This window comes from Orcinus orca, unplaced genomic scaffold (assembly GCF_937001465.1).
Source record: "Orcinus orca unplaced genomic scaffold, mOrcOrc1.1 scaffold_41, whole genome shotgun sequence".
Lineage (NCBI taxonomy): Eukaryota > Metazoa > Chordata > Mammalia > Artiodactyla > Delphinidae > Orcinus > Orcinus orca.
The window spans coordinates 1,618,934-1,763,112 of NW_026043744.1; positions in this window are offsets into that span (position 1 = coordinate 1,618,934).

The window sequence follows — 144,179 nt, forward strand, 5'->3', positions numbered from 1 at the left end:
GCTTGCTTGGTTGGCCAAAAAGGGCGTATGCGTTTTTTCCTGAATATATTCAGGAAAAAACGCATACGCCCTTTTGGCCAAGTGCATCATTGTCCACGTTCTACCTCTTTTCCTATGCTTTAAATGCAATTCCAGTCTACCTCCTGAAATCGGTTTCCTGCAATTCTGCCCTGCTTTCAAGTCCTCTTGGCAGCCTTACTTCAATATATTTTTGGACGATAGCTGTCATTTATAACTCTGCAGGTTTGTGAATTACAGTGCCCCTGAGCTCCTTTCTTCAAATCTCTTTCTTGTGAGCTGGCCGCAACACCGCAGGATTGCTTCAGGCCCTAATCTGGTTCCGGCACGGCACGCTGAGCCTTTGGTTAATTCCTCTTCCTGGTGGGAAATGAGAGTTAAATTTGTCCGTCCAGACACCTCCAGCTAGTCTCTCATTGGTTCTCCCTATTCCTGTTCATCTTCCGCAGAAATTGCAAACTGGGCCAAACAGGAGGTTAAAGGCACTGACTCTCCAAGTCGGGCGAGTGTTAGTAAAGCGTCTGGAATGTTGCACCCAAGTACCAGGGGACGAGAACTGAGACATATTGGAACACGTCTCCCGATCACACGGTTGATCATACTCTGGGTTCCACATGCATGATTTCGCCTAAGGAAGAATCCCTTAAGTTGGAGAGTTGAGACCCGTGGAATGGGTACCGTGCAATATGACTTCAAAGGGTCTTCATTTGCTCACCGAACCTCTCCAATCCTATCACTGCTGCGTTTATGCCCCTGTACACACGCTTGATTCTCTTTCAGAGACATAGCGATCCATAGGTTTTAAGATACTTACTAGTCAGGTACATTGTTAGGCGTTTACTATGGGGTGTTGAGTCCATTTCGTTGAGCAAGGAGTAGCTCTTGTCTATTACATATTTGGCTTAAGGAACTTTATCTGTGCTCATTTCAATCTCTGGTTTTATGCAGCACCCCAACTCACCGTTCCCCTTAAGCAATCATAAGATGGTTTTCTAAATTTGAGACCCTGTTCTCTTTTGTAATCCAGTTCCTGTGTAGCCAAGTTTACATTCCGTGTATTAGTGATATCTTATGATGTTTCTTTTTCTATGTGACTTATTTCAGTTAGAATCATCATACCTGAATCCACTCATTATGCTGCTATGGGCCTGATGACATAGATTTCATTGCTGAGTGATATTGCATTCTACGTAAGTACCACAACTTCTTTATCCATTTTTCACTTTCTGCGAAATTGAACTTGTCCCGTAAACGAGTTTCTTGTAAACAGAGCCGTCCCAAACGTTGGGGTGGCTGTGTCTTTTTGATTTTAATTTCCCTAAGCTATAGGGCCATAAGTGGAAGTGCCCTAGGCTCTGTTTCTTTGTTTTTTAGATGTTTCAGGAAACACCATACACTTCTCCTGAGTGACTGTTGGCAATATACATCCCGCCCATCAGCATAACAAGGCTCCCAGTTCTCCATGGCCTGTCCTGCCTTTCGGGATTTTATACTTTTTTCAGTGGTCCTTTTGACCGGGGGGAAGTGAGACTTCATTGTAGTGCAGATTTCCTTTGCAAGCTTGCTTGGTTGGCCAAAAAGGGCGTATGCGTATTTTCCTGAATATATTCAGGAAAAAACGCATACGCACTTTTTGGCCAAGTGCATCATTGTCGATGTTCTGCCTCTTTTCCTATGCTTTAAATGCAATTCCAGTCTACCTCCTGAAATCGGTTTCCTGCAATTCTGCCCCGCTTTCAAGTCCTCTTGGCAGCGTTACTTCAATATATTTTTGGACGATAGCTGTCATTTATAACTCTGCAGGTTTGTGAATTACAGTGCCCCTGAGCTCCTTTCTTCAACTCGCTTTCTTTTGAGCTGGCTGCAACACCACAGGATTGCTTCAGGCCCTAATCTGGTTCCGGCACCGCACGCTGAGCCTTTGCTTAATTCCTCTTCCTGTTGGGAAATGAGAGTTAAATTTGCCCGTCCAGAAACCTCCAGCTAGTCTCTCATTGGTTCTCCCTATTCCTGTTCATCTTCCGCAGAAATTGCAAACTGCGCAAAACAGGAGTTTAAAGGCACTGACTCTCCAAGTCGGGAGAGTGTTAGTAAAGCGTCTGGAATGTTGCACCCAAGTACCAGGGGATGAGAACTGAGACATTGGAACACGTCTCCCGATCACACGGTTGATCATACTGTGGGTTCCACATGCATATTTTAGCTGAAGGAAGAATCCCTTAAACCTGGAGAGTTGAGACCCGTGGAATGGGTACCATGCAATATGACTTCAAAGGTTCTTCATTTTCTCACCGAACCTCTCCAATCCTATCACTGCTGCGTTTATGCCCCTGTACACACGCTTGATTCTCTTTCGGAGACATAGCAATCCATAGCTTTTAAGATACTTAATAGTTAGGTACATTCTCAGGCGTTTAATATGGGGTGTTGAGTCCATTTCGTTGAGCAAGGTGTAGCTCTTGTTTATTCCGTATTTGGCTTAAGGAACTTTATCTGTGCTCATTTCAATCTCTGGTTTTATGCAGCACCCCAACTCACCTTTCCCCTTAAGCAAGCATAAGTTGGTTTTCTAAATTTGAGACCCTGTTCTGTTTTGTAATCCAGTTCCTGTGTAGCCAAGTTTACATTCCGTGTATTAGTGATATCTTATGATGTTTCTTTTTCTGTGTGACTTATTTCAGTTAGAATCATCATACCTGAATCCACTCATTATGCTGCTATGGGCCTGATGACATAGATTTCATTGCTGAGTGATATTGCATTGTACGTAAGTAAAACAACTTCGTTATTCATTTTTCGCTTTATGCGATATTGAACTTGTACCGTAAACGAGGTTCTTGTAAACAGAGCCATCCCAAACTTTGGGGTGGCTGTGTCTTTTTGATTTTAATTTCCCTAAGCTATAGGACCATAAGTGGAAGTGCCCTAGGCTCTGTTGCTTTGTTTTTTAGATGTTTCAGGAAACACCATACACTTCTCCCGAGTGGCTGTTGGCAATTTACATCCCGCCCATCAGCATAACAAGGCTCCCAGTTCTCCATGGCCTGTCCTGCCTTTCTGGATTTTACACTTTTTTCAGATGGCCCTTTTGACCGGGGGGAAGTGAGACTTCATTGTAGTGCAGATTTCCTTTGCAAGCTTGCTTGGTTGGCCAAAAAGGGCGTATGCGTTTTTTCCTGAATATATTCAGGAAAAAACGCATACGCCCTTTTTGGCCAAGTGCATCATTGTCGACGTTCTGCCTCTTTTCCTATGCTTTAAATGCAATTCCAGTCTACCACCTGAAATCGGTTTCGTGCAATTCTGCCCCGCTTTCAAGTCCTCTTGGCAGCCTTACTTCAGTATATTTTTGGATGATAGCTGTCATTTATAACTCTGCAGGTTTGTGAATTACAGTGCCCCTGAGCTCCTTTCTTCAACTCGCTTTCTTGTGAGCTGGCCGCAACACCGCAGGATTGCTTCAGGCCCTAATCTGGTTCCGGCATGGCACGCTGAGCCTTTGGTTAATTCCTCTTCCTGGTGGGAAATGAGAGTTAAATTTGCCCGTCCAGACACCTCCAGCTAGTCTCTCATTGGTTCTCCCTATTCCTGTTCATCTGCCGCCGAAATTGCAAACTGGGCCAAACAGGAGGTTAAAGGCACTGACTCTCCAAGTCGGGAGAGTGTTAGTAAAGCGTCTGGAATGTTGCACCCGAGTACCAGGGGACGAGTCCTGAGACATATTGGAACACATCTCCCGATCACATGGTTTATCATACTCTGGGTTCCACATGCATGATGTAGCTGAAGGAAAAATCCCTTAAACCTGGAGAGTTGAGACCCGTGGAATGGGTACCATGCAATATGACTTCAAAGCGTCTTCATTTGCTCACCGAACCTCTCCAATCCTATCACTGCTGCGTTTATGCCCCTGTACACACGCTTGATTCTCTTTCGGAGACATAGCGATCCATAGGTTTTAAGATACTTACTAGTCAGGTACATTCTTAGGCATTTAATATGGGGTGTTGAGTCCATTTCGTTGAGGAAGGAGTAGCTCTGGTCTATTACATATTTGGCTTAAGGAACTTTATCTGTGCTCATTTCAACCTCTGGTTTTATGCAGCACTCCAACTCACCTTTCCCCTTAAGCAAGCATAAGTTGGTTTTCTAAATTTGAGACCCTGTTCTGTTTTGTAATCCAGTTCCTGTGTAGCCAAGTTTACATTTCGTGTATTAGTGATATCTTATGATGTTTCTTTTTCTGTGTGACTTATTTCAGTTAGAATCATCATACCTGAATCCACTCATTATGGTGCTACGGGCCTGATGACATAGATTTCATTGCTGAGTGATATTGAATTATACGTAAGTACCACACCTTCTTTATCCATTTTTCGCTTTCTGCGATATTGAACTTGTACCATAAACGCGGTTCTTGTAAACAGAGCCATCCCAAACTTTGGGGTGGCTGTGTCTTTTTGATTTTAATTTCCCTAAGCTATAGAACCATAAGTGGAAGTGCCCTAGGCTCTGTTGCTTTGTTTTTTAGATGTTTCAGGAAACACCATACACTTCTCCCGAGTGGCTGTTGGGAAATTACATCCCTCCCATCAGCATAACAAGGCTCCCAGTGCTCCATGGCCTGTCCTGCCTTTCTGGATTTTACACTTTTTTCAGATGTCCCTTTTGACCGGGGGGAAGTGAGACTTCATTGTAGTGCAGATTTCCTTTGCAAGCTTGCTTGGTTGGCCAAAAAGGGCGTATGCGTTTTTTCCTGAATATATTCAGGAAAAAACGCATACGCCCTTTTGGCCAAGTGCATCATTGTCCACGTTCTACCTCTTTTCCTATGCTTTAAATGCAATTCCAGTCTACCTCCTGAAATCGGTTTCCTGCAATTCTGCCCTGCTTTCAAGTCCTCTTGGCAGCCTTACTTCAATATATTTTTGGACGATAGCTGTCATTTATAACTCTGCAGGTTTGTGAATTACAGTGCCCCTGAGCTCCTTTCTTCAAATCTCTTTCTTGTGAGCTGGCCGCAACACCGCAGGATTGCTTCAGGCCCTAATCTGGTTCCGGCACGGCACGCTGAGCCTTTGGTTAATTCCTCTTCCTGGTGGGAAATGAGAGTTAAATTTGTCCGTCCAGACACCTCCAGCTAGTCTCTCATTGGTTCTCCCTATTCCTGTTCATCTTCCGCAGAAATTGCAAACTGGGCCAAACAGGAGGTTAAAGGCACTGACTCTCCAAGTCGGGCGAGTGTTAGTAAAGCGTCTGGAATGTTGCACCCAAGTACCAGGGGACGAGAACTGAGACATATTGGAACACGTCTCCCGATCACACGGTTGATCATACTCTGGGTTCCACATGCATGATTTCGCCTAAGGAAGAATCCCTTAAGTTGGAGAGTTGAGACCCGTGGAATGGGTACCGTGCAATATGACTTCAAAGGGTCTTCATTTGCTCACCGAACCTCTCCAATCCTATCACTGCTGCGTTTATGCCCCTGTACACACGCTTGATTCTCTTTCAGAGACATAGCGATCCATAGGTTTTAAGATACTTACTAGTCAGGTACATTGTTAGGCGTTTACTATGGGGTGTTGAGTCCATTTCGTTGAGCAAGGAGTAGCTCTTGTCTATTACATATTTGGCTTAAGGAACTTTATCTGTGCTCATTTCAATCTCTGGTTTTATGCAGCACCCCAACTCACCTTTCCCCTTAAGCAATCATAAGATGGTTTTCTAAATTTGAGACCCTGTTCTCTTTTGTAATCCAGTTCCTGTGTAGCCAAGTTTACATTCCGTGTATTAGTGATATCTTATGATGTTTCTTTTTCTATGTGACTTATTTCAGTTAGAATCATCATACCTGAATCCACTCATTATGCTGCTATGGGCCTGATGACATAGATTTCATTGCTGAGTGATATTGCATTCTACGTAAGTACCACAACTTCTTTATCCATTTTTCACTTTCTGCGAAATTGAACTTGTCCCGTAAACGAGTTTCTTGTAAACAGAGCCGTCCCAAACGTTGGGGTGGCTGTGTCTTTTTGATTTTAATTTCCCTAAGCTATAGGGCCATAAGTGGAAGTGCCCTAGGCTCTGTTTCTTTGTTTTTTAGATGTTTCAGGAAACACCATACACTTCTCCTGAGTGACTGTTGGCAATTTACATCCCGCCCATCAGCATAACAAGGCTCCCAGTTCTCCATGGCCTGTCCTGCCTTTCTGGATTTTATACTTTTTTCAGTGGTCCTTTTGACCGGGGGGAAGTGAGACTTCATTGTAGTGCAGATTTCCTTTGCAAGCTTGCTTGGTTGGCCAAAAAGGGCGTATGCGTATTTTCCTGAATATATTCAGGAAAAAACGCATACGCACTTTTTGGCCAAGTGCATCATTGTCGATGTTCTGCCTCTTTTCCTATGCTTTAAATGCAATTCCAGTCTACCTCCTGAAATCGGTTTCCTGCAATTCTGCCCCGCTTTCAAGTCCTCTTGGCAGCGTTACTTCAATATATTTTTGGACGATAGCTGTCATTTATAACTCTGCAGGTTTGTGAATTACAGTGCCCCTGAGCTCCTTTCTTCAACTCGCTTTCTTTTGAGCTGGCTGCAACACCACAGAATTGCTTCAGGCCCTAATCTGGTTCCGGCACGGCACGCTGAGCCTTTGCTTAATTCCTCTTCCTGTTGGGAAATGAGAGTTAAATTTGCCCGTCCAGAAACCTCCAGCTAGTCTCTCATTGGTTCTCCCTATTCCTGTTCATCTTCCGCAGAAATTGCAAACTGCGCAAAACAGGAGTTTAAAGGCACTGACTCTCCAAGTCGGGAGAGTGTTAGTAAAGCGTCTGGAATGTTGCACCCAAGTACCAGGGGATGAGAACTGAGACATTGGAACACGTCTCCCGATCACACGGTTGATCATACTGTGGGTTCCACATGCATGTTTTAGCTGAAGGAAGAATCCCTTAAACCTGGAGAGTTGAGACCCGTGGAATGGGTACCATGCAATATGACTTCAAAGGGTCTTCATTTTCTCACCGAACCTCTCCAATCCTATCACTGCTGCGTTTATGCCCCTGTACACACGCTTGATTCTCTTTCGGAGACATAGCAATCCATAGATTTTAAGATACTTACTAGTCAGGTACATTCTCAGGCGTTTAATATGGGGTGTTGAGTCCATTTCGTTGAGCAAGGTGTAGCTCTTGTTTATTCCGTATTTGGCTTAAGGAACTTTATCTGTGCTCATTTCAATCTCTGGTTTTATGCAGCACCCCAACTCACCTTTCCCCTTAAGCAAGCATAAGTTGGTTTTCTAAATTTGAGACCCTGTTCTGTTTTGTAATCCAGTTCCTGTGTAGCCAAGTTTACATTCCGTGTATTAGTGATATCTTATGATGTTTCTTTTTCTGTGTGACTTATTTCAGTTAGAATCATCATACCTGAATCCACTCATTATGCTGCTATGGGCCTGATGACATAGATTTCATTGCTGAGTGATATTGCATTGTACGTAAGTAAAACAACTTCGTTATTCATTTTTCGCTTTATGCGATATTGAACTTGTACCGTAAACGAGGTTCTTGTAAACAGAGCCATCCCAAACTTTGGGGTGGCTGTGTCTTTTTGATTTTAATTTCCCTAAGCTATAGGACCATAAGTGGAAGTGCCCTAGGCTCTGTTGCTTTGTTTTTTAGATGTTTCAGGAAACACCATACACTTCTCCCGAGTGGCTGTTGGCAATTTACATCCCGCCCATCAGCATAACAAGGCTCCCAGTTCTCCATGGCCTGTCCTGCCTTTCTGGATTTTACACTTTTTTCAGATGGCCCTTTTGACCGGGGGGAAGTGAGACTTCATTGTAGTGCAGATTTCCTTTGCAAGCTTGCTTGGTTGGCCAAAAAGGGCGTATGCGTTTTTTCCTGAATATATTCAGGAAAAAACGCATACGCCCTTTTTGGCCAAGTGCATCATTGTCGACGTTCTGCCTCTTTTCCTATGCTTTAAATGCAATTCCAGTCTACCACCTGAAATCGGTTTCGTGCAATTCTGCCCCGCTTTCAAGTCCTCTTGGCAGCCTTACTTCAGTATATTTTTGGATGATAGCTGTCATTTATAACTCTGCAGGTTTGTGAATTACAGTGCCCCTGAGCTCCTTTCTTCAACTCGCTTTCTTGTGAGCTGGCCGCAACACCGCAGGATTGCTTCATGCCATAATCTGGTTCCGGCATGGCACGCTGAGCCTTTGGTTAATTCCTCTTCCTGGTGGGAAATGAGAGTTAAATTTGCCCGTCCAGACACCTCAGGCTAGTCTCTCATTGGTTCTCCCTATACCTGTTCATCCTCCATAGAAATTTCAAACTGGGCCAAACAGGAGGTTAAAGGCAGTGACTCTCCATGTCGGGAGAGTGTTAGTTAAACTTCTGGAATGTTGCACCCGAGTACCAGGGGACGAGAACTGAGACATATTGGAACACATCTCCCGATCACACGGTTGATCATACTCTGGGTTCCACATGCATGTTTTAGCTGAAGGAAGAATCCCTTAAACCTGGAGAGTTGAGACCCGTGTAATGGGTACCATACAATACGACTTCAAAGGGTCTTCATTTGCTCACCAAAACTCTCCAATCCTATCACTGCTGGGTTTATGCCCCTGTACTCACGCTTGATTCACTTTCAGAGACATAGCAATCCATAGGTTTTAAGATACTTACTACTCAGGTACATTATTAGGCGTTTAATATGGGGTTTTGAGTCCATTTCGTTGAGCAAGGAGTAGCTCTTGTCTATTACATATTTGGCTTAAGGAACTTTATCTGTGCTCATTTCAATCTCTGGTTTTATGCGGCACCCCAACTCACCTTTCCCCTTAAGCAAGCATAAGTTGGTTTTCTAAATTTGAGACTCTGTTCTGTTTTGTAATCCAGTTCCTGTGTAGCCAAGTTTACATTCCGTGTATTAGTGATATCTTATGATGTTTCTTATTCTGTGTGACTTATTTCAGTTAGAATCATCATACCTGAATCCACTCTATGCTGCTAAGGGCCTGATGACATAGATTTCACTGTTGAGTGATATTGCATTGTACGTAAGTACCAGAACTTCTTTATCCATTTTTCACTTTCTGTGATATTGAACTTGTACCGTAAACGAGGTTCTTGTAAACAGAGCCGTCCCAAACATTGGGGTGGCTGTGTCTTTTTGATTTTAATTTCCCTAAGCTACAGGACCATAAGTGGAAGTGCCCTAGGCTCTGTTGCTTTGTTTTAGATGTTCCAGGAAACACCATACACTTCTCCCGAGTGGCTGTTGGCAATTTACATCCCGCCCATCAGCATAACAAGGCTCCCAGTTCTCCATGGCCTGTCCTGCCTTTCTGGATTTTACACATTTTTCAGATGGCCCTTTTGACTGGGGGGAAGTGAGACTTCATTGTAGTGCAGATTTCCTTTGCAAGCTTGCTTGGTTGGCCAAAAAGGGCGTATGCGTTTTTTCCTGAATATATTCAGGAAAAAACGCATACGTCCTTTTTGGCCAAGTGCATCATTGTCGACGTTCTGCCTCTTTTCCTATGCTTTAAATGCAATTCCAGTCTACCTCCTGAAATCGGTTTCCTGCAGTTCTGCCCCGCTTTCAAGTCCTCTTGGCAGCCTTACTTCAGTATATTTTTGGACGATAGCTGTCATTTATAACTCTGCAGGTTTGTGAATTACAGTGCCCCTGAGCTCCTTTCTTCAACTCGCTTTCTTGTGAGCTGGCCGCAACACCGCAGGATTGCTTCAGGCCCTAATCTGGTTCCGGCACGGCACGCTGAGCCTTTGGTTAATTCCTCTCCCTGGTGGGAAATGAGAGTGAAATTTGCCCGTCCAGACGCCTCCAGCTAGTCTCTCATTTGTTCTCCCTATTCCTGTTCGTCTTCCGCGGAATTTGCAAACTGGGCCAAACAGGAGGTTAAAGGCAATGACTCTCCAAGTCGGGAGAGTGTTAGTAAAGCATCTGGAATGTTGCACCCGAGTACCAGGGGAGGAAAAGTGAGACATATTTGAACACGTCTCCCGATCACACGGTTGATCATACTCTGCGTTCCACATGCATGTTTTAGCTGAAGGAACAATCCCTTAAACCTGGAGACTTGAGACCCGTGGAATGGGTACCATGCAATATGACATCAAAGGGTCTTCGTTTGCTCACCGAACCTCTCCAATCCTATCACTGCTGCGTTTATGCCCCTCTACACATGCTTGATTCTCTTTCGGAGACATAGCAATCCATAGATTTTAAGATATTTCTAGTCATGTACATTCTTAGGCGTTTAATATGGGGTTTTGAGTCCATTTCGTTGAGCAAGGAGTAGCTCTTGTCTATTACATATTTGGCTTAAGGAACTTTATGTGTGCTCATTTCAATCTCTGTTTTTATGCAGCACCCCAACTCACCTTTCCCCATAAGCAAGCATAAGATGATTTTCTAAATTTGGGACAATGTTCTGTTTTGAAATTCAGTTCCTGTGTAGCCAAGTTTACATTCCGTGTATTAGTGATAACTTATGATGTTTCTTTTTCTGTGTGACTTATTTCAGTTAGAATCATCATACCTGAATCCACTCATTATGCTGCTATGGGCCTGATGACATAGATTTCATTGCTGAGTGATATTGCATTGTACGTAAGTACCACCACTTCTTTATCCATTTTTCACTTTCTGCGATATTGAACTTGTACCATAAACGAGGTTCTTGTAAACAGAGCCGTCCCAAACTTTGGGGTGGCTGTGTCTTTTTGATTTTAATTTCCCTAAGCTATAGGACCATAAGTGGAAGTGCCCTAGGCTCTGTTGCTTTGTTTTATAGATGTTTCAGGAAGCACCATACACTTCTCCCGAGTGGCTGTTGGCAATTTACATCCCGCCCATCAGCATAACAAGGCTCCCAGTTCTCCATGGCCTGTCCTGCCTTTCTGGATTTTACACTTTTTTCAGGTGGCCCTTTTGACCAGGGAGAAGTGAGACTTCATTGTAGTGTAGTGCAGATTTCCTTTGTAAGCTTGCTTGGTTGGCCAAAAAGGGCGTATGCGTTTTTTCCTGAATATATTCAGGAAAAAAGGCATACCCCCTTTTTGGCCAAGTGCATCATTGTGGACGTTCTGCCTCTTTTCCTATGCTTTAAATGCAATTCCAGTCGACCTCCTGAAATCGGTTTCCTGCAATTCTGCCCCGCTTTCAAGTCCTCTTGGCAGCCTAACTTCAGCATATTTTTGGACGATAGCTACCATTTATAACTCTGCAGGTGTGTGAATTACAGTGCCCCTGAGCTCCTTTCTTCAACTCGCTTTCTTGATAGCTGGCCACAACACCGCAGGATTGCTTCAGCCCCTAATCTGGTGCCGGCACGGCATGCTGAGCCTTTGGTTATTTCCTCTTCGTGGTGGGAAATGAGAGTGAAATTTGCCCGTCCAGACACCTCCAGCTAGTCTCTCATTGGTTCTCCCTATTCCTATTCATCTTCCGCAGAAATTGCAAACTGGGCCAAACAGGAGTTTAAAGGCACTGACTCTCAAAGTCGGGAGAGTGTTAGTAAAGCGTCTGGAATGTTGCACCCGAGCACCAGGGGACGAGAACTGAGACATATTTCAACACGTCTCCCGATCACATGGTTGATCATATTCTGGGTTCCACATGCATGTTTTAGCTGAAGGAAGAATCCCATAAACCTGGAGAGTTGAAACCCGTGGAATGGGTTCCATGCAATATGACTTCAAAGGGTCTTCATTTGCTCACCGAACCTCTCCAATCCTCTCACTGCTGCTTTTATGCCCCTGTACTCACGCTTGATTCTCTTTCGGAGACATAGCAATCCATAGCTTTTAAGATACTTAATAGTTAGGTACATTCTCAGGCGTTTAATATGGGGTGTTGAGTCCATTTCGTTGAGCAAGGTGTAGCTCTTGTTTATTCCGTATTTGGCTTAAGGAACTTTATCTGTGCTCATTTCAATCTCTGGTTTTATGCAGCACCCCAACTCACCTTTCCCCTTAAGCAAGCATAAGTTGGTTTTCTAAATTTGAGACCCTGTTCTGTTTTGTAATCCAGTTCCTGTGTAGCCAAGTTTACATTCCGTGTATTAGTGATATCTTATGATGTTTCTTTTTCTGTGTGACTTATTTCAGTTAGAATCATCATACCTGAATCCACTCATTATGCTGCTATGGGCCTGATGACATAGATTTCATTGCTGAGTGATATTGCATTGTACGTAAGTAAAACAACTTCGTTATTCATTTTTCGCTTTATGCGATATTGAACTTGTACCGTAAACGAGGTTCTTGTAAACAGAGCCATCCCAAACTTTGGGGTGGCTGTGTCTTTTTGATTTTAATTTCCCTAAGCTATAGGACCATAAGTGGAAGTGCCCTAGGCTCTGTTGCTTTGTTTTTTAGATGTTTCAGGAAACACCATACACTTCTCCCGAGTGGCTGTTGGCAATTTACATCCCGCCCATCAGCATAACAAGGCTCCCAGTTCTCCATGGCCTGTCCTGCCTTTCTGGATTTTACACTTTTTTCAGATGGCCCTTTTGACCGGGGGGAAGTGAGACTTCATTGTAGTGCAGATTTCCTTTGCAAGCTTGCTTGGTTGGCCAAAAAGGGCGTATGCGTTTTTTCCTGAATATATTCAGGAAAAAACGCATACGCCCTTTTTGGCCAAGTGCATCATTGTCGACGTTCTGCCTCTTTTCCTATGCTTTAAATGCAATTCCAGTCTACCACCTGAAATCGGTTTCGTGCAATTCTGCCCCGCTTTCAAGTCCTCTTGGCAGCCTTACTTCAGTATATTTTTGGATGATAGCTGTCATTTATAACTCTGCAGGTTTGTGAATTACAGTGCCCCTGAGCTCCTTTCTTCAACTCGCTTTCTTGTGAGCTGGCCGCAACACCGCAGGATTGCTTCAGGCCCTAATCTGGTTCCGGCATGGCACGCTGAGCCTTTGGTTAATTCCTCTTCCTGGTGGGAAATGAGAGTTAAATTTGCCCGTCCAGACACCTCCAGCTAGTCTCTCATTGGTTCTCCCTATTCCTGTTCATCTGCCGCCGAAATTGCAAACTGGGCCAAACAGGAGGTTAAAGGCACTGACTCTCCAAGTCGGGAGAGTGTTAGTAAAGCGTCTGGAATGTTGCACCCGAGTACCAGGGGACGAGTCCTGAGACATATTGGAACACATCTCCCGATCACATGGTTTATCATACTCTGGGTTCCACATGCATGATGTAGCTGAAGGAAAAATCCCTTAAACCTGGAGAGTTGAGACCCGTGGAATGGGTACCATGCAATATGACTTCAAAGCGTCTTCATTTGCTCACCGAACCTCTCCAATCCTATCACTGCTGCGTTTATGCCCCTGTACACACGCTTGATTCTCTTTCGGAGACATAGCGATCCATAGGTTTTAAGATACTTACTAGTCAGGTACATTCTTAGGCATTTAATATGGGGTGTTGAGTCCATTTCGTTGAGGAAGGAGTAGCTCTGGTCTATTACATATTTGGCTTAAGGAACTTTATCTGTGCTCATTTCAACCTCTGGTTTTATGCAGCACTCCAACTCACCTTTCCCCTTAAGCAAGCATAAGTTGGTTTTCTAAATTTGAGACCCTGTTCTGTTTTGTAATCCAGTTCCTGTGTAGCCAAGTTTACATTTCGTGTATTAGTGATATCTTATGATGTTTCTTTTTCTGTGTGACTTATTTCAGTTAGAATCATCATACCTGAATCCACTCATTATGGTGCTACGGGCCTGATGACATAGATTTCATTGCTGAGTGATATTGAATTATACGTAAGTACCACACCTTCTTTATCCATTTTTCGCTTTCTGCGATATTGAACTTGTACCATAAACGCGGTTCTTGTAAACAGAGCCATCCCAAACTTTGGGGTGGCTGTGTCTTTTTGATTTTAATTTCCCTAAGCTATAGAACCATAAGTGGAAGTGCCCTAGGCTCTGTTGCTTTGTTTTTTAGATGTTTCAGGAAACACCATACACTTCTCCCGAGTGGCTGTTGGGAAATTACATCCCTCCCATCAGCATAACAAGGCTCCCAGTGCTCCATGGCCTGTCCTGCCTTTCTGGATTTTACACTTTTTTCAGATGTCCCTTTTGACCGGGGGGAAGTGAGACTTCATTGTAGTGCAGATTTCCTTTGCAAGCTTGCTTGGTTGGCCAAAAAGGGCGTATGCGTTTTTTCCTGAATATATTCAGGAAAAAACGCATACGCCCTTTTGGCCAAGTGCATCATTGTCCACGTTCTACCTCTTTTCCTATGCTTTAAATGCAATTCCAGTCTACCTCCTGAAATCGGTTTCCTGCAATTCTGCCCTGCTTTCAAGTCCTCTTGGCAGCCTTACTTCAATATATTTTTGGACGATAGCTGTCATTTATAACTCTGCAGGTTTGTGAATTACAGTGCCCCTGAGCTCCTTTCTTCAAATCTCTTTCTTGTGAGCTGGCCGCAACACCGCAGGATTGCTTCAGGCCCTAATCTGGTTCCGGCACGGCACGCTGAGCCTTTGGTTAATTCCTCTTCCTGGTGGGAAATGAGAGTTAAATTTGTCCGTCCAGACACCTCCAGCTAGTCTCTCATTGGTTCTCCCTATTCCTGTTCATCTTCCGCAGAAATTGCAAACTGGGCCAAACAGGAGGTTAAAGGCACTGACTCTCCAAGTCGGGCGAGTGTTAGTAAAGCGTCTGGAATGTTGCACCCAAGTACCAGGGGACGAGAACTGAGACATATTGGAACACGTCTCCCGATCACACGGTTGATCATACTCTGGGTTCCACATGCATGATTTCGCCTAAGGAAGAATCCCTTAAGTTGGAGAGTTGAGACCCGTGGAATGGGTACCGTGCAATATGACTTCAAAGGGTCTTCATTTGCTCACCGAACCTCTCCAATCCTATCACTGCTGCGTTTATGCCCCTGTACACACGCTTGATTCTCTTTCAGAGACATAGCGATCCATAGGTTTTAAGATACTTACTAGTCAGGTACATTGTTAGGCGTTTACTATGGGGTGTTGAGTCCATTTCGTTGAGCAAGGAGTAGCTCTTGTCTATTACATATTTGGCTTAAGGAACTTTATCTGTGCTCATTTCAATCTCTGGTTTTATGCAGCACCCCAACTCACCTTTCCCCTTAAGCAATCATAAGATGGTTTTCTAAATTTGAGACCCTGTTCTCTTTTGTAATCCAGTTCCTGTGTAGCCAAGTTTACATTCCGTGTATTAGTGATATCTTATGATGTTTCTTTTTCTATGTGACTTATTTCAGTTAGAATCATCATACCTGAATCCACTCATTATGCTGCTATGGGCCTGATGACATAGATTTCATTGCTGAGTGATATTGCATTCTACGTAAGTACCACAACTTCTTTATCCATTTTTCACTTTCTGCGAAATTGAACTTGTCCCGTAAACGAGTTTCTTGTAAACAGAGCCGTCCCAAACGTTGGGGTGGCTGTGTCTTTTTGATTTTAATTTCCCTAAGCTATAGGGCCATAAGTGGAAGTGCCCTAGGCTCTGTTTCTTTGTTTTTTAGATGTTTCAGGAAACACCATACACTTCTCCTGAGTGACTGTTGGCAATTTACATCCCGCCCATCAGCATAACAAGGCTCCCAGTTCTCCATGGCCTGTCCTGCCTTTCTGGATTTTATACTTTTTTCAGTGGTCCTTTTGACCGGGGGGAAGTGAGACTTCATTGTAGTGCAGATTTCCTTTGCAAGCTTGCTTGGTTGGCCAAAAAGGGCGTATGCGTATTTTCCTGAATATATTCAGGAAAAAACGCATACGCACTTTTTGGCCAAGTGCATCATTGTCGATGTTCTGCCTCTTTTCCTATGCTTTAAATGCAATTCCAGTCTACCTCCTGAAATCGGTTTCCTGCAATTCTGCCCCGCTTTCAAGTCCTCTTGGCAGCGTTACTTCAATATATTTTTGGACGATAGCTGTCATTTATAACTCTGCAGGTTTGTGAATTACAGTGCCCCTGAGCTCCTTTCTTCAACTCGCTTTCTTTTGAGCTGGCTGCAACACCACAGAATTGCTTCAGGCCCTAATCTGGTTCCGGCACGGCACGCTGAGCCTTTGCTTAATTCCTCTTCCTGTTGGGAAATGAGAGTTAAATTTGCCCGTCCAGAAACCTCCAGCTAGTCTCTCATTGGTTCTCCCTATTCCTGTTCATCTTCCGCAGAAATTGCAAACTGCGCAAAACAGGAGTTTAAAGGCACTGACTCTCCAAGTCGGGAGAGTGTTAGTAAAGCGTCTGGAATGTTGCACCCAAGTACCAGGGGATGAGAACTGAGACATTGGAACACGTCTCCCGATCACACGGTTGATCATACTGTGGGTTCCACATGCATGTTTTAGCTGAAGGAAGAATCCCTTAAACCTGGAGAGTTGAGACCCGTGGAATGGGTACCATGCAATATGACTTCAAAGGGTCTTCATTTTCTCACCGAACCTCTCCAATCCTATCACTGCTGCGTTTATGCCCCTGTACACACGCTTGATTCTCTTTCGGAGACATAGCAATCCATAGATTTTAAGATACTTACTAGTCAGGTACATTCTCAGGCGTTTAATATGGGGTGTTGAGTCCATTTCGTTGAGCAAGGTGTAGCTCTTGTTTATTCCGTATTTGGCTTAAGGAACTTTATCTGTGCTCATTTCAATCTCTGGTTTTATGCAGCACCCCAACTCACCTTTCCCCTTAAGCAAGCATAAGTTGGTTTTCTAAATTTGAGACCCTGTTCTGTTTTGTAATCCAGTTCCTGTGTAGCCAAGTTTACATTCCGTGTATTAGTGATATCTTATGATGTTTCTTTTTCTGTGTGACTTATTTCAGTTAGAATCATCATACCTGAATCCACTCATTATGCTGCTATGGGCCTGATGACATAGATTTCATTGCTGAGTGATATTGCATTGTACGTAAGTAAAACAACTTCGTTATTCATTTTTCGCTTTATGCGATATTGAACTTGTACCGTAAACGAGGTTCTTGTAAACAGAGCCATCCCAAACTTTGGGGTGGCTGTGTCTTTTTGATTTTAATTTCCCTAAGCTATAGGACCATAAGTGGAAGTGCCCTAGGCTCTGTTGCTTTGTTTTTTAGATGTTTCAGGAAACACCATACACTTCTCCCGAGTGGCTGTTGGCAATTTACATCCCGCCCATCAGCATAACAAGGCTCCCAGTTCTCCATGGCCTGTCCTGCCTTTCTGGATTTTACACTTTTTTCAGATGGCCCTTTTGACCGGGGGGAAGTGAGACTTCATTGTAGTGCAGATTTCCTTTGCAAGCTTGCTTGGTTGGCCAAAAAGGGCGTATGCGTTTTTTCCTGAATATATTCAGGAAAAAACGCATACGCCCTTTTTGGCCAAGTGCATCATTGTCGACGTTCTGCCTCTTTTCCTATGCTTTAAATGCAATTCCAGTCTACCACCTGAAATCGGTTTCGTGCAATTCTGCCCCGCTTTCAAGTCCTCTTGGCAGCCTTACTTCAGTATATTTTTGGATGATAGCTGTCATTTATAACTCTGCAGGTTTGTGAATTACAGTGCCCCTGAGCTCCTTTCTTCAACTCGCTTTCTTGTGAGCTGGCCGCAACACCGCAGGATTGCTTCATGCCATAATCTGGTTCCGGCATGGCACGCTGAGCCTTTGGTTAATTCCTCTTCCTGGTGGGAAATGAGAGTTAAATTTGCCCGTCCAGACACCTCAGGCTAGTCTCTCATTGGTTCTCCCTATACCTGTTCATCCTCCATAGAAATTTCAAACTGGGCCAAACAGGAGGTTAAAGGCAGTGACTCTCCATGTCGGGAGAGTGTTAGTTAAACTTCTGGAATGTTGCACCCGAGTACCAGGGGACGAGAACTGAGACATATTGGAACACATCTCCCGATCACACGGTTGATCATACTCTGGGTTCCACATGCATGTTTTAGCTGAAGGAAGAATCCCTTAAACCTGGAGAGTTGAGACCCGTGTAATGGGTACCATACAATACGACTTCAAAGGGTCTTCATTTGCTCACCAAAACTCTCCAATCCTATCACTGCTGGGTTTATGCCCCTGTACTCACGCTTGATTCACTTTCAGAGACATAGCAATCCATAGGTTTTAAGATACTTACTACTCAGGTACATTATTAGGCGTTTAATATGGGGTTTTGAGTCCATTTCGTTGAGCAAGGAGTAGCTCTTGTCTATTACATATTTGGCTTAAGGAACTTTATCTGTGCTCATTTCAATCTCTGGTTTTATGCGGCACCCCAACTCACCTTTCCCCTTAAGCAAGCATAAGTTGGTTTTCTAAATTTGAGACTCTGTTCTGTTTTGTAATCCAGTTCCTGTGTAGCCAAGTTTACATTCCGTGTATTAGTGATATCTTATGATGTTTCTTATTCTGTGTGACTTATTTCAGTTAGAATCATCATACCTGAATCCACTCTATGCTGCTAAGGGCCTGATGACATAGATTTCACTGTTGAGTGATATTGCATTGTACGTAAGTACCAGAACTTCTTTATCCATTTTTCACTTTCTGTGATATTGAACTTGTACCGTAAACGAGGTTCTTGTAAACAGAGCCGTCCCAAACATTGGGGTGGCTGTGTCTTTTTGATTTTAATTTCCCTAAGCTACAGGACCATAAGTGGAAGTGCCCTAGGCTCTGTTGCTTTGTTTTAGATGTTCCAGGAAACACCATACACTTCTCCCGAGTGGCTGTTGGCAATTTACATCCCGCCCATCAGCATAACAAGGCTCCCAGTTCTCCATGGCCTGTCCTGCCTTTCTGGATTTTACACATTTTTCAGATGGCCCTTTTGACTGGGGGGAAGTGAGACTTCATTGTAGTGCAGATTTCCTTTGCAAGCTTGCTTGGTTGGCCAAAAAGGGCGTATGCGTTTTTTCCTGAATATATTCAGGAAAAAACGCATACGTCCTTTTTGGCCAAGTGCATCATTGTCGACGTTCTGCCTCTTTTCCTATGCTTTAAATGCAATTCCAGTCTACCTCCTGAAATCGGTTTCCTGCAGTTCTGCCCCGCTTTCAAGTCCTCTTGGCAGCCTTACTTCAGTATATTTTTGGACGATAGCTGTCATTTATAACTCTGCAGGTTTGTGAATTACAGTGCCCCTGAGCTCCTTTCTTCAACTCGCTTTCTTGTGAGCTGGCCGCAACACCGCAGGATTGCTTCAGGCCCTAATCTGGTTCCGGCACGGCACGCTGAGCCTTTGGTTAATTCCTCTCCCTGGTGGGAAATGAGAGTGAAATTTGCCCGTCCAGACGCCTCCAGCTAGTCTCTCATTTGTTCTCCCTATTCCTGTTCGTCTTCCGCGGAATTTGCAAACTGGGCCAAACAGGAGGTTAAAGGCAATGACTCTCCAAGTCGGGAGAGTGTTAGTAAAGCATCTGGAATGTTGCACCCGAGTACCAGGGGAGGAAAAGTGAGACATATTTGAACACGTCTCCCGATCACACGGTTGATCATACTCTGCGTTCCACATGCATGTTTTAGCTGAAGGAACAATCCCTTAAACCTGGAGACTTGAGACCCGTGGAATGGGTACCATGCAATATGACATCAAAGGGTCTTCGTTTGCTCACCGAACCTCTCCAATCCTATCACTGCTGCGTTTATGCCCCTCTACACATGCTTGATTCTCTTTCGGAGACATAGCAATCCATAGATTTTAAGATATTTCTAGTCATGTACATTCTTAGGCGTTTAATATGGGGTTTTGAGTCCATTTCGTTGAGCAAGGAGTAGCTCTTGTCTATTACATATTTGGCTTAAGGAACTTTATGTGTGCTCATTTCAATCTCTGTTTTTATGCAGCACCCCAACTCACCTTTCCCCATAAGCAAGCATAAGATGATTTTCTAAATTTGGGACAATGTTCTGTTTTGAAATTCAGTTCCTGTGTAGCCAAGTTTACATTCCGTGTATTAGTGATAACTTATGATGTTTCTTTTTCTGTGTGACTTATTTCAGTTAGAATCATCATACCTGAATCCACTCATTATGCTGCTATGGGCCTGATGACATAGATTTCATTGCTGAGTGATATTGCATTGTACGTAAGTACCACCACTTCTTTATCCATTTTTCACTTTCTGCGATATTGAACTTGTACCATAAACGAGGTTCTTGTAAACAGAGCCGTCCCAAACTTTGGGGTGGCTGTGTCTTTTTGATTTTAATTTCCCTAAGCTATAGGACCATAAGTGGAAGTGCCCTAGGCTCTGTTGCTTTGTTTTATAGATGTTTCAGGAAGCACCATACACTTCTCCCGAGTGGCTGTTGGCAATTTACATCCCGCCCATCAGCATAACAAGGCTCCCAGTTCTCCATGGCCTGTCCTGCCTTTCTGGATTTTACACTTTTTTCAGGTGGCCCTTTTGACCAGGGAGAAGTGAGACTTCATTGTAGTGTAGTGCAGATTTCCTTTGTAAGCTTGCTTGGTTGGCCAAAAAGGGCGTATGCGTTTTTTCCTGAATATATTCAGGAAAAAAGGCATACCCCCTTTTTGGCCAAGTGCATCATTGTGGACGTTCTGCCTCTTTTCCTATGCTTTAAATGCAATTCCAGTCGACCTCCTGAAATCGGTTTCCTGCAATTCTGCCCCGCTTTCAAGTCCTCTTGGCAGCCTAACTTCAGCATATTTTTGGACGATAGCTACCATTTATAACTCTGCAGGTGTGTGAATTACAGTGCCCCTGAGCTCCTTTCTTCAACTCGCTTTCTTGATAGCTGGCCACAACACCGCAGGATTGCTTCAGCCCCTAATCTGGTGCCGGCACGGCATGCTGAGCCTTTGGTTATTTCCTCTTCGTGGTGGGAAATGAGAGTGAAATTTGCCCGTCCAGACACCTCCAGCTAGTCTCTCATTGGTTCTCCCTATTCCTATTCATCTTCCGCAGAAATTGCAAACTGGGCCAAACAGGAGTTTAAAGGCACTGACTCTCAAAGTCGGGAGAGTGTTAGTAAAGCGTCTGGAATGTTGCACCCGAGCACCAGGGGACGAGAACTGAGACATATTTCAACACGTCTCCCGATCACATGGTTGATCATATTCTGGGTTCCACATGCATGTTTTAGCTGAAGGAAGAATCCCATAAACCTGGAGAGTTGAAACCCGTGGAATGGGTTCCATGCAATATGACTTCAAAGGGTCTTCATTTGCTCACCGAACCTCTCCAATCCTCTCACTGCTGCTTTTATGCCCCTGTACTCACGCTTGATTCTCTTTCAGAGACGTAGCAATCCATAGGTTTTAAGATACTTACTAGTCAGGTACATTATTAGGCGTTTAATATGTGGTGTTGAGTCCATTTCGTTGAGCAAGGAGTAGCTCTTGTCTATTACATATTTGGCTTAAGGAACTTTATCTGTGCTCATTTCAATCTCTGGTTTTATGCAGCACCCCAACTCACCTTTCCCCTTAAGCAAGCATAAGTTGGTTTTCTAAATTTGAGACCCTGTTCTGTTTTGTAATCCAGTTCCTGTGTAGCCAAGTTTACATTCCGTGTATTAGTGATATCTTATGATGTTTCTTTTTCTGTGTGACTTATTTCAGTTAGAATCATCATACCTGAATCCACTCATTATGCTGCTATGGGCCTGATGACATAGATTTCATTGCTGAGTGATATTGCATTGTACGTAAGTAGCACAACTTCTTTATCCATTTTTCGCTTTCTGCGATATTGAACTTGTACCGTAAACGAGGTTCTTGTAAACAGAGCTGTCCCAAACTTTGGGGTGGCTGTGTCTTTTTGATTTTAATTTCCCTAAGCTATAGGACCATAAGTGGAAGTGCCCTAGGCTCTGTTGCTTTGTTTTTTAGATGTTTCAGGAAACACCATACACTTCTCCCAAGTGGCTGCTGGCAATTTACATCCCTCGCATCAGCATAACAAGGCTCCCAGTTCTCCAACGCCTGTCTTGCCTTTCTGGATTTTACACTTTTTTCAGATGGCCCTTTTGACCGCGGCGAAGTGAGACTTCATTTTAGTGCAGATTTCCTTTGTAAGCTTGCTTGGTTGGCCAAAAACGGCGTATGCGTTTTTTCCTGAATATATTCAGGAAAAAACGCATACGCCCTTTTTGGCCAAGTGCATCATTGTGGAAGTTCTGCCTCTTTTCCTATGCTTTAAATGCAATTCCAGTCTACCTCCTGAAATCGGTTTCCTGCAATTCTGCCCCGCTTTCAAGTCCTCTTGGCAGCCTTACTTCAGTATATTTTTGGACGATAGCTGTCATTTATAACTCTGCAGGATTGTGAATTACAGTGCCCATGAGCTCCTTTCTTCAACTCGCTTTCTTGTGAGCTGGCCGCAACACCGCAGGATTGCTTCAGGCCCTAATCTGGTTCCGGCACCGCACGCTGAGCCTTTGCTTAATTCCTCTTCCTGGTGGGAAATGAGAGTTAAAATTGCCCGTCCAGACACCTCCAGCTAGTCTCTCATTGGTCCTCCTTATCCCTGTTCATCTTCCGCAGAAATTGCAAACTGTGTCAAACAGGAGGTTAAAGGCACTGACTCTCCAAGTCGGGAGAGTGTTAGTAAAGCATCTGGAATGTTGCACCCGAGTACCAGGGGACGAGAACTGAGACATATTTGAACACGTCTCCCGATCACACGGTTGATCATACTCTGTGTTCCACATGCATTTTTTAGCTGAAGGAAGAATCCCTTAAACTTGGAGAGTTGAGACCCGTGGAATGGGTACCATGCAATATGACTTCAAAGGGTCTTCATTTGCTCACCGAACCTCTCCAATCCTATCACTGCTGCGTTTATGCCCCTGTACTCACGCTTGATTCTGTTTCAGAGACATACCAATCCATAAGTTTTAAGATACTTACTAGTCAGGTACATTATTAGGCGTTTAATATGGGGTTTTGAGTCCATTTCGTTGAGCAAGGAGTAGCCCTTGTCTATTACATATTTGGCTTAAGGAACTTTATCTGTGCTCATTTCAATCTCTGGTTTTATGCAGCACCCCAACTCACCTTTCCCCTTAAGTAAGCATAAGTTGGTTTTCTAAATTTGAGACCCTGTTCTGTTTTGTAATTCAGTGCCTGTGTAGCCAAGTTTACATTCCGTGTATTAGTGATATCTTATGATGTTTCTTTTTCTGTGTGACTTATTTCAGATAGAATCATCATACCTGAATCCACTCTATGCTTTACAGGCCTGATGACATAGATTTCATTGCTGATTGATATTGCATTGTACGTAAGTACCACAACTTCTTTATCCATTTTTCGCTTTCTGCGATATTGAACTTGTACCGTGACTGAGGTTCTTGTAAATAGAGCTGTCCCAAATTTTGGGGTGGCTGTGTCTTTTTTATTTTAATTTCCCTAAGCTATAGGACCATAAGTGGAAGTGCCCTAGGCTGTGTTCCTCAGTTTTTTAGAAGTTTCAGGAAACACCATACACTTCTCCCGAGTGGCTGTTGGCAATTTACATCCTGCCCATCAGCATAACAAGGCTCCCAGTTCTCCATGGCCTGTCCTGCCTTTCTGGATTTTACACTTTTTTCAGATGGCCCTTTTGACCGGGGGGAAGTGAGACTTCATTGTAGTGCATATTTCCTTTGCAAGCTTGCTTGGTTGGCCAAAAAGGGCGTATGCGTTTTGTCCTGAATATATTCAGGAAAAAACGCATACGCCCTTTTTGGCCAGTGCATCATTGTGGACGTTCTGCCTCTTTTCCTATGCTTTAAATGCAATTCCAGTCTACCTCCTGAAATCGGTTTCCTGCAATTCGGCCCCGCTTTCAAGTCCTCTTGGCAGCCTTACTTCAGTATATTTTTGGACAATAACTGTCATTTATAACTCTGCAGGTTTGTGAATTACAGTGCCCCTGAGCTCCTTTCTTCAACTCGCTTTCTTGTGAGCTGGCCGCAACACCGCAGGATTGCTTCAGGCCCTAATCTGGTTCCGGCATGGCACGCTGAGCCTTTGGTTAATTCCTCTTCCTGGTGGGAAATGAGAGTTAAATTTTCCCGTCCAGACACCTCCAGCTAGTCTCTCATTGGTTCTCCCTATTCCTGTTCATCTTCCGCGGAATTTGCAAACTGGGCCAAACAGGAGGTTAAAGGCACTGACTCTCCAAGTCGGGAGAGTGTTAGTAAAGCATCTGGAATGTTGCACCCGAGTACCAGGGGATGAGAACTGAGACATATTTCAACACGTCTCCCGATCACACGGTTGATCATACTCTGGGTTCCACATGCATGTTTTAGCTGAAGGAAGAATCCCTTAAACCTGGAGAGTTGAGACCCGTGGAATGGGTACCATGCAATATGACTTCAAAGGGTCTTCATTTGCTCACCAAAACTCTCCAATCCTATCACTGCTGCGTTTTTGCCCCTGTACTCACGATTGATTCACTTTCAGAGACATAGCAATCCATAGGTTTTAAGATACTTACTAGTCAGGTACATTATTAGGCGTTTAATATGGGGTTTTGAGTCCATTTCGTTGAGCAAGGAGTAGCTCTTGTCTATTACATATTTGGCTTAAGGAACTTTATCTGTGCTCATTTCAATCTCTGGTTTTATGCAGCACCCCAACTCACCTTTCCCCTTAAGCAAGCATAAGTTGATTTTCTAAATTTGGGACCATGTTCTGTTTTGAAATCCAGTTCCTGTGTAGCCAAGTTTACATTCCGTGTATTAGTGATATCTTATGATGTTTCTTTTTCTGTGTGACTTATTTCAGTTAGAATCATCATACCTGAATCCACTCATTATGCTGCTATGGGCCTGATGACATAGATTTCATTGCTGAGTGATATTGCATTGTACGTAAGTACCACAACTTCTTTATCCATTTTTCGCTTTATGCGATATTGAACTTGTACCGTAAACGAGTTTCTTGTAAACAGAGCCATCCCAAACTTTGGGGTGGCTGTGTCTTTTTGATTTTAATTTCCCTAAGCTGCAGGACCATAAGTGGAAGTGCCCTAGGCTCTGTTGCTTTGTTTTTTAGATGTTTCAGGAAACACCATACACTTCTCCTGAGTGGCTGTTGGCAATTTACATCCCGCCCATCAGCATAACAAGGCTCCCAGTTCTCCATGGCCTGTCCTGCCTTTCTGGATTTTACACTTTTTTCAGATGGCCCTTTTGACGGGGGGGAAGTGAGACTTCATTGTAGTGCAGATTTCCTTTGCAAGCTTGCTTGGTTGGCCAAAAAGGGCGTATGCGTTTTTTCCTGAATATATTCAGGAAAAAACGCATACGCCCTTTTTGGCCAAGTGCATCATTGTCGACCTTCTGCCTCTTTTCCTATGCTTTAAATGCAATTCCAGTCTACCTCCTGAAATCGGTTTCCTGCAATTCTGCCCGGCTTTCAAGTCCTCTTGGCAGCCTTACTTCAGTATATTTTTGGATGATAGCTGTCATTTATAACTCTGCAGGTTTGTGAATTACAGTGCCCCTGAGCTCCTTTCTTCAACTCGCTTTCTTGTGAGCTGGCCGCAACACCGCAGGATTGCTTCAGGCCCTAATCTGGTTCCGGCATGGCACGCTGAGCCTTTGGTTAATTCCTCTTCCTGGTGGGAAATGAGAGTTAAATTTTCCCGTCCAGACACCTCCAGCTAGTCTCTCATTGGTTCTCCCTATTCCTGTTCATCTTCCGCGGAATTTGCAAACTGGGCCAAACAGGAGGTTAAAGGCACTGACTCTCCAAGTCGGGAGAGTGTTAGTAAAGCATCTGGAATGTTGCACCCGAGTACCAGGGGACGAGAACTGAGACATATTTCAACACGTCTCCCGATCACACGGTTGATCATACTCTGGGTTCCACATGCATGTTTTAGCTGAAGGAAGAATCCCTTAAACCTGGAGAGTTGAGACCCGTGGAATGGGTACCATGCAATATGACTTCAAAGGGTCTTCATTTGCTCACCAAAACTCTCCAATCCTATCACTGCTGCGTTTTTGCCCCTGTACTCACGATTGATTCACTTTCAGAGACATAGCAATCCATAGGTTTTAAGATACTTACTAGTCAGGTACATTATTAGGCGTTTAATATGGGGTTTTGAGTCCATTTCGTTGAGCAAGGAGTAGCTCTTGTCTATTACATATTTGGCTTAAGGAACTTTATCTGTGCTCATTTCAATCTCTGGTTTTATGCAGCACCCCAACTCACCTTTCCCCTTAAGCAAGCATAAGTTGATTTTCTAAATTTGGGACCATGTTCTGTTTTGAAATTCAGTTCCTGTGTAGCCAAGTTTACATTCCGTGTATTAGTGATATCTTATGATGTTTCTTTTTCTGTGTGACTTATTTCAGTTAGAATCATCATACCTGAATCCACTCATTATGCTGCTATGGGCCTGATGACATAGATGTCATTGCTGAGTGATATTGCATTGTACGTAAGTACCACAACTTCTTTATCCATTTTTCGCTTTATGCGATATTGAACTTGTACTGTAAACGAGTTTCTTGTAAACAGAGCCATCCCAAACTTTGGGGTGGCTGTGTCTTTTTGATTTTAATTTCCCTAAGCTATAGGACCATAAGTGGAAGTGCCCTTGGCTCTGTTGCTTTGTTTTTTAGATGTTTCAGGAAACACCATACACTTCTCCCGAGTGGCTGTTGCCAATTTACATCCTGCCCATCAGCATAACAAGGCTCCCAGTTCTCCATGGCCTGTCCTGCCTTTCTGGATTTTACACTTTTTTCAGATGGCCCTTTTGACGGGGGGGAAGTGAGACTTCATTGTGGTGCAGATTTCCTTTGCAAGCTTGCTTGGTTGGCCAAAAAGGGCGTATGCATTTTTTCCTGAATATATTCAGGAAAAAACGCATACGCCCTTTTTGGCCAAGTGCATCATTGTCGACCTTCTGCCTCTTTTCCTATGCTTTAAATGCAATTCCAGTCTACCTCCTGAAATCGGTTTCCTGCAATTCTGCCCGGCTTTCAAGTCCTCTTGGCAGCCTTACTTCAGTATATTTTTGGATGATAGCTGTCATTTATAACTCTGCAGGTTTGTGAATTACAGTGCCCCTGAGCTCCTTTCTTCAACTCGCTTTCTTGTGAGCTGGCCGCAACACCGCAGGATTGCTTCAGGCCCTAATCTGGTTCCGGCATGGCACGCTGAGCCTTTGGTTAATTCCTCTTCCTGGTGGGAAATGAGAGTTAAATTTTCCCGTCCAGACACCTCCAGCTAGTCTCTCATTGGTTCTCCCTATTCCTGTTCATCTTCCGCGGAATTTGCAAACTGGGCCAAACAGGAGTTTAAAGGCACTGACTCTCCAAGTCGGGAGAGTGTTAGTAAAGCATCTGGAATGTTGCACCCGAGTACCAGGGGATGAGAACTGAGACATATTTCAACACGTCTCCCGATCACACGGTTGATCATACTCTGGGTTCCACATGCATGTTTTAGCTGAAGGAAGAATCCCTTAAACCTGGAGAGTTGAGACCCGTGGAATGGGTACCATGCAATATGACTTCAAAGGGTCTTCATTTGCTCACCAAAACTCTCCAATCCTATCACTGCTGCGTTTTTGCCCCTGTACTCACGATTGATTCACTTTCAGAGACATAGCAATCCATAGGTTTTAAGATACTTACTAGTCAGGTACATTATTAGGCGTTTAATATGGGGTTTTGAGTCCATTTCGTTGAGCAAGGAGTAGCTCTTGTCTATTACATATTTGGCTTAAGGAACTTTATCTGTGCTCATTTCAATCTCTGGTTTTATGCAGCACCCCAACTCACCTTTCCCCTTAAGCAAGCATAAGTTGGTTTTCTAAATTTGGGACCATGTTCTGTTTTGAAATCCAGTTCCTGTGTAGCCAAGTTTACATTCCGTGTATTAGTGATATCTTATGATGTTTCTTTTTCTCTGTGACTTATTTCAGTTAGAATCATCATACCTGAATCCACTCATTATGCTGCTATGGGCCTGATGACATAGATGTCATTGCTGAGTGATATTGCATTGTACGTAAGTACCACAACTTCTTTATCCATTTTTCGCTTTATGCGATATTGAACTTGTACCGTAAACGAGTTTCTTGTAAACAGAGCCATCCCAAACTTTGGGGTGGCTGTGTCTTTTTGATTTTAATTTCCCTAAGCTATAGGACCATAAGTGGAAGTGCCCTTGGCTCTGTTGCTTTGTTTTTTAGATGTTTCAGGAAACACCATACACTTCTCCCGAGTGGCTGTTGCCAATTTACATCCCGCCCATCAGCATAACAAGGCTCCCAGTTCTCCATGGCCTGTCCTGCCTTTCTGGATTTTACACTTTTTTCAGATGGCCCTTTTGACGGGGGGGAAGTGAGACTTCATTGTGGTGCAGATTTCCTTTGCAAGCTTGCTTGGTTGGCCAAAAAGGGCGTATGCATTTTTTCCTGAATATATTCAGGAAAAAACGCATACGCCCTTTTTGGCCAAGTGCATCATTGTCGACCTTCTGCCTCTTTTCCTATGCTTTAAATGCAATTCCAGTCTACCTCCTGAAATCGGTTTCCTGCAATTCTGCCCGGCTTTCAAGTCCTCTTGGCAGCCTTACTTCAGTATATTTTTGGATGATAGCTGTCATTTATAACTCTGCAGGTTTGTGAATTACAGTGCCCCTGAGCTCCTTTCTTCAACTCGCTTTCTTGTGAGCTGGCCGCAACACCGCAGGATTGCTTCAGGCCCTAATCTGGTTCCGGCATGGCACGCTGAGCCTTTGGTTAATTCCTCTTCCTGGTGGGAAATGAGAGTTAAATTTTCCCGTCCAGACACCTCCAGCTAGTCTCTCATTGGTTCTCCCTATTCCTGTTCATCTTCCGCGGAATTTGCAAACTGGGCCAAACAGGAGTTTAAAGGCACTGACTCTCCAAGTCGGGAGAGTGTTAGTAAAGCATCTGGAATGTTGCACCCGAGTACCAGGGGATGAGAACTGAGACATATTTCAACACGTCTCCCGATCACACGGTTGATCATACTCTGGGTTCCACATGCATGTTTTAGCTGAAGGAAGAATCCCTTAAACCTGGAGAGTTGAGACCCGTGGAATGGGTACCATGCAATATGACTTCAAAGGGTCTTCATTTGCTCACCAAAACTCTCCAATCCTATCACTGCTGCGTTTTTGCCCCTGTACTCACGATTGATTCACTTTCAGAGACATAGCAATCCATAGGTTTTAAGATACTTACTAGTCAGGTACATTATTAGGCGTTTAATATGGGGTTTTGAGTCCATTTCGTTGAGCAAGGAGTAGCTCTTGTCTATTACATATTTGGCTTAAGGAACTTTATCTGTGCTCATTTCAATCTCTGGTTTTATGCAGCACCCCAACTCACCTTTCCCCTTAAGCAAGCATAAGTTGGTTTTCTAAATTTGGGACCATGTTCTGTTTTGAAATCCAGTTCCTGTGTAGCCAAGTTTACATTCCGTGTATTAGTGATATCTTATGATGTTTCTTTTTCTGTGTGACTTATTTCAGTTAGAATCATCATACCTGAATCCACTCATTATGCTGCTATGGGCCTGATGACATAGATGTCATTGCTGAGTGATATTGCATTGTACGTAAGTACCACAACTTCTTTATCCATTTTTCGCTTTATGCGATATTGAACTTGTACCGTAAACGAGTTTCTTGTAAACAGAGCCATCCCAAACTTTGGGGTGGCTGTGTCTTTTTGATTTTAATTTCCCTAAGCTGCAGGACCATAAGTGGAAGTGCCCTAGGCTCTGTTGCTTTGTTTTTTAGATGTTTCAGGAAACACCATACACTTCTCCCGAGTGGCTGTTGGCAATTTACATCCCGCCCATCAGCATAACAAGGCTCCCAGTTCTCCATGGCCTGTCCTGCCTTTCTGGATTTTACACTTTTTTCAGATGGCCCTTTTGACGGGGGGGGGAAGTGAGACTTCATTGTAGTGCAGATTTCCTTTGCAAGCTTGCTTGGTTGGCCAAAAAGGGCGTATGCGTTTTTTCCTGAATATATTCAGGAAAAAACGCATACGCCCTTTTTGGCCAAGTGCATCATTGTCGACCTTCTGCCTCTTTTCCTATGCTTTAAATGCAATTCCAGTCTACCTCCTGAAATCGGTTTCCTGCAATTCTGCCCGGCATTCAAGTCCTCTTGGCAGCCTTACTTCAGTATATTTTTGGATGATAGCTGTCATTTATAACTCTGCAGGTTTGTGAATTACAGTGCCCCTGAGCTCCTTTCTTCAACTCGCTTTCTTGTGAGCTGGCCGCAACACCGCAGGATTGCTTCAGGCCCTAATCTGGTTCCGGCACGGCACGCTGAGCCTTTGGTTAATTCCTCTTCCTGGTGGGAAATGAGAGTTAAATTTTCCCGTCCAGACACCTCCAGCTAGTCTCTCATTGGTTCTCCCTATTCCTGTTCATCTTCCGCGGAATTTGCAAACTGGGCCAAACAGGAGGTTAAAGGCACTGACTCTCCAAGTCGGGAGAGTGTTAGTAAAGCATCTGGAATGTTGCACCCGAGTACCAGGGGACGAGAACTGAGACATATTTCAACACGTCTCCCGATCACACGGTTGATCATACTCTGGGTTCCTCATGCATGTTTTAGCTGAAGGAAGAATCCCTTAAACCTGGAGAGTTGAGACCCGTGGAATGGGTACCATGCAATATGACTTCAAAGGGTCTTCATTTGCTCACCAAAACTCTCCAATCCTATCACTGCTGCGTTTTTGCCCCTGTACTCACGATTGATTCACTTTCAGAGACATAGCAATCCATAGGTTTTAAGATACTTACTAGTCAGGTACATTATTAGGCGTTTAATATGGGGTTTTGAGTCCATTTCATTGAGCAAGGAGTAGCTCTTGTCTATTACATATTTGGCTTAAGGAACTTTATCTGTGCTCATTTCAATCTCTGGTTTTATGCAGCACCCCAACTCACCTTTCCCCTTAAGCAAGCATAAGTTGGTTTTCTAAATTTGGGACCATGTTCTGTTTTGAAATCCAGTTCCTGTGTAGCCAAGTTTACATTCCGTGTATTAGTGATATCTTATGATGTTTCTTTTTCTGTGTGACTTATTTCAGTTAGAATCATCATACCTGAATCCACTCATTATGCTGCTATGGGCCTGATGACATAGATGTCATTGCTGAGTGATATTGCATTGTACGTAAGTACCACAACTTCTTTATCCATTTTTCGCTTTATGTGATATTGAACTTGTACCGTAAACGAGTTTCTTGTAAACAGAGCCATCCCAAACTTTGGGGTGGCTGTGTCTTTTTGATTTTAATTTCCCTAAGCTGCAGGACCATAAGTGGAAGTGCCCTAGGCTCTGTTGCTTTGTTTTTTAGATGTTTCAGGAAACACCATACACTTCTCCCGAGTGGCTGTTGGCAATTTACATCCCGCCCATCAGCATAACAAGGCTCCCAGTTCTCCATGGCCTGTCCTGCCTTTCTGGATTTTACACTTTTTTCAGATGGCCCTTTTGACGGGGGGGAAGTGAGACTTCATTGTAGTGCAGATTTCCTTTGCAAGCTTGCTTGGTTGGCCAAAAAGGGCGTATGCGTTTTTTCCTGAATATATTCAGGAAAAAACGCATACGCCCTTTTTGGCCAAGTGCATCATTGTCGACCTTCTGCCTCTTTTCCTATGCTTTAAATGCAATTCCAGTCTACCTCCTGAAATCGGTTTCCTGCAATTCTGCCCGGCTTTCAAGTCCTCTTGGCAGCCTTACTTCAGTATATTTTTGGATGATAGCTGTCATTTATAACTCTGCAGGTTTGTGAATTACAGTGCCCCTGAGCTCCTTTCTTCAACTCGCTTTCTTGTGAGCTGGCCGCAACACCGCAGGATTGCTTCAGGCCCTAATCTGGTTCCGGCATGGCACGCTGAGCCTTTGGTTAATTCCTCTTCCTGGTGGGAAATGAGAGTTAAATTTTCCCGTCCAGACACCTCCAGCTAGTCTCTCATTGGTTCTCCCTATTCCTGTTCATCTTCCGTGGAATTTGCAAACTGGGCCAAAGAGGAGGTTAAAGGCACTGACTCTCCAAGTCGGGAGAGTGTTAGTAAAGCATCTGGAATGTTGCACCCGAGTACCAGGGGACGAGAACTGAGACATATTTCAACACGTCTCCCGATCACACGGTTGATCATACTCTGGGTTCCACATGCATGTTTTAGCTGAAGGAAGAATCCCTTAAACCTGGAGAGTTGAGACCCGTGGAATGGGTACCATGCAATATGACTTCAAAGGGTCTTCATTTGCTCACCAAAACTCTCCAATCCTATCACTGCTGCGTTTTTGCCCCTGTACTCACGATTGATTCACTTTCAGAGACATAGCAATCCATAGGTTTTAAGATACTTACTAGTCAGGTACATTATTAGGCGTTTAATATGGGGTTTTGAGTCCATTTCGTTGAGCCAGGAGTAGCTCTTGTCTATTACATATTTGGCTTAAGGAACTTTATCTGTGCTCATTTCAATCTCTGGTTTTATGCAGCACCCTAACTCACCTTTCCCCTTAAGCAAGCATAAGTTGGTTTTCTAAATTTGGGACCATGTTCTGTTTTGAAATTCAGTTCCTGTGTAGCCAAGTTTACATTCCGTGTATTAGTGATATCTTATGATGTTTCTTTTTCTGTGTGACTTATTTCAGTTAGAATCATCATACCTGAATCCACTCATTATGCTGCTATGGGCTTGATGACATAGATGTCATTGCTGAGTGATATTGCATTGTTCGTAAGTACCACAACTTCTTTATCCATTTTTCGCTTTATGCGATATTGAACTTGTACCGTAAACGAGTTTCTTGTAAACAGAGCCATCCCAAGCTTTGGGGTGGCTGTGTCTTTTTGATTTTAATTTCCCTAAGCTGCAGGACCATAAGTGGAAGTGCCCTAGGCTCTGTTGCTTTGTTTTTTAGATGTTTCAGGAAACACCATACACTTCTCCCGAGTGGCTGTTGGCAATTTACATCCCGCCCATCAGCATAACAAGGCTCCCAGTTCTCCATGGCCTGTCCTGCCTTTCTGGATTTTACACTTTTTTCAGATGGCCCTTTTGACGGGGGGGAAGTGAGACTTCATTGTAGTGCAGATTTCCTTTGCAAGCTTGCTTGGTTGGCCAAAAAGGGCGTATGCGTTTTTTCCTGAATATATTCAGGAAAAAACGCATACGCCCTTTTTGGCCAAGTGCATCATTGTCGACCTTCTGCCTCTTTTCCTATGCTTTAAATGCAATTCCAGTCTACCTTCTGAAATCGGTTTCCTGCAATTCTGCCCGGCTTTCAAGTCCTCTTGGCAGCCTTACTTCAGTATATTTTTGGATGACAGCTGTCATTTATAACTCTGCAGGTTTGTGAATTACAGTGCCCCTGAGCTCCTTTCTTCAACTCGCTTTCTTGTGAGCTGGCCGCAACACCGCAGGATTGCTTCAGGCCCTAATCTGGTTCCGGCATGGCACGCTGAGCCTTTGGTTAATTCCTCTTCCTGGTGGGAAATGAGAGTTAAATTTTCCCGTCCAGACACCTCCAGCTAGTCTCTCATTGGTTCTCCCTATTCCTGTTCATCTTCCGCGGAATTTGCAAACTGGGCCAAACAGGAGGTTAAAGGCACTGACTCTCCAAGTCGGGAGAGTGTTAGTAAAGCATCTGGAATGTTGCACCCGAGTACCAGGGGACAAGAACTGAGACATATTTCAACACGTCTCCCGATCACACGGTTGATCATACTCTGGGTTCCTCATGCATGTTTTAGCTGAAGGAAGAATCCCTTAAACCTGGAGAGTTGAGACCCGTGGAATGGGTACCATGCAATATGACTTCAAAGGGTCTTCATTTGCTCACCAAAACTCTCCAATCCTATCACTGCTGCGTTTTTGCCCCTGTACTCACGATTGATTCACTTTCAGAGACATAGCAATCCATAGGTTTTAAGGTACTTACTAGTCAGGTACATTATTAGGCGTTTAATATGGGGTTTTGAGTCCATTTCATTGAGCAAGGAGTAGCTCTTGTCTATTACATATTTGGCTTAAGGAACTTTATCTGTGCTCATTTCAATCTCTGGTTTTATGCAGCACCCCAACTCACCTTTTCCCTCAAGCAAGCATAAGTTGATTTTCTAAATTTGGGACCATGTTCTGTTTTGAAATTCAGTTCCTGTGTAGCCAAGTTTACATTCCGTGTATTAGTGATATCTTATGATGTTTCTTTTTCTGTTTGACTTATTTCAGTTAGAATCATCATACCTGAATCCACTCATTATGCTGCTATGGGCCTGATGACATAGATGTCATTGCTGAGTGATATTGCATTGTACGTAAGTACCACAACTTCTTTATCCATTTTCCGCTTTATGCGATATTGAACTTGTACCGTAAACGAGTTTCTTGTAAACAGAGCCATCCCAAACTTTGGGGTGGCTGTGTCTTTTTGATTTTAATTTCCCTAAGCTATAGGACCATAAGTGGAAGTGCCCTAGGCTCTGTTGCTTTGTTTTTTAGATGTTTCAGGAAACACCATACACTTCTCCGGAGTGGCTGTTGGCAATTTACATCCCGCCCATCAGCATAACAAGGCTCCCAGTTCTCCATGGCCTGTCCTGCCTTTCTGGATTTTACACTTTTTTCAGATGGCCCTTTTGACGGGGGGGAAGTGAGACTTCATTGTAGTGCAGATTTCCTTTGCAAGCTTGCTTGGTTGGCCAAAAAGGGCGTATGCGTTTTTTCCTGAATATATTCAGGAAAAAACGCATACGCCCTTTTTGGCCAAGTGCATCATTGTCGACCTTCTGCCTCTTTTCCTATGCCTTAAATGCAATTCCAGTCTACCTCCTGAAATCGGTTTCCTGCAATTCTGCCCGGCTTTCAAGTCCTCTTGGCAGCCTTACTTCAGTATATTTTTGGATGATAGCTGTCATTTATAACTCTGCAGGTTTGTGAATTACAGTGCCCCTGAGCTCCTTTCTTCAACTCGCTTTCTTGTGAGCTGGCCGCAACACCGCAGGATTGCTTCAGGCCCTAATCTGGTTCCGGCATGGCACGCTGAGCCTTTGGTTAATTCCTCTTCCTGGTGGGAAATGAGAGTTAAATTTTCCCGTCCAGACACCTCCAGCTAGTCTCTCATTGGTTCTCCCTATTCCTGTTCATCTTCCGCGGAATTTGCAAACTGGGCCAAACAGGAGGTTAAAGGCACTGACTCTCCAAGTCGGGAGAGTGTTAGTAAAGCATCTGGAATGTTGCACCCGAGTACCAGGGGACGAGAACTGAGACATATTTCAACACGTCTCCCGATCACACGGTTGATCATACTCTGGGTTCCTCATGCATGTTTTAGCTGAAGGAAGAATCCCTTAAACCTGGAGAGTTGAGACCCGTGGAATGGGTACCATGCAATATGACTTCAAAGGGTCTTCATTTGCTCACCAAAACTCTCCAATCCTATCACTGCTGCGTTTTTGCCCCTGTACTCACGATTGATTCACTTTCAGAGACATAGCAATCCATAGGTTTTAAGGTACTTACTAGTCAGGTACATTATTAGGCGTTTAATATGGGGTTTTGAGTCCATTTCATTGAGCAAGGAGTAGCTCTTGTCTATTACATATTTGGCTTAAGGAACTTTATCTGTGCTCATTTCAATCTCTGGTTTTATGCAGCACCCCAACTCACCTTTTCCCTTAAGCAAGCATAAGTTGATTTTCTAAATTTGGGACCATGTTCTGTTTTGAAATTCAGTTCCTGTGTAGCCAAGTTTACATTCCGTGTATTAGTGATATCTTATGATGTTTCTTTTTCTGTTTGACTTATTTCAGTTAGAATCATCATACCTGAATCCACTCATTATGCTGCTATGGGCCTGATGACATAGATGTCATTGCTGAGTGATATTGCATTGTTCGTAAGTACCACAACTTCTTTATCCATTTTCCGCTTTATGCGATATTGAACTTGTACCGTAAACGAGTTTCTTGTAAACAGAGCCATCCCAAACTTTGGGGTGGCTGTGTCTTTTTGATTTTAATTTCCCTAAGCTATAGGACCATAAGTGGAAGTGCCCTAGGCTCTGTTGCTTTGTTTTTTAGATGTTTCAGGAAACACCATACACTTCTCCGGAGTGGCTGTTGGCAATTTACATCCCGCCCATCAGCATAACAAGGCTCCCAGTTCTCCATGGCCTGTCCTGCCTTTCTGGATTTTACACTTTTCTCAGATGGCCCTTTTGACGGGGGGGAAGTGAGACTTCATTGTAGTGCAGATTTCCTTTGCAAGCTTGCTTGGTTGGCCAAAAAGGGCGTATGCGTTTTTTCCTGAATATATTCAGGAAAAAACGCATACGCCCTTTTTGGCCAAGTGCATCATTGTCGACCTTCTGCCTCTTTTCCTATGCCTTAAATGCAATTCCAGTCTACCTCCTGAAATCGGTTTCCTGCAATTCTGCCCGGCTTTCAAGTCCTCTTGGCAGCCTTACTTCAGTATATTTTTGGATGATAGCTGTCATTTATAACTCTGCAGGTTTGTGAATTACAGTGCCCCTGAGCTCCTTTCTTCAACTCGCTTTCTTGTGAGCTGGCCGCAACACCGCAGGATTGCTTCAGGCCCTAATCTGGTTCCGGCATGGCACGCTGAGCCTTTGGTTAATTCCTCTTCCTGGTGGGAAATGAGAGTTAAATTTTCCCGTCCAGACACCTCCAGCTAGTCTCTCATTGGTTCTCCCTATTCCTGTTCATCTTCCGCGGAATTTGCAAACTGGGCCAAACAGGAGGTTAAAGGCACTGACTCTCCAAGTCGGGAGAGTGTTAGTAAAGCATCTGGAATGTTGCACCCGAGTACCAGGGGACGAGAACTGAGACATATTGGAACACGTCTCCCGATCACACGGTTGATCATACTCTGGGTTCCACATGCATGTTTTAGCTGAAGGAAGAATCCCTTAAACCTGGAGAGTTGAGACCCGTGGAATGGGTACCATGCAATATGACTTCAAAGGGTCTTCATTTGTTCACCAAAACTCTCCAATCCTATCACTGCTGCGTTTTTGCCCCTGTACTCACGATTGATTCACTTTCAGAGACATAGCAATCCATAGGTTTTAAGATACTTACTAGTCAGGTACATTATTAGGCGTTTAATATGGGGTTTTGAGTCCATTTCGTTGAGCAAGGAGTAGCTCTTGTCTATTACATATTTGGCTTAAGGAACTTTATCTGTGCTCATTTCAATCTCTGGTTTTATGCAGCACCCCAACTCACCTTTCCCCTTAAGCAAGCATAAGTTGATTTTCTAAATTTGGGACCATGTTCTGTTTTGAAATTCAGTTCCTGTGTAGCCAAGTTTACATTCCGTGTATTAGTGATATCTTATGATGTTTCTTTTTCTGTGTGACTTATTTCAGTTAGAATCATCATACCTGAATCCACTCATTATGCTGCTATGGGCCTGATGACATAGATGTCATTGCTGAGTGATATTGCATTGTACGTAAGTACCACAACTTCTTTATCCATTTTTCGCTTTATGCGATATTGAACTTGTACCGTAAACGAGTTTCTTGTAAACAGAGCCATCCCAAACTTTGGGGTGGCTGTGTCTTTTTGATTTTAATTTCCCTAAGCTATAGGACCATAAGTGGAAGTGCCCTAGGCTCTGTTGCTTTGTTTTTTAGATGTTTCAGGAAACACCATACACTTCTCCTGAGTGGCTGTTGGCAATTTACATCCCGCCCATCAGCATAACAAGGCTCCCAGTTCTCCATGGCCTGTCCTGCCTTTCTGGATTTTACACTTTTTTCAGATGGCCCTTTTGACGGGGGGGAAGTGAGACTTCATTGTAGTGCAGATTTCCTTTGCAAGCTTGCTTGGTTGGCCAAAAAGGGCGTATGCGTTTTTTCCTGAATATATTCAGGAAAAAACGCATACGCCCTTTTTGGCCAAGTGCATCATTGTCGACCTTCTGCCTCTTTTCCTATGCTTTAAATGCAATTCCAGTCTACCTCCTGAAATCGGTTTCCTGCAATTCTGCCCGGCTTTCAAGTCCTCTTGGCAGCCTTACTTCAGTATATTTTTGGATGATAGCTGTCATTTATAACTCTGCAGGTTTGTGAATTACAGTGCCCCTGAGCTCCTTTCTTCAACTCGCTTTCTTGTGAGCTGGCCGCAACACCGCAGGATTGCTTCAGGCCCTAATCTGGTTCCGGCATGGCACGCTGAGCCTTTGGTTAATTCCTCTTCCTGGTGGGAAATGAGAGTTAAATTTTCCCGTCCAGACACCTCCAGCTAGTCTCTCATTGGTTCTCCCTATTCCTGTTCATCTTCCGCGGAATTTGCAAACTGGGCCAAACAGGAGGTTAAAGGCACTGACTCTCCAAGTCGGGAGAGTGTTAGTAAAGCATCTGGAATGTTGCACCCGAGTACCAGGGGACGAGAACTGAGACATATTGGAACACGTCTCCCGATCACACGGTTGATCATACTCTGGGTTCCACATGCATGTTTTAGCTGAAGGAAGAATCCCTTAAACCTGGAGAGTTGAGACCCGTGGAATGGGTACCATGCAATATGACTTCAAAGGGTCTTCATTTGCTCACCAAAACTCTCCAATCCTATCACTGCTGCGTTTTTGCCCCTGTACTCACGATTGATTCACTTTCAGAGACATAGCAATCCATAGGTTTTAAGATACTTACTAGTCAGGTACATTATTAGGCGTTTAATATGGGGTTTTGAGTCCATTTCGTTGAGCAAGGAGTAGCTCTTGTCTATTACATATTTGGCTTAAGGAACTTTATCTGTGCTCATTTCAATCTCTGGTTTTATGCAGCACCCCAACTCACCTTTCCCCTTAAGCAAGCATAAGTTGATTTTCTAAATTTGGGACCATGTTCTGTTTTGAAATTCAGTTCCTGTGTAGCCAAGTTTACATTCCGTGTATTAGTGATATCTTATGATGTTTCTTTTTCTGTGTGACTTATTTCAGTTAGAATCATCATACCTGAATCCACTCATTATGCTGCTATGGGCCTGATGACATAGATGTCATTGCTGAGTGATATTGCATTGTACGTAAGTACCACAACTTCTTTATCCATTTTCCGCTTTATGCGATATTGAACTTGTACCGTAAACGAGTTTCTTGTAAACAGAGCCATCCCAAACTTTGGGGTGGCTGTGTCTTTTTGATTTTAATTTCCCTAAGCTATAGGACCATAAGTGGAAGTGCCCTAGGCTCTGTTGCTTTGTTTTTTAGATGTTTCAGGAAACACCATACACTTCTCCCGAGTGGCTGTTGGCAATTTACATCCCGCCCATCAGCATAACAAGGCTCCCAGTTCTCCATGGCCTGTCCTGCCTTTCTGGATTTTACACTTTTTTCAGATGGCCCTTTTGACGGGGGGGAAGTGAGACTTCATTGTAGTGCAGATTTCCTTTGCAAGCTTGCTTGGTTGGCCAAAAAGGGCGTATGCGTTTTTTCCTGAATATATTCAGGAAAAAACGCATACGCCCTTTTTGGCCAAGTGCATCATTGTCGACCTTCTGCCTCTTTTCCTATGCCTTAAATGCAATTCCAGTCTACCTCCTGAAATCGGTTTCCTGCAATTCTGCCCGGCTTTCAAGTCCTCTTGGCAGCCTTACTTCAGTATATTTTTGGATGATAGCTGTCATTTATAACTCTGCAGGTTTGTGAATTACAGTGCCCCTGAGCTCCTTTCTTCAACTCGCTTTCTTGTGAGCTGGCCGCAACACCGCAGGATTGCTTCAGGCCCTAATCTGGTTCCGGCATGGCACGCTGAGCCTTTGGTTAATTCCTCTTCCTGGTGGGAAATGAGAGTTAAATTTTCCCGTCCAGACACCTCCAGCTAGTCTCTCATTGGTTCTCCCTATTCCTGTTCATCTTCCGCGGAATTTGCAAACTGGGCCAAACAGGAGGTTAAAGGCACTGACTCTCCAAGTCGGGAGAGTGTTAGTAAAGCATCTGGAATGTTGCACCCGAGTACCAGGGGACGAGAACTGAGACATATTGGAACACGTCTCCCGATCACACGGTTGATCATACTCTGGGTTCCACATGCATGTTTTAGCTGAAGGAAGAATCCCTTAAACCTGGAGAGTTGAGACCCGTGGAATGGGTACCATGCAATATGACTTCAAAGGGTCTTCATTTGCTCACCAAAACTCTCCAATCCTATCACTGCTGCGTTTTTGCCCCTGTACTCACGATTGATTCACTTTCAGAGACATAGCAATCCATAGGTTTTAAGATACTTACTAGTCAGGTACATTATTAGGCGTTTAATATGGGGTTTTGAGTCCATTTCGTTGAGCAAGGAGTAGCTCTTGTCTATTACATATTTGGCTTAAGGAACTTTATCTGTGCTCATTTCAATCTCTGGTTTTATGCAGCACCCCAACTCACCTTTCCCCTTAAGCAAGCATAAGTTGATTTTCTAAATTTGGGACCATGTTCTGTTTTGAAATTCAGTTCCTGTGTAGCCAAGTTTACATTCCGTGTATTAGTGATATCTTATGATGTTTCTTTTTCTGTGTGACTTATTTCAGTTAGAATCATCATACCTGAATCCACTCATTATGCTGCTATGGGCCTGATGACATAGATGTCATTGCTGAGTGATATTGCATTGTACGTAAGTACCACAACTTCTTTATCCATTTTCCGCTTTATGCGATATTGAACTTGTACCGTAAACGAGTTTCTTGTAAACAGAGCCATCCCAAACTTTGGGGTGGCTGTGTCTTTTTGATTTTAATTTCCCTAAGCTATAGGACCATAAGTGGAAGTGCCCTAGGCTCTGTTGCTTTGTTTTTTAGATGTTTCAGGAAACACCATACACTTCTCCCGAGTGGCTGTTTGCAAGTAACATCCCGCCCATCAGCATAACAAGGCTCCCAGTTCTCCATGGCCTGTCCTGCCTTTCTGGATTTTACACTTTTTTCAGATGGCCCTTTTGACGGGGGGGAAGTGAGACTTCATTGTAGTGCAGATTTCCTTTGCAAGCTTGCTTGGTTGGCCAAAAAGGGCGTATGCGTTTTTTCCTGAATATATTCAGGAAAAAACGCATACGCCCTTTTTGGCCAAGTGCATCATTGTCGACCTTCTGCCTCTTTTCCTATGCCTTAAATGCAATTCCAGTCTACCTCCTGAAATCGGTTTCCTGCAATTCTGCCCGGCTTTCAAGTCCTCTTGGCAGCCTTACTTCAGTATATTTTTGGATGATAGCTGTCATTTATAACTCTGCAGGTTTGTGAATTACAGTGCCCCTGAGCTCCTTTCTTCAACTCGCTTTCTTGTGAGCTGGCCGCAACACCGCAGGATTGCTTCAGGCCCTAATCTGGTTCCGGCATGGCATGCTGAGCCTTTGGTTAATTCCTCTTCCTGGTGGGAAATGAGAGTTAAATTTTCCCGTCCAGACACCTCCAGCTAGTCTCTCATTGGTTCTCCCTATTCCTGTTCATCTTCCGCGGAATTTGCAAACTGGGCCAAACAGGAGGTTAAAGGCACTGACTCTCCAAGTCGGGAGAGTGTTAGTAAAGCATCTGGAATGTTGCACCCGAGTACCAGGGGACGAGAACTGAGACATATTTCAACACGTCTCCCGATCACACGGTTGATCATACTCTGGGTTCCACATGCATGTTTTAGCTGAAGGAAGAATCCCTTAAACCTGGAGAGTTGAGACCCGTGGAATGGGTACCATGCAATATGACTTCAAAGGGTCTTCATTTGCTCACCAAAACTCTCCAATCCTATCACTGCTGCGTTTTTGCCCCTGTACTCACGATTGATTCACTTTCAGAGACATAGCAATCCATAGGTTTTAAGATACTTACTAGTCAGGTACATTATTAGGCGTTTAATATGGGGTTTTGAGTCCATTTCGTTGAGCAAGGAGTAGCTCTTGTCTATTACATATTTGGCTTAAGGAACTTTATCTGTGCTCATTTCAATCTCTGGTTTTATGCAGCACCCCAACTCACCTTTCCCCTTAAGCAAGCATAAGTTGATTTTCTAAATTTGGGACCATGTTCTGTTTTGAAATTCAGTTCCTGTGTAGCCAAGTTTACATTCCGTGTATTAGTGATATCTTATGATGTTTCTTTTTCTGTGTGACTTATTTCAGTTAGAATCATCATACCTGAATCCACTCATTATGCTGCTATGGGCCTGATGACATAGATGTCATTGCTGAGTGATATTGCATTGTACGTAAGTACCACAACTTCTTTATCCATTTTTCGCTTTATGCGATATTGAACTTGTACCGTAAACGAGTTTCTTGTAAACAGAGCCATCCCAAACTTTGGGGTGGCTGTGTCTTTTTGATTTTAATTTCCCTAAGCTATAGGACCATAAGTGGAAGTGCCCTAGGCTCTGTTGCTTTGTTTTTTAGATGTTTCAGGAAACACCATACACTTCTCCCGAGTGGCTGTTGGCAATTTACATCCCGCCCATCAGCATAACAAGGCTCCCAGTTCTCCATGGCCTGTCCTGCCTTTCTGGATTTTACACTTTTTTCAGATGGCCCTTTTGACGGGGGGGAAGTGAGACTTCATTGTAGTGCAGATTTCCTTTGCAAGCTTGCTTGGTTGGCCAAAAAGGGCGTATGCGTTTTTTCCTGAATATATTCAGGAAAAAACGCATACGCCCTTTTTGGCCAAGTGCATCATTGTCGACCTTCTGCCTCTTTTCCTATGCTTTAAATGCAATTCCAGTCTACCTCCTGAAATCGGTTTCCTGCAATTCTGCCCGGCTTTCAAGTCCTCTTGGCAGCCTTACTTCAGTATATTTTTGGATGATAGCTGTCATTTATAACTCTGCAGGTTTGTGAATTACAGTGCCCCTGAGCTCCTTTCTTCAACTCGCTTTCTTGTGAGCTGGCCGCAACACCGCAGGATTGCTTCAGGCCCTAATCTGGTTCCGGCATGGCACGCTGAGCCTTTGGTTAATTCCTCTTCCTGGTGGGAAATGAGAGTTAAATTTTCCCGTCCAGACACCTCCAGCTAGTCTCTCATTGGTTCTCCCTATTCCTGTTCATCTTCCGCGGAATTTGCAAACTGGGCCAAACAGGAGGTTAAAGGCACTGACTCTCCAAGTCGGGAGAGTGTTAGTAAAGCATCTGGAATGTTGCACCCGAGTACCAGGGGACGAGAACTGAGACATATTGGAACACGTCTCCCGATCACACGGTTGATCATACTCTGGGTTCCACATGCATGTTTTAGCTGAAGGAAGAATCCCTTAAACCTGGAGAGTTGAGACCCGTGGAATGGGTACCATGCAATATGACTTCAAAGGGTCTTCATTTGCTCACCAAAACTCTCCAATCCTATCACTGCTGCGTTTTTGCCCCTGTACTCACGATTGATTCACTTTCAGAGACATAGCAATCCATAGGTTTTAAGATACTTACTAGTCAGGTACATTATTAGGCGTTTAATATGGGGTTTTGAGTCCATTTCGTTGAGCAAGGAGTAGCTCTTGTCTATTACATATTTGGCTTAAGGAACTTTATCTGTGCTCATTTCAATCTCTGGTTTTATGCAGCACCCCAACTCACCTTTCCCCTTAAGCAAGCATAAGTTGATTTTCTAAATTTGGGACCATGTTCTGTTTTGAAATTCAGTTCCTGTGTAGCCAAGTTTACATTCCGTGTATTAGTGATATCTTATGATGTTTCTTTTTCTGTGTGACTTATTTCAGTTAGAATCATCATACCTGAATCCACTCATTATGCTGCTATGGGCCTGATGACATAGATGTCATTGCTGAGTGATATTGCATTGTACGTAAGTACCACAACTTCTTTATCCATTTTCCGCTTTATGCGATATTGAACTTGTACCGTAAACGAGTTTCTTGTAAACAGAGCCATCCCAAACTTTGGGGTGGCTGTGTCTTTTTGATTTTAATTTCCCTAAGCTATAGGACCATAAGTGGAAGTGCCCTAGGCTCTGTTGCTTTGTTTTTTAGATGTTTCAGGAAACACCATACACTTCTCCCGAGTGGCTGTTGGCAATTTACATCCCGCCCATCAGCATAACAAGGCTCCCAGTTCTCCATGGCCTGTCCTGCCTTTCTGGATTTTACACTTTTTTCAGATGGCCCTTTTGACGGGGGGGAAGTGAGACTTCATTGTAGTGCAGATTTCCTTTGCAAGCTTGCTTGGTTGGCCAAAAAGGGCGTATGCGTTTTTTCCTGAATATATTCAGGAAAAAACGCATACGCCCTTTTTGGCCAAGTGCATCATTGTCGACCTTCTGCCTCTTTTCCTATGCCTTAAATGCAATTCCAGTCTACCTCCTGAAATCGGTTTCCTGCAATTCTGCCCGGCTTTCAAGTCCTCTTGGCAGCCTTACTTCAGTATATTTTTGGATGATAGCTGTCATTTATAACTCTGCAGGTTTGTGAATTACAGTGCCCCTGAGCTCCTTTCTTCAACTCGCTTTCTTGTGAGCTGGCCGCAACACCGCAGGATTGCTTCAGGCCCTAATCTGGTTCCGGCATGGCACGCTGAGCCTTTGGTTAATTCCTCTTCCTGGTGGGAAATGAGAGTTAAATTTTCCCGTCCAGACACCTCCAGCTAGTCTCTCATTGGTTCTCCCTATTCCTGTTCATCTTCCGCGGAATTTGCAAACTGGGCCAAACAGGAGGTTAAAGGCACTGACTCTCCAAGTCGGGAGAGTGTTAGTAAAGCATCTGGAATGTTGCACCCGAGTACCAGGGGACGAGAACTGAGACATATTGGAACACGTCTCCCGATCACACGGTTGATCATACTCTGGGTTCCACATGCATGTTTTAGCTGAAGGAAGAATCCCTTAAACCTGGAGAGTTGAGACCCGTGGAATGGGTACCATGCAATATGACTTCAAAGGGTCTTCATTTGCTCACCAAAACTCTCCAATCCTATCACTGCTGCGTTTTTGCCCCTGTACTCACGATTGATTCACTTTCAGAGACATAGCAATCCATAGGTTTTAAGATACTTACTAGTCAGGTACATTATTAGGCGTTTAATATGGGGTTTTGAGTCCATTTCGTTGAGCAAGGAGTAGCTCTTGTCTATTACATATTTGGCTTAAGGAACTTTATCTGTGCTCATTTCAATCTCTGGTTTTATGCAGCACCCCAACTCACCTTTCCCCTTAAGCAAGCATAAGTTGATTTTCTAAATTTGGGACCATGTTCTGTTTTGAAATTCAGTTCCTGTGTAGCCAAGTTTACATTCCGTGTATTAGTGATATCTTATGATGTTTCTTTTTCTGTGTGACTTATTTCAGTTAGAATCATCATACCTGAATCCACTCATTATGCTGCTATGGGCCTGATGACATAGATGTCATTGCTGAGTGATATTGCATTGTACGTAAGTACCACAACTTCTTTATCCATTTTCCGCTTTATGCGATATTGAACTTGTACCGTAAACGAGTTTCTTGTAAACAGAGCCATCCCAAACTTTGGGGTGGCTGTGTCTTTTTGATTTTAATTTCCCTAAGCTATAGGACCATAAGTGGAAGTGCCCTAGGCTCTGTTGCTTTGTTTTTTAGATGTTTCAGGAAACACCATACACTTCTCCCGAGTGGCTGTTTGCAAGTAACATCCCGCCCATCAGCATAACAAGGCTCCCAGTTCTCCATGGCCTGTCCTGCCTTTCTGGATTTTACACTTTTTTCAGATGGCCCTTTTGACGGGGGGGAAGTGAGACTTCATTGTAGTGCAGATTTCCTTTGCAAGCTTGCTTGGTTGGCCAAAAAGGGCGTATGCGTTTTTTCCTGAATATATTCAGGAAAAAACGCATATGCCCTTTTTGGCCAAGTGCATCATTGTCGACCTTCTGCCTCTTTTCCTATGCCTTAAATGCAATTCCAGTCTACCTCCTGAAATCGGTTTCCTGCAATTCTGCCCGGCTTTCAAGTCCTCTTGGCAGCCTTACTTCAGTATATTTTTGGATGATAGCTGTCATTTATAACTCTGCAGGTTTGTGAATTACAGTGCCCCTGAGCTCCTTTCTTCAACTCGCTTTCTTGTGAGCTGGCCGCAACACCGCAGGATTGCTTCAGGCCCTAATCTGGTTCCGGCATGGCACGGTGAGCCTTTGGTTAATTCCTCTTCCTGGTGGGAAATGAGAGTTAAATTTTCCCGTCCAGACACCTCCAGCTAGTCTCTCATTGGTTCTCCCTATTCCTGTTCATCTTCCGCGGAATTTGCAAACTGGGCCAAACAGGAGGTTAAAGGCACTGACTCTCCAAGTCGGGAGAGTGTTAGTAAAGCATCTGGAATGTTGCACCCGAGTACCAGGGGACGAGAACTGAGACATATTGGAACACGTCTCCCGATCACACGGTTGATCATACTCTGGGTTCCACATGCATGTTTTAGCTGAAGGAAGAATCCCTTAAACCTGGAGAGTTGAGACCCGTGGAATGGGTACCATGCAATATGACTTCAAAGGGTCTTCATTTGCTCACCAAAACTCTCCAATCCTATCACTGCTGCGTTTTTGCCCCTGTACTCACGATTGATTCACTTTCAGAGACATAGCAATCCATAGGTTTTAAGATACTTACTAGTCAGGTACATTATTAGGCGTTTAATATGGGATTTTGAGTCCATTTCGTTGAGCAAGGAGTAGCTCTTGTCTATTACATATTTGGCTTAAGGAACTTTATCTGTGCTCATTTCAATCTCTGGTTTTATGCAGCACCCCAACTCACCTTTCCCCTTAAGCAAGCATAAGTTGATTTTCTAAATTTGGGACCATGTTCTGTTTTGAAATTCAGTTCCTGTGTAGCCAAGTTTACATTCCGTGTATTAGTGATATCTTATGATGTTTCTTTTTCTGTGTGACTTATTTCAGTTAGAATCATCATACCTGAATCCACTCATTATGCTGCTATGGGCCTGATGACATAGATGTCATTGCTGAGTGATATTGCATTGTACGTAAGTACCACAACTTCTTTATCCATTTTCCGCTTTATGCGATATTGAACTTGTACCGTAAACGAGTTTCTTGTAAACAGAGCCATCCCAAACTTTGGGGTGGCTGTGTCTTTTTGATTTTAATTTCCCTAAGCTATAGGACCATAAGTGGAAGTGCCCTAGGCTCTGTTGCTTTGTTTTTTAGATGTTTCAGGAAACACCATACACTTCTCCCGAGTGGCTGTTGGCAATTTACATCCCGCCCATCAGCATAACAAGGCTCCCAGTTCTCCATGGCCTGTCCTGCCTTTCTGGATTTTACACTTTTTTCAGATGGCCCTTTTGACGGGGGGGAAGTGAGACTTCATTGTAGTGCAGATTTCCTTTGCAAGCTTGCTTGGTTGGCCAAAAAGGGCGTATGCGTTTTTTCCTGAATATATTCAGGAAAAAACGCATACGCCCTTTTTGGCCAAGTGCATCATTGTCGACCTTCTGCCTCTTTTCCTATGCCTTAAATGCAATTCCAGTCTACCTCCTGAAATCGGTTTCCTGCAATTCTGCCCGGCTTTCAAGTCCTCTTGGCAGCCTTACTTCAGTATATTTTTGGATGATAGCTGTCATTTATAACTCTGCAGGTTTGTGAATTACAGTGCCCCTGAGCTCCTTTCTTCAACTCGCTTTCTTGTGAGCTGGCCGCAACACCGCAGGATTGCTTCAGGCCCTAATCTGGTTCCGGCATGGCACGCTGAGCCTTTGGTTAATTCCTCTTCCTGGTGGGAAATGAGAGTTAAATTTTCCCGTCCAGACACCTCCAGCTAGTCTCTCATTGGTTCTCCCTATTCCTGTTCATCTTCCGCGGAATTTGCAAACTGGGCCAAACAGGAGGTTAAAGGCACTGACTCTCCAAGTCGGGAGAGTGTTAGTAAAGCATCTGGAATGTTGCACCCGAGTACCAGGGGACGAGAACTGAGACATATTGGAACACGTCTCCCGATCACACGGTTGATCATACTCTGGGTTCCACATGCATGTTTTAGCTGAAGGAAGAATCCCTTAAACCTGGAGAGTTGAGACCCGTGGAATGGGTACCATGCAATATGACTTCAAAGGGTCTTCATTTGCTCACCAAAACTCTCCAATCCTATCACTGCTGCGTTTTTGCCCCTGTACTCACGATTGATTCACTTTCAGAGACATAGCAATCCATAGGTTTTAAGATACTTACTAGTCAGGTACATTATTAGGCGTTTAATATGGGGTTTTGAGTCCATTTCGTTGAGCAAGGAGTAGCTCTTGTCTATTACATATTTGGCTTAAGGAACTTTATCTGTGCTCATTTCAATCTCTGGTTTTATGCAGCACCCCAACTCACCTTTCCCCTTAAGCAAGCATAAGTTGATTTTCTAAATTTGGGACCATGTTCTGTTTTGAAATTCAGTTCCTGTGTAGCCAAGTTTACATTCCGTGTATTAGTGATATCTTATGATGTTTCTTTTTCTGTGTGACTTATTTCAGTTAGAATCATCATACCTGAATCCACTCATTATGCTGCTATGGGCCTGATGACATAGATGTCATTGCTGAGTGATATTGCATTGTACGTAAGTACCACAACTTCTTTATCCATTTTCCGCTTTATGCGATATTGAACTTGTACCGTAAACGAGTTTCTTGTAAACAGAGCCATCCCAAACTTTGGGGTGGCTGTGTCTTTTTGATTTTAATTTCCCTAAGCTATAGGACCATAAGTGGAAGTGCCCTAGGCTCTGTTGCTTTGTTTTTTAGATGTTTCAGGAAACACCATACACTTCTCCCGAGTGGCTGTTGGCAAGTTACATCCCGCCCATCAGCATAACAAGGCTCCCAGTTCTCCATGGCCTGTCCTGCCTTTCTGGATTTTACACTTTTTTCAGATGGCCCTTTTGACCCGGGGGAAGTGAGACTTCATTGTAGTGCAGATTTCCTTTGCAAGCTTGCTTGGTTGGCCAAAAAGGGCGTATGCGTTTTTTCCTGAATATATTCAGGAAAAAACGCATACGCCCTTTTTGGCCAAGTGCATCATTGTCGACCTTCTGCCTCTTTTCCTATGCTTTAAATGCAATTCCAGTCTACCTCCTGAAATCGGTTTCCTGCAATTCTGCCCGGCTTTCAAGTCCTCTTGGCAGCCTTACTTCAGTATATTTTTGGATGATAGCTGTCATTTATAACTCTGCAGGTTTGTGAATTACAGTGCCCCTGAGCTCCTTTCTTCAACTCGCTTTCTTGTGAGCTGGCCGCAACACCGCAGGATTGCTTCAGGCCCTAATCTGGTTCCGGCATGGCACGCTGAGCCTTTGGTTAATTCCTCTTCCTGGTGGGAAATGAGAGTTAAATTTTCCCGTCCAGACACCTCCAGCTAGTCTCTCATTGGTTCTCCCTATTCCTGTTCATCTTCCGCGGAATTTGCAAACTGGGCCAAACAGGAGGTTAAAGGCACTGACTCTCCAAGTCGGGAGAGTGTTAGTAAAGCATCTGGAATGTTGCACCCGAGTACCAGGGGACGAGAACTGAGACATATTGGAACACGTCTCCCGATCACACGGTTGATCATACTCTGGGTTTCACATGCATGTTTTAGCTGAAGGAAGAATCCCTTAAACCTGGAGAGTTGAGACCCGTGGAATGGGTACCATGCAATATGACTTCAAAGGGTCTTCATTTGCTCACCAAAACTCTCCAATCCTATCACTGCTGCGTTTTTGCCCCTGTACTCACGATTGATTCACTTTCAGAGACATAGCAATCCATAGGTTTTAAGATACTTACTAGTCAGGTACATTATTAGGCGTTTAATATGGGGTTTTGAGTCCATTTCGTTGAGCAAGGAGTAGCTCTTGTCTATTACATATTTGGCTTAAGGAACTTTATCTGTGCTCATTTCAATCTCTGGTTTTATGCAGCACCCCAACTCACCTTTCCCCTTAAGCAAGCATAAGTTGATTTTCTAAATTTGGGACCATGTTCTGTTCTGAAATTCAGTTCCTGTGTAGCCAAGTTTACATTCCGTGTATTAGTGATATCTTATGATGTTTCTTTTTCTGTGTGACTTATTTCAGTTAGAATCATCATACCTGAATCCACTCATTATGCTGCTATGGGCCTGATGACATAGATGTCATTGCTGAGTGATATTGCATTGTACGTAAGTACCACAACTTCTTTATCCATTTTTCGCTTTATGCGATATTGAACTTGTACCGTAAACGAGTTTCTTGTAAACAGAGCCATCCCAAACTTTGGGGTGGCTGTGTCTTTTTGATTTTAATTTCCCTAAGCTATAGGACCATAAGTGGAAGTGCCCTAGGCTCTGTTGCTTTGTTTTTTAGATGTTTCAGGAAACACCATACACTTCTCCCGAGTGGCTGTTGGCAATTTACATCCCGCCCATCAGCATAACAAGGCTCCCAGGTCTCCATGGCCTGTCCTGCCTTTCTGGATTTTACACTTTTTTCAGATGGCCCTTTTGACGGGGGGGGAAGTGAGACTTCATTGTAGTGCAGATTTCCTTTGCAAGCTTGCTTGGTTGGCCAAAAAGGGCGTATGCGTTTTTTCCTGAATATATTCAGGAAAAAATGCATACGCCCTTTTTGGCCAAGTGCATCATTGTCGACCTTCTGCCTCTTTTCCTATGCTTTAAATGCAATTCCAGTCTACCTCCTGAAATCGGTTTCCTGCAATTCTGCCCGGCTTTCAAGTCCTCTTGGCAGCCTTACTTCAGTATATTTTTGGATGATAGCTGTCATTTATAACTCTGCAGGTTTGTGAATTACAGTGCCCCTGAGCTCCTTTCTTCAACTCACTTTCTTGTGAGCTGGCCGCAACACCGCAGGATTGCTTCAGGCCCTAATCTGGTTCCGGCATGGCACGCTGAGCCTTTGGTTAATTCCTCTTCCTGGTGGGAAATGAGAGTTAAATTTTCCCGTCCAGACACCTCCAGCTAGTCTCTCATTGGTTCTCCCTATTCCTGTTCATCTTCCGCGGAATTTGCAAACTGGGCCAAACAGGAGGTTAAAGGCACTGACTCTCCAAGTCGGGAGAGTGTTAGTAAAGCATCTGGAATGTTGCACCCGAGTACCAGGGGACGAGAACTGAGACATATTTCAACACGTCTCCCGATCACACGGTTGATCATACTCTGGGTTCCACATGCATGTTTTAGCTGAAGGAAGAATCCCTTAAACCTGGAGAGTTGAGACCCGTGGAATGGGTACCATGCAATATGACTTCAAAGGGTCTTCATTTGCTCACCAAAACTCTCCAATCCTATCACTGCTGCGTTTTTGCCCCTGTACTCACGATTGATTCACTTTCAGAGACATAGCAATCCATAGGTTTTAAGATACTTACTAGTCAGGTACATTATTAGGCGTTTAATATGGGGTTTTGAGTCCATTTCGTTGAGCAAGGAGTAGCTCTTGTCTATTACATATTTGGCTTAAGGAACTTTATCTGTGCTCATTTCAATCTCTGGTTTTATGCAGCACCCCAACTCACCTTTCCCCTTAAGCAAGCATAAGTTGATTTTCTAAATTTGGGACCATGTTCTGTTTTGAAATTCAGTTCCTGTGTAGCCAAGTTTACATTCCGTGTATTAGTGATATCTTATGATGTTTCTTTTTCTGTGTGACTTATTTCAGTTAGAATCATCATACCTGAATCCACTCATTATGCTGCCATGGGCCTGATGACATAGATGTCATTGCTGAGTGATATTGCATTGTACGTAAGTACCACAACTTCTTTATCCATTTTTCGCTTTATGCGATATTGAACTTGTACCGTAAACGAGTTTCTTGTAAACAGAGCCATCCCAAACTTTGGGGTGGCTGTGTCTTTTTGATTTTAATTTCCCTAAGCTATAGGACCATAAGTGGAAGTGCCCTAGGCTCTGTTGCTTTGTTTTTTAGATGTTTCAGGAATCACCATACACTTCTCCCGATTGGCTTTTGGCAATGTACATCCCGCCAATCAGCATAACAAGGCTCCCAGTTCTCCATGGCCTGTCCTGCCTTTCTGGATTTTACACTTTTTTCAGATGGCCCTTTTGACCGGGGGGAAGTGAGACTTCATTGTAGTGCAGATTTCCTTTGCAAGCTTGCTTGGTTGGCCAAAAAGGGCGTATGCGTTTTTTCCTGAATATATTCAGGAAAAAACGCATACGCCCTTTTTGGCCAAGTGCATCATTGTCGACCTTCTGCCTCTTTTCCTATGCTTTAAATGCAATTCCAGTCTACCTCCTGAAATCGGTTTCCTGCAATTCTGCCCGGCTTTCAAGTCCTCTTGGCAGCCTTACTTCAGTATATTTTTGGATGATAGCTGTCATTTATAACTCTGCAGGTTTGTGAATTACAGTGCCCCTGAGCTCCTTTCTTCAACTCGCTTTCTTGTGAGCTGGCCGCAACACCGCAGGATTGCTTCAGGCCCTAATCTGGTTCCGGCATGGCACGCTGAGCCTTTGGTTAATTCCTCTTCCTGGTGGGAAATGAGAGTTAAATTTTCCCGTCCAGACACCTCCAGCTAGTCTCTCATTGGTTCTCCCTATTCCTGTTCATCTTCCGCGGAATTTGCAAACTGGGCCAAACAGGAGGTTAAAGGCACTGACTCTCCAAGTCGGGAGAGTGTTAGTAAAGCATCTGGAATGTTGCACCCGAGTACCAGGGGACGAGAACTGAGACATATTTCAACACGTCTCCCGATCACACGGTTGATCATACTCTGGGTTCCACATGCATGTTTTAGCTGAAGGAAGAATCCCTTAAACCTGGAGAGTTGAGACCCGTGGAATGGGTACCATGCAATATGACTTCAAAGGGTCTTCATTTGCTCACCAAAACTCTCCAATCCTATCACTGCTGCGTTTTTGCCCCTGTACTCACGATTGATTCACTTTCAGAGACATAGCAATCCATAGGTTTTAAGATACTTACTAGTCAGGTACATTATTAGGCGTTTAATATGGGGTTTTGAGTCCATTTCGTTGAGCAAGGAGTAGCTCTTGTCTATTACATATTTGGCTTAAGGAACTTTATCTGTGCTCATTTCAATCTCTGGTTTTATGCAGCACCCCAACTCACCTTTCCCCTTAAGCAAGCATAAGTTGATTTTCTAAATTTGGGACCATGTTCTGTTTTGAAATTCAGTTCCTGTGTAGCCAAGTTTACATTCCGTGTATTAGTGATATCTTATGATGTTTCTTTTTCTGTGTGACTTATTTCAGTTAGAATCATCATACCTGAATCCACTCATTATGCTGCTATGGGCCTGATGACATAGATGTCATTGCTGAGTGATATTGCATTGTACGTAAGTACCACAACTTCTTTATCCATTTTCCGCTTTATGCGATATTGAACTTGTACCGTAAACGAGTTTCTTGTAAACAGAGCCATCCCAAACTTTGGGGTGGCTGTGTCTTTTTGATTTTAATTTCCCTAAGCTATAGGACCATAAGTGGAAGTGCCCTAGGCTCTGTTGCTTTGTTTTTTAGATGTTTCAGGAAACACCATACACTTCTCCCGAGTGGCTGTTGGCAAGTTACATCCCGCCCATCAGCATAACAAGGCTCCCAGTTCTCCATGGCCTGTCCTGCCTTTCTGGATTTTACACTTTTTTCAGATGGCCCTTTTGACGGGGGGGAAGTGAGACTTCATTGTAGTGCAGATTTCCTTTGCAAGCTTGCTTGGTTGGCCAAAAAGGGCGTATGCGTTTTTTCCTGAATATATTCAGGAAAAAACGCATACGCCCTTTTTGGCCAAGTGCATCATTGTCGACCTTCTGCCTCTTTTCCTATGCCTTAAATGCAATTCCAGTCTACCTCCTGAAATCGGTTTCCTGCAATTCTGCCCGGCTTTCAAGTCCTCTTGGCAGCCTTACTTCAGTATATTTTTGGATGATAGCTGTCATTTATAACTCTGCAGGTTTGTGAATTACAGTGCCCCTGAGCTCCTTTCTTCAACTCGCTTTCTTGTGAGCTGGCCGCAACACCGCAGGATTGCTTCAGGCCCTAATCTGGTTCCGGCATGGCACGCTGAGCCTTTGGTTAATTCCTCTTCCTGGTGGGAAATGAGAGTTAAATTTTCCCGTCCAGACACCTCCAGCTAGTCTCTCATTGGTTCTCCCTATTCCTGTTCATCTTCCGCGGAATTTGCAAACTGGGCCAAACAGGAGGTTAAAGGCACTGACTCTCCAAGTCGGGAGAGTGTTAGTAAAGCATCTGGAATGTTGCACCCGAGTACCAGGGGACGAGAACTGAGACATATTGGAACACGTCTCCCGATCACACGGTTGATCATACTCTGGGTTCCACATGCATGTTTTAGCTGAAGGAAGAATCCCTTAAACCTGGAGAGTTGAGACCCGTGGAATGGGTACCATGCAATATGACTTCAAAGGGTCTTCATTTGTTCACCAAAACTCTCCAATCCTATCACTGCTGCGTTTTTGCCCCTGTACTCACGATTGATTCACTTTCAGAGACATAGCAATCCATAGGTTTTAAGATACTTACTAGTCAGGTACATTATTAGGCGTTTAATATGGGGTTTTGAGTCCATTTCGTTGAGCAAGGAGTAGCTCTTGTCTATTACATATTTGGCTTAAGGAACTTTATCTGTGCTCATTTCAATCTCTGGTTTTATGCAGCACCCCAACTCACCTTTCCCCTTAAGCAAGCATAAGTTGATTTTCTAAATTTGGGACCATGTTCTGTTTTGAAATTCAGTTCCTGTGTAGCCAAGTTTACATTCCGTGTATTAGTGATATCTTATGATGTTTCTTTTTCTGTGTGACTTATTTCAGTTAGAATCATCATACCTGAATCCACTCATTATGCTGCTATGGGCCTGATGACATAGATGTCATTGCTGAGTGATATTGCATTGTACGTAAGTACCACAACTTCTTTATCCATTTTTTGCTTTATGCGATATTGAACTTGTACCGTAAACGAGTTTCTTGTAAACAGAGCCATCCCAAACTTTGGGGTGGCTGTGTCTTTTTGATTTTAATTTCCCTAAGCTATAGGACCATAAGTGGAAGTGCCCTAGGCTCTGTTGCTTTGTTTTTTAGATGTTTCAGGAAACACCATACACTTCTCCCGAGTGGCTGTTGGCAAGTTACATCCCGCCCATCAGCATAACAAGGCTCCCAGTTCTCCATGGCCTGTCCTGCCTTTCTGGATTTTACACTTTTTTCAGATGGCCCTTTTGACGGGGGGGAAGTGAGACTTCATTGTAGTGCAGATTTCCTTTGCAAGCTTGCTTGGTTGGCCAAAAAGGGCGTATGCGTTTTTTCCTGAATATATTCAGGAAAAAACGCATACGCCCTTTTTGGCCAAGTGCATCATTGTCGACCTTCTGCCTCTTTTCCTATGCTTTAAATGCAATTCCAGTCTACCTCCTGAAATCGGTTTCCTGCAATTCTGCCCGGCTTTCAAGTCCTCTTGGCAGCCTTACTTCAGTATATTTTTGGATGATAGCTGTCATTTATAACTCTGCAGGTTTGTGAATTACAGTGCCCCTGAGCTCCTTTCTTCAACTCGCTTTCTTGTGAGCTGGCCGCAACACCGCAGGATTGCTTCAGGCCCTAATCTGGTTCCGGCATGGCATGCTGAGCCTTTGGTTAATTCCTCTTCCTGGTGGGAAATGAGAGTTAAATTTTCCCGTCCAGACACCTCCAGCTAGTCTCTCATTGGTTCTCCCTATTCCTGTTCATCTTCCGCGGAATTTGCAAACTGGGCCAAACAGGAGGTTAAAGGCACTGACTCTCCAAGTCGGGAGAGTGTTAGTAAAGCATCTGGAATGTTGCACCCGAGTACCAGGGGACGAGAACTGAGACATATTGGAACACGTCTCCCGATCACACGGTTGATCATACTCTGGGTTCCACATGCATGTTTTAGCTGAAGGAAGAATCCCTTAAACCTGGAGAGTTGAGACCCGTGGAATGGGTACCATGCAATATGACTTCAAAGGGTCTTCATTTGCTCACCAAAACTCTCCAATCCTATCACTGCTGCGTTTTTGCCCCTGTACTCACGATTGATTCACTTTCAGAGACATAGCAATCCATAGGTTTTAAGATACTTACTAGTCAGGTACATTATTAGGCGTTTAATATGGGGTTTTGAGTCCATTTCGTTGAGCAGGGAGTAGCTCTTGTCTATTACATATTTGGCTTAAGGAACTTTATCTGTGCTCATTTCAATCTCTGGTTTTATGCAGCACCCCAACTCACCTTTCCCCTTAAGCAAGCATAAGTTGATTTTCTAAATTTGGGACCATGTTCTGTTCTGAAATTCAGTTCCTGTGTAGCCAAGTTTACATTCCGTGTATTAGTGATATCTTATGATGTTTCTTTTTCTGTGTGACTTATTTCAGTTAGAATCATCATACCTGAATCCACTCATTATGCTGCTATGGGCCTGATGACATAGATGTCATTGCTGAGTGATATTGCATTGTACGTAAGTACCACAACTTCTTTATCCATTTTTCGCTTTATGCGATATTGAACTTGTACCGTAAACGAGTTTCTTGTAAACAGAGCCATCCCAAACTTTGGGGTGGCTGTGTCTTTTTGATTTTAATTTCCCTAAGCTATAGGACCATAAGTGGAAGTGCCCTAGGCTCTGTTGCTTTGTTTTTTAGATGTTTCAGGAAACACCATACACTTCTCCCGAGTGGCTGTTGGCAAGTTACATCCCGCCCATCAGCATAACAAGGCTCCCAGTTCTCCATGGCCTGTCCTGCCTTTCTGGATTTTACACTTTTTTCAGATGGCCCTTTTGACGGGGGGGAAGTGAGACTTCATTGTAGTGCAGATTTCCTTTGCAAGCTTGCTTGGTTGGCCAAAAAGGGCGTATGCGTTTTTTCCTGAATATATTCAGGAAAAAACGCATACGCCCTTTTTGGCCAAGTGCATCATTGTCGACCTTCTGCCTCTTTTCCTATGCTTTAAATGCAATTCCAGTCTACCTCCTGAAATCGGTTTCCTGCAATTCTGCCCGGCTTTCAAGTCCTCTTGGCAGCCTTACTTCAGTATATTTTTGGATGATAGCTGTCATTTATAACTCTGCAGGTTTGTGAATTACAGTGCCCCTGAGCTCCTTTCTTCAACTCGCTTTCTTGTGAGCTGGCCGCAACACCGCAGGATTGCTTCAGGCCCTAATCTGGTTCCGGCATGGCATGCTGAGCCTTTGGTTAATTCCTCTTCCTGGTGGGAAATGAGAGTTAAATTTTCCCGTCCAGACACCTCCAGCTAGTCTCTCATTGGTTCTCCCTATTCCTGTTCATCTTCCGCGGAATTTGCAAACTGGGCCAAACAGGAGGTTAAAGGCACTGACTCTCCAAGTCGGGAGAGTGTTAGTAAAGCATCTGGAATGTTGCACCCGAGTACCAGGGGACGAGAACTGAGACATATTGGAACACGTCTCCCGATCACACGGTTGATCATACTCTGGGTTCCACATGCATGTTTTAGCTGAAGGAAGAATCCCTTAAACCTGGAGAGTTGAGACCCGTGGAATGGGTACCATGCAATATGACTTCAAAGGGTCTTCATTTGCTCACCAAAACTCTCCAATCCTATCACTGCTGCGTTTTTGCCCCTGTACTCACGATTGATTCACTTTCAGAGACATAGCAATCCATAGGTTTTAAGATACTTACTAGTCAGGTACATTATTAGGCGTTTAATATGGGGTTTTGAGTCCATTTCGTTGAGCAGGGAGTAGCTCTTGTCTATTACATATTTGGCTTAAGGAACTTTATCTGTGCTCATTTCAATCTCTGGTTTTATGCAGCACCCCAACTCACCTTTCCCCTTAAGCAAGCATAAGTTGATTTTCTAAATTTGGGACCATGTTCTGTTCTGAAATTCAGTTCCTGTGTAGCCAAGTTTACATTCCGTGTATTAGTGATATCTTATGATGTTTCTTTTTCTGTGTGACTTATTTCAGTTAGAATCATCATACCTGAATCCACTCATTATGCTGCTATGGGCCTGATGACATAGATGTCATTGCTGAGTGATATTGCATTGTACGTAAGTACCACAACTTCTTTATCCATTTTTCGCTTTATGCGATATTGAACTTGTACCGTAAACGAGTTTCTTGTAAACAGAGCCATCCCAAACTTTGGGGTGGCTGTGTCTTTTTGATTTTAATTTCCCTAAGCTATAGGACCATAAGTGGAAGTGCCCTAGGCTCTGTTGCTTTGTTTTTTAGATGTTTCAGGAAACACCATACACTTCTCCCGAGTGGCTGTTGGCAATTTACATCCCGCCCATCAGCATAACAAGGCTCCCAGTTCTCCATGGCCTGTCCTGCCTTTCTGGATTTTACACTTTTTTCAGATGGCCCTTTTGACGGGGGGGAAGTGAGACTTCATTGTAGTGCAGATTTCCTTTGCAAGCTTGCTTGGTTGGCCAAAAAGGGCGTATGCGTTTTTTCCTGAATATATTCAGGAAAAAACGCATACGCCCTTTTTGGCCAAGTGCATCATTGTCGACCTTCTGCCTCTTTTCCTATGCTTTAAATGCAATTCCAGTCTACCTCCTGAAATCGGTTTCCTGCAATTCTGCCTGGCTTTCAAGTCCTCTTGGCAGCCTTACTTCAGTATATTTTTGGATGATAGCTGTCATTTATAACTCTGCAGGTTTGTGAATTACAGTGCCCCTGAGCTCCTTTCTTCAACTCGCTTTCTTGTGAGCTGGCCGCAACACCGCAGGATTGCTTCAGGCCCTAATCTGGTTCCGGCATGGCACGCTGAGCCTTTGGTTAATTCCTCTTCCTGGTGGGAAATGAGAGTTAAATTTTCCCGTCCAGACACCTCCAGCTAGTCTCTCATTGGTTCTCCCTATTCCTGTTCATCTTCCGCGGAATTTGCAAACTGGGCCAAACAGGAGGTTAAAGGCACTGACTCTCCAAGTCGGGAGAGTGTTAGTAAAGCATCTGGAATGTTGCACCCGAGTACCAGGGGACGAGAACTGAGACATATTTCAACACGTCTCCCGATCACACGGTTGATCATACTCTGGGTTCCACATGCATGTTTTAGCTGAAGGAAGAATCCCTTAAACCTGGAGAGTTGAGACCCGTGGAATGGGTACCATGCAATATGACTTCAAAGGGTCTTCATTTGCTCACCAAAACTCTCCAATCCTATCACTGCTGCGTTTTTGCCCCTGTACTCACGATTGATTCACTTTCAGAGACATAGCAATCCATAGGTTTTAAGATACTTACTAGTCAGGTACATTATTAGGCGTTTAATATGGGGTTTTGAGTCCATTTCGTTGAGCAAGGAGTAGCTCTTGTCTATTACATATTTGGCTTAAGGAACTTTATCTGTGCTCATTTCAATCTCTGGTTTTATGCAGCACCCCAACTCACCTTTCCCCTTAAGCAAGCATAAGTTGATTTTCTAAATTTGGGACCATGTTCTGTTTTGAAATTCAGTTCCTGTGTAGCCAAGTTTACATTCCGTGTATTAGTGATATCTTATGATGTTTCTTTTTCTGTGTGACTTATTTCAGTTAGAATCATCATACCTGAATCCACTCATTATGCTGCTATGGGCCTGATGACATAGATGTCATTGCTGAGTGATATTGCATTGTACGTAAGTACCACAACTTCTTTATCCATTTTTCGCTTTATGCGATATTGAACTTGTACCGTAAACGAGTTTCTTGTAAACAGAGCCATCCCAAACTTTGGGGTGGCTGTGTCTTTTTGATTTTAATTTCCCTAAGCTATAGGACCATAAGTGGAAGTGCCCTAGGCTCTGTTGCTTTGTTTTTTAGATGTTTCAGGAAACACCATACACTTCTCCCGAGTGGCTGTTGGCAATTTACATCCCGCCCATCAGCATAACAAGGCTCCCAGTTCTCCATGGCCTGTCCTGCCTTTCTGGATTTTACACTTTTTTCAGATGGCCCTTTTGACGGGGGGGAAGTGAGACTTCATTGTAGTGCAGATTTCCTTTGCAAGCTTGCTTGGTTGGCCAAAAAGGGCGTATGCGTTTTTTCCTGAATATATTCAGGAAAAAACGCATACGCCCTTTTTGGCCAAGTGCATCATTGTCGACCTTCTGCCTCTTTTCCTATGCCTTAAATGCAATTCCAGTCTACCTCCTGAAATCGGTTTCCTGCAATTCTGCCCGGCTTTCAAGTCCTCTTGGCAGCCTTACTTCAGTATATTTTTGGATGATAGCTGTCATTTATAACTCTGCAGGTTTGTGAATTACAGTGCCCCTGAGCTCCTTTCTTCAACTCGCTTTCTTGTGAGCTGGCCGCAACACCGCAGGATTGCTTCAGGCCCTAATCTGGTTCCGGCATGGCACGCTGAGCCTTTGGTTAATTCCTCTTCCTGGTGGGAAATGAGAGTTAAATTTTCCCGTCCAGACACCTCCAGCTAGTCTCTCATTGGTTCTCCCTATTCCTGTTCATCTTCCGCGGAATTTGCAAACTGGGCCAAACAGGAGGTTAAAGGCACTGACTCTCCAAGTCGGGAGAGTGTTAGTAAAGCATCTGGAATGTTGCACCCGAGTACCAGGGGACGAGAACTGAGACATATTTCAACACGTCTCCCGATCACACGGTTGATCATACTCTGGGTTCCACATGCATGTTTTAGCTGAAGGAAGAATCCCTTAAACCTGGAGAGTTGAGACCCGTGGAATGGGTACCATGCAATATGACTTCAAAGGGTCTTCATTTGCTCACCAAAACTCTCCAATCCTATCACTGCTGCGTTTTTGCCCCTGTACTCACGATTGATTCACTTTCAGAGACATAGCAATCCATAGGTTTTAAGATACTTACTAGTCAGGTACATTATTAGGCGTTTAATATGGGGTTTTGAGTCCATTTCGTTGAGCAAGGAGTAGCTCTTGTCTATTACATATTTGGCTTAAGGAACTTTATCTGTGCTCATTTCAATCTCTGGTTTTATGCAGCACCCCAACTCACCTTTCCCCTTAAGCAAGCATAAGTTGGTTTTCTAAATTTGGGACCATGTTCTGTTTTGAAATTCAGTTCCTGTGTAGCCAAGTTTACATTCCGTGTATTAGTGATATCTTATGATGTTTCTTTTTCTGTGTGACTTATTTCAGTTAGAATCATCATACCTGAATCCACTCATTATGCTGCTACAGGCCTGATGACATAGATGTCATTGCTGAGTGATATTGCATTGTACGTAAGTACCACAACTTCTTTATCCATTTTTCGCTTTATGCGATATTGAACTTGTACCGTAAACGAGTTTCTTGTAAACAGAGCCATCCCAAACTTTGGGGTGGCTGTGTCTTTTTGATTTTAATTTCCCTAAGCTATAGGACCATAAGTGGAAGTGCCCTAGGCTCTGTTGCTTTGTTTTTTAGATGTTTCAGGAAACACCATACACTTCTCCCGAGTGGCTGTTGGCAATTTACATCCCGCCCATCAGCATAACAAGGCTCCCAGTTCTCCATGGCCTGTCCTGCCTTTCTGGATTTTACACTTTTTTCAGATGGCCCTTTTGACGGGGGGGAAGTGAGACTTCATTGTAGTGCAGATTTCCTTTGCAAGCTTGCTTGGTTGGCCAAAAAGGGCGTATGCGTTTTTTCCTGAATATATTCAGGAAAAAACGCATACGCCCTTTTTGGCCAAGTGCATCATTGTCGACCTTCTGCCTCTTTTCCTATGCCTTAAATGCAATTCCAGTCTACCTCCTGAAATCGGTTTCCTGCAATTCTGCCCGGCTTTCAAGTCCTCTTGGCAGCCTTACTTCAGTATATTTTTGGATGATAGCTGTCATTTATAACTCTGCAGGTTTGTGAATTACAGTGCCCCTGAGCTCCTTTCTTCAACTCGCTTTCTTGTGAGCTGGCCGCAACACCGCAGGATTGCTTCAGGCCCTAATCTGGTTCCGGCATGGCACGCTGAGCCTTTGGTTAATTCCTCTTCCTGGTGGGAAATGAGAGTTAAATTTTCCCGTCCAGACACCTCCAGCTAGTCTCTCATTGGTTCTCCCTATTCCTGTTCATCTTCCGCGGAATTTGCAAACTGGGCCAAACAGGAGGTTAAAGGCACTGACTCTCCAAGTCGGGAGAGTGTTAGTAAAGCATCTGGAATGTTGCACCCGAGTACCAGGGGACGAGAACTGAGACATATTTCAACACGTCTCCCGATCACACGGTTGATCATACTCTGGGTTCCACATGCATGTTTTAGCTGAAGGAAGAATCCCTTAAACCTGGAGAGTTGAGACCCGTGGAATGGGTACCATGCAATATGACTTCAAAGGGTCTTCATTTGCTCACCAAAACTCTCCAATCCTATCACTGCTGCGTTTTTGCCCCTGTACTCACGATTGATTCACTTTCAGAGACATAGCAATCCATAGGTTTTAAGATACTTACTAGTCAGGTACATTATTAGGCGTTTAATATGGGGTTTTGAGTCCATTTCGTTGAGCAAGGAGTAGCTCTTGTCTATTACATATTTGGCTTAAGGAACTTTATCTGTGCTCATTTCAATCTCTGGTTTTATGCAGCACCCCAACTCACCTTTCCCCTTAAGCAAGCATAAGTTGGTTTTCTAAATTTGGGACCATGTTCTGTTTTGAAATTCAGTTCCTGTGTAGCCAAGTTTACATTCCGTGTATTAGTGATATCTTATGATGTTTCTTTTTCTGTGTGACTTATTTCAGTTAGAATCATCATACCTGAATCCACTCATCATGCTGCTATGGGCCTGATGACATAGATGTCATTGCTGAGTGATATTGCATTGTACGTAAGTACCACAACTTCTTTATCCATTTTCCGCTTTATGCGATATTGAACTTGTACCGTAAACGAGTTTCTTGTAAACAGAGCCATCCCAAACTTTGGGGTGGCTGTGTCTTTTTGATTTTAATTTCCCTAAGCTATAGGACCATAAGTGGAAGTGCCCTAGGCTCTGTTGCTTTGTTTTTTAGATGTTTCAGGAAACACCATACACTTCTCCCGAGTGGCTGTTGGCAATTTACATCCCGCCCATCAGCATAACAAGGCTCCCAGTTCTCCATGGCCTGTCCTGCCTTTCTGGATTTTACACTTTTTTCAGATGGCCCTTTTGACGGGGGGGAAGTGAGACTTCATTGTAGTGCAGATTTCCTTTGCAAGCTTGCTTGGTTGGCCAAAAAGGGCGTATGCGTTTTTTCCTGAATATATTCAGGAAAAAACGCATACGCCCTTTTTGGCCAAGTGCATCATTGTCGACCTTCTGCCTCTTTTCCTATGCTTTAAATGCAATTCCAGTCTACCTCCTGAAATCGGTTTCCTGCAATTCTGCCCGGCTTTCAAGTCCTCTTGGCAGCCTTACTTCAGTATATTTTTGGATGATAGCTGTCATTTATAACTCTGCAGGTTTGTGAATTACAGTGACCCTGAGCTCCTTTCTTCAACTCGCTTTCTTGTGAGCTGGCCGCAACACCGCAGGATTGCTTCAGGCCCTAATCTGGTTCTGGCATGGCACGCTGAGCCTTTGGTTAATTCCTCTTCCTGGTGGGAAATGAGAGTTAAATTTTCCCGTCCAGACACCTCCAGCTAGTCTCTCATTGGTTCTCCCTATTCCTGTTCATCTTCCGCGGAATTTGCAAACTGGGCCAAACAGGAGGTTAGAGGCACTGACTCTCCAAGTCGGGAGAGTGTTAGTAAAGCATCTGGAATGTTGCACCCGAGTACCAGGGGACGAGAACTGAGACATATTTCAACACGTCTCCCGATCACACGGTTGATCATACTCTGGGTTCCACATGCATGTTTTAGCTGAAGGAAGAATCCCTTAAACCTGGAGAGTTGAGACCCGTGGAATGGGTACCATGCAATATGACTTCAAAGGGTCTTCATTTGCTCACCAAAACTCTCCAATCCTATCACTGCTGCGTTTTTGCCCCTGTACTCACGATTGATTCACTTTCAGAGACATAGCAATCCATAGGTTTTAAGATACTTACTAGTCAGGTACATTATTAGGCGTTTAATATGGGGTTTTGAGTCCATTTCGTTGAGCAAGGAGTAGCTCTTGTCTATTACATATTTGGCTTAAGGAACTTTATCTGTGCTCATTTCAATCTCTGGTTTTATGCAGCACCCCAACTCACCTTTCCCCTTAAGCAAGCATAAGTTGGTTTTCTAAATTTGGGACCATGTTCTGTTTTGAAATTCAGTTCCTGTGTAGCCAAGTTTACATTCCGTGTATTAGTGATATCTTATGATGTTTCTTTTTCTGTGTGACTTATTTCAGTTAGAATCATCATACCTGAATCCACTCATCATGCTGCTATGGGCCTGATGACATAGATGTCATTGCTGAGTGATATTGCATTGTACGTAAGTACCACAACTTCTTTATCCATTTTCCGCTTTATGCGATATTGAACTTGTACCGTAAACGAGTTTCTTGTAAACAGAGCCATCCCAAACATTGGGGTGGCTGTGTCTTTTTGATTTTAATTTCCCTAAGCTATAGGACCATAAGTGGAAGTGCCCTAGGCTCTGTTGCTTTGTTTTTTAGATGTTTCAGGAAACACCATACACTTCTCCCGAGTGGCTGTTGGCAAGTTACATCCCGCCCATCAGCATAACAAGGCTCCCAGTTCTCCATGGCCTGTCCTGCCTTTCTGGATTTTACACTTTTTTCAGATGGCCCTTTTGACGGGGGGGAAGTGAGACTTCATTGTAGTGCAGATTTCCTTTGCAAGCTTGCTTGGTTGGCCAAAAAGGGCGTATGCGTTTTTTCCTGAATATATTCAGGAAAAAACGCATACGCCCTTTTTGGCCAAGTGCATCATTGTCGACCTTCTGCCTCTTTTCCTATGCTTTAAATGCAATTCCAGTCTACCTCCTGAAATCGGTTTCCTGCAATTCTGCCCGGCTTTCAAGTCCTCTTGGCAGCCTTACTTCAGTATATTTTTGGATGATAGCTGTCATTTATAACTCTGCAGGTTTGTGAATTACAGTGCCCCTGAGCTCCTTTCTTCAACTCGCTTTCTTGTGAGCTGGCCGCAACACCGCAGGATTGCTTCAGGCCCTAATCTGGTTCCGGCATGGCACGCTGAGCCTTTGGTTAATTCCTCTTCCTGGTGGGAAATGAGAGTTAAATTTTCCCGTCCTGACACCTCCAGCTAGTCTCTCATTGGTTCTCCCTATTCCTGTTCATCTTCCGCGGAATTTGCAAACTGGGCCAAACAGGAGGTTAGAGGCACTGACTCTCCAAGTCGGGAGAGTGTTAGTAAAGCATCTGGAATGTTGCACCCGAGTACCAGGGGACGAGAACTGAGACATATTTCAACACGTCTCCCGATCACACGGTTGATCATACTCTGGGTTCCACATGCATGTTTTAGCTGAAGGAAGAATCCCTTAAACCTGGAGAGTTGAGACCCGTGGAATGGGTACCATGCAATATGACTTCAAAGGGTCTTCATTTGCTCACCAAAACTCTCCAATCCTATCACTGCTGCGTTTTTGCCCCTGTACTCACGATTGATTCACTTTCAGAGACATAGCAATCCATAGGTTTTAAGATACTTACTAGTCAGGTACATTATTAGGCGTTTAATATGGGGTTTTGAGTCCATTTCGTTGAGCAAGGAGTAGCTCTTGTCTATTACATATTTGGCTTAAGGAACTTTATCTGTGCTCATTTCAATCTCTGGTTTTATGCAGCACCCCAACTCACCTTTCCCCTTAAGCAAGCATAAGTTGGTTTTCTAAATTTGGGACCATGTTCTGTTTTGAAATTCAGTTCCTGTGTAGCCAAGTTTACATTCCGTGTATTAGTGATATCTTATGATGTTTCTTTTTCTGTGTGACTTATTTCATTTAGAATCATCATACCTGAATCCACTCATTATGCTGCTACAGGCCTGATGACATAGATTTCATTGCTGAGTGATATTGCATTGTACGTAAGTACCCCAACTGCTTTATGCATTTTTCACATTCTGCGATATTGAACTTGTCCCTTAAACGAGGTTCTTGTAAACAGAGCCGTCCCAAATTTTTGGGTGGCGGTGTCTTTTTGATTTTAATTTCCCTAAGCTATAGGACCATAAGTGGAAGTGCCCTAGTCTCTGTTGCTTTGTTTTTTAGATGTTTCAGGAAACACCATACACTTCTCCCGAGTGGCTGTTGGCAATTTACATCCCGCCCATCAGCATAACAAGGCTCCCAGTTCTCCATGGCCTGTCCTGTCTTTCTGGATTTTACACTTTTTTCAGATGGCCCTTTGGACCAGGGGGAAGTGAGACTTCATTGTAGTGCAGATTTCGTTTGCAAGCTTGCTTGGTTGGCCAAAAAGGACGTATGCGTTTTTTCCTGAATATATTCAGGAAAAAACGCATACGTCCTTTTTGGCCAAGTGCATCATTGTCGACGTTCTGCCTCTTTTCCTATGCTTTAAATGCAATTCCAGTCTACCTCCTGAAATCGGTTTCCTGCAATTCTGCCGCGCTTTCAAGTCCTCTTGGCAGCCTTACTTCAGTATATTTTTGGACGATAGCTGTCATTTATAACTCTGCAGGTTTGTGAATTACAGTGCCCCTGAGCTCCTTTCTTCAACTCGCTTTCTTGTGAGCTGGCCGCAACACTGCAGGATTGCTTCAGGCCCTAATCTGGTTCCAGCACAGCACGCTGAGCCTTTGGTTAATTCCTCTTCCTGGTGGGAAATGAGAGTTAAATTTACCCGTCCAGACACCTCCAGCTAGTCTCTCATTGGTTCTCCCTATTCCTGTTCATCTTCCGCAGAAATTGCAAACTGGGCCAAACAGGAGGTTAAAGGCACTGACTCTCCAAGTCGGGAGAGTGTTAGTAAAGTGTCTGGAATGTTGCACCCGAATACCAGGGGACAAGAACTGAGACATACTTGAACACGTCTCCCAATCACACGGTTGATCATACTCTGGGTTCCACATGCATGCTTTAGCTGAAGGAAGAATCCCTTAAACCTGGAGAGTTGAGACCCGTGGAAGGGGTACCATGCAATATGACTTCAAAGGGTCTTCATTTGCTCACCGAACCTCTCCAATCCTATCACTGCTGCGTTTATGCCCCTGTACACACGCTTGATTCTCTTTCGGAGACATAGTGATCCATAGGTTTTAAGATACTTACTAGTCAGGTACATTCTTAGGCGTTTAATATGGGGTGTTGAGTCCATTTCGTTGAGCAAGGAGTAGCTCTTGTCTATTACATATTTGGCTTAAGGAACTTTATCTGTGCTCATTTCAATCTCTGGTTTTATGCAGCACCCCAACTCACCTTTCCCCTTAAGCAAGCATAAGTTGGTTTTCTAAATTTGAGACACTGTTCTCTTTTGTAATCCAGTTCCTCTGTAGCCAAGTTTACATTCCGTGTATTAGTGATATCTTATGATGTTTCTTTTTCTGTCTGACTTATTTCAGTTAGAATCATCATACCTGAATCCACTCATTATGCTGCTACGGGCCTGATGACATAGATTTCATTGCTGAGTGATATTGCATTGTACGTAAGTACCACAACTTCTTTATCCATTTTTCACTTTCTGCGAAATTGAACTTGTACCGTAAACGAGGTTCTTGTAAACAGAGCCGTCCAAAACTTTGGGGTGGCTGTGTCTTTTTGATTTTAATTTCCCTAAGCTATAGGACCATAAGTGGAAGTGCCCTAGGCTCTGTTGCTTTGTTTTTTATATGTTTCAGGAAACATCATACACTTCTCCCGAGTGGCTGTTGGCAATTTACATCCCGCTCTTCAGCATAACAAGGATCCCAGTTCTCCATGGCCTGTCCTGCCTTTCTGGATTTTACACATTTTTCAGATGGCCCTTTTGACCGGGGGGCAGTGAGACTTCATTGTAGTGCAGATTTCCTTTGCAAGCTTGCTTGGTTGGCCAAAAAGGGCGTATGCGTTTTTTCCTGAATATATTCAGGAAAAAACGCATACACCCTTTTTGGCCAAGTGCATCATTGTGGACGTTCTGCCTCTTTTCCTATGCTTTAAATGCAATTCCAGTCTACCTCCTGAAATCGGTTTCCTGTAATTCTGCCCCGCTCTCAAGTCTTCTTGGCAGCCTTACTTCAGTATAGTTTTGGACGATAGCTGTCATTTATAACTCTGCAGGTTTGTGAATTACAGTGCCCCTGAGCTCCTTTCTTCAACTCGCTTTCTTGTGAGCTGGCCGCAACACCGCAGGATTGCTTCAGGCCCTAATCTGGTTCCGGCATGGCACGCTGAGCCTTTGGTTAATTCCTCTTCCTGGTGGGAAATGAGAGTTAAATTTTCCCGTCCAGACACCTCCAGCTAGTCTCTCATTGGTTCTCCCTATTCCTGTTCATCTTCCGCGGAATTTGCAAACTGGGCCAAACAGGAGGTTAAAGGCACTGACTCTCCAAGTCGGGAGAGTGTTAGTAAAGCATCTGGAATGTTGCACCCGAGTACCAGGGGACGAGAACTGAGACATATTTCAACACGTCTCCCGATCACACGGTTGATCATACTCTGGGTTCCACATGCATGTTTTAGCTGAAGGAAGAATCCCTTAAACCTGGAGAGTTGAGACCCGTGGAATGGGTACCATGCAATATGACTTCAAAGGGTCTTCATTTGCTCACCAAAACTCTCCAATCCTATCACTGCTGCGTTTTTGCCCCTGTACTCACGATTGATTCACTTTCAGAGACATAGCAATCCATAGGTTTTAAGATACTTACTAGTCAGGTACATTCTTAGGCGTTTAATATGGGGTGTTGAGTCCATTTCGTTGAGCAAGGAGTAGCTCTTGTCTATTCCATATTTGGCTTAAGGAACTTTATCTGTGCTCATTTCAATCTCTGGTTTTATGCAGCACCCCAACTCACCTTTCCCCTTAAGCAAGCATAAGTTGGTTTTCTAAATTTGAGACCCTGTTGTGTTTTGTAATCCAGTTCCTGTGTAGCCAAGTTTACATTCCGTGTATTAGTGATATCTTATGATGTTTCTTTTTCTGTGTGACTTATTTCAGTTAGAATCATCATACCTGAATCCACTCATTATGCTGCTACAGGCCTGATGACATAGATTTCATTGCTGAGTGATATTGCATTGTACGTAAGTACCCCAACTGCTTTATGCATTTTTCACATTCTGCGATATTGAACTTGTCCCTTAAACGAGGTTCTTGTAAACAGAGCCGTCCCAAATTTTTGGGTGGCGGTGTCTTTTTGATTTTAATTTCCCTAAGCTATAGGAACATAAGTGGAAGTGCCCTAGTCTCTGTTGCTTTGTTTTTTAGATGTTTCAGGAAACACCATACACTTCTCCCGAGTGGCTGTTGGCAATTTACATCCCGCCCATCAGCATAACAAGGCTCCCAGTTCTCCATGGCCTGTCCTGTCTTTCTGGATTTTACACTTTTTTCAGATGGCCCTTTGGACCAGGGGGAAGTGAGACTTCATTGTAGTGCAGATTTCGTTTGCAAGCTTGCTTGGTTGGCCAAAAAGGACGTATGCGTTTTTTCCTGAATATATTCAGGAAAAAACGCATACGTCCTTTTTGGCCAAGTGCATCATTGTCGACGTTCTGCCTCTTTTCCTATGCTTTAAATGCAATTCCAGTCTACCTCCTGAAATCGGTTTCCTGCAATTCTGCCGCGCTTTCAAGTCCTCTTGGCAGCCTTACTTCAGTATATTTTTGGACGATAGCTGTCATTTATAACTCTGCAGGTTTGTGAATTACAGTGCCCCTGAGCTCCTTTCTTCAACTCGCTTTCTTGTGAGCTGGCCGCAACACTGCAGGATTGCTTCAGGCCCTAATCTGGTTCCAGCACAGCACGCTGAGCCTTTGGTTAATTCCTCTTCCTGGTGGGAAATGAGAGTTAAATTTACCCGTCCAGACACCTCCAGCTAGTCTCTCATTGGTTCTCCCTATTCCTGTTCATCTTCCGCAGAAATTGCAAACTGGGCCAAACAGGAGGTTAAAGGCACTGACTCTCCAAGTCGGGAGAGTGTTAGTAAAGTGTCTGGAATGTTGCACCCGAATACCAGGGGACAAGAACTGAGACATACTTGAACACGTCTCCCAATCACACGGTTGATCATACTCTGGGTTCCACATGCATGCTTTAGCTGAAGGAAGAATCCCTTAAACCTGGAGAGTTGAGACCCGTGGAAGGGGTACCATGCAATATGACTTCAAAGGGTCTTCATTTGCTCACCGAACCTCTCCAATCCTATCACTGCTGCGTTTATGCCCCTGTACACACGCTTGATTCTCTTTCGGAGACATAGCAATCCATAGGTTTTAAGATACTTACTAGTCAGGTACATTCTTAGGCGTTTAATATGGGGTGTTGAGTCCATTTCGTTGAGCAAGGAGTAGCTCTTGTCTATTCCATATTTGGCTTAAGGAACTTTATCTGTGCTCATTTCAATCTCTGGTTTTATGCAGCACCCCAACTCACCTTTCCCCTTAAGCAAGCATAGGTTGGTTTTCTAAATTTGAGACCCTGTTGTGTTTTGTAATCCAGTTCCTGTGTAGCCAAGTTTACATTCCGTGTATTAGTGATATCTTATGATGTTTCTTTTTCTGTCTGACTTATTTCAGTTAGAATCATCATACCTGAATCCACTCATTATGCTGCTACGGGCCTGATGACATAGATTTCATTGCTGAGTGATATTGCATTGTACGTAAGTACCACAACTTCTTTATCCATTTTTCACTTTCTGCGAAATTGAACTTGTACCGTAAACGAGGTTCTTGTAAACAGAGCCGTCCAAAACTTTGGGGTGGCTGTGTCTTTTTGATTTTAATTTCCCTAAGCTATAGGACCATAAGTGGAAGTGCCCTAGGCTCTGTTGCTTTGTTTTTTATATGTTTCAGGAAACATCATACACTTCTCCCGAGTGGCTGTTGGCAATTTACATCCCGCTCTTCAGCATAACAAGGATCCCAGTTCTCCATGGCCTGTCCTGCCTTTCTGGATTTTACACATTTTTCAGATGGCCCTTTTGACCGGGGGGCAGTGAGACTTCATTGTAGTGCAGATTTCCTTTGCAAGCTTGCTTGGTTGGCCAAAAAGGGCGTATGCGTTTTTTCCTGAATATATTCAGGAAAAAACGCATACACCCTTTTTGGCCAAGTGCATCATTGTGGACGTTCTGCCTCTTTTCCTATGCTTTAAATGCAATTCCAGTCTACCTCCTGAAATCGGTTTCCTGTAATTCTGCCCCGCTCTCAAGTCTTCTTGGCAGCCTTACTTCAGTATAGTTTTGGACGATAGCTGTCATTTATAACTCTGCAGGTTTGTGAATTACAGTGCCCCTGAGCTCCTTTCTTCAACTCGCTTTCTTGTGAGCTGGCCGCAACACCGCAGGATTGCTTCAGGCCCTAATCTGGTTCCGGCATGGCACGCTGAGCCTTTGGTAAATTCCTCTTCCTGGTGGGAAATGAGAGTTAAATTTTCCCGTCCAGACACCTCCAGCTAGTCTCTCATTGGTTCTCCCTATTCCTGTTCATCTTCCGCGGAATTTGCAAACTGGGCCAAACAGGAGGTTAAAGGCACTGACTCTCCAAGTCGGGAGAGTGTTAGTAAAGCATCTGGAATGTTGCACCCGAGTACCAGGGGACGAGAACTGAGACATATTTCAACACGTCTCCCGATCACACGGTTGATCATACTCTGGGTTCCACATGCATGTTTTAGCTGAAGGAAGAATCCCTTAAACCTGGAGAGTTGAGACCCGTGGAATGGGTACCATGCAATATGACTTCAAAGGGTCTTCATTTGCTCACCAAAACTCTCCAATCCTATCACTGCTGCGTTTTTGCCCCTGTACTCACGATTGATTCACTTTCAGAGACATAGCAATCCATAGGTTTTAAGATACTTACTAGTCAGGTACATTCTTAGGCGTTTAATATGGGGTGTTGAGTCCATTTCGTTGAGCAAGGAGTAGCTCTTGTCTATTCCATATTTGGCTTAAGGAACTTTATCTGTGCTCATTTCAATCTCTGGTTTTATGCAGCACCCCAACTCACCTTTCCCCTTAAGCAAGCATAAGTTGGTTTTCTAAATTTGAGACCCTGTTGTGTTTTGTAATCCAGTTCCTGTGTAGCCAAGTTTACATTCCGTGTATTAGTGATATCTTATGATGTTTCTTTTTCTGTGTGACTTATTTCAGTTAGAATCATCATACCTGAATCCACTCATTATGCTGCTACAGGCCTGATGACATAGATTTCATTGCTGAGTGATATTGCATTGTACGTAAGTACCCCAACTGCTTTATGCATTTTTCACATTCTGCGATATTGAACTTGTCCCTTAAACGAGGTTCTTGTAAACAGAGCCGTCCCAAATTTTTGGGTGGCGGTGTCTTTTTGATTTTAATTTCCCTAAGCTATAGGAACATAAGTGGAAGTGCCCTAGTCTCTGTTGCTTTGTTTTTTAGATGTTTCAGGAAACACCATACACTTCTCCCGAGTGGCTGTTGGCAATTTACATCCCGCCCATCAGCATAACAAGGCTCCCAGTTCTCCATGGCCTGTCCTGTCTTTCTGGATTTTACACTTTTTTCAGATGGCCCTTTGGACCAGGGGGAAGTGAGACTTCATTGTAGTGCAGATTTCGTTTGCAAGCTTGCTTGGTTGGCCAAAAAGGACGTATGCGTTTTTTCCTGAATATATTCAGGAAAAAACGCATACGTCCTTTTTGGCCAAGTGCATCATTGTCGACGTTCTGCCTCTTTTCCTATGCTTTAAATGCAATTCCAGTCTACCTCCTGAAATCGGTTTCCTGCAATTCTGCCGCGCTTTCAAGTCCTCTTGGCAGCCTTACTTCAGTATATTTTTGGACGATAGCTGTCATTTATAACTCTGCAGGTTTGTGAATTACAGTGCCCCTGAGCTCCTTTCTTCAACTCGCTTTCTTGTGAGCTGGCCGCAACACTGCAGGATTGCTTCAGGCCCTAATCTGGTTCCAGCACAGCACGCTGAGCCTTTGGTTAATTCCTCTTCCTGGTGGGAAATGAGAGTTAAATTTACCCGTCCAGACACCTCCAGCTAGTCTCTCATTGGTTCTCCCTATTCCTGTTCATCTTCCGCAGAAATTGCAAACTGGGCCAAACAGGAGGTTAAAGGCACTGACTCTCCAAGTCGGGAGAGTGTTAGTAAAGTGTCTGGAATGTTGCACCCGAATACCAGGGGACAAGAACTGAGACATACTTGAACACGTCTCCCAATCACACGGTTGATCATACTCTGGGTTCCACATGCATGCTTTAGCTGAAGGAAGAATCCCTTAAACCTGGAGAGTTGAGACCCGTGGAAGGGGTACCATGCAATATGACTTCAAAGGGTCTTCATTTGCTCACCGAACCTCTCCAATCCTATCACTGCTGCGTTTATGCCCCTGTACACACGCTTGATTCTCTTTCGGAGACATAGCAATCCATAGGTTTTAAGATACTTACTAGTCAGGTACATTCTTAGGCGTTTAATATGGGGTGTTGAGTCCATTTCGTTGAGCAAGGAGTAGCTCTTGTCTATTCCATATTTGGCTTAAGGAACTTTATCTGTGCTCATTTCAATCTCTGGTTTTATGCAGCACCCCAACTCACCTTTCCCCTTAAGCAAGCATAGGTTGGTTTTCTAAATTTGAGACCCTGTTGTGTTTTGTAATCCAGTTCCTGTGTAGCCAAGTTTACATTCCGTGTATTAGTGATATCTTATGATGTTTCTTTTTCTGTCTGACTTATTTCAGTTAGAATCATCATACCTGAATCCACTCATTATGCTGCTACGGGCCTGATGACATAGATTTCATTGCTGAGTGATATTGCATTGTACGTAAGTACCACAACTTCTTTATCCATTTTTCACTTTCTGCGAAATTGAACTTGTACCGTAAACGAGGTTCTTGTAAACAGAGCCGTCCGAAACTTTGGGGTGGCTGTGTCTTTTTGATTTTAATTTCCCTAAGCTATAGGACCATAAGTGGAAGTGCCCTAGGCTCTGTTGCTTTGTTTTTTATATGTTTCAGGAAACATCATACACTTCTCCCGAGTGGCTGTTGGCAATTTACATCCCGCTCTTCAGCATAACAAGGATCCCAGTTCTCCATGGCCTGTCCTGCCTTTCTGGATTTTACACATTTTTCAGATGGCCCTTTTGACCGGGGGGCAGTGAGACTTCATTGTAGTGCAGATTTCCTTTGCAAGCTTGCTTGGTTGGCCAAAAAGGGCGTATGCGTTTTTTCCTGAATATATTCACGAAAAAACGCATACACCCTTTTTGGCCAAGTGCATCATTGTGGACGTTCTGCCTCTTTTCCTATGCTTTAAATGCAATTCCAGTCTACCTCCTGAAATCGGTTTCCTGTAATTCTGCCCCGCTCTCAAGTCTTCTTGGCAGCCTTACTTCAGTATAGTTTTGGACGATAGCTGTCATTTATAACTCTGCAGGTTTGTGAATTACAGTGCCCCTGAGCTCCTTTCTTCAACTCGCTTTCTTGTGAGCTGGCCGCAACACCGCAGGATTGCTTCAGGCCCTAATCTGTTTCCGGCACGGCACGCTAAGCCTTTGGTTAATTCCTCTTCCTGGTGGGAAATGAGAGTTAAATTTGCCCGTCCAGACACCTCCAGCTAGTCTCTAACTGGTTCTCCCTGTTCCTGTTCATCTTCCACAGAAATTGCAAACTGGGCCAATCAAGAGGTTTAAGGCACTGAGTCTCCAAGTTGGGAGAGTGTTAGTACAGCATCTGGAATGTTGCACCCGAGTACCAGGGGAGGAAAACTGAGACATATTTGAACACGTCTCCCGATCACACGGTATATCATACTCTGGGTTCCACATGCATGTTTTAGATGAAGGAAGAATCCCTTAAACCTGGAGAGTTGAGACCCGTGGAATGGGTACCATGCAATATGACTTCAAAGGGTCTTCATTTGCTCACCGAACCTCTCCAATCCTATCACTGCTGTGTTTATGCCCCTGTACACACGCTTGATTCTCTTTCGGAGACATAGCAATCCATAGGTTTTAAGATACTTACTAGTCAGGTACATTCTTAGGCGTTTAATATGGGGCGTTGAGTCCATTTTGTTGAGCAAGGAGTAGCTCTTGTCTATTCCATATTTGGCTTAAGGAACTTTATCTGTGCTCATTTCAATCTCTGGTTTTATGCAGCACCCCAACTCACCTTTCCCCTTAAGCAAGCATAAGTTGGTTTTCTAAATTTGAGACCCTGTTCTGTTTTGTAATTCAGTGCCTGTGTAGCCAAGTTTACATTCCGTGTATTAGTGATATCTTATGATGTTTCCTTTTCTGTGTGACTTGTTTCAGTTAGGATCATCATAGCTGAATCCACTCATTATGCTGCTATTGGCCTGATGACATAGATTTCATTGCTGAGTGATATTACATTGTACGTAAGTACCACAACTTCTTTATCCATTTTTCACTTTCTGCGATATTGAACTTGTACCGTAAACGAGGTTCTTGTAAACAGAGCCATCCCAAACATTGGGGTGGCTGTGTCTTTTTGATTTTAATTTCCCTAAGCTATAGGACCATAAGTGGAAGTGCCCTAGGCTCTGTTGCTTTGTTTATAGATGTTTCAGGAAACACCATATACTTCTCCCCAGTGGCTGTTGGCAGTTTACATCCCACCCATCAGCATAACAGGGCTCCCAGTTCTCCATGGCCTGTCCTGCCTTTCTGGATTTTACACTTTTTGCAGATCGCCCTTTTGACCAGGGGGAAGTGAGACTTCATTGTAGTGCAGATTTCCTTTGCAAGCTTGCTTGATGGCCTAAAAGTGCATATGCGTTTTTTCCTGAATATATTCAGGAAAAAACGCATATGCCCTTTTTGGCCAAGTGCATCATTGTCGACGTTCTGCCTCTTTAAATGCAATTCCAGTCTACCTCCTGAAATTGGTTTCCTGCATTTCTGCCCTGCATTCAAGGACTCTTGGCAGCCTTACTTTGTATATTTTTGTACGATAGCTGTCATTTATAACTCTGCAGGTTTGTGAATTACAGTGCCCCTGAGCTCCTTTCTTCAACTCGCTTTCTTGTGAGCTGGCCGCAACACCGCAGGATTGCTTCAGGCCCTAATCTGGTTCCGGCACGGCATGCTGAGCCTTTGGTTAATTTGTCTTCCTGGTTGGAAATGAGAGTTAAATTTGCCCGTCCAGAAACCTCCAGCTAGTCTATCAATGGTTCTCCCTATTCCTGTTCATCTTCCACAGAAATTGCAAACTGAGTGAAACAGCAGGTTAAAGGCACTGACTCTCCAAGTCGAGAGAGTGTTAGTAAAGCGTCTGGAATTTTGCACCCGAGTACCAGGCGACGAGAACTGAGACATATTTGAACACGTCTCCCGATCACACGGTTGATCATACTCTGGGTTCCACATGCATGTTTTAGCTGAAGGAAGAATCCCTTAAACCTTGAGAGTTGAGACCCGTGGAATGGGTACCATGCGATATGACTTCAAAGGGTCTTCATTTGCTCACCGAACCTCTCCAATCCTATCACGGCTGCGTTTATGCCCCTCTACACATGCTTGATTCTCTTTCGGAGACATAGCAATCCATAGATTTTAAGATATTACTAGTCAGGTACATTCTTAGGCGTTTAATATGGGGTTTTGAGTCCATTTCGTTGAGCAAGGAGTAGCTCTTGTCTATTACATATTTGGCTTAAGGAACTTTATCTGTGCTCATTTCAATCTCTGGTTTTATGCAGCACCCCAACTCACCTTTCCCCTTAAGCAAGCATAAGTTGATTTTCTAAATTTGTGAACATGTTCTGTTTTAAAATTCAGTTCCTGTGTAGCCAAGTTTACATTCCGTGTATTATTGATATCTTATGATGTTTCTTTTTCTGTGTGACTTATTTCAGTTAGAATCATCATACCTGAATCCACTCATTATGCTGCTACGGGCCTGATGACATAGATTTCATTGCTGAGTGATATTGCATTGTACGTAAGTACCACAACTTCTTTATCCATTTTTCACTTTCTGCGATATTGAACTAGTCCTGTAACGAGTTTCTTGTAAACAGAGCTGTCCCAAAGTTTGGGGTGGCTGTGTCTTTTTGATTTTAATTTCCCTAAGCTATAGGGCCATAAGTGGAAGTGCCCTAGGCTCTGTTGCTTTGTTTTTTAGATGTTTCAGGAAACACCATACACTTCTCCAGAGTGGCTGTTGGCAATATACATCCCGCCCATCAGCATAACAAGGCTCCCAGTTCTCCATGGCCTGTCCTGCCTTTTTGAATTTTACACTTTTTTCAGATGGCCCTTTTGACCGGGGTGAAGTGAGACTTGATTGTAGTGCAGATTTCCTTTACAAGCTTGCTTGGTTGGCCAAAAAGGGCGTATGCGTTTTCTCCTGAATATATTCAGGAAAAAACGCATACGCCCTTTTTGGCCAAGTGCATCATTGTCGACGTTCTGCCTCTTTTCCTATGCTTTAAATGCAATTCCAGTCTACCTCCTGAAATCGGTTTCCTGCAATTCTGCCCCGATTTCAAGCCCTCTTGGCAGCCTTACTTCAGTATATTTTTGGACGAGAGCTGTCATTTATAACTCTGCAGGTTTGTGAATTACAGTGCCCCTGAGCTCCTTTCTTCAACTCGCTTTCTTGTGAGCTGGCCGCAACACCGCAGGATTGCTTCAGGCCCTAATCTGGTTCCGGCACGGCACGCTGAGCCTTTGGTTAATTCCTCTTCCTGGTGGGAAATGAGAGTTAAATTTGCCCGTCCAGACACCTCCAGCTAGTCTCTCATTGGTTCTCCCTATTCCAGTTCATCTTCCACAGAAATTGCAAACTGGGCCAAACAAGAGGTTAAAGGCACTGACTCTCCAACTCGGGAGAGTGTTAGTAAAGCGTCTGGAATGTTGCACCCGAGTACCAGGGGACGAAAACTGAGAAATATTGGAATACGTCTCCCGATCACACGGTTGATCATACTCTGGGTTCCACATGTATGTTTTAGCCGAAGGAAGAATCCCTTAAACCTGGAGAGTTGAGACCTGTGGAAAGGGTACCATGCAATATGACTTCAAAGGGTCTTCATTTGCTCACCGAACCTTTCCAATCCTATCACTGCTGCGTTTATGCCCCTGTACACATGCTTGATTCTCTTTCGGAGACATAGCAATCCATAAGTTTTAAGATACTTATTAGTCAGCTGCATTCTTAGGCGTTTAATATGGGGTGTTGAGTCCATTTCGTTGAGCAAGGAGTAGCTCTTGTCTATTACATATTTGGCTTAAGGAACTTTATCTGTGCTCATTTCAATCTCTGGTTTTATGCAGCACCCCAACTCACCTTTCCCCTTAAGCAAGCATAAGTTGGTTATCTAAATTTGAGACCCTGTTCTGTTTTGTAATCCAGTTCCTGTGTCGCCAACTTTACATTCCATGTATTAGTGATATCTTATGATGTTTCTTTTTCTGTGTGACTTATTTCAGTTAGAATCATTATACCTGAATCCACTCATTATGCTGCTACGGGTCTGATGACATAGATGTCATTGCTGAGTGATATTGCATTGTACGTAAGTACCACAACTTCTTTATCCATTTTTCGCTTTCTGCGATATTGAACTTGTAACGTAAACGAGGTTCTTGTAAACAGAGCCGTCCCAAACTTTGGGGTGGCTGTGTCTTTTTGATTTTAATTTCCCTAGGCTATAGGATCATAAGTGGAAGTGCCCTAGGCTCTGTTGCTTTGTTTTTTACATATTTCAGGAAACACCATACACTTCTCCCGAGTGGCTGTTGGCAATTTTCATCCCGCCCATCAGCATAACAAGGCTCCCAGTTCTCCATGGCCTGTCCTGCCTTTCTGGATTTTACACTTTTTTCAGGTGGCCCTTTTGACCCGGGTGAAGTGAGACTTCATTGTAGTGCAGATTTCTTTTGCAAGCTTGCTTGATTGGTCAAAAAGTGCGTATGCATTTTTTCCTGAATATATTCAGGAAAAAACACATAAGTCCTCTTTGGCCAAGTGCATCATTGTGGACGTTCTGCCTCTTTTCCTATGCTTTAAATGCAATTCCAGTCTACCTCCTGAAATCGGTTTCCTGCAATTGTGCCTTGCTTTCAATGCCTCTTCATAGCCTTATCTCACTATATTTTTTGAAAATAGTTGGCCTTTATAACTCTGCAGGTTTTTGAATTGCAGTGGCCCTTAGCTCCATTTTTCAGCTCTTATTTTTGTGATCTTGCCTCATAACCACAGGATTCCTTCAGGCCCTATTCTTCTTCTGGGGCACCTTGCTGTGCCTTTGGTTTATTCTTCTTACTGATGTGAAATTAGAGTGACATGTGCCCATTGAAACTGCTACAGCTAGTTTCTCACTGGTTCCCCCTATTCCCATTCATCCTCCGCACTAACTGCAGACTGTGCGATACCAGAACTTAAAGGCATTGACTCTCCATGTGGGCATATTGTTAGTAAAGCGGCTGGAATGTCGATCTGGAGCCCCAGGAGAGGAAAAATGAGGTGTGTTTTAGAAACCTTTCCCGATCATATGGTATACCAGTCGCTGGGTTTCCCAAGCATGGTTTAGCTGTAGGAAGATTCCCTTCAACCTGGAGTTTTGGGACCCTTGGAATGAGTAGCATGAAGTATTGCATTAAACTTTTGGCAGTTGCTCACCAAAGCTCACCAATCCTCTCAGCCCCAAGTGTGCAGCCTTATGTCTTATCCAGCTGTGGGTTTATATGTGGTCAATCCAGGTTGCATCACAGCCCCTGAGCAAATTTTGTAAGAATTTTTCTCTCTTTCATTGTTTCTGCATTTTGTTTTTAAAATTTATTTCTATAATGGGGTTTAGCTCATTTTCACTGCTGTGTTTGTGCCGCTCTGCACATACTTGATTCCCTTATGGAGATATATCAATACATGGGTTTTAAGATTCTTATTACTCAGATATATTTCTCTGTGGTGTATAGGGTGTGTTGAGGCCAGTTCATTGAGCAAGGTGTAGATCTTGTCTAATATCTTTTTGGTTTATTGAACGGTATCTGTGCTAATTTCAAACTCTGGTTTTATGCATCACCCCACCTCTCCTTTCCCCTTAAGCTGACATAAGTGTGTTTTCTAAATGTGAGACACTGTTCTGTTCTGTAATTCATTTCTTGTGCAGCCATATTTACCCTCCCTCTATAAGTGATATCTTATGATATGTTTCTTTTTCTGTTTGACTTATTTCAAGTAGTATTATCGGACCTAAATCCACTCTTTATCCTTCTACTAGCCTTATTACCTTGATTTCATGGTGAAGAGATATTCCATTGTACATAAGTACCACATCTTCTTTATCCATTGTTCTCTTTCCTGGGATATTTAAGGTGTACTGAAGTTGAGGTTCTTGTAAACAGAGTAGCCCTAAACTGTGGTGTGCTTGTGTCTTGTTGAGTTTTAGACTTCCCTAGATATACTCCCATGATTGGAAGTGTCCTATGCTCTGTAGCTCTGTTTTTTAGATGATTTGGGAACCACCATACACTTCTCCAGAGTGGCTCTCGGCAGTTCACACACTGCCCATCAGCGTATAAAGGCTCCCTGTTCTCCATGGCCTGTCCTGCATTTCTGGTTTTTACAATTTTTTAGGATGGCCCTTTTGACCGGTGGGAAATGAGACTTCTTTGTTGTGCACATTTGCATTGCTTGCTTGCTTCGTTGCCCATAAAGTGCGTATGCGTTTTTTCCTGGATATAATCAGGAAAAACGCATACGCCCTTTTGGGCCAACTGCATCATTGTCGAAATTCTGCCGCTTTTCATGTGCTTTAAAGACGAGTCCAATCTATCTCTTGAAATCTGTTTCTTGCAATTCTGTCTTGCATTCAGATCCTCTTCTTTGCCTTACCTCAACATATTTTTGGACGTTAGTTTTCATTTATAACTCTGCAGGTTTGTGAATTGCAGTGACCCTGAGCTCCATTTTTTAAGTTGCTGTTTTGTGAGCTGGCCTCAAACCCGCAGGATTGCTTCAGGCCCTATTTTGGCTCCGGCGAGGCGGGCTGAGCCTTTTTTCAATTCTTATTCTTAATGGGAAATTAGAGTGATATGTGCCCGTCCAAACCCCTACAACTATTCTCTCATTGGTTCCCCCTCTTCCCGTTCATCCTCCTCACAATTTGCAAAATGTGTGAAACAGAAGTTGAAATGTGCTGATTCTCCAAGTGGGCAGATTCTAAGTAACGTGGCTGGAACGGTGAACAGGAGCACCAGGAGAGGATAAATGAGCTGCATTTTAGACACATCTCCCGATCACATGGTGTACAGTCCTCTGGGTTTTCCATGCATGTTTTAGCTGTAGGAAGATCCCTTGAACCTGCAGATTTGGGACCCATTGAATGGGTACCAGGTAGTATTACTTTAAAGGGTGTGCATTTCCTCACCCAACCTCACATTTCTCTTAGTGCAAACAGTTTCCAGCCTTATGTCTCATCCTGCTGTGGGTCTAGATGTGTTCAATCCATGTTGCATCACCGTCCCTGAGGAAAAGTTGTAAGAGGTTTTCTCTGTCTCTCTGTCGTTTATTTTTTTTAATTTATTACTATATTGGTTACAGCTGATTTTCAAAGCTCTGTTTCTTGCTGCTGTACATCCACTTGATTCACGTACAGAGAGACATCAGTAAATTCTTTTTCAGATTCTTACCAGTCGTATATATTCTTTTCCGGTGACTTGAGTGTGCTGAGTGCAGTTCTTTTAGCTACCGTGTAAGCCTTGTTGATTATCAGTTTGGTATTTGGAATGGTATCTTTGTTAATTTCAACTTCCTGGATGATGCCTCACCCCTCCCCACCTTTCCCGTTTAGCAGCCTTATGCGTGTTTTCTACATATTTGACTATGTTTTTGTTTTGTAATTTATTTCATGTGTAGCCATTTTGGATTCCACCTTTAAGTGATATCTTATGATATGTGTCTTTTTCTTTTTGAATTATGTCACTTAGAAAGATCATACGTAACTCCTCCGGAGTTGTTACAACTGGCCATATTTCATTGATTTCCAGGCTGAATAATATTCCACTCTACCTAAGTACCACATCTCTATCCATTTTTTCTCTCCAGAGACATTTAAGTTATATCCTAGTTGAGGATCTTTTAAACAGAGAGGGGGTAAACATTGGGGTGCCTGTGTCCTCTCAATTTTTGTTTTTCCCAAGATATACGCCCATGAGTGCAAGTGCCCTATGCTCTGTAGCTCATTTTTTAGATGCTTTAGTAAACACAATACACTTCTCCAGAATGGCTGTTGGCAATATACGTTTCCACTATAAGTCTCACAGGGCTCCCTCTTCTCCTTGCCCTGTCCTGCATTTCTGTTGTTTACGCTTTATGAGGATGGCTCTTCTGACTGATGCGAAGTGATATCTTTTGTAGTATTGACTTCCAGTGCCCACCTGTTTGCTTGGCTAAAAAAGTGTATGCCCTTTTCTTGAATATATACAGAAAAAAACGCATACACCCTTTTTGGCCAACTGCAATGTTGGCAATGTTCAGCTCCTTTTCTTGTGCTTAATGGCGAGTCCTTTCTACCTCCTCAAATCCCTTTCCTGCCATTCTCCCTTGCTTACAAGTCCTTTTCTCTGACTTTCCTCAAGACATTTTTCAGTGATGGATATTTTCAACTCTGCAGTTTCATGAATTTTACTGTCCCTGAGTTCCATTGTTCAACTTGTGTTTATGGGAACTGGCCACAAAGCAGCGGGATTTCCTCAAGCCCTATACTGTTTCCATGGGCAATCCTAGCCTTTGGTCATTTCATCTTCCTGATTGGAAATTAAAGTGACATGTGCCTGTCTGAACACCTAGGACTTGTCTCTCATTGTTCCTCATCCTTCCGCTTCATCCTCTGGACAAATTCCAAACTGTACACAACAGGATGTTGACAGTGCTGACATCTCCAAGTGGGGAGACTGTTAGTAAAGACGCTGGAGGGGTGAACCCGAGCACCAGGAGATGAGGAGATGAGATGCCTTTTCCAAACTCTTCCCGATCAGATGGTATACCATCCTCTGGGTGTGACAGACATGTTTTAGCAGTAGGAAGAGTCCCATTCATGTAAGGAGAACACCAGGGCTTTTTCAAAATCAGTGTCTCCCCGAAACCCAAACTGGGAAATTTTTTAAGCTATGGCTACACATATGTTCATTAAGGGCCTTGGGAAGTAGGCAGAGTCCAAACTTTAGATGATTGAAGTCTTCAGGGTCAGAAGCACTCACCACCAGCTTCCCTTAGGTTACACTTTAACTGTCATTGATAGATGATGTCAATAAAAATATCTATTCTTTTTCAGATTATTTCCCCTTATAGGTTATAGCAAAATGTTGAGTGTAGTTCCCTGTGCTATACAGTAGTTCCTTGTTGATGATCTATTTTATACATAGCAGTGTGTATGTGTTAATCCCAAACTGTTAATTTATCCCTCCTCCCACCTTTCCCCTTTGGTAATAATAAATTATAAGATTTTATACTTCTCAGAAATGGGGGAGCTGAAAGAGAGGTATCATTTTCAATGGAAAAGCATTTAAAACAAGATTGAAGCTTTAACCAAGATTATTAGATGTACATCCTTGGAAAGAAATCACTTCGTTTCTCTAATATTGACCTGACAAATAAGACAAACCTTTTCACTGAACTTGCTTATAATAAAGTGATGGAAATATCAAATGGAAGTGTTAGAAACATCTTATTTTACCTGAGCCTTATACACTGTTCTATGTTAACTACAGTTTGGCTCACACATCTGTTCATTGAGGTTACAATAGTCTCAATTTCTGTTACTGATCCTCCAGAGTGGACCCCAACAAGTGTCCCCCTGCCCAGTGTCATTGGGGCCAACAGATCGAGACTGAGTTTGGTTCACAAGCAAAGGAAACTTTATATTTTGATCAGAGAATGGAGAGGTGAGAGCATGCACTACCCCGTGGGCTGTGGGCTGGGCTGCTGTGTAGAGATCCTGTCAGAGTCAGTGGGAGGGAGGGGGCGGAGCTCTCGAGGGCCGGGTTGGCTGCAGCTCAGGCTCTATATCGCGGAGTCTGCACTGGGCCCCAGGAGCTGAGGTGTCGTCCCAGCCATTCTGCACTAGGAAATCTGGTCTGAAGTGCCAGGTGTGGAACCTCTGCATGCGGGACCCTAGGAGCACATGAAATTAGACAAAGCACAAAGGATAAAAAGGGTTAGACTTGACTTTATTGCCCAGATTCTATTTTTATCTCCCAGGGATTTTTAATGGGCTTTGCTGGGGACAAACCCCTCCTCTGCCTTTTGTCCCGTTCCTCATTCTTGGAGTGCTGAGGGTGCAGACCCTTCTTCTGTAACTGCTGAGTGCTGAGTTGGGAGCCCTCATACCCGGGGACGAGGGTCAGAGCTTCTCCCCAGCAGCCTCCAGGTGACGTTGATTGTCCCCAGGCCCCCTGCCTCCCTGCTCGTCCACCTGAGCACCAGCATTGGAAGTGTTATAGATTCTAATGACCTTTAAGGGTCCAGGAAAGAGATGTGCAGAGACGCTGTGGGGGCCGGTTTCACCCCGCCCCACATTTGTTCGGCCACCTTAGGCTGACCGTTTCTGCCCGCCTAGATGCTCTGACCAGTAGTCTGCGCTTTCTTCAATTAGGCCCCTGAATTAACGTACAAACAGCACCAGGTGTCAGAGCCCTGCCTGCTCAACTCCCGGACAGTCCAGGGTCAGTGGTGATCAAGGACCATGATGGCCACTGAGTCAACAGCCTTTTGAAGTAAACAGGAGTCCAGCCGGTCTTATTGGCCACCATCATCACGGTGTCTGTAGGCTTTTCTATGGTGACAGTGTGATATACGGTTCCCCCGCCAAGATTATTAGCTCCCCTCTGGGTGCAGTAATTCCTGCAAGCAGTAGTCTACTCTTTTGGGACACACTCTTGTTGTTTTATGAGAGAAACTCCAGGTCAAGTGATGTTCACATGAGTCGTCATGGTGCCCTGTTGCCCCCGGTTATCTCTCTGGATGTTGGAGTTGGAGGGCCTCCTCACTCGAGGTTGGTGTGCCCACGGAGCGAACCCTGCAACTTCAGGGCATGATTGGTGGTTAGGATCACCACTTGGGGTCCTTTTCCCTTAGGAGGGAGGTGGCCTTTGGGGCTGCTGATTTCCAGGTTTTTAGATACCGCCAGTATCTTGGCCAGATGTGGCAGTGGGCCAAGCCCCTTGGTGCCCGTAGTTTATCCTACCTGGATGGCATTCTTGCATTGTTCCATTTCAAGTGGTCCCAGTTTTTGCACTAATTCTCCAATGGCGATTCACCTTTCACCGGGAATGTAAAGGTCAAAGGGTTTAGCTAAATTAGGGAGTTCCAGGGCAAGGGTCTGAATTGACTGCTCTTTCCATTCTTGAAAGGCCACTTCTGGATTCTATTCAAAAGGATCATCATCTTTTCCTTTCAGTGTTTCATATAGAGGCCCAGCTAGTAGACTGTAGTTAGGGATCCAGAAGCAGCAAACCCTGGCCTCCCCAGGAACCCCTAAGCTGTCTTCTAGTTTTAGAAAGGGGTAAGGCTGAAAATGGTTTCTTCCCTTTCCTGGGATGGGCTTCTCCGACCTTCTGTGAGAACGAAGCCCAGGCAGGTCACCGCAGTCTGTGATATTTGAGCTTTTTCTTGGACAACTTCTATCCTTTATTGGCTTGGTAGTTCAGAGGCCTCCTTAGTAGGGCTGGCGATCAGAATGTCGTCTGCGTACTGAAGGAGGGTTTCCTTTCCCAGAGGTAGAACTTTTAGGTCTTTAGCTAAGCTTTCCCCAAAGATGGTGTGGGAATTTTTGCACCCTTGGGGCAAGACGGCCCGGAAGTATTGTTTTAGTTGTATGTTGAGTCCTGCCACTCACAAGCCAAAATTTCTTGTGACTCTGGGACTAATGGAATACAAAAGAAGGCATCATTGAAGACTAATACAGAATACCATGTCCTGGTGGTTGGTAGAATGACCAGCAGGGTGTAGGAATTAGGAGCAGCTGGAGGTATATCCTCGGTGGCTTCACTGACTGTCCTGACATCCTTTACCAGGTCCCCAGCAGCCCATGGGGCTCTTGTGGTCAGACCAATCCCAGAATATGGAGCTCACCTGGGCAGGTACCCCACCCCCACCCCAGCCCACGGGGCTCTCGTGGTCAGGCCCCTCCCAGGATACAGAGCTACCCTTGCAGGTACCGTGGCAGGGCTGGGCACACAGGAACTGTGCACATAGCCCTCATTGCAGAGCACCCCCAGCTCACCTGTCGCTCAGAGCTGACACAGAGCACCTCAGAGCAGGACTGGAACTAACAAACAGCAGCTGCGACAGGTCTGTGACCCTGGGCATCACTCTGTGCGGTCTCCCTCCACCTGGTCTTCCAGAGACTTCCACTGCACCCGGGGCACCAGGCCTCTGTCTCCAACCACCACCCACCCCTCCTCTCCCTGACTCCTGGGTTCCTCTCATTAGGAGAGGGCTTTCTTGAAGTTGTCTCCCACTCATGGGCCAGATAAAATGATTAGAAAACAAGCCAAATCTGCAGGCCCTTGTCTATCCTGACTCTCAGGAGCCCACACCTGTTCCTTGGACCTGGCCGGTTCAGCAAGTTCCATTTTCTGCAACTGTGAGCCCCTGAGGGGTGATGATTGGCTGACCTGGGCAGCCTTACCGTGCCGACCAGCCCTCCCCAGGTGTGCCTGGGTTGAGATCAATATAAATACCACTCCAGGCAGCAAGAGCCCCTGCAGCAATGCCTGACGCCATTTTCTCTGCCCTGTCAGCAGTCTCGGGGCTGGGCTGGTGGGATTGAATGAGAGGCCACGGCTTTGTGGGTGGCCCAGTGTGAGTGGGGCTCTTCTGGACTTTCTGCAGCAGTTGCCAGGCTGCCACCTGCTAAAGAAAAGGATGTGTCACCCATACCTGCTGCTGGAATTTCTCCCTGGGCAGAGGTGAGGAAGGAAAAAAGCAGTGGGGGCAGGGACAGGACGGGTATCTCAGGCAGGGAAATGGAAATCTTCCAGAAGAGCACCCAGGGCCAGGACCATCCTGGCTGGCCTGCAGGCACCAAGTCGGCTGGCATGCTGTCACTCGTGTGGCTCTATGGCCCTTCCTCTAGGCTTTCAAGTCCTTGTATATATTCAGGTGTTTTACCTGGGACGGGTGGGAATAGTTCAGCAGCAACTGGCCTGGGGCTCAGCTCACGTTTACTCACAGATGCCTCGGCACGGTGCCCCAGCTTTGCAATGAGGTCGCTTGTTGCTTGGGGGCTGCTGGCTGAATGGGAGACGATTCCCCACCACTGACCAACTTCAGAATTGTTTACAACTGGAGCAAGTGCCCTGATACGGTTTTCCTCTGTGGAACTGGTGGGTTCTGTGTTTTTTTTCTCTTTTTCGTTTTTGGTTCAAGGTAGATTTTATTCCTCTTTTTTGTATTTACAGATATAAGCATGGAAATAATTTATTCATATAAATACATGTATGTGAAGGGAATAATTGTTTTTTCTGTTTTATTATTTAAATTTTATTTCTTTTTAATTTTGAATTTTATTTTATATTTTTATACAGCAGGTTCTTATTGGTTATCTATTTTATACATATAAATGTATACATGCCAATCCCAGTGTCTCAACTCCTCCCACCACCACCACCCCAACAGCTTTCCCCCCTTGTTGTCCATACGTTTGTTGTCTACATCTGTTGCTCTATTTATGCCTTGCAAAATGGTTAACCTGTACAGTTTTTCTAGGTTCCACATATATGCATGAATATACAAGATTTGTTTTTCTCTTTCTGACTTACTTCACTCTGTATGACAGTCTCTAGATCCATCGACGTCTCTACAAATGACCCAATTTCATTCCTTTTCATGGCTTAGTAATATTCCATTTTATATATGTACCACTGCTTTATGCATTCGTCTGTCTGTGGGCATTTAGGTTGCTTCCATTACCTCGATATTGTAAAGAGTGATACAATGAACATTGCGGTGAATGTCTCTTTTTGATTTATGGTTTTGTCTGGGTATATGTCCAGAACTGGGATTGCTGTATCATATGGTAATTCTACTGTTAGTTTCTTAAGAAACTCCATATTGTTCTCCATAGTGACTGTATCAATTTATATTCCCAACAATAGTGGAAGAGGGTTCTTTTTCTCCACACCCTTTCCAGCATTTTTTGTTTGTAGATTTTCTGATGATGCCCATTCTACCAGGTGTGAGGTGATATCTCATTGTTGAGTCCATTTCCTTGAGCAAGGGGTAGGTCTTGTCTATTACATATTTAGCTTATGGAACGGTATCTGTGCTAATTTCAAACTCAGGTTTTGTGCAGCACCCAACTCACCTTCCCCCTTAAGCAAGCATAAGTTGGTTTTCTAAACATGAGACCCTGTTCTGTTTTGTAATTCAGTTCATGTGTAGCCAAGTTCTCATTCCATGTATTAGTGGTACCTTATGATGTTTTTTTTCTGTGTGACATTTTTTACTTAGAATCACCGTGCCTCAATCCACTCATTATGCTGGCACGGGCCTGGTGACATAGTTTTCATTGCTGAGAGGTACTCTGTTGTACGTAAGTACCGCAACTTCTTTAACCATTATTTGCTCTCTGGCATATTTAACTTGTGCTGCAGAAGAGGTTCCTGTAAACAGAGCCGTCCCAAATTTTGGGGTGGCTGTGTCTTTTTGATTTTAATTTCCCTAAGCTATAGAACCATATGTAGAAGTGCCCTAGGCTCGGTTGCTTTGTTTTTTAGATGTTTCAGGAAACACCATACACTTCTCCAGAGTGGCTGTTGGCAATTTACATCCCGCCCATCAGTATAACAAGGCTCCCAGTTCTCCATGGCCTGTCCTGCCTTTCTGGATTTTACACTTTTTTCAGATGGCCCTTTTGACCGGGGGGAAGTGAGACTTCATTGTAGTGCAGATTTCCTTTGCAAGCTTGCTTGGTTGGCCAAAAAGGGCGTATGCGTTTTTTCCTGAATATATTCAGGAAAAAACGCATACGCCCTTTGTGGCCAAGTGCATCATTGTCTACGTTCTGCCTCTTTTCCTATGCTTTAAATGCAATTCCAGTCTACCTCCTGAAATCGGTTTCGTGCAATTCTGCCCCGCTTTCAAGTCCTCTTGGCAGCCTTACTTCAGTATATTTTTGGACGATAGCTGTCATTTATAACTCTGCAGTTTGTGAATTACAGTGCCCCTGAGCTCCTTTCTTCAACTCGCTTTCTTGTGAGATGGCCGCAACACCGCAGGATTGCTTCAGGCCCTAATCTGGTTCCGGCACGGCACGCTGAGCCTTTGGTTAATTCCTCTTCCTGGTGGGAAATGAGAGTTAAATTTGCCCGTCCAGACACCTCCAGCTAGTCTCTCATTGGTCTTCCCTATTCCTGTTCATCTTCCGAAGAATTTGCAAACTGGGCCAAACAGGAGGTTAAAGGCACTGACTCTCCAAGGCGGGAGAGAGTTAGTGAAGCATCTGGAATGTTGCACCCGAGTACCAGGGGACGAGGACGGAGACATATTTGAACACGTCTCCCGATCACACGGTTGATCATACTCTGGGTTCCACATGCATGTTTTAGCTGAAGGAGGAATCCCTTAAACCTGGAGAGTTGAGACCCGTGGAATGGGTACCATGCAATATGACTTCAAAGGGTCTTCATTTGCTCACCGAACCTCTCCAATCCTATCACTGCTGCGTTTATGCCCCTGTACACACGCTTGATTCTCTTTTGGAGACATAGCAATCCATAGGTTTTAAGATACTTACTAGTCAGGTACATTCTTAGGCGTTTAATATGGGGTGTTGAGTCCATTTCGTTGAGCAAGGAGTAGCTCTTGTCTATTCCATATTTGGCTTAAGGAACTTTATCTGTGCTCATTTCAATCTCTGGTTTTATGCAGCACCCCAACTCACCTTTCCCCTTAAGCAAGCATAAGTTGGTTTTCTAAATTTGAGACCTTGTTCTGTTTTGTAATTCAGTTCCTCAGTAGCCAAGTTTACATTCCGTGTATTAGAGATATCTTATGATGTTTCTTTTTCTGTGTGACTTATTTCAGTTAGAATCATCATACCTGAATCCACTCATTATGCTGCTACGGGCCTGATGATATAGATTTCATTGTTGAGTGATATTGCATTGTACGTAAGTACCACAACTTCTTTATCCATTTTTCACTTTCTATGATATTGAACTTGTACCGTAAACGAGGTTCTTGTAAACAGAGCCGTCCCAAACTTTGGGGTGGCTGTGTCTTTTTCATTTTAATTTCCCTAAGCTATAGGACCTTAAGTGGAAGTGTCCTAGGCTCTGTTGCTTTGTTTTTTAGATGTTTCAGGAAACACCATACACTTCTCCCTAGTGGCTGTTGGCAATTTACATCCCACCCACCAGCATAACAAGGCTCCCAGTTCTCCATGGCCTGTCCTGCCTTTCTGGATTTTACACTTTCTTCAGATGGCCCTTTTGACCGGGGGGAAGTGAGACTTCATTGTAGTGCAGATTTCCTTTGCAAGCTTGCTTGGTTGGCCAAAAAGGGCGTATGCGTCTTTTCCTGAATATATTCAGGAAAAAACGCATACGCCCTTTTTGGCCAAGTGCATCATTGTGGACGTTCTGCCTCTTTTCCTATGCTTTAAATGCAATTCCAGTCTACCTCCTGAAATCGGTTTCCGGCAATTCTGCCCCGCTTTCAAGTCCTCTTGGCAGCCTAACTTCAGTATATTTTTGGACGATAGCTACCATTTAAAACTCTGCAGGTGTGTGAATTACAGTGCCCCTGAGCTCCTTTCTTCAACTCGCTTTCTTGTGAGCTGGCCGCAACACTGCAGGATTGCTTCAGCCCCTAATCTGGTTCCGGCACGGCACGCTGAGCCTTTGGTTAATTCCTCTTCGTGGTGGGAAATGAGAGTGAAATTTGCCCGTCCAGACACCTCCAGCTAGTCTCTCATTGGTTCTCCCTATTCCTATTCATCTTCCGCAGAAATTGCAAACTGGGCCAAACACTAGGTTAAAGGCACTGACTCTCAAAGTCGGGAGAGTGTTAGTAAAGCGTCTGGAATGTTTCACCCGAGTACCAGGGGACGAGAACTGAGACATATTGGAACACGTCTCCCGATCACATGGTTGATCATATTCTGGGTTCCACATGCATGTTTTAGCTGAAGGAAGAATCCCATAAACCTGGAGAGTTGAGACCCGTGGAATGGGTTCCATGCAATATGACTTCAAAGGGTCTTCATTTGCTCACCGAACCTCTCCAATCCTATCACTGTGGCGTTTATGCTCCTGTACTCATGCTTGATTCTCTTTCAGAGACATAGCAATCCATAGGTTTTAAGATACTTACTAGTCAGGTACATTATAAGGCGTTAAACTTGGGGTTTTGAGTCCATTACGTTGAGCAAGGAGTAGCTCTTGTCTATTACATATTTGGCTTAAGGAACTTTATCTGTGCTCATTTCAATCTCTGGTTTTATGCAGCACCCCAACTCACCTTTCCCCTTAAGCAAGCATAAGTTGCTTTTCTAAATTTGAGACCCTGTTCTGTTTTGTAATCCAGTTCCTGTGTAGCCAAGTTTATATTCCGTGTATTAGTGATATCTTATGATGTTTCTTTTTCTGTGTGACTTATTTCAGTTAGAATCATCATACCTGAATCCACTCATTATGCTGCTACGGGCCTGATGACATAGATTTCATTGCTGAGTGATATTGCATTGTACGTAAGTACCACCACTTCTTTATCCATTTTTCACTTTCTGCGATATTGAACTTGTACCGTAAACGAGGTTCTTGTAAACAGAGCCATCCCAAACTTTGGGGTGGCTGTGTCTTTTTGATTTTAATTTCCCTAAGCTATAGGACCATAAGTGGAAGTGCCCTAGGCTCTGTTGATTTGTTTCTTAGATGTTTCAGGAAACACCATACACTTCTCCTGAGTGGCTGTTGGCAATTTACATCCCACCCATCAGCATAACAAGGCTCCCAGTTCTCCATGGCCTGTCCTGCCTTTCTGGATTTTACACTTTTTTCAGATGGCCCTTGTGACCGGGGGGAAGTGAGACTTCATTGTAGTGCAGATTTCCTTTGCAAGCTTGCTTGGTTGGCCAAAAAGGGCATATGTGTTTTGTCCTGAATATATTCAGGAAAAAACGCATATGCCCTTTTTGGCCAAGTGCATCATTGTGGACGTTCTGCCTCTTTTCCTATGCTTTAAATGCAATTCCAGTCTTCCTCCTGAAATCGGTTTCCTGCAATTCTGCCCCGCTTTTAAGTCCTCTTGGCAGCCTTACTTCAGTGTATTTTTGGACAATAGCTGACATTTATAACTCTGCAGATTTGTGAATTACAGTGCCCCTGAGCTCCTTTCTTCAACTCGCTTTCTTGTGAGCTGGCCGCAACACCGCAGGATTGCTTCAGGTCCTAATCTGGTTCCGGCATGGTATCCTTAGCCTTTGGTTAATTCCTCTTCCTGGTGGGAAATTAGAGTTAATTTCGCCCGTCCAGACACCTCCAGCTAGTCTCTCATTGGTTCTCCCTATTCCTGTTCATCTTCCGCAGAAATTGCAAACTGGGCCATACAGGAGGTTAAAGGCACTGACTCTCCAAGTCGGGAGAGTGTTAATAAAGCGTCTGGAATGTTGCACCTGAGTACCAGGGTACGAGAACTGAGACATATTTGAAAACGTCTCCCACTCACACGGTTGATCATACTCTGGGATCCACATGCATGTTTTAGCTGAAGGAAGAATCCCTTAAACCTGGAGAGTTGAGACCCATGGAATGGGTACCATGCAATGTGACTTCAAAGGGTCTTCATTTGCTCACCAAACCTCTCCAATCCTATCACTGCTACGTTTATGCCCCTGTACACACGCTTGATTCTCTTTCGGAGACATAGCAATCCATAGGTTTTAAGATACTTACTAGTCAGGTACATTCTTAGGCGTTTAATATGGGGTGTTGAGTCCATTTCGTTGAGCAAGGAGTAGCTCTTGTCTATTACATATTTGGCTTAAGGAACTTTATCTGTGCTCATTTCAATCTCTGGTTTTATGCAGCACCCCAACTCACCTTTCCCCTTAAGCAAGCATAAGTTGGTTTTCTAAATTTGAGACCCTGTTCTGTTTTGTAATTCAGTGCCTGTGTAGCCAAGTTTACATTCCGTGTATTAGTGATATCTTATGACGTTTCTTTTTCTGTGTGACTTATTTCAGTTAGAATCATCATACCTGAATCCACTCATTATGCTGCTATGGGCATGATGACATAGATTTCATTGTTGAGTGATATTGCATTGTGCATAAGTAGCACAACTTCTTTATCCATTTTTCGCTTTGTGCGATATTGAACTTGTACCGTAAACGACGTTCTTGTAAACAGAGCCGTCCCAAACTTTGGGGTGGCTGTGTCTTTTTGATTTTAATTTCCCTAAGCTATAGGACCATAAGTGGAAGTGCCCTAGGCTCTGTTCCTCAGTTTTTTAGATGTTTCAGGAAACACCATACACTTCTCCCGAGTGGCTGTTGGCAATTTACATCCCGCCCATCAACATAACAAGGCTCCCAGTTCTCCATGGCCTGTCCTGCCTTTCTGGATTTTACACTTTTTTCAGATGGCCCTTTTGACCGGGGGGAAGTGAGACTTCATTGTAGTGCAGATTTCCTTTGCAAGCTTGCTTGGTTGGCCAAAAAGGGCGTATGTATTTTGTCCTGAATATATTCAGGAAAAAACGCATACGCCCTTTTTGGCCAATGCATCATTGTGGACGTTCTACCTCTTTTCCTATGCTTTAAATGCAATTCCAGTCTACCTCCTGAAATCGGTTTCCTGCAATTCTGCCCCGCTTTCAAGTCCTCTTGGCAGCCTTACTTCAGTATATTTTTGGACAATAGCTGTCATTTATAACTCTGCAGGTTTGTGAATTACAGTGCCCCTGAGCTCCTTTCTTCAACTCGCTTTCTTGTGAGCTGGCCGCAACACCGCAGGATAGCTTCAGGCCCTAATCTGGTTCCGGCACGGTATGCTGAGCCTTTGGTTAATTCCTCTTCCTGGTGGGAAATGAGAGTTAAATTCGCCCGTCCAGACACCTCCAGCTAGTCTCTCATTGGTTCTCCCTATTCCTGTTCATCTTCCGCAGAAATTGTAAACTGGGCCATACAGGAGGTTAAAGGCACTGACTCTCCAAGTCGGGAGAGTGTTAATAAAGCGTCTGGAATGTTACACCCGAGTACCAGGGTACGAGAACTGAGACATATTTGAAAACGTCTCCCACTCACACGGTTGATCATACTCTGGGTTCCACATACATGTTTTAGCTGAAGGAAGAATCCCTTAAACCTGGAAGTTGAGACCCGTGGAATAGGTACCATGCAATGTGACTTCAAAGGGTCTTCATTTGCTAACCGAACCTCTCCAATCCTATCACTGCTGCGTTTATGCCCCTGTACACACGCTTGATTCTCTTTCGGAGACATAGCAATCCATAGGTTTTAAGATAGTTACTAGTCAGGTACATACTTAGGGGTTTAATATGGGGTGTTGAGTCCATTTCGTTGAGCAAGGAGTAGCTCTTGTCTATTACATATTTGGCTTAAGGAACTTTATCTGTGCTCATTTCAATCTCTGGTTTTATGCAGCACCCCAACTCACCTTTCCCCTTAAGCAAGCATAAGTTGGTTTTCTAAATTTGAGACCCTGTTCTGTTTTGTAATTCAGTGCCTGTGTAGCCAAGTTTACATTCCGTGTATTAGTGATATCTTATGACGTTTCTTTTTCTCTGTGACTTATTTCAGTTAGAATCATCATACCTGAATCCACTCATTATGCTGCTACGGGCATGATGACATAGATTTCATTGCTGTGTGATATTGCATTGTACGTAAGTACCACAACTTCTTTATCCATTTTTCACTTTCTGCGAAATTGAACTTGTACCGTAAAGGAGGTTCTTGTAAACAGAGCCGTCCCAAACTTTGGGGTGGCTGTGTCTTTTTGATTTTAATTTCCCTAAGCTATAGGACCATAAGTGGAAGTGCCCTAGGCTCTGTTGCTTGTTTTTTATATGTTTCAGGAAACACCATACACTTCTCCCGAGTGGCTGTTGGCAATTTACATCCCGCCCATCAGCATAACAACGCTCCCAGTTCTCCATGGCCTGTCCTTCCTTTCTGGATTTTACACTTTCTTCAGATGGCCCTTTTGACCGTGGGGAAGTGAGACTTCATTATAGTGCAGATTTCCTCTGCAAGCTTGCTTGGTTGGCCAAAAAGTGCATATGCGTTTTTTCCTGAATATATTCAGGAAAAAACGCATACGTCCTTTTTGGCCAAGTGCATCATTGTCGACGTTCTGCCTCTTTTCCTATGCTTTAAATGCAATTCCATTCTACCTCCTGAAATCGGTTTCCTGCAATTCTGCCCCGCTTTCAAGTCCTCTTGGCAGCCTTACTTCAGTATATTTTTTGACGATAGCTGTCATTTATAACTCTGCAGGTTTGTGAATTACAGTGCCCCTGAGCTCCTTTCTTCAACTCGCTTTCTTGTGAGCTGGCCGCAACACCGCAGGATTGCTTCAGGCCCTAATCATGTTCTGGCACGGCACGCTGAGCCTTTGGTTAATTCCTCTTCCTGGTGGGAAATGAGAGTTAAATTGCCCGTCCAGACACCTCCAGCTAGTCTCTCATTGGTTCTCCCTATTCCTGTTCATCTTCCGCAGAAATTGCAAACTGGGCCAAACAGGAGGTTAAAGGCACTGACTCTCCAATTCGGGAGAGTGTTAGTAAAGCGTCTGGAATGTTGCACCCGAGTACCAGGGTACGAGAATGGAGACATATTGGAACACGTCTCCCGATCACACGGTTGATCATACTCCGGGTTCCACATGCATGATTTAGCTGAAGGAAGAATCCCTTAAACCTGGAGAGTTGAGACCCGTGGAATGGGTACCATGCAATATGACTTCAAAGCGTCTTCATTTGCTCACCGAACCTCTCCAATCCTATCACTGCTGCGTTTATGCCCCTGTACACACGCTTGATTCTCTTTCGCAGACATAGCGATCCATAGGTTTTAAGATACTTACTAGTCAGGTACATTCTTAGGCGTTTAATATGGGGTGTTGAGTCCATTTCGTTGAGCAAGGAGTAGCTCTTGTCTATTCCATATTTGGCTTAAGGAACTTTATCTGTGCTCATTTCAATCTCTGGTTTTATGCAGCACCCCAACTCACCTTTCGCCTTAAGCAAGCATAAGTTGGTTTTCTAAATTTGAGACACTGTTCTGTTTTGTAATCCAGTTCCTGTGTAGCCAAGTTTACATTCCGTGTATTAGTGATATCTTATGATGTTTCTTCTTCTCTGTGACTTATTTCAGTTAGAATCATCATACCTGAATCCACTCATTATGCTGCTACGGGCCTGATGACATAGATTTCACTGCTGAGTGATATTGCATTGTACGTAAGTACCACACCTTCTTTATCCATTTTTCGCTTTCTGTGAAATTGAACTTGTACCGTAAACGAGGTTCTTGTAAACAGAGCCGTCCCAAACTTTGGGGTGGCTGTGTCTTTTTGATTTTAATTTCCCTAAGCTATAGGACCAAAAGTGGAAGTGCCCTAGGCTCTGTTGCTTTGTTTTAGATGTTCCAGGAAACACCATACACTTCTCCTGAGTGGCTGTTGGCAATTTACATCCCGCCCATCAGCATAACAAGGCTCCCAGTTCTCCATGGCCTGTCCTGCCTTTCTGGATTTTACACTTTTTTCAGATGGCCCATTTGACTGGGGGGAAGTGAGACTTCATTGTAGTGCAGATTTCCTTTGCAAGCTTGCTTGGTTGGCCTAAAAGGGCGTATGCTTTTTTTCCTGAATATATTCAGGAAAAAAAGCATACGCGCTTTTTGGCCAAGTGCATCATTGTCGACGTTCTGCCTCTTTTCCTATGCTTTAAATGCAAATCAAGTCTACCACCTGAAATCGGTTTCCTGCAATTCTACCCCGGTTTCAAGCCCTCTTGGCAGCCTTACTTCAGTAGATTTTTGTACGATAGCTGTCATTTATAACTCTGCAGGTTTGTGAATTACAGTGCCCCTGAGCTCCTTTCTTCAACTCGCTTTCTTGTGAGCTGGCTGCAACACCGCAGGATTGCTTCAGGCCCTAATCTGGTTCTGGCACGGCACGCTGATCCTTTGGTTAATTCCTCTTCCTGGTGGGAAATGAGAGTTAAATTTGCCCGTCCAGACACCTCCAGCTAGTCTCTCATTGGTTCTCCCTATTCCTGTTCATCTTCCGCAGAAATTGCAAACTGGGCCAAACAGGAGGTTAAAGGCACTGTCTCTCCAAGTTGGGAGAATATTAGTAAAGCGTCTGCAATTTTGCACCCGAGTACCAGGGGATGAGAACTGAGACATATTAGAACACATCTTCCAATCACACGGTTGATCATACTCTGGGTTCCACATGCATGATTTAGCTGAAGGAAGAATCCCTTAAACCTGGAGAGTTGAGACCCGTGGAATGGGTACCATGCAATATGACTTCAAAGGGTCTTCATTTGCTCACCGAACCTCTCCAATCCTATCACTGCTGCGTTTATGCCCCTGTACACACGCTTGATTCTTTTTCGGAGACATAGCGATCCATAGGTTTTAAGATACTTACTAGTCAGGTACATTCTTAGGCGTTTAATATGGGGTGTTGAGTCCATTTCGTTGAGCAAGGAGTAGCTCTTGTCTATTCCATATTTGGCTTAAGGAACTTTATCTGTGCTCATTTCAATCTCTGGTTTTATGCAGCACCCCAACTCACCTTTCCCCTTAAGCAAGCATAAGTTGGTTTTCTAAATTTGAGACCCTGTTCTCTTTTGTAATCCAGTTCCTGTGTAGCCAAGGTTACATTCCGTGTATTAGTGATATCTTATGATGTTTCTTTTTCTGTGTGACTTATTTAAGTTAGAATCATCATAACTGAATCCACTCATTATGCTGCTACGGGCCTGATGACATAGATTTCATTGCTGAGTGATATTTCATTGTACGTAAGTACCACAACTTCTTTATCCATTTTTCACTTTCTGTGATATTGAACTTGTCTCGTAAACGAGTTTCTTGTAAACAGAGCCGTCCCAAACGTTGGGGTGGCTGTGTCTTTTTGATTTTAATTTCCCTAAGCTATAGGGCCATAAGTGGAAGTGCCCTAGGCTCTGTTGCTTTGTTTTTTAGATGTTTCAGGAAACACCATACACTTCCCCTGAGTGGCTGTTGGCAATATACATCCCGCCCATCAGCATAACAAGGCTCCCAGTTCTCCATGGCCTGTCCTGCCTTTCTGGATTTTACACTTTTTTCAGTGGCCCTTTTGACCGTGGGGAAGTGAGACTTCATTGTAGTGCAGATTTCCTTTGCAAGCTTGCTTGGTTGGCCAAAAAGGGCGTATGCGTTTTTTCCTGAATATATTCAGGAAAAAACGCATACGCCCTTTTTGGCCAAGTGCATCATTGTCGACGTTTTGCCTCTTTTCCTATGCTTTAAATGCAATTCCAGTGTACCTCCTGAAATCGGTTTCCTGCAATTCTGCCACGCTTTCACGTCCTCTTGGCAGCCTTACTTCAGTATATTTTTGGACGATAGCTGTCATTTATAACTCTGCAGGTTTTTGAATTACAGTGCCCCTGAGCTCCTTTCTTCAACTCGCTTTCTTGTGAGCTGGCTGCAACACTGCAGGATTGCTTCAGGCCCTAATCTTGTTCCGGCATGGCACGCTGAGCCTTTGGTTAATTCCTCTTCCTGGTGGGAAATGAGAGTTAAATTTGCCCGTCCAGACACCTCCAGCTAGTCTCTCATTGGTTCTCCCTATTCCTGTTCATCTGCCGCCGAAATTGCAAACTGGGCCAAACAGGAGGTTAAAGGCACTGACTCTCCAAGTCGGGAGAGTGTTAGTAAAGCGTCTGGAATGTTGCACCTGAGTACCAGGGGACGAGTCCTGAGACATATTGGAACACATCTCCCGATCACATGGTTTATCATACTCTGGGTTCCACATGCATGATTTAGCTGAAGGAAGAATCCCTTAAACCTGGAGAGTTGAGACCCGTGGAATGGGTACCATGCAATATGATTTCAAACGGTTTTCATTTGCTCACCGAATGTCTCCAATCCTATCATTGCTGCATTTATGCCCCTGTACACACGCTTGATTCTCTTTCGGAGACATAGCAATTCATAGGTTTTAAGATACTTACTAGTCAGGTACATTCTTAGGCTTTTAATATGGGGTGTTGAGTCCATTTCGTTGAGCAAGGAGTAGCTCTTGTCTATTACATATTTGGCTTAAGGAACTTTATCTGTGCTCATTTCAATCTCTGGTTTTATGCAGCACCCCAACTCACCTTTCCCCTTAAGCAAGCATAAGTTGGTTTTCTAAATTGGAGACCCTGTTCTGTTTTGTAATCCAGTTCCTGTGTAGCCAAGTTTACATTCCGTGTATTAGTGATATCTTATGATGTTTCTTTTTCTGTGTGACTTATTTCAGTTAGAATCATCATACCTGAATCCACTCATTATGCTGCTATGGGCCTGATGACATAGATTTCATTGCTGAGTGATATTGCATTGTACGTAAATACCACAACTTCTTTATCCATTTTTCACTTTCTGTGATATTGAACTTGTCCCGTAAACGAGTTTCTTGTAAACAGAGCCGTCCCAAACGTTGCGGTGGCTGTGTCTTTTTGATTTTAATTTCCCTAAGCTATAGGGCCATAAGTGGAAGTGCCCTAGGCTCTGTTGCTTTGTTTTTTAGATGTTTCAGGAAACACCATACACTTCTCCCAAGTGGCTGTTGGCAATATACATCCCGCCCATCAGCATAACAAGGCTCCAAGTTCTCCATGGCCTGTCCTGCCTTTCTGGATTATACACTTTTTTCAGTGGTCCTTTTGACCGGGGGGAAGTGAGACTTCATTGTAGTGCAGATTTCCTTTGCAAGCTTGCTTGGTTGGCCAAAAAGTGCGTATGCGTTTTTTCCTGAATATATTCAGGAAAAAACGCATACGCCCTTTTTGGCCAAGTACATCATTGTCGACGTTCTGCCTCTTTTCCTATGCTTTAAGTGCAATTCCAGTCTACCTCCTGAAATCGGTTTCCTGCAATTTTGCCCCACTTTCAAGTCTTCTTGGCAGCCTTACTTCAGTATATTTTTGGACGATAGCTGTCATTTATAACTCTGCAGGTTTTTGAATTACAGTGCCCCTGAGCTCCTTTCTTCAACTCGCTTTCTTGTGAGCTGGCCGCAACACCGCAGGATTGCTTCAGGCCCTAATCTTGTTCCGGCACGGCACGCTGAGCCTTTGGTTAATTCCTCTTCCTGGTGGGAAATGAGAGTTAAATTTGCCCGTCCAGACACCTCCAGCTAGTCTCTCATTGGTTCTCCCTATTCCTGTTCATCTGCCGCAGAAATTGCAAACAGGGCCAAACAGGAGGTTAAAGGCACTGACTCTCCCAGTCGGGAGAGTGTTAGTAAAGCGTCTGGAATGTTGCACCCGAGTACCAGGGGACGAGTCCTGAGACATATTGGAACACGTCTCCCGATCACACGGTTGATCATACTCTGGGTTCCACATGCATGATTTAGCTGAAGGAAGAATCCCTTAAACCTGGAGAGTTGAGACCCGTGGAATGGGTACCATGCAATATGACTTCAAAGCGTCTTCATTTGCTCACCGAACCTCTCCAATCCTATCACTGCTGCGTTTATGCCCCTGTATACACGCTTGATTCTCTTTCGGAGACATAGCGATCCATAGGTTTTAAGATACTTACTAGTCAGGTACATTCTTAGGCATTTAATATGGGGTGTTGAGTCCATTTCGTTGAGGAAGGAGTAGCTCTGGTCTATTACATATTTGGCTTAAGGAACTTTATCTGTGCTCATTTCAACCTCTGGTTTTATGCAGCACTCCAACTCACCTTTCCCCTTAAGCAAGCATAAGTTGGTTTTCTAAATTTGAGACCCTGTTCTGTTTTGTAATCCAGTTCCTGTGTAGCCAAGTTTACATTTCGTGTATTAGTGATATCTTATGATGTTTCTTTTTCTGTGTGACTTATTTCAGTTAGAATCATCATACCTGAATCCACTCATTATGCTGCTACGGGCCTGATGACATAGATTTCATTGCTGAGTGATATTGAATTGTACGTAAGTACCACACCTTCTTTATCCATTTTTCGCTTTCTGCGATATTGAACTTGTACCATAAACGCGGTTCTTGTAAACAGAGCCGTCCCAAACTTTGGGGTGGCTGTGTCTTTTTGATTTTAATTTCCCTAAGCTATAGAACCATAAGTGGAAGTGCCCTAGGCTCTGTTGCTTTGTTTTTTAGATGTTTCAGGAAACACCATACACTTCTCCCGAGTGGCTGTTGGGAAATTACATCCCTCCCATCAGCATAACAAGGCTCCCAGTGCTCCATGGCCTGTCCTGCCTTTCTGGATTTTACACTTTTTTCAGATGTCCCTTTTGACCGGGGGGAAGTGAGACTTCATTGTAGTGCAGATTTCCTTTGCAAGCTTGCTTGGTTGGCCAAAAAGGGCGTATGCGTTTTTTCCTGAATATATTCAGGAAAAAACGCATACGCCCTTTTGGCCAAGTGCATCATTGTCCAAGTTCTACCTCTTTTCCTATGCTTTAAATGCAATTCCAGTCTACCTCCTGAAATCGGTTTCCTGCAATTCTGCCCTGCTTTCAAGTCCTCTTGGCAGCCTTACTTCAATATATTTTTGGACGATAGCTGTCATTTATAACTCTGCAGGTTTGTGAATTACAGTGCCCCTGAGCTCCTTTCTTCAAATCTCTTTCTTGTGAGCTGGCCGCAACACCGCAGGATTGCTTCAGGCCCTAATCTGGTTCCGGCACGGCACGCTGAGCCTTTGGTTAATTCCTCTTCCTGGTGGGAAATGAGAGTTAAATTTGTCCGTCCAGACACCTCCAGCTAGTCTCTCATTGGTTCTCCCTATTCCTGTTCATCTTCCGCAGAAATTGCAAACTGGGCCAAACAGGAGGTTAAAGGCACTGACTCTCCAAGTCGGGAGAGTGTTAGTAAAGCGTCTGGAATGTTGCACCCAAGTACCAGGGGACGAGAACTGAGACATATTGGAACACGTCTCCCGATCACACGGTTGATCATACTCTGGGTTCCACATGCATGATTTCGCCTAAGGAAGAATCCCTTAAGTTGGAGAGTTGAGACCCGTGGAATGGGTACCGTGCAATATGACTTCAAAGGGTCTTCATTTGCTCACCGAACCTCTCCAATCCTATCACTGCTGCGTTTATGCCCCTGTACACACGCTTGATTCTCTTTCAGAGACATAGCGATCCATAGGTTTTAAGATACTTACTAGTCAGGTACATTGTTAGGCGTTTACTATGGGGTGTTGAGTTCATTTCGTTGAGCAAGGAGTAGCTCTTGTCTATTACATATTTGGCTTAAGGAACTTTATCTGTGCTCATTTCAATCTCTGGTTTTATGCAGCACCCCAACTCACCTTTCCCCTTAAGCAATCATAAGATGATTTTCTAAATTTGAGACCCTGTTCTCTTTTGTAATCCAGTTCCTGTGTAGCCAAGTTTACATTCCGTGTATTAGTGATATCTTATGATGTTTCTTTTTCTATGTGACTTATTTCAGTTAGAATCATCATACCTGAATCCACTCATTATGCTGCTATGGGCCTAATGACATAGATTTCATTGCTGAGTGATATTGCATTCTACGTAAGTACCACAACTTCTTTATCCATTTTTCACTTTCTGCGAAATTGAACTTGTCCCGTAAAGGAGTTTCTTGTAAACAGAGCCGTCCCAAACGTTGGGGTGGCTGTGTCTTTTTGATTTTAATTTCCCTAAGCTATAGGGCCATAAGTGGAAGTGCCCTAGGCTCTGTTGCTTTGTTTTTTAGATGTTTCAGGAAACACCATACACTTCTCCTGAGTGGCTGTTGGCAATATACATCCCGCCCATCAGCATAACAAGGCTCCCAGTTCTCCATGGCCTGTCCTGCCTTTCTGGATTTTACACTTTTTTCAGTGGTCCTTTTGACCGGGGGGAAGTGAGACTTCATTGTAGTGCAGATTTCCTTTGCAAGCTTGCTTGGTTGGCCAAAAAGGGCGTATGCGTATTTTCCTGAATATATTCAGGAAAAAACGCATACGCACTTTTTGGCCAAGTGCATCATTGTCGATGTTCTGCCTCTTTTCCTATGCTTTAAATGCAATTCCAGTCTACCTCCTGAAATCGGTTTCCTGCAATTCTGCCCCGCTTTCAAGTCCTCTTGGCAGCGTTACTTCAATATATTTTTGGACGATAGCTGTCATTTATAACTCTGCAGGTTTGTGAATTACAGTGCCCCTGAGCTCCTTTCTTCAACTCGCTTTCTTTTGAGCTGGCTGCAACACCACAGGATTGCTTCAGGCCCTAATCTGGTTCCGGCACGGCACGCTGAGCCTTTGCTTAATTCCTCTTCCTGTTGGGAAATGAGAGTTAAATTTGCCCGTCCAGAAACCTCCAGCTAGTCTCTCATTGGTTCTCCCTATTCCTGTTCATCTTCCGCAGAAATTGCAAACTGCGCAAAACAGGAGTTTAAAGGCACTGACTCTCCAAGTCGGGAGAGTGTTAGTAAAGCGTCTGGAATGTTGCACCCAAGTACCAGGGGATGAGAACTGAGACATTGGAACACGTCTCCCGATCACACGGTTGATCATACTGTGGGTTCCACATGCATATTTTAGCTGAAGGAAGAATCCCTTAAACCTGGAGATTTGAGACCCGTGGAATGGGTACCATGCAATATGACTTCAAAGGGTCTTCATTTTCTCACCGAACCTCTCCAATCCTATCACTGCTGCGTTTATGCCCCTGTACACACGCTTGATTCTCTTTCGGAGACATAGCAATCCATAGCTTTTAAGATACTTACTAGTCAGGTACATTCTCAGGCGTTTAATATGGGGTGTTGAGTCCATTTCGTTGAGCAAGGTGTAGCTCTTGTTTATTCCATATTTGGCTTAAGGAACTTTATCTGTGCTCATTTCAATCTCTGGTTTTATGCGGCACCCCAACTCACCTTTCCCCTTAAGCAAGCATAAGTTGGTTTTCTAAATTTGAGACTCTGTTCTGTTTTGTAATCCAGTTCCTGTGTAGCCAAGTTTACATTCCGTGTATTAGTGATATCTTATGATGTTTCTTATTCTGTGTGACTTATTTCAGTTAGAATCATCATACCTGAATCCACTCTATGCTGCTAAGGGCCTGATGACATAGATTTCACTGTTGAGTGATATTGCATTGTACGTAAGTACCACAACTTCTTTATCCATTTTTCACTTTCTGTGATATTGAACTTGTACCGTAAACGAGGTTCTTGTAAACAGAGCCGTCCCAAACATTGGGGTGGCTGTGTCTTTTTGATTTTAATTTCCCTAAGCTACAGGACCATAAGTGGAAGTGCCCTAGGCTCTGTTGCTTTGTTTTAGATGTTCCAGGAAACACCATACACTTCTCCGGAGTGGCTGTTGGCAATTTACATCCCGCCCATCAGCATAACAAGGCTCCCAGTTCTCCATGGCCTGTGCTGCCTTTCTGGATTTTACACTTTTTTCAGATGGCCCTTTTGACTGGGGGGAAGTGAGACTTCATTGTAGTGCAGATTTCCTTTGCAAGCTTGCTTGGTTGGCCAAAAAGGGCGTATGCGTTTTTTCCTGAATATATTCAGGAAAAAAAGCATACACCCTTTTTGGCCAAGTGCATCATTGTCGACGTTCTGCCTCTTTTCCTGTGCTTTAAATGCAAATCCAGTCTACCTCCTGAAATCGGTTTCCTGCAGTTCTGCCCCGCTTTCAAGTCCTCTTGGCAGCCTTACTTCAGTATATTTTTGGACGATAGCTGTCATTTATAACTCTGCAGGTTTGTGAATTACAGTGCCCCTGAGCTCCTTTCTTCAACTCGCTTTCTTGTGAGCTGGCCGCAACACCGCAGGATTGCTTCAGGCCCTAATCTTGTTCCGGCACGGCACGCTGAGCCTTTGGTTAATTCCTCTCCCTGGTGGGAAATGAGAGTGAAATTTGCCCGTCCAGACGCCTCCAGCTAGTCTCTCATTTGTTCTCCCTATTCCTGTTCGTCTTCCGCGGAATTTGCAAACTGGGCCAAACAGGAGGTTAAAGGCAATGACTCTCCAAGTCGGGAGAGTGTTAGTAAAGCATCTGGAATGTTGCACCGGAGTACCAGGGGAGGAAAACTGAGACATATTTGAACACGTCTCCCGATCACACGGTTGATCATACTCTGCGTTCCACATGCATGTTTTAGCTGAAGGAACAATCCCTTAAACCTGGAGAGTTGAGACCCGTGGAATGGGTACCATGCAATATGACATCAAAGGGTCTTCGTTTGCTCACCGAACCTCTCCAATCCTATCACTGCTGCGTTTATGCCCCTCTACACATGCTTGATTCTCTTTCGGAGACATAGCAATCCATAGATTTTAAGATATTTCTAGTCATGTACATTCTTAGGCGTTTAATATGGGGTTTTGAGTCCATTTCGTTGAGCAAGGAGTAGCTCTTGTCTATTACATATTTGGCTTAAGGAACTTTATGTGTGCTCATTTCAATCTCTGGTTTTATGCAGCACCCCAACTCACCTTTCCCCTTAAGCAAGCATAAGATGATTTTCTAAATTTGGGACAATGTTCTGTTTTGAAATTCAGTTCCTGTGTAGCCAAGTTTACATTCCGTGTATTAGTGATAACTTATGATGTTTCTTTTTCTGTGTGACTTATTTCAGTTAGAATCATCATACCTGAATCCACTCATTATGCTGCTACGGGCCTGATGACATAGATTTCATTGCTGAGTGATATTGCATTGTACGTAAGTACCACCACTGCTTTATCCATTTTTCACTTTCTGCGATATTGAACTTGTACCATAAACGAGGTTCTTGTAAACAGAGCCATCCCAAACTTTGGGGTGGCTGTGTGTTTTTGATTTTAATTTCCCTAAGCTATAGGACCATAAGTGGAAGTGCCCTAGGCTCTGTTGCTTTGTTTTTTAGATGTTTCAGGAAGCACCATACACTTCTCCCAATTGGCTGTTGGCAATTTACATCCCGCCCATCAGCATAACAAGGCTCCCAGTTCTCCATGGCCTGTCCTGCTTTCTGCATTTTACACTTTTTTCAGGTGGCCCTTTTGACCAGGGAGAAGTGAGACTTCATTGTAGTGTAGTGCAGATTTCCTTTGTAAGCTTGCTTGGTTGGCCAAAAAGGGCGTATGCGTTTTTTCCTGAATATATTCAGGAAAAAAGGCATACCCCCTTTTTGGCCAAGTGCATCATTGTGGACGTTCTGCCTCTTTTCCTATGCTTTAAATGCAATTCCAGTCTACCTCCTGAAATCGGTTTCCTGCAATTCTGCCCCGCTTTCAAGTCCTCTTGGCAGCCTAACTTCAGCATATTTTTGGACGATAGCTACCATTTATAACTCTGCAGGTGTGTGAATTACAGTGCCCCTGAGCTCCTTTCTTCAACTCGCTTTCTTGTGAGCTGGCCACAACACCGCAGGATTGCTTCAGCCCCTAATCTGGTGCCGGCACGGCATGCTGAGCCTTTGGTTAATTCCTCTTCGTGGTGGGAAATGAGAGTGAAATTTGCCCGTCCAGACACCTCCAGCTAGTCTCTCATTGGTTCTCCCTATTCCTATTCATCTTCTGCAGAAATTGCAAACTGGGCCAAACAGGAGGTTAAAGGCACTGACTCTCAAAGTCGGGAGAGTGTTAGTAAAGCGTCTGGAATGTTGCACCCGAGTACCAGGGGACGAGAACTGAGACATATTGGAACACGTCTCCCGATCACATGGTTGATCATATTCTGGGTTCCACATGCATGTTTTAGCTGAAGGAAGAATCCCATAAACCTGGAGAGTTGAAACCCGTGGAATGGGTTCCATGCAATATGACTTCAAAGCGTCTTCATTTGCTCACCGAACCTCTCCAATCCTCTCACTGCTGCTTTTATGCCCCTGTACTCACGCTTGATTCTCTTTCAGAGACATAGCAATCCATAGGTTTTAAGATACTTACTAGTCAGGTACATTATTAGGCGTTTAATATGTGGTGTTGAGTCCATTTCGCTGAGCAAGGAGTAGCTCTCTTCTATTACATATTTGGCTTAAGGAACTTTATCTGTGCTCATTTCAATCTCTGGTTTTATGCAGCACCCCAACTCACCTTTCCCCTTAAGCAAGCATAAGTTGGTTTTCTAAATTGGAGACCCTGTTCTGTTTTGTAATCCAGTTCCTGTGTAGCCAAGTTTACATTCCGTGTATTAGTGATATCTTATGATGTTTCTTTTTCTGTGTGACTTATTTCAGTTAGAATCATCATACCTGAATCCACTCATTATGCTGCTACGGGCCTGATGACATAGATTTCATTGCTGAGTGATATTGCATTCTACGTAAGTACCACAACTTCTTTATCCATTTTTCACTTTCTGCGATATTGAACTTGTACCGTAAACGAGGTTCTTGTAAACAGAGCTGTCCCAAACTTTGGGGTGGCTGTGTCTTTTTGATTTTAATTTCCCTAAGCTATAGGACCATAAGTGGAAGTGCCCTAGGCTCTGTTGCTTTGTTTTTTAGATGTTTCAGGAAACACCATACACTTCTCCCGAGTGGCTGCTGGCAATTTACATCCGTCGCATCAGCATAACAAGGCTCCCAGTTCTCCAACGCCTGTCCTGCCTTTCTGGATTTTACACTTTTTTCAGATGGCCCTTTTGACCGCGGCGAAGTGAGACTTCATTTTAGTGCAGATTTCCTTTGTAAGCTTGCTTGGTTGGCCAAAAACGGCGTATGCGTTTTTTCCTGAATATATTCAGGAAAAAACGCATACGCCCTTTTTGGCCAAGTGCATCATTGTGGAAGTTCTGCCTCTTTTCCTATGCTTTAAATGCAATTCCAGTCTACCTCCTGAAATCGGTTTCCTGCAATTCTGCCCCGCTTTCAAGTCCTCTTGGCAGCCTTACTTCAGTATATTTTTGGACGATAGCTGTCATTTATAACTCTGCAGGATTGTGAATTACAGTGCCCATGAGCTCCTTTCTTCAACTCGCTTTCTTGTGAGCTGGCCGCAACACCGCAGGATTGCTTCAGGCCCTAATCTGGTTCCGGCACCGCACGCTGAGCCTTTGCTTAATTCCTCTTCCTGGTGGGAAATGAGAGTTAAAATTGCCCGTCCAGACACCTCCAGCTAGTCTCTCATTGGTCCTCCTTATCCCTGTTCATCTTCCGCAGAAATTGCAAACTGTGTCAAACAGGAGGTTAAAGGCACTGACTCTCCAAGTTGGGAGAGTGTTAGTAAAGCATCTGGAATGTTGCACCCGAGTACCAGGGGACGAGAACTGAGACATATTTGAACACGTCTCCCGATCACACGGTTGATCATACTCTGTGTTCCACATGCATTTTTTAGCTGAAGGAAGAATCCCTTAAACTTGGAGAGTTGAGACCCGTGGAATGGGTACCATGCAATATGACTTCAAAGGGTCTTCATTTGCTCACCGAACCTCTCCAATCCTATCACTGCTGCGTTTATGCCCCTGTACTCACGCTTGATTCTCTTTCAGAGACATACCAATCCATAAGTTTTAAGATACTTACTAGTCAGGTACATTATTAGGCGTTTAATATGGGGTTTTGAGTCCATTTCGTTGAGCAAGGAGTAGCCCTTGTCTATTACATATTTGGCTTAAGGAACTTTATCTGTGCTCATTTCAATCTCTGGTTTTATGCAGCACCCCAACTCACCTTTCCCCTTAAGCAAGCATAAGTTGGTTTTCTAAATTTGAGACCCTGTTCTGTTTTGTAATTCAGTGCCTGTGTAGCCAAGTTTACATTCCGTGTATTAGTGATATCTTATGATGTTTCTTTTTCTGTGTGACTTATTTCAGATAGAATCATCATACCTGAATCCACTCTATGCTTTACAGGCCTGATGACATAGATTTCATTGCTGATTGATATTGCATTGTACGTAAGTACCACAACTTCTTTATCCATTTTTCGCTTTCTGCGATATTGAACTTGTACCGTGACTGAGGTTCTTGTAAATAGAGCTGTCCCAAATTTTGGGGTGGCTGTGTCTTTTTTATTTTAATTTCCCTAAGCTATAGGACCATAAGTGGAAGTGCCCTAGGCTGTGTTCCTCAGTTTTTTAGATGTTTCAGGAAACACCATACACTTCTCCCGAGTGGCTGTTGGCAATTTACATCCTGCCCATCAGCATAACAAGGCTCCCAGTTCTCCATGGCCTGTCCTGCCTTTCTGGATTTTACACTTTTTTCAGATGGCCCTTTTGACGGGGGGGAAGTGAGACTTCATTGTAGTGCAGATTTCCTTTGCAAGCTTGCTTGGTTGGCCAAAAAGGGCGTATGCGTTTTGTCCTGAATATATTCAGGAAAAAACGCATATGCCCTTTTTGGCCAGTGCATCATTGTGGACGTTCTGCCTCTTTTCCTATGCTTTAAATGCAATTCCAGTCTACCTCCTGAAATCGGTTTCCTGCAATTCGGCCCCGCTTTCAAGTCCTCTTGGCAGCCTTACTTCAGTATATTTTTGGACAATAACTGTCATTTATAACTCTGCAGGTTTGTGAATTACAGTGCCCCTGAGCTCCTTTCTTCAACTCGCTTTCTTGTGAGCTGGCCGCAACACCGCAGGATTGCTTCAGGCCCTAATCTGGTTCCGGCAAGGTATGCTGAGCCTTTGGTTAATTCCTCTTCCTGGTGGGAAATGAGAGTTAAATTCGCCCGTCCAGACACCTCCAGCTAGTCTCTCATTGGTTCTCCCTATTTCTGTTCATCTTCCGCAGAAATTGCAAACTGGGCCAAACAGGAGGTTAAAGGCACTGACTCTCCAAGTCGGGAGAGTGTTAGTAAAGCGTCTGGAATGTTGCACCCGAGTACCAGGGGACGAGAATGGAGACATATTGGAACACGACTCCCGATCACACGGTTGATCATACTCCGGGTTCCACATGCATGATTTAGCCGAAGGAAGAATCCCTTAAACCTGGAGAGTTGAGACCCGTGGAATGGGTACCATGCAATATGACTTCAAAGCATCTTCATTTGCTCACCGAACCTCTCCAATCCTATCACTGCTGCGTTTATGCCCCTGTACACACGCTTGATTCTCTTTCGGAGACATAGCGATCCATAGGTTTTAAGATACTTACTAGTCAGGTACATTCTTAGGCGTTTAATATGGGGTGTTGAGTCAATTTCGTTGAGCAAGGAGTAGCTCTTGTCTATTCCATATTTGGCTTAAGGAACTTTATCTGTGCTCATTTCAATCTCTGGTTTTATGCAGCACCCCAACTCACCTTTCGCCTTAAGCAAGCATAAGTTGGTTTTCTAAATTTGAGACCCTGTTCTGTTTTGTAATCCAGTTCCTGTGTAGCCAAGTTTACATTCCGTGTATTAGTGATATCTTATGATGTTTCTTTTTCTGTGTGACTTATTTCAGTTAGAATCATCATACCTGAATCCACTCATTATGCTGCTATGGGCCTGATGACATAGATTTCATTGCTGAGTGATATTGCATTGTACGTAAGTACCACAACTTCTTTATCCATTTTTCGCTTTCTGTGAAATTGAACTTGTACCGTAAACGAGGTTCTTGTAAACAGAGCCGTCCCAAACTTTGGGATGGCTGTGTCTTTTTGATTTTAATTTCCCTAAGCTATAGGACCATAAGTGGAAGTGCCCTAGGCTCTGTTGCTTTGTTTTAGATGTTCCAGGAAACACCATACACTTCTCCTGAGTGGCTGTTGGCAATTTACATCCCGCCCATCAGCATAACAAGGCTCCCAGTTCTCCATGGCCTGTCCTGCCTTTCTGGATTTTACACTTTTTTCAGATGGCCCATTTGACTGGGGGGAAGTGAGCCTTCATTGTAGTGCAGATTTCCTTTGCAAGCTTGCTTGGTTGGCCTAAAAGGGCGTATGCTTTTTTTCTTGAATATATTCAGGAAAAAAAGCATACGCCCTTTTTGGCAAGTGCATCATTGTCGACGTTCTGCCTCTTTTCCTATGCTTTAAATGCAAATCAAGTCTACCACCTGAAATCGGTTTCCTGCAATTCTGCCCCGGTTTCAAGCCCTCTTGGCAGCCTTACTTCAGTAGATTTTTGTACGATAGCTGTCATTTATAACTCTGCAGGTTTGTGAATTACAGTGCCCCTGAGCTCCTTTCTTCAACTCGCTTTCTTGTGAGCTGGCCTCAACACCGCAGGATTGCTTCAGGCCCTAATCTGGTTCTGGCACGGCACGCTGAGCCTTTGGTTAATTCCTCTTCCTGGTGGGAAATGAGAGTTAAATTTGCCCGTCCAGACACCTCCAGCTAGTCTCTCATTGGTTCTCCCTATTCCTGTTCATCTTCCGCAGAAATTGCAAACTGGGCCAAACAGGAGGTTAAAGGCACTGTCTCTCCAAGTCGGGAGAATATTAGTAAAGCGTCTGCAATTTTGCACCCGAGTACCAGGGGATGAGAACTGAGACATATTAGAACACATCTCCCGATCACACGGTTGATCACACTCTGTGTTCCACATTCATTTTTTAGCTGAAGGAAGAATCCCTTAAACCTGGAGAGTTGAGACCCGTGGAATGGGTACCATGCAATATGACATCAAAGGGTCTTCGTTTGCTCACCGAACCTCTCCAATCCTATCAGTGCTGCGTTTATGCCCCTCTACACATGCTTGATTCTCTTTCGGAGACATAGCAATCCATAGATTTTAAGATATTTCTAGTCATGTACATTCTTAGGCGTTTAATATGGGGTTTTGAGTCCATTTCGTTGAGCAAGGAGTAGCTCTTGTCTATTACATATTTGGCTTAAGGAAATTTATTTGTGCTCATTTCAATCTGTGGTTTTATGCAGCACCCCAACTCACCTTTCCCCTTAAGCAAGCATAAGTTGATTTTCTAAATTTGGGACAATGTTCTGTTTTGAAATTCAGTTCCTGTGTAGCCAAGTTTACATTCCGTGTATTAGTGATATCTTATGATGTTTCTTTTTCTATGTGACTTATTTCAGTTAGAATCATCATACCTGAATCCACTCATTATGCTGCTATGGGCCTGATGACATAGATTTCATTGCTGAGTGATATTGCATTCTACGTAAGTACCACAACTTCTTTATCCATTTTTCACTTTCTGCGAAATTGAACTTGTCCCGTAAACGAGTTTCTTGTAAACAGAGCCGTCCCAAACGTTGGGGTGGCTGTGTCTTTTTGATTTTAATTTCCCTAAGCTATAGGGCCATAAGTGGAAGTGCGCTAGGCTCTGTTTCTTTGTTTTTTAGATGTTTCAGGAAACACCATACACTTCTCCTGAGTGGCTGTTGGCAATATACATCCCGCCCATCAGCATAACAAGGCTCCCAGTTCTCCATGGCCTGTCCTGCCTTTCTGGATTTTACACTTTTTTCAGTGGTCCTTTTGACCGGGGGGAAGTGAGACTTCATTGTAGTGCAGATTTCCTTTGCAAGCTTGCTTGGTTGGCCAAAAAGGGCGTATGCGTATTTTCCTGACTATATTCAGGAAAAAACGCATACGCACTTTTTGGTCAAGTGCATCATTGTCGATGTTCTGCCTCTTTTCCTATGCTTTAAATGCAATTCCAGTCTACCTCCTGAAATCGGTTTCCTGCAATTCTGCCCCACTTTCAAGTCCTCTTGGCAGCGTTACTTCAATATATTTTTGGACGATAGCTGTCATTTATAACTCTGCAGGTTTGTGAATTACAGTGCCTCTGAGCTCCTTTCTTCAACTCGCTTTCTTTTGAGCTGGCTGCAACACCACAGGATTGCTTCAGGCCCTAATCTGGTTCCGGCACGGCACGCTGAGCCTTTGCTTAATTTCTCTTCCTGTTGGGAAATGAGAGTTAAATTTGCCCGTCCAGAAACCTCCAGCTAGTCTCTCATTGGTTCTCCCTATTCCTGTTCATCTTCCGCAGAAATTGCAAACTGCGCAAAACAGGAGTTTAAAGGCACTGACTCTCCAAGTCGGGAGAGTGTTAGTAAAGCGTCTGGAATGTTGCACCCAAGTACCAGGGGATGAGAACTGAGACATTGGAACACGTCTCCCGATCACATGGTTGATCATACTGTGGGTTCCACATGCATGTTTTAGCTGAAGGAAGAATCCCTTAAACCTGGAGAGTTGAGACCCGTGGAATGGGTACCATGCAATATGACTTCAAAGGGTCTTCATTTTCTCACCGAACCTCTCCAATCCTATCACTGCTGCGTTTATGCCCCTGTACACACGCTTGATTCTCTTTCGGAGACATAGCAATCCATAGCTTTTAAGATACTTACTAGTCAGGTACATTCTCAGGCGTTTAATATGGGGTGTTGAGTCCATTTCGTTGAGCAAGGTGTAGCTCTTGTTTATTCCATATTTAGCTTAAGGAACTTTATCTGTGCTCATTTCAATCTCTGGTTTTATGCAGCACCCCAACTCACCTTTCCCCTTAAGCAAGCATAAGTTGGTTTTCTAAATTTGAGACCCTGTTCTGTTTTGTAATCCAGTTCCTGTGTAGCCAAGTTTACATTCCGTGTATTAGTGATATCTTATGATGTTTCTTTTTCTGTGTGACTTATTTCAGTTAGAATCATCATACCTGAATCCACTCATTATGCTGCTATGGGCCTGATGACATAGATTTCATTGCTGAGTGATATTGCATTGTACGTAAGTAAAACAACTTCGTTATTCATTTTTCGCTTTATGCGATATTGAACTTGTACCGTAAACGAGGTTCTTGTAAACAGAGCCATCCCAAACTTTGGGGTGGCTGTGTCTTTTTGATTTTAATTTCCCTAAGCTATAGGACCATAAGTGGAAGTGCCCTAGGCTCTGTTGCTTTGTTTTTTAGATGTTTCAGGAAACACCATACACTTCTCCCGAGTGGCTGTTGGCAATTTACATCCCGCCCATCAGCATAACAAGGCTCCCAGTTCTCCATGGCCTGTCCTGCCTTTCTGGATTTTACACTTTTTTCAGATGGCCCTTTTGACCGGGGGGAAGTGAGACTTCATTGTAGTGCAGATTTCCTTTGCAAGCTTGCTTGGTTGGCCAAAAAGGGCGTATGCGTTTTTTCCTGAATATATTCAGGAAAAAACGCATACGCCCTTTTTGGCCAAGAGCATCATTGTCGACGTTCTGCCTCTTTCCTATGCTTTAAATGCAATTCCATTCTACCACCTGAAATCGGTTTCCTGCAATTCGGCCCCGCTTTCAAGTCCTCTTGGCAGCCTTACTTCAGTATATTTTTGGACAATAACTGTCATTTATAACTCTGCAGGTTTGTGAATTACAGTGCCCCTGAGCTCCTTTCTTCAACTCGCTTTCTTGTGAGCTGGCCGCAACACCGCAGGATTGCTTCAGGCCCTAATCTGGTTCCGGCAAGGTATGCTGAGCCTTTGGTTAATTCCTCTTCCTGGTGGGAAATGAGAGTTAAATTCGCCCGTCCAGACACCTCCAGCTAGTCTCTCATTGGTTCTCCCTATTTCTGTTCATCTTCCGCAGAAATTGCAAACTGGGCCAAACAGGAGGTTAAAGGCACTGACTCTCCAAGTCGGGAGAGTGTTAGTAAAGCGTCTGGAATGTTGCACCCGAGTACCAGGGGACGAGAATGGAGACATATTGGAACACGACTCCCGATCACACGGTTGATCATACTCCGGGTTCCACATGCATGATTTAGCCGAAGGAAGAATCCCTTAAACCTGGAGAGTTGAGACCCGTGGAATGGGTACCATGCAATATGACTTCAAAGCATCTTCATTTGCTCACCGAACCTCTCCAATCCTATCACTGCTGCGTTTATGCCCCTGTACACACGCTTGATTCTCTTTCGGAGACATAGCGATCCATAGGTTTTAAGATACTTACTAGTCAGGTACATTCTTAGGCGTTTAATATGGGGTGTTGAGTCAATTTCGTTGAGCAAGGAGTAGCTCTTGTCTATTCCATATTTGGCTTAAGGAACTTTATCTGTGCTCATTTCAATCTCTGGTTTTATGCAGCACCCCAACTCACCTTTCGCCTTAAGCAAGCATAAGTTGGTTTTCTAAATTTGAGACCCTGTTCTGTTTTGTAATCCAGTTCCTGTGTAGCCAAGTTTACATTCCGTGTATTAGTGATATCTTATGATGTTTCTTTTTCTGTGTGACTTATTTCAGTTAGAATCATCATACCTGAATCCACTCATTATGCTGCTATGGGCCTGATGACATAGATTTCATTGCTGAGTGATATTGCATTGTACGTAAGTACCACAACTTCTTTATCCATTTTTCGCTTTCTGTGAAATTGAACTTGTACCGTAAACGAGGTTCTTGTAAACAGAGCCGTCCCAAACTTTGGGATGGCTGTGTCTTTTTGATTTTAATTTCCCTAAGCTATAGGACCATAAGTGGAAGTGCCCTAGGCTCTGTTGCTTTGTTTTAGATGTTCCAGGAAACACCATACACTTCTCCTGAGTGGCTGTTGGCAATTTACATCCCGCCCATCAGCATAACAAGGCTCCCAGTTCTCCATGGCCTGTCCTGCCTTTCTGGATTTTACACTTTTTTCAGATGGCCCATTTGACTGGGGGGAAGTGAGCCTTCATTGTAGTGCAGATTTCCTTTGCAAGCTTGCTTGGTTGGCCTAAAAGGGCGTATGCTTTTTTTCCTGAATATATTCAGGAAAAAAAGCATACGCCCTTTTTGGCAAGTGCATCATTGTCGACGTTCTGCCTCTTTTCCTATGCTTTAAATGCAAATCAAGTCTACCACCTGAAATCGGTTTCCTGCAATTCTGCCCCGGTTTCAAGCCCTCTTGGCAGCCTTACTTCAGTAGATTTTTGTACGATAGCTGTCATTTATAACTCTGCAGGTTTGTGAATTACAGTGCCCCTGAGCTCCTTTCTTCAACTCGCTTTCTTGTGAGCTGGCCTCAACACCGCAGGATTGCTTCAGGCCCTAATCTGGTTCTGGCACGGCACGCTGAGCCTTTGGTTAATTCCTCTTCCTGGTGGGAAATGAGAGTTAAATTTGCCCGTCCAGACACCTCCAGCTAGTCTCTCATTGGTTCTCCCTATTCCTGTTCATCTTCCGCAGAAATTGCAAACTGGGCCAAACAGGAGGTTAAAGGCACTGTCTCTCCAAGTCGGGAGAATATTAGTAAAGCGTCTGCAATTTTGCACCCGAGTACCAGGGGATGAGAACTGAGACATATTAGAACACATCTCCCGATCACACGGTTGATCACACTCTGTGTTCCACATTCATTTTTTAGCTGAAGGAAGAATCCCTTAAACCTGGAGAGTTGAGACCCGTGGAATGGGTACCATGCAATATGACATCAAAGGGTCTTCGTTTGCTCACCGAACCTCTCCAATCCTATCAGTGCTGCATTTATGCCCCTCTACACATGCTTGATTCTCTTTCGGAGACATAGCAATCCATAGATTTTAAGATATTTCTAGTCATGTACATTCTTAGGCGTTTAATATGGGGTTTTGAGTCCATTTCGTTGAGCAAGGAGTAGCTCTTGTCTATTACATATTTGGCTTAAGGAAATTTATTTGTGCTCATTTCAATCTGTGGTTTTATGCAGCACCCCAACTCACCTTTCCCCTTAAGCAAGCATAAGTTGATTTTCTAAATTTGGGACAATGTTCTGTTTTGAAATTCAGTTCCTGTGTAGCCAAGTTTACATTCCGTGTATTAGTGATATCTTATGATGTTTCTTTTTCTATGTGACTTATTTCAGTTAGAATCATCATACCTGAATCCACTCATTATGCTGCTATGGGCCTGATGACATAGATTTCATTGCTGAGTGATATTGCATTCTACGTAAGTACCACAACTTCTTTATCCATTTTTCACTTTCTGCGAAATTGAACTTGTCCCGTAAACGAGTTTCTTGTAAACAGAGCCGTCCCAAACGTTGGGGTGGCTGTGTCTTTTTGATTTTAATTTCCCTAAGCTATAGGGCCATAAGTGGAAGTGCGCTAGGCTCTGTTTCTTTGTTTTTTAGATGTTTCAGGAAACACCATACACTTCTCCTGAGTGGCTGTTGGCAATATACATCCCGCCCATCAGCATAACAAGGCTCCCAGTTCTCCATGGCCTGTCCTGCCTTTCTGGATTTTACACTTTTTTCAGTGGTCCTTTTGACCGGGGGGAAGTGAGACTTCATTGTAGTGCAGATTTCCTTTGCAAGCTTGCTTGGTTGGCCAAAAAGGGCGTATGCGTATTTTCCTGACTATATTCAGGAAAAAACGCATACGCACTTTTTGGTCAAGTGCATCATTGTCGATGTTCTGCCTCTTTTCCTATGCTTTAAATGCAATTCCAGTCTACCTCCTGAAATCGGTTTCCTGCAATTCTGCCCCACTTTCAAGTCCTCTTGGCAGCGTTACTTCAATATATTTTTGGACGATAGCTGTCATTTATAACTCTGCAGGTTTGTGAATTACAGTGCCTCTGAGCTCCTTTCTTCAACTCGCTTTCTTTTGAGCTGGCTGCAACACCACAGGATTGCTTCAGGCCCTAATCTGGTTCCGGCACGGCACGCTGAGCCTTTGCTTAATTTCTCTTCCTGTTGGGAAATGAGAGTTAAATTTGCCCGTCCAGAAACCTCCAGCTAGTCTCTCATTGGTTCTCCCTATTCCTGTTCATCTTCCGCAGAAATTGCAAACTGCGCAAAACAGGAGTTTAAAGGCACTGACTCTCCAAGTCGGGAGAGTGTTAGTAAAGCGTCTGGAATGTTGCACCCAAGTACCAGGGGATGAGAACTGAGACATTGGAACACGTCTCCCGATCACACGGTTGATCATACTGTGGGTTCCACATGCATGTTTTAGCTGAAGGAAGAATCCCTTAAACCTGGAGAGTTGAGACCCGTGGAATGGGTACCATGCAATATGACTTCAAAGGGTCTTCATTTTCTCACCGAACCTCTCCAATCCTATCACTGCTGCGTTTATGCCCCTGTACACACGCTTGATTCTCTTTCGGAGACATAGCAATCCATAGCTTTTAAGATACTTACTAGTCAGGTACATTCTCAGGCGTTTAATATGGGGTGTTGAGTCCATTTCGTTGAGCAAGGTGTAGCTCTTGTTTATTCCATATTTAGCTTAAGGAACTTTATCTGTGCTCATTTCAATCTCTGGTTTTATGCAGCACCCCAACTCACCTTTCCCCTTAAGCAAGCATAAGTTGGTTTTCTAAATTTGAGACCCTGTTCTGTTTTGTAATCCAGTTCCTGTGTAGCCAAGTTTACATTCCGTGTATTAGTGATATCTTATGATGTTTCTTTTTCTGTGTGACTTATTTCAGTTAGAATCATCATACCTGAATCCACTCATTATGCTGCTATGGGCCTGATGACATAGATTTCATTGCTGAGTGATATTGCATTGTACGTAAGTAAAACAACTTCGTTATTCATTTTTCGCTTTATGCGATATTGAACTTGTACCGTAAACGAGGTTCTTGTAAACAGAGCCATCCCAAACTTTGGGGTGGCTGTGTCTTTTTGATTTTAATTTCCCTAAGCTATAGGACCATAAGTGGAAGTGCCCTAGGCTCTGTTGCTTTGTTTTTTAGATGTTTCAGGAAACACCATACACTTCTCCCTAGTGGCTGTTGGCAATTTACATCCCGCCCATCAGCATAACAAGGCTCCCAGTTCTCCATGGCCTGTCCTGCCTTTCTGGATTTTACACTTTTTTCAGATGGCCCTTTTGACCGGGGGGAAGTGAGACTTCATTGTAGTGCAGATTTCCTTTGCAAGCTTGCTTGGTTGGCCAAAAAGGGCGTATGCGTTTTTTCCTGAATATATTCAGGAAAAAACGCATACGCCCTTTTTGGCCAAGTGCATCATTGTCGACGTTCTGCCTCTTTCCTATGCTTTAAATGCAATTCCATTCTACCACCTGAAATCGGTTTCGTGCAATTCTGCCCCGCTTTCAAGTCCTCTTGGCAGCCTTACTTCAGTATATTTTTGGATGATAGCTGTCATTTATAACTCTGCAGGTTTGTGAATTACAGTGCCCATGAGCTCCTTTCTTCAACTCGCTTTCTTGTGAGCTGGCCGCAATACCGCAGGATTGCTTCATGCCATAATCTGGTTCCGGCATGGCACGCTGAGCCTTTGGTTAATTCCTCTTCCTGGTGGGAAATGAGAGTTAAATTTGCCCGTCCAGACACCTCAGGCTAGTCTCTCATTGGTTCTCCCTATACCTGTTCATCCTCCATAGAAATTTCAAACTGGGCCAAACAGGAGGTTAAAGGCACTGACTCTCCATGTCGGGAGAGTGTTAGTTAAACTTCTGGAATGTTGCACCCGAGTACCAGGGGACGAGAACTGAGACATATTGGAACACATCTCCCGATCACACGGTTGATCATACTCTGGGTTCCACATGCATGTTTTAGCTGAAGGAAGAATCCCTTAAACCTGGAGAGTTGAGACCCGTGTAATGGGTACCATACAATACGACTTCAAAGGGTCTTCATTTGCTCACCAAAACTCTCCAATCCTATCACTGCTGGGTTTATGCCCCTGTACTCACGATTGATTCACTTTCAGAGACATAGCAATCCATAGGTTTTAAGATACTTACTACTCAGGTACATTATTAGGCGTTTAATATGGGGTTTTGAGTCCATTTCGTTGAGCAAGGAGTAGCTCTTGTCTATTACATATTTGGCTTAAGGAACTTTATCTGTGCTCATTTCAATCTCTGGTTTTATGCGGCACCCCAACTCACCTTTCCCCTTAAGCAAGCATAAGTTGGTTTTCTAAATTTGAGACTCTGTTCTGTTTTGTAATCCAGTTCCTGTGTAGCCAAGTTTACATTCCGTGTATTAGTGATATCTTATGATGTTTCTTATTCTGTGTGACTTATTTCAGTTAGAATCATCATACCTGAATCCACTCTATGCTGCTAAGGGCCTGATGACATAGATTTCATTGTTGAGTGATATTGCATTGTACGTAAGTACCACAACTTCTTTATCCATTTTTCACTTTCTGTGATATTGAACTTGTACCGTAAACGAGGTTCTTGTAAACAGAGCCGTCCCAAACATTGGGGTGGCTGTGTCTTTTTGATTTTAATTTCCCTAAGCTACAGGACCATAAGTGGATGTGCCCTAGGCTCTGTTGCTTTGTTTTAGATGTTTCAGGAAGCACCATACACTTCTCCCGAGTGGCTGTTGGCAATTTACATCCCGCCCATCAGCATAACAAGGCTCCCAGTTCTCCATGGCCTGTCCTGCCTTTCTGGATTTTACACTTTTTTCAGGTGGCCCTTTTGACCAGGGAGAAGTGAGACTTCATTGTAGTGTAGTGCAGATTTCCTTTGCAAGCTTGCTTGGTTGGCCAAAAAGGGCGTATGCGTTTTTTCCTGAATATATTCAGGAAAAAAGGCATACGCCCTTTTTGGCCAAGTGCATCATTGTGGACGTTCTGCCTCTTTTCCTATGCTTTAAATGCAATTCCAGTCTACCTCCTGAAATCGGTTTCCTGCAATTCTGCCCCGCTTTCAAGTCCTCTTGGCAGCCTAACTTCAGCATATTTTTGGACGATAGCTACCATTTATAACTCTGCAGGTGTGTGAATTACAGTGCCCCTGAGCTCCTTTCTTCAACTCGCTTTCTTGTGAGCTGGCCACAACACCGCAGGATTGCTTCAGCCCCTAATCTGGTGCTGGCACGGCATGCTGAGCCTTTGGTTCATTCCTCTTCGTGGTGGGAAATGAGAGTGAAATTTGCCCGTCCAGACACCTCCAGCTAGTCTCTCATTGGTTCTCCCTATTCCTATTCATCTTCCGCAGAAATTGCAAACTGGGCCAAACAGGAGGTTAAAGGCACTGACTCTCCAAGTCGGGAGAGTGTTAGTAAAGCATCTGGAATGTTGCACCCGAGTACCAGGGGACGAGAAATGAGACATATTGGAACACGTCTCCCGATCACATGGTTGATCATATTCTGGGTTCCACATGCATGTTTTAGCTGAAGGAAGAATCCCATAAACATGGAGAGTTTAAACCCGTGGAATGGGTTCCATGCAATATGACTTCAAAGGGTCTTCATTTGTTCACCGAACCTCTCCAATCCTATCACTGCTGCGTTTATGCCCCTGTACACACGCTTGATTCTCTTTCGGAGACATAGCAATCCATAGGTTTTAAGATACTTACTAATCAGGTACATTCTTAGGCGTTTAATATGGGGTGTTGAGCCCATTTCGTTGAGCAAGGAGTAGCTCTTGTCTATTAATATTTGGCTTAAGGAACTTTATCTCTGCTCATTTCAATCTCTGGTTTTATGCAGCACCCCAACTCACCTTTCCCCTTAAGCAAGCATAAGTTGGTTTTCTACATTTGAGACCCTGTTCTGTTTTGTAATCCAGTTCCTGTGTAGCCAAGTTTACATTCCGTGTATTAGTGATATCTTATGATGTTTCTTTTTCTGTGTGACTTATTTCAGTTAGAATCATCATACCTGAATCCACTAATTATGCTGCTATGGCCCTGATGCCTTAGATTTCATTGCTGAGTGATATTGCATTGTACGTAAGTAGCACAATTTCTTTATCCATTTTTCAGTCTCTGCGATATTGAACTTGTACCGTAAACGAGGTTCTTGTAAACAGAGCTGTCCCAAACTTTGGGGTGGCTGTGTCTTTTTGATTATAATTTCCCTAAGCTATAGGACCATAAGTGGAAGTGCCCTAGGCTCTGTTGCTTTGTTTTTTAGATGTTTCAGGAAACACCATACACTTCTCCCCAGTGGCTGCTGGCAATTTACATCCCTCGCATCAGCATAACAAGGCTTCCAGTTCTCCAACGCCTGTCCTGCCTTTCTGGATTTTACACTTTTTTCAGATGGCCCTTTAGACCGCGGGGAAGTGAGACTTCATTGTAGTGCAGATTTCCTTTGCAAGCTTGCTTGGTTGGCCAAAAAGGGCGTATGCGTTTTTTCCTGAATATATTCAGGAAAAAACGCATACGTCCTTTTTGCCCAAGTGCGTCATTGTCGACGTTCTGCCTCTTTTCCTATGCTTTAAATGAAATTCCAGTCTACCTCCTGAAATCGGTTTCCTGCAATTCTGCCCCGCTTTCAAGTCCTCTTGGCAGCCTTACTTCAGTATATTTTTGGACGATAGCTGTCATTTATAACTCTGCAGGATTGTGAATTACAGTGCCCATGAGCTCCTTTCTTCAACTCGCTTTCTTGTGAGCTGGCCGCAACACCGCAGGATTGCTTCAGGCCCTAATCTGGTTCCGGCACCGCACGCTGAGCCTTTGCTTAATTCCTCTTCCTGGTGGGAAATGAGAGTTAAAATTGCCCGTCCAGACACCTCCAGCTAGTCTCTCATTGGTCCTCCTTATCCCTGTTCATCTTCCGCAGAAATTGCAAACTGTGTCAAACAGGAGGTTAAAGGCACTGACTCTCCAAGTCGGGAGAGTGTTAGTAAAGCATCTGGAATGTTGCACCCGAGTACCAGGGGACGAGAACTGAGACATATTTGAACACGTCTCCCGATCACACGGTTGATCATACTCTGTGTTCCACATGCATTTTTTAGCTGAAGGAAGAATCCCTTAAACTTGGAGAGTTGAGACCCGTGGAATGGGTACCATGCAATATGACTTCAAAGGGTCTTCATTTGCTCACCGAACCTCTCCAATCCTATCACTGCTGCGTTTATGCCCCTGTACTCACGCTTGATTCTCTTTCAGAGACATACCAATCCATAAGATTTAAGATACTTACTAGTCAGGTACATTATTAGGCGTTTAATATGGGGTTTTGAGTCCATTTCGTTGAGCAAGGAGTAGCCCTTGTCTATTACATATTTGGATTAAGGAACTTTATCTGTGCTCATTTCAATCTCTGGTTTTATGCAGCACCCCAACTCACCTTTCCCCTTAAGCAAGCATAAGTTTGTTTTCTAAATTTGAGACACTGTTCTGTTTTGTAATTCAGTGCCTGTGTAGCCAAGTTTACATTCCGTGTATTAGTGATATCTTATGATGTTTCTTTTTCTGTGTGACTTATTTCAGTTAGAATCATCATACCTGAATCCACTCTATGCTTTACAGGCCTGATGACATAGATTTCATTGCTGATTGATATTGCATTGTACGTAAGTACCACAACTTCTTTATCCATTTTTCGCTTTCTGCGATATTGAACTTGTACCGTGACTGAGGTTCTTGTAAACAGAGCTGTCCCAAATTTTGGGGTGGCTGTGTCTTTTTTATTTTAATTTCCCTAAGCTATAGGACCATAAGTGGAAGTGCCCTAGGCTGTGTTCCTCAGTTTTTTAGATGTTTCAGGAAACACCATACACTTCTCCCGAGTGGCTGTTGGCAATTTACATCCTGCCCATCAGCATAACAAGGCTCCCAGTTCTCCATGGCCTGTCCTGCCTTTCTGGATTTTACACTTTTTTCAGATGGCCCTTTTGACCGGGGGGAAGTGAGACTTCATTGTAGTGCAGATTTCCTTTGCAAGCTTGCTTGGTTGGCCAAAAAGGGCGTATGCGTTTTGTCCTGAATATATTCAGGAAAAAACGCATACGCCCTTTTTGGCCAGTGCATCATTGTGGACGTTCTGCCTCTTTTCCTATGCTTTAAATGCAATTCCAGTCTACCTCCTGAAATCGGTTTCCTGCAATTTGGCCCCGCTTTCAAGTCCTCTTGGCAGCCTTACTTCAGTATATTTTTGGACAATAACTGTCATTTATAACTCTGCAGGTTTGTGAATTACAGTGTCCCTGAGCTCCTTTCTTCAACTCGCTTTCTTGTGAGCTGGCCGCAACACCGCAGGATTGCTTCAGGCCCTAATCTGGTTCCGGCACGGCACGCTGAGCCTTTGGTTAATTCCTCTCCCTGGTGGGAAATGAGAGTGAAATTCGCCCGTCCAGACACCTCCAGCTAGTCTCTCATTGGTTCTCCCTATTTCTCTTCATCTTCCGCAGAAATTGCAAACTGGGCCAAACAGGAGGTTAAAGGCACTGACTCTCCTAGTCGGGAGAGTGTTAGTAAAGCGTCTGGAATGTTGCACCCGAGTACCAGGGGACGAGAATGGAGACATATTGGAACACGACTCCCGATCACACGGTTGATCATACTCCGGGTTCCACATGCATGATTTAGCCGAAGGAAGAATCCCTTAAACCTGGAGAGTTGAGACCCGTGGAATGGGTACCATGCAATATGACTTCAAAGCGTCTTCATTTGCTCACCGAACCTCTCCAATCCTATCACTGCTGCGTTTATGCCCCTGTACACACGCTTGATTCTCTTTCGGAGACATAGCGATCCATAGGTTTTAAGATACTTACTAGTCAGGTACATTCTTAGGCATTTAATATGGGGTGTTGAGTCCATTTCGTTGAGCAAGGAGTAGCTCTTGTCTATTCCATATTTGGCTTAGGGAACTTTATCTGTGCTCATTTCAATCTCTGGTTTTATGCAGCACCCCAACTCACCTTTCGCCTTAAGCAAGCATAAGTTGGTTTTCTAAATTTGAGACCCTGTTCTGTTTTGTAATCCAGTTCCTGTGTAGCCAAGTTTACATTCCGTGTATTAGTGATATCTTATGATGTTTCTTTTTCTGTGTGACTTATTTCAGTTAGAATCATCATACCTGAATCCACTCATTATGCTGCTATGGGCCTGATGACATAGATTTCATTGCTGAGTGATATTGCATTGTACGTAAGTACCACAACTTCTTTATCCATTTTTCGCTTTCTGTGAAATTGAACTTGTACCGTAAACGAGGTTCTTGTAAACAGAGCCGTCCCAAACTTTGGGGTGGCTGTGTCTTTTTGATTTTAATTTCCCTAAGCTATAGGACCATAAGTGGAAGTGCCCTAGGCTCTGTTGCTTTGTTTTAGATGTTCCAGGAAACACCATACACTTCTCCTGAGTGGCTGTTGGCAATTTACATCCCGCCCATCAGCATAACAAGGCTCCCAGTTCTCCATGGCCTGTCCTGCCTTTCTGGATGTTACACTTTTTTCAGATGGCCCATTTGACTGGGGGGAAGTGAGACTTCATTGTAGTGCAGATTTCCTTTGCAAGCTTGCTTGGTTGGCCTAAAAGGGCGTATGCTTTTTTTCCTGAATATATTCAGGAAAAAAAGCATACGCCCTTTTTGGCAAGTGCATCATTGTCGACGTTCTGTCTCTTTTCCTATGCTTTAAATGCAAATCAAGTCTACCACCTGAAATCGGTTTCCTGCAATTCTGCCCCGGTTTCAAGCCCTCTTGGCAGCCTTACTTCAGTAGATTTTTGTACGATAGCTGTCATTTATAACTCTGCAGGTTTGTGAATTACAGTGCCCCTGAGCTCCTTTCTTCAACTCGCTTTCTTGTGAGCTGGCCTCAACACCGCAGGATTGCTTCAGGCCCTAATCTGGTTCTGGCACGGCACGCTGAGCCTTTGGTTAATTCCTCTTCCTGGTGGGAAATGAGAGTTAAATTTGCCCGTCCAGACACCTCTAGCTAGTCTCTCATTGGTTCTCCCTATTCCTGTTCATCTTCCGCAGAAATTGCAAACTGGGCCAAACAGGAGGTTAAAGGCACTGTCTCTCCAAGTCGGGAGAATATTAGTAAAGCGTCTGCAATTTTGCACCCGAGTACCAGGGGATGAGAACTGAGACATATTAGAACACACCTCCCGATCACACGGTTGATCACACTCTGTCTTCCACATTCATTTTTTAGCTGAAGGAAGAATCCCTTAAACTTGGAGAGTTGAGACCTGTGGAATGGGTACCATGCAATATGACTTCAAAGGGTCTTCATTTGCTCACCAAACCTCTCCAATCCTATCACTGCTGCATTTATGCCCGTGTACTCACGCTTGATTCTCTTTCAGAGACATAGCAATCTTTAGGTTTTAAGATACTTACTAGTCAGGTACATTATAAGGTGTTTAACATGGGGTTTTGAGTCCATTTCGTTGAGGAAGGAGTAGCTCTTGTCTATTACATATTTGGCTTAAGGAACTTTATCTGTGCTCATTTCAATCTCTGGTTTTATGCAGCACCCCAACTCACCTTTCCCCTTAAGCAAGCATAAGTTGGTTTTCTAAATTTGAGACCCTGTTCTGTTTTGTAATCCAGTTCCTGTGTAGCCAAGTTTACACTCCGTGTATTAGTGTTATCTTATGATGTTTCTTTTTCTGTGTGACTTATTTCAGTTAGAATCATCATACCTGAATCCACTCTATGCTTTACAGGCCTGATGACATAGATTTCATTGCTGATTGATATTGCATTGTACGTAAGTACCACAACTTCTTTATCCAGTTTTCACTTTCTGCGATATTGATCTTGTACCATAAACGGGGTTCTTGTAAACAGAGCTGTCCCAAACTTTGGGGTGGCTGTGTCTTTTTGATTTCAATTTCCCTAAGCTATAGGACCATAAGTGGAACTGCCCTAGGCTCTGTTGCTTTGTTTTTTTGATGTTTCAGGAAACACCATACACTTCTCCCGAGTGGCTGTTGGCAAGTTACATCCCGCCCATCAGCATAACAAGGCTCCCAGTTCTCCATGGCCTGTCCTGCCTTTCTGGATTTTACACTTTTTTCAGATGGCCCTTTTGACCCGGGGGAAGTGAGACTTCATTGTAGTTCAGATTTCCTTTGCAAGCTTGCTTTGTTGGCCAAAAAGGGCGTATGCGTTTTTTCCTGAATATATTCAGGAAAAAACGCATAAGCCCTTTTTGGCCTAGTGCATCATTCTCGACGTTCTGCCTCTTTTCCTATGCTTTAAATGCAATTCCAGTCTACCTCCTGAAATCGGTTTCCTGCAATTCTGACCGGCTTTCAAGTCCTCTTGGCAGCCTTACTTCAGTATATTTGTGGACGATAGCTGTCATTTATAACTCTGCAGGTTTGTGAATTACAGTGCCGCTGAACTCCTTTCTTCAAATTGCTTTCTTGTGAGCTGGCAGCAACACCGCAGGATTGCTTCAGGCCCTAATCTGATTCCGACATGGCACGCTGAGCCTTTGGTTAATTCCTCTTCGTGGTGGGAAATGAGAGTTAAATTTTCCCGTCCAGACACCTCCAGCTAGTCTCTCATTGGTTCTCCCTATTCCTGTTAATCTTCCGCGGAATTTGCAACCTGGGCCAAACAGGAGGTTAAAGGCACTGACTCTCCAATTCAGGAGAGTGTTAGTAAAGCGTCTGGAATGTTGCACCCGAGTACCAGGGGACGAGAACTGAGACATATTGGAACACGTCTCCCGATCACACGGTTGATCATACTCTGGGTTCCACATGCATGTTTTAGCTGAAGGAAGAATCCCTTAAACCTGGAGAGTTGAGACCCGTGGAATGGGTACCATGCAATATGACTTCAAAGGGTCTTCATTTGCTCACCGAACCTCTCCAATCCTATCACTGTTGCGTTTATGCCCCTATACTCACGCTTGATTCTCTTTCAGAGACATAGCAATCTTTAGGTTTTAAGATACTTACAAGTCAGGTACATTATAAGGTGTTTAACATGGGGTTTTGAGTCCATTTCGTTGAGGAAGGAGTAGCTCTTGTCTATTACATATTTGGCTTAAGGAACTTTATCTGTGCTCATTTCAATCTGTGGTTTTATGCAGCACCCCAACTCACCTTTCCCCTTAAGCAAGCATAAGTTGGTTTTCTAAATTGGAGACCCTGTTCTGTTTTGTAATCCAGTTCCTGTGTAGCCAAGTTTACATTCCGTGTATTAGTGATATCTTATGATGTTTCTTTTTCTGTGTGACTTATTTCAGTTAGATTCATCATACCTGAACCCACTCATTTTCTGCTACGGGCCTGATGACATAGATTTCATTGCTGAGTGATATTGCATTGTACGTAAGTACCACAACTTCTTTATCTATTTTTCACTTTCTGCGATATTGAACTTGTACCGTAAACGAGGTTCTTGTAAACAGAGCCATCCCAAACTTTGGGGTGGCTGTGTCTTTTTGATTTTAATTTCCCTAAGCTATAGGACGATAAGTGGAAGTGCCCTAGGCTCTGTTGCTTTGTTTTTTAGATGTTTCAGGAAACACCATACACTTCTCCCCAGTGGCTGTTGGGAGTTTACATCCCGCCCATCAGCATAACAAGGCTCCCAGTTCTCCATGGCCTGTCCTGCCTTTCTGGATTTTACACTTTTTTCAGATTGCCCCTTTGACCGCGGGGAAGTGAGACTTCATTGTAGTGCAGATTTCCTTTGCAAGCTTGCTTGGTTGGCCAAAAAGGGCGTATGCGTTTTTTCCTGAATATATTCAGGAAAAAAGGCATACCCCCTTTTTGGCCAAGTGCATCATTGTGGACGTTCTGCCTCTTTTCCTATGCTTTAAATGCAATTCCAGTCTACCTCCTGAAATCGGTTTCCTGCAATTCTGCCCCGCTTTCAAGTCCTCTTGGCAGCCTTACTTCAGTATATTTTGGACGATAGCTGTCATTTATAACTCTGCAGGTTTGTGAATTACAGTGCCCCTGAGCTGCTTTCTTAAACTCGCTTTCTTGTGAGCTGGCCGCAACACCGCAGGATTCCTTCAGGCCCTAATCTGGTTCCGGCACGGCACGCTGAGCCTTTGGTTAATTCCTCTTCCTGGTGGGAAATGGGAGTTAAATTTGCCCGTCCAGACACCTCCAGCTAGTCTCTCATTGGTTCTCCCTATTCCTGTTCATCTTCCACGGAATTTGCAAACTGGGCCAAACAGGAGGTTAAAGGCACTGACTCTCCAAGTCGGGAGAGTGTTAGTAAAGCGTCTGGAATGTTGCACCCGAGTACCAGGGGATGAGAACTGAGACATATTTCAACACGTCTCCCGATCACACGGTTGATCATACTCTGGGTTCCACATGCATGTTTTAGCTGAAGGAAGAATCCCTTAAACCTGGAGAGTTGTGACCCGTGGAATGGGTACCATGCAATATGACTTCAAAGGGTCTTCATTTGCTCACCGAACCTCTCCAATCCTATCACTGCTGCGTTTATGCCCCTGTACTCACGCTTGATTCTCTTTCAGAGACATAGCAATCTTTAGGTTTTAAGATACTTACTAGTCAGGTACATTATAAGGTGTTTAACATGGGGTTTTGAGTCCATTTCGTTGAGCAGGGAGTAGCTCTTTTCTATTCCATATTTGGCTTAAGGAACTTTATCTATGCTCATTTCAATCTCTGGTTTTATGCAGCACCCCAACTCACCTTTCCCCTTAAGCAAGCATAAGTTGGTTTTCTAAATTTGAGACCCTGTTCTGTTTTGTAATCCATTTCCTGTGTAGCCAAGTTTACATTCCGTGTATTAGTGATATCTTATGATGTTTCTTTTTCTGTGTGACTTATTTCAGTTAGAATCATCATACCTGAATCCACTCATTATGCTGCTACGTGCCTGATGACATAGATTTCATTGCTGAGTGTTATTGCATTGTATGTAAGTACCACAACATCCTTATCCATTTTTCACTTTCTGTGATATTGAACTTGTACCGTAAACGAGGTTCTTGTAATAAGAGCCATACCAAATTTTGGGGTGGCTGTGTCTTTTTGATTTTAATTTCCCTAAGCTATAGGATCATAAGTGGAAGTGCCCTAGCCTCTGTTGCTTTGTTTTTTACATGTTTCAGGAAACACCATACACTTCTCCCGAGTGGCTGTTGGCAATTTACATCCCGCCCATCAGCATAACAAGGCTCCCAGTTCTCCAACGCTTGTCCTGCCTTTCTGGATTTTACACTTTTTTCAGATGGCCGTTTTGACCCAGCGGAAGTGAGACTTCATTGTAGTGCAGATTTCCTTTGCAAGCTTGCTTGGTTGGCCAAAAAGTGCGTATGCTTTTTTTCCTGAATATATTCAGGAAAAAACGCATACGCCCTTTTTGGCCAAGTGCATCATTGTGGACGTTCTGCCTCATTTCCTGTGCTTTAAATGCAATTCCTGTCTACCTCCTGAAATCGGTTTCCTGCAATTCTGCCCGGCTTTCAAGTCCTCTTGGCAGCCTTACTTCAGTATATTTTTGGACGATAGCTGTCATTTATAACTCTGCAGGTTTGTGAATTACAGTGCCCCAGAGCTGCTTTCTTAAACTCGCTTTCTTGTGAGCTGGCCGCAACACCGCAGGATTCCTTCAGGCCCTAATCTGCTTCCGGCACGGCACGCTGAGCCTTTGGTTAATTCCTCTTCCTGGTGGGAAATGGGAGTTAAATTTGCCCGTCCAGACACCTCCAGCTTGTCTCTCATTGGTTCTCCCTATTCCTGTTCATCTTCCACGGAATTTGCAAACTGGGCCAAACAGGAGGTTAAAGGCACTGACTCTCCAAGTCGGGAGAGTGTTAGTAAAGCGTCTGGAATGTTGCACCCGAGTACCAGGGGACGAGAACTGAGACATATTTCAACACGTCTCCCGATCACATGGTTGATCATACTCTGGTTTCCACATGCATGTTTTAGCTGAAGGAAGAATCCTTTAAACCTGGAGAGTTGAGACCCGTGGAATGGGTACCATGCAATATGACTTCAAAGGGTCTTCATTTGCTCACCGAACCTCTCCAATCCTATCACTGCTGCGTTTATGCCCCTGTACTCACGCTTGATTCTCTTTCAGAGACATAGCAATCTTTAGGTTTTAAGATACTTACTAGTCAGGTACATTATAAGGTGTTTAACATGGGGTTTTGAGTCCATTTCGTTGAGCAAGGAGTAGCTCTTGTCTATTCCATATTTGGCTTAAGGAACTTTATCTGTGCTCATTTCAATCTCTGGTTTTATGCAGCACCCCAACTCACCTTTCCCCTTAAGCAAGCATAAGTTGGTTTTCTAAATTGGAGACCCTGTTCTGTTTTGTAATCCAGTTCCTGTGTAGCCAAGTTTACATTCCGTGTATTAGTGATATCTTATGATGTTTCTTTTTCTGTGTGACTTATTTCAGTTAGAATCATCATACCTGAACCCACTCATTTTCTGCTACGTGCCTGATGACATAGATTTCATTGCTGAGTGATATTGCATTGTACGTAAGTACCACAACTTCTTTATCCATTTTTCACTTTCTGTAATATTGAACTTGTACCGTAAACGAGGTTCTTGTAAACAGAGCCATCCCAAACTTTGGGGTGGCTGTGTCTTTTTGATTTTAATTTCCCTAAGCTATAGGACCATAAGTGGAAGTGCCCTAGGCTCTGTTGATTTGTTTTTTAGATGTTTCAGGAAACACCATACACTTCTCCTGAGTGGCTGTTGGCAATTTACATCCCACCCATCAGCATAACAAGTTCTCCATGGCCTGTCCTGCCTTTCTGGAGTTTACACTTTTTTCTGATGGCCCTTTTGACCAGGCGGAAGTGAGACTTCATTGTAGTGCAGATTTCCTTTGCAAGCTTGCTTGGTTGGCCAAAAAGGGCGTATGCGTTTTTTCCTGCATATATTCAGGAAAAAACGCATACGCCCTTTTTGGCAAGTGCATCATTGACGACGTTCTGCCTCTTTTCCTATGCTTTAAATGCAAATCAAGTCTACCTCCTGAAATCGGTTTCCCGCAATTCTGCCCTGGTTTCAAGCCCTCTTGGCAGCCTTACTTCAGTAGATATTTGGGCGATAGCTGTCATTTATAACTCTGCAGGTTTGTGAATTACAGTGCCCCTGAGCTCCTTTCTTCAACTCGCTTTCTTGTGAGCTGGCTGCAACACCGCAGGATTGCTTCAGGCCCTAATCTGGTTCCGGCACGGCACGCTGAGCCTTTGGTTAATTCCTCTTCCTGGTGGGAAATGAGAGTGAAATTCGCCCGTCCAGACACCTCCAGCTAGTCTCTCATTGGTTCTCCCTATTCCTGTTCATCTTCCTCAGAAATTGCAAACTGGGCCAAACAGGAGTTTAAAGGCACTGACTCTCCAAGTCGGGAGAGTGTTAATAAAGCATTTGGAATGTTGCACCCGAGTACCAGGGTACGAGAACTGAGACATATTTGAACACGTCTTGTGATCACATGGTTGATCATACTCTGGGTTCCACATGCATGTTTTTGCTGAAGGAAGAATCCCTTAAACCTGGAGAGTTGAGACCCGTGGAATGGGTACCATGCAATGGGACTTCAAAGGGTCTTCATTTGCTCACCGAACCTCTCCAATCCTATCACTGCTGCGTTTATGCCCCTGTACACACGCTTGGTTCTCTTTTGGAGACATAGCAATCCATAGGTTTTAAGATACTTACTAGTCAGGTACATTCTTAGGCGTTTAATATGGGGTGTTGAGTCCATTTCGTTGAGCAAGGAGTAGCTCTTGTCTATTACATATTTGGCTTAAGGAACTTTATCTGTGCTCATTTCAATCTCTGGTTTTATGCAGCACCCCAACTCACCTTTCCCCTTAAGCAAGCATAAGTTGGTTTTCTAAATTTGAGACCCTGTTCTGTTTTGTAATTCAGTGCCTGTGTAGCCAAGTTTACATTCCGTGTATTAGTGATATCTTATGACGTTTCTTTTTCTGTGTGACTTATTTCAGTTAGAATCATCATACCTGAATCCACTCATTATGCTGCTACGGGCATGATGACATAGATTTCATTGCTGAGTGATATTGCATTGTACGTAAGTACCACAACTTTTTTATCCATTTTTCGCTTTCTGCGATATTGAACTTGTACCGTAAATGAGGTTCTTGTAAACAGAGCTGTCCCAAACTTTGGGGTGGCTGTGTCTTTTTGATTTTAATTTCCCTAAGCTATAGGACCATAAGTGGAAGTGCCCTAGGCTCTGTTGCTTTGTTTTTTATATGTTTCAGGAAACACCATACACCTCTCCCTAGTGGCTGTTGGCAATTTACATCCCGCCCATCAGCATATCAAGGCTCCCAGTTCTCCATGGCCTGTCCTGCCTTTCTGGATTTTATACTTTTTTCAGATGACCCTTTTGACTGGGGGGAAGTGAGACTTCATTGTAGTGCAGATTTCCTTTGCAAGCTTGCTTGGTTGGCTAAAAAGGGCGTATGCGTTTTTTCCTGAATATATTCAGGAAAAAACGCATACGCCCTTTTTGGCAAGTGCATCATTGACGACGTTCTGCCTCTTTTCCTATGCTTTAAATGCAAATCAAGTCTACCTCCTGAAATCGGTTTCCCGCAATTCTGCCCTGGTTTCAAGCCCTCTTGGCATCCTTACTTCAGTAGATATTTGGGCGATAGCTGTCATTTATAACTCTGCAGGTTTGTGAATTACAGTGCCCCTGAGCTCCTTTCTTCAACTCGCTTTCTTGTGAGCTGGCCGCAACACCGCAGGATTGCTTCAGGCCCTAATCTGGTTCCGGCACGGCACGCTGAGCCTTTGGTTAATTCCTCTTCCTGGTGGGAAATGAGAGTTAAATTTGCCCGTCCAGACACCTCCAGCTAGTCTCTCATTGGTTCTCCCTATTCCTGTTCATCTTCCGCAGAAATTGCAAACTGGGCCAAACAGGAGGTTAAAGGCACTGTCTCTCCATGTCGGGAGGATGTTAGTAAAGCGTCTGAAATGTTGCACCTGAGTACCAGGGGATGAGAACTGAGACATATTAGAACACGTCTCCCGATCACACGGTTCATCACACTCTGTGTTCCACATGCATTTTTTAGCTGAAGGAAGAATCCCTTAAACTTGGAGAGTTGAGACCCGTGGAATGGGTACCATGCAATATGACTTCAAAGGGTCTTCATTTGCTCACCGAACCTCTCCAATCCTATCACTGCTGCGTTTATGCCCCTGTACTCACGCTTGATTCTCTTTCAGAGACATACCAATCCATAAGTTTTAAGATACTTACTAGTCAGGTACATTCTTAGGCATTTAATATGGGGTTTTGAGTCCATTTCGTTGAGCAAGGAGTAGCCCTTGTCTATTACATATTTGGCTTAAGGAACTTTATCTGTGCTCATTTCAATCTCTGATTTTATGCAGCACCCCAACTCACCTTTCCCCTTAAGCAAGCATAAGTTGGTTTTCTAAATTTGAGACCCTGTTCTGTTTTGTAATTCAGTGCCTGTGTAGCCAAGTTTACATTCCGTGTATTAGTGATATCTTATGACGTTTCTTTTTCTGTGTGACTTATTTCAGTTAGAATCATCGTACCTGAATCCACTCTATGCTTTACAGGCCTGATGACATAGATTTTATTGCTGATTGATATTGCATTGTACGTAAGTACCACAACTTCTTTATCCATTTTTCGCTTTCTGCGATATTGAACTTGTACCGTGACTGAGGTTCTTGTAAACAGAGCTGTCCCAAATTGTGGGATGGCTGTGTCTTTTTTATTTTAATTTCCCTAAGCTATAGGACCATAATTGGAAGTGCCCTAGGCTGTGTTCCTCAGTTTTTTAGATGTTTCAGGAAACACCATACACTTCTCCCGAGTGGCTGTTGGCAATTTACATCCTGCCCATCAGCATAACAAGGCTCCCAGTTCTCCATGGCCTGTCCTGCCTTTCTGGATTTTACACTTTTTTCAGATGGCCCTTTTGACCGGGGGGAAGTGAGACTTCATTGTAGTGCAGATTTCCTTTGCAAGCTTGCTTGGTTGGCCAAAAAGGGCGTATGCGTTTTGTCCTGAATATATTCAGGAAAAAACGCATACGCCCTTTTTGGCCAGTGCATCATTGTGGACGTTCTGCCTCTTTTCCTATGCTTTAAATGCAATTCCAGTCTACCTCCTGAAATCGGTTTCCTGCAATTCTGCCCGGCTTTCAAGTCCTCTTGGCAGCCTTACTTCAGTATATTTTTGGACAATAACTGTCATTTATAACTCTGCAGGTTTGTGAATTACAGTGTCCCTGAGCTCCTTTCTTCAACTCGCTTTCTTGTGAGCTGGCCGCCACACCGCAGGATTGCTTCAGGCCCTAATCTGGTTCCGGCACGGTATGCTGAGCCTTTGGTTAATTCCTCTTCCTGGTGGGAAATGAGAGTTAAATTCGCCCGTCCAGACACCTCCAGCTAGTCTCTCATTGGTTCTCCCTATTCCTGTTCATCTTCCTCAGAAATTGCAAACTGGGCCAAACAGGAGGTTAAAGGCACTGACTCTCCAAGTCGGGAGAGTGTTAATAAAGCATTTGGAATGTTGCACCCGAGTACCAGGGTACGAGAACTGAGACATATTTGAACACGTCTCGCGATCACATGGTTGATCATACTCTGGGTTCCACATGCATGTTTTTGCTGAAGGAAGAATCCCTTAAACCTGGAGAGTTGAGACCCGTGGAATGGGTACCATGCAATGTGACTTCAAAGGGTCTTCATTTGCTCACCGAACCTCTCCAATCCTATCACTGCTGCGTTTATGCCCCTGTACACACGCTTAGTTCTCTTTTGGAGACATAGCAATCCATAGGTTTTAAGATACTTACTAGTCAGGTACATTCTTAGGCGTTTAATATGGGGTGTTGAGTCCATTTCGTTGAGCAAGGAGTAGCTCTTGTCTATTACATATTTGGCTTAAGGAACTTTATCTGTGCTCATTTCAATCTCTGGTTTTATGCAGCACCCCAACTCACCTTTCCCCTTAAGCAAGCATAAGTTGGTTTTCTAAATTTGAGACCCTGTTCTGTTTTGTAATTCAGTGCCTGTGTAGCCAAGTTTACATTCCGTGTATTAGTGATATCTTATGAAGTTTCTTTTTCTGTGTGACTTATTTCAGTTAGAATCATCATACCTGAATCCACTCATTATGCTGCTACGGGCATGATGACATAGATTTCATTGCTGAGTGATATTGCATTGTACGTAAGTACCACAACTTTTTTATCCATTTTTCGCTTTCTGCGATATTGAACTTGTACCGTAAACGGGGTTCTTGTAAACAGAGCTGTCCCAAACTTTGGGGTGGCTGTGTCTTTTTGATTTTAATTTACCTAAGCTATAGGACCATAAGTGGAAGTGCCCTAGGCTCTGTTCCTCAGTTTTTTAGATGTTTCAGGAAACACCATACACTTCTCCTGAGTGGCTGTTGGCAATTTACATCCCGCCCATCAGCATAACAAGGCTCCCAGTTCTCCATGGCCTGTCCTGCCTTTCTGGATTTTACACTTTTTTCAGATGGCCCTTTTGACCGTGGGGAAGTGAGACTTCATTATAGTGCAGATTTCCTTTGCAAGCTTGCTTGGTTGGCCAAAAAGTGCGTATGCGTTTTTTTCTGAATATATTCAGGAAAAAACGCATACGTCCTTTTTGGCCAAGTGCATCATTGTCGACGTTCTGCCTCTTTTCCTATGCTTTAAATGCAATTCCAGTCTACCTCCTGAAATCGGTTTCCTGCAATTCTGCCCCGCTTTCAAGTCCTCTTGGCAGCCTTACTTCAGTATATTTTTTGACGATAGCTGTCATTTATAACTCTGCAGGTTTGTGAATTACAGTGCCCCTGAGCTCCTTTCTTCAACTCGCTTGCCTGTGAGCTGGCCGCAACACCGCAGTATTGCTTCAGGCCCTAATCTGGTTCTGGCACGGCACGCTGAGCCTTTGGTTAATTCCTCTTCCTGGTGGGAAATGAGAGTTAAATTTGCCCGTCCAGACACCTCCAGCTAGTCTCTCATTGGTTCTCCCTATTCCTGTTCATCTTCCACAGAAATTGCAAACTGGGCCAAACAGGAGGTTAAAGGCACTGTCTCTCCAAGTCGGGAGAATATTAGTAAAGCGTCTGCAATTTTGCACCCGAGTACCAGGGGATGAGAACTGAGACATATTAGAACACATCTCCCGATCACACGGTTGATCACACTCTGTGTTCCACATTCATTTTTTAGCTGAAAGAAGAATCCCTTAAACTTGGAGAGTTGAGACCCGTGGAATGGGTACCATGCAATATGACTTCAAAGGGTCTTCATTTGCTCACCAAACCTCTCCAATCCTATCACTGCTGCGTTTATGCCCCTGTACTCACGCTTGATTCTCTTTCAGAGACATAGCAATCCATAAGTTTTAAGATACTTACTAGTCAGGTACATTATTAGGGGTTTAATAAGGGGTTTTGAGTCCATTTCGTTGAGCAAGGAGTAGCCCTTGTCTATTACATATTTGGCTTAAGGAACTTTATCTGTGCTCATTTCAATCTCTGGTTTTATGTAGCACCCCAACTCACCTTTCCCCTTAAGCAAGCATAAGTTGGTTTTCTAAATTTGAGACCCTGTTCTGTTTTGTAATCCAGTTCCTGTGTAGCCAAGTTTACACTCCGTGTATTAGTGTTATCTTATGATGTTTCTTTTTCTGTGTGACTTATTTCAGTTAGAATCATCATACCTGAATCCACTCTATGCTTTACAGGCCTGATGACATAGATTTCATTGCTGATTGATATTGCATTGTACGTAAGTACCACAACTTCTTTATCCAGTTTTCACTTTCTGCGATATTGAACTTGTACCATAAACGGGGTTCTTGTAAACAGAGCTGTCCCAAACTTTGGGGTGGTTGTGTCTTTTTGATTTCAATTTCCCTAAGCTATAGGACCATAAGTGGAACTGCCCTAGGCTCTGTTGCTTTGTTTTTTCGATGTTTCAGGAAACACCATACACTTCTCCTGAGTGGCTGTTGGCAATTTACATCCCGCACATCAACATAACAAGGCTCCCAGTTCTCCATGGCCTGTCCTGCCTTTCTGGATTTTCCACTTTTTTCAGATGGCCCTTTTGACCCGGGGGAAGTGAGACTTCATTGTAGTGCAGATTTCCTTTGCAAGCTTGCTTGGTTGGCCAAAAAGGGCGTATGCGTTTTTTCCTGAATATATTCAGGAAAAAACGCATACGCCCTTTTTGGCCTAGTGCATCATTCTCGACGTTCTGCCTCTTTTCCTATGCTTTAAATGCAATTCCAGTCTACCTCCTGAAATCGGTTTCCTGCAATTCTGCCCGGCTGTCAAGTCCTCTTGGCAGCCTTACTTCAGTATATTTTTGGACGATAGCTGTCATTTATAACTCTGCAGGTTTGTGAATTACAGTGCCGCTGAACTCCTTTCTTCAAATTGCTTTTTTGTGAGCTGGCAGCAACACCGCAGGATTGCTTCAGGCCCTAATCTGATTCCGACATGGCACGCTGAGCCTTTGGTTAATTCCTCTTCGTGGTGGGAAATGAGAGTTAAATTTGCCCGTCCAGACACCTCCAGCTAGTCTCTCATTGGTTCTCCCTATTCCTGTTCATCTTCCGCGGAATTTGCAACCTGGGCCAAACAGGAGGTTAAAGGCACTGACTCTCCAATTCAGGAGAGTGTTAGTAAAGCGTCTGGAATGTTGCACCCGAGTACCAGGGGACGAGAACTGAGACATATTGGAACACGTCTCCCGATCACACGGTTGATCATACTCTGGGTTCCACATGCATGTTTTAGCTGAAGGAAGAATCCCTTAAACCTGGAGAGTTGAGACCCGTGGAATGGGTACCATGCAATATGACTTCAAAGGGTCTTCATTTGCTCACCGAACCTCTCCAATCCTATCACTGTTGCGTTTATGCCCCTATACTCACGCTTGATTCTCTTTCAGAGACATAGCAATCTTTAGGTTTTAAGATACTTACAAGTCAGGTACATTATAAGGTGTTTAACATGGGGTTTTGAGTCCATTTCGTTGAGGAAGGAGTAGCTCTTGTCTATTACATATTTGGCTTAAGGAACTTTATCTGTGCTCATTTCAATCTCTGGTTTTATGCAACACCCCAACTCAACTTTCCCCTTAAGCAAGCATAAGTTGGTTTTCTAAATTGGAGACCCTGTTCTGTTTTGTAATCCAGTTCCTGTGTAGCCAAGTTTACATTCCGTGTATTAGTGATATCTTATGATGTTTCTTTTTCTGTGTGACTTATTTCAGTTAGAATCATCATACCTGAATCCACTCATTATGCTGCTACGTGCCTGATGACATAGATTTCATTGCTGAGTGTTATTGCATTGTATGTAAGTACCACAACATCTTTATCCATTTTTCACTTTCTGTGATATTGAACTTGTACCGTAAACGAGGTTCTTGTAATAAGAGCCATACCAAATTTTGGGGTGGCTGTGTCTTTTTGATTTTAATTTCCCTAAGCTATAGGATCATAAGTGGAAGTGCCCTAGCCTCTGTTGCTTTGTTTTTTACATATTTCAGGAAACACCATACACTTCTCCCGAGTGGCTGTTGGCAATTTACATCCCGCCCATCAGCATAACAAGGCTCCCAGTTCTCCAACGCCTGTCCTGCCTTTCTGGATTTTACACTTTTTTCAGATGGCCGTTTTGACCCAGCGGAAGTGAGACTTCATTGTAGTGCAGATTTCCTTTGCAAGCTTGCTTGGTTGGCCAAAAAGTGCGTATGCTTTTTTTCCTGAATATATTCAGGAAAAAACGCATACGCCCTTTCTGGCCAAGTGCATCATTGTGGACGTTCTGCCTCATTTCCTATGCTTTAAATGCAATTCCTGTCTACCTCCTGAAATCGGTTTCCTGCAACTCTGCCCGGCTTTCAAGTCCTCTTGGCAGCCTTACTTCAGTATATTTTTGGACGATAGCTGTCATTTATAACTCTGCAGGTTTGTGAATTACAGTGCCCCAGAGCTGCTTTCTTAAACTCGCTTTCTTGTGAGCTGGCCGCAACACCGCAGGATTCCTTCAGGCCCTAATCTGCTTCCGGCACGGCACGCTGAGCCTTTGGTTAATTCCTCTTCCTGGTGGGAAATGAGAGTTAAATTTGCCCGTCCAGACACCTCCAGCTAGTCTCTCATTGGTTCTCCCTATTCCTGTTCATCTTCCACAGAAATTGCAAACTGGGCCAAACAGGAGGTTAAAGGCACTGTCTCTCCAAGTCGGGAGAATATTAGTAAAGCGTCTGCAATTTTGCACCCGAGTACCAGGGGATGAGAACTGAGACATATTAGAACACATCTCCCGATCACACGGTTGATCACACTCTGTGTTCCACATTCATTTTTTAGCTGAAAGAAGAATCCCTTAAACTTGGAGAGTTGAGACCCGTGGAATGGGTACCATGCAATATGACTTCAAAGGGTCTTCATTTGCTCACCAAACCTCTCCAATCCTATCACTGCTGCATTTATGCCCCTGTACTCACGCTTGATTCTCTTTCAGAGACATAGCAATCCATAAGTTTTAAGATACTTACTAGTCAGGTACATTATTAGGGGTTTAATAAGGGGTTTTGAGTCCATTTCGTTGAGCAAGGAGTAGCCCTTGTCTATTACATATTTGGCTTAAGGAACTTTATCTGTGCTCATTTCAATCTCTGGTTTTATGCAGCACCCCAACTCACCTTTCCCCTTAAGCAAGCATAAGTTGGTTTTCTAAATTTGAGACCCTGTTCTGTTTTGTAATCCAGTTCCTGTGTAGCCAAGTTTACACTCCGTGTATTAGTGTTATCTTATGATGTTTCTTTTTCTGTGTGACTTATTTCAGTTAGAAACATCATACCTGAATCCACTCTATGCTTTACAGGCCTGATGACATAGATTTCATTGCTGATTGATATTGCATTGTACGTAAGTACCACAACTTCTTTATCCAGTTTTCACTTTCTGCGATATTGAACTTGTACCATAAACGGGGTTCTTGTAAACAGAGCTGTCCCAAACTTTGGGGTGGTTGTGTCTTTTTGATTTCAATTTCCCTAAGCTATAGGACCATAAGTGGAACTGCCCTAGGCTCTGTTGCTTTGTTTTTTCGATGTTTCAGGAAACACCATACACTTCTCCTGAGTGGCTGTTGGCAATTTACATCCCGCCCATCAACATAACAAGGCTCCCAGTTCTCCATGGCCTGTCCTGCCTTTCTGGATTTTCCACTTTTTTCAGATGGCCCTTTTGACCCGGGGGAAGTGAGACTTCATTGTAGTGCAGATTTCCTTTGCAAGCTTGCTTGGTTGGCCAAAAAGGGCGTATGCGTTTTTTCCTGAATATATTCAGGAAAAAACGCATACGCCCTTTTTGGCCTAGTGCATCATTCTCGACGTTCTGCCTCTTTTCCTATGCTTTAAATGCAATTCCAGTCTACCTCCTGAAATCGGTTTCCTGCAATTCTGCCCGGCTGTCAAGTCCTCTTGGCAGCCTTACTTCAGTATATTTTTGGACGATAGCTGTCATTTATAACTCTGCAGGTTTGTGAATTACAGTGCCGCTGAACTCCTTTCTTCAAATTGCTTTTTTGTGAGCTGGCAGCAACACCGCAGGATTGCTTCAGGCCCTAATCTGGTTCCGGCATGGCACGCTGAGCCTTTGGTTAATTCCTCTTCGTGGTGGGAAATGAGAGTTAAATTTGCCCATCCAGACACCTCCAGCTAGTCTCTCATTGGTTCTCCCTATTCCTGTTAATCTTCCGCGGAATTTGCAACCTGGGCCAAACAGGAGGTTAAAGGCACTGACTCTCCAATTCAGGAGAGTGTTAGTAAAGCGTCTGGAATGTTGCACCCAAGTACCAGGGGACGAGAACTGAGACATATTGGAACACGTCTCCCGATCACACGGTTGATCATACTCTGGGTTCCACATGCATGTTTTAGCTGAAGGAAGAATCCCTTAAACCTGGAGAGTTGAGACCCGTGGAATGGGTACCATGCAATATGACTTCAAAGGGTCTTCATTTGCTCACCGAACCTCTCCAATCCTATCACTGTTGCGTTTATGCCCCTATACTCACGCTTGATTCTCTTTCAGAGACATAGCAATCTTTAGGTTTTAAGATACTTACAAGTCAGGTACATTATAAGGTGTTTAACATGGGGTTTTGAGTCCATTTCGTTGAGGAAGGAGTAGCTCTTGTCTATTACATATTTGGCTTAAGGAACTTTATCTGTGCTCATTTCAATCTCTGGTTTTATGCAACACCCCAACTCAACTTTCCCCTTAAGCAAGCATAAGTTGGTTTTCTAAATTGGAGACCCTGTTCTGTTTTGTAATCCAGTTCCTGTGTAGCCAAGTTTACATTCCGTGTATTAGTGATATCTTATGATGTTTCTTTTTCTGTGTGACTTATTTCAGTTAGAATCATCATACCTGAATCCACTCATTATGCTGCTACGTGCCTGATGACATAGATTTCATTGCTGAGTGTTATTGCATTGTATGTAAGTACCACAACATCTTTATCCATTTTTCACTTTCTGTGATATTGAACTTGTACCGTAAACGAGGTTCTTGTAATAAGAGCCATACCAAATTTTGGGGTGGCTGTGTCTTTTTGATTTTAATTTCCCTAAGCTATAGGATCATAAGTGGAAGTGCCCTAGCCTCTGTTGCTTTGTTTTTTACATATTTCAGGAAACACCATACACTTCTCCCGAGTGGCTGTTGGCAATTTACATCCCGCCCATCAGCATAACAAGGCTCCCAGTTCTCCAACGCCTGTCCTGCCTTTCTGGATTTTACACTTTTTTCAGATGGCCGTTTTGACCCAGCGGAAGTGAGACTTCATTGTAGTGCAGATTTCCTTTGCAAGCTTGCTTGGTTGGCCAAAAAGTGCGTATGCTTTTTTTCCTGAATATATTCAGGAAAAAACGCATACGCCCTTTCTGGCCAAGTGCATCATTGTGGACGTTCTGCCTCATTTCCTATGCTTTAAATGCAATTCCTGTCTACCTCCTGAAATCGGTTTCCTGCAATTCTGCCCGGCTTTCAAGTCCTCTTGGCAGCCTTACTTCAGTATATTTTTGGACGATAGCTGTCATTTATAACTCTGCAGGTTTGTGAATTACAGTGCCCCAGAGCTGCTTTCTTAAACTCGCTTTCTTGTGAGCTGGCCGCAACACCGCAGGATTCCTTCAGGCCCTAATCTGCTTCCGGCACGGCACGCTGAGCCTTTGGTTAATTCCTCTTCCTGGTGGGAAATGGGAGTTAAATTTGCCCGTCCAGACACCTCCAGCTTGTCTCTCATTGGTTCTCCCTATTCCTGTTCATCTTCCACGGAATTTGCAAACTGGGCAAAACAGGAGGTTAAAGGCAGTGACTCTCCAAGTCGGGAGAGTGTTAGTAAAGCGTCTGGAATGTTGCACCCGAGTACCAGGGGACGAGAACTGAGACATATTTCAACACGTCTCCCGATCACACGGTTGATCATACTCTGGGTTCCACATGCATGTTTTAGCTGAAGGAAGAATCCTTTAAACCTGGAGAGTTGAGACCCGTGGAATGGGTACCATGCAATATGACTTCAAAGGGTCTTCATTTGCTCACCAAAACTCTCCAATCCTATCACTGCTGCGTTTATGCCCCTGTACTCACGCTTGATTCTCTTTCAGAGACATAGCAATCTTTAGGTTTTAAGATACTTACTAGTCAGGTACATTATAAGGTGTTTAACATGGGGTTTTGAGTCCATTTCGTTGAGCAAGGAGTAGCTCTTGTCTAATCCATATTTGGCTTAAGGAACTTTATCTGTGCTCATTTCAATCTCTGGTTTTATGCAGCACCCCAACTCACCTTTCCCCTTAAGCAAGCATAAGTTGGTTTTCTAAATTTGAGACCCTGTTCTGTTTTGTAATCCAGTTCCTGTGTAGCCAAGTTTACATTCCGTGTATTAGTGATATCTTATGATGTTTCTTTTTCTGTGTGACTTATTTCAGTTAGAATCATCATACCTGAACCCACTCATTTTCTGCTACGTGCCTGATGACATAGATTTCATTGCTGAGTGATATTGCATTGTACGTAAGTACCACAACTTCTTTATCCATTTTTCACTTTCTGTAATATTGAACTTGTACCGTAAACGAGGTTCTTGTAAACAGAGCCATCCCAAACTTTGGGGTGGCTGTGTCTTTTTGATTTTAATTTCCCTAAGCTATAGGACCATAAGTGGAAGTGCCCTAGGCTCTGTTGATTTGTTTTTTAGATGTTTCAGGAAACACCATACACTTCTCCTGAGTGGCTGTTGGCAATTTACATCCCACCCATCAGCATAACAAGTTCTCCATGGCCTGTCCTGCCTTTCTGGAGTTTACACTTTTTTCAGATGGCCCTTTTGACCAGGCGGAA